This window comes from Coregonus clupeaformis, chromosome 14 (genome assembly GCF_020615455.1).
Source record: "Coregonus clupeaformis isolate EN_2021a chromosome 14, ASM2061545v1, whole genome shotgun sequence".
Lineage (NCBI taxonomy): Eukaryota > Metazoa > Chordata > Actinopteri > Salmoniformes > Salmonidae > Coregonus > Coregonus clupeaformis.
The window spans coordinates 28125502-28269680 of NC_059205.1; the positions used below are offsets into that span (position 1 = coordinate 28125502).

The 144179-nt window shown below is 42.2% G+C and overlaps 3 protein-coding genes across 5 annotated transcripts; 2 read left to right on the forward strand and 1 right to left on the reverse strand.

Annotated features, from left to right (window-relative positions):
- Nucleotides 1–13217: 13217 nt before the first annotated feature.
- On the forward strand, nt 13218–101822 carry LOC121581060 (rho-associated protein kinase 1). Of its 3 annotated transcripts, none has more exons than XM_041896421.2 (33): nt 13220–14128; nt 58606–58687; nt 65729–65829; nt 66025–66162; nt 66368–66543; nt 66834–66918; nt 70183–70327; nt 70958–71096; nt 71749–71840; nt 74602–74761; nt 75468–75537; nt 76190–76278; nt 76462–76510; nt 76667–76802; nt 77952–78043; nt 81147–81393; nt 88819–88925; nt 89346–89496; nt 89990–90150; nt 90441–90625; nt 91449–91518; nt 91612–91715; nt 91910–92075; nt 92271–92364; nt 92519–92607; nt 92781–92972; nt 93290–93446; nt 97009–97079; nt 97235–97323; nt 97537–97615; nt 98498–98759; nt 99055–99262; nt 99692–101822. In XM_041896421.2, exons 1-33 carry the CDS (start codon nt 14036–14038, stop codon nt 99762–99764), a joined length of 4152 nt encoding a protein of 1383 aa, XP_041752355.2. In that variant the 5' UTR covers nt 13220–14035; the 3' UTR covers nt 99765–101822. The 3 variants fall into 3 exon arrangements, 2 of the variants coding, with proteins under 2 accessions (XP_041752355.2, XP_041752356.2); XM_041896422.2 differs by having other exon boundaries at nt 13221–14128; nt 100234–101822; XR_006003160.2 differs by lacking the exons at nt 98498–98759; nt 99055–99262; nt 99692–101822 and adding an exon at nt 95551–95603 and having other exon boundaries at nt 13218–14128.
- Nucleotides 101823–104556: 2734 nt separating this feature from the next.
- LOC121581059 (ubiquitin carboxyl-terminal hydrolase 14-like) lies at nt 104557–122263 on the forward strand. Its single transcript, XM_041896420.2, has 16 exons — nt 104557–104742; nt 105760–105905; nt 106019–106051; nt 109127–109231; nt 109553–109656; nt 110030–110088; nt 110319–110449; nt 110652–110732; nt 110832–110896; nt 111030–111144; nt 111349–111414; nt 111531–111623; nt 111745–111873; nt 112070–112133; nt 114069–114176; nt 121361–122263. Exons 1-16 carry the CDS (start codon nt 104727–104729, stop codon nt 121504–121506), a joined length of 1461 nt encoding a protein of 486 aa, XP_041752354.2. The 5' UTR covers nt 104557–104726; the 3' UTR covers nt 121507–122263.
- A 590-nt stretch (nt 122264–122853) lies between these two features.
- On the reverse strand, nt 122854–131182 carry thoc1 (THO complex 1). Its single transcript, XM_041896419.2, has 21 exons — nt 131072–131182; nt 130753–130826; nt 130574–130634; nt 130359–130428; nt 130103–130221; nt 129908–129956; nt 129731–129826; nt 129532–129614; nt 129308–129387; nt 129030–129138; nt 128692–128826; nt 128368–128468; nt 128139–128205; nt 127998–128048; nt 127753–127823; nt 125877–125972; nt 125595–125660; nt 125334–125417; nt 123703–123850; nt 123464–123548; nt 122854–123286 (listed from the first exon to the last, which is right to left on the reverse strand). The coding sequence occupies exons 1-21, from the start codon at nt 131120–131122 to the stop codon at nt 123009–123011; spliced, it is 1974 nt and encodes a 657-aa protein (XP_041752353.1). The 5' UTR covers nt 131123–131182; the 3' UTR covers nt 122854–123008.
- Between the last annotated feature and the right edge of the window lie 12997 nt (nt 131183–144179).

Sequence of the window (144179 nt, forward strand, 5' to 3'; positions counted from 1 at the left end):
ATCACAAGAACGGTGAGCAAAAATCCCAGAACCACACGGGGGGACCTAGTGAATGACCTGCAGAGAGCTGGGACCAAAGTAACAAAGCCTACCATCAATAACACACTACGCCGCCAGGGACTCAAATCCTGCAGTGCCAGACGTGTCCCCCTGCTTAAGCCAGTACATGTCCAGGCCCGTCTGAAGATTGCTAGAGTGCATTTGGATGATCCAGAAGAGGATTGGGAGAATGTCATATGGTCAGATGAAACCAAAATATTACTTTTTGGTAAAAACTCAACTCGTCGTGTTTGGAGGACAACGAATGCTGAGTTGCATCCAAAGAACACCATACCTACTGTGAAGCATGGGGGTGGAAACATCATGCTTTGGGGCTGTTTTTCTGCAAAGGGACCAGGACGACTGATCCGTGTAAAGGAAAGAATAAATGGGGCCATGTATCGTGAGATTTTGAGTGAAAACCTCCTTCCATCAGCAAGGGCATTGAAGATGAAACGTGGCTGGGTCTTTCAGCATGACAATGATCCCAAACACACCGCCCGGGCAACGAAGGAGTGGCTTCGTAAGAAGCATTTCAAGGTCCTGGAGTGGCCTAGCCAGTCTCCAGATCTCAACCCCATAGAAAATCTTTGGAGGGAGTTGAAAGTCTGTGTTGCCCAGCGACAGCCCCAAAACATTACTGCTCTAGAGGAGATCTGCATGGAGGAATGGGCCAAAATACCAGCAACAGTGTGTGAAAACCTTGTGAAGACTTACAGAAAACATTTGACCTGTGTCATTGCCAACAAAGGGTATATAGCAAAGTATTGAGTAACATTTGTTATTGACCAAATACTTTTTTTCCACCATAATTTGCAAATAAATTCATAAAAAATCCTACAATGTGATTTTCTGGATTTTTTTTCTCATTTTGTCTGTCATAGTTGACGTGTACCTATGATGAAAATTACAGGCCTCTCTCATCTTTTTAAGTGGGAGAACTTGCACAATTGGTGGCTGACTAAATACTTTTTTTCCCCACTGTATTTGTTCAGCACTTTTGAAATGTACAGCGAAGGAATTCAGAACATGGGCCGTTCTTACAGTGTTCTCACTGTACACCAAGTCAGAATCGTAGGATAAATAAAGGGGGCATATATAAGCAGACAATTAAAGCTCTTACAATATTTGACGATTACATTTCTCTAAAACAGGTTATAGGCTACATGTGCACCACCAAGTCAGAACAGTAGTCGAAATTAAGAGGGTGAGGCACATGGGCTACTAATAGCTTACTACACAACATACACTTAGTATTACTTTCTTAGCTACAGTATACATATCTCCCTGGCATATTACATAATGAAAAAGAGACCCTTAAACCCAGAATTGGGACCACACACCCACTCCACTGAATAGCAGGCTAGTGATTGTTTTGCAACGCTTGCAGTTAGCCACTGATTCCTTCCAAACCACTCATTATTGAATTTGCGATTTACAACTTGTTGTATAATGTTGATGTCCAATGGCCGATGAGCACCGATACGTTTTATCTATAATTTCTCTTCATTATTTCTCTTCATATGACAAGGATTAAAAAGGATTTGCCAGTAGATTGTCGACTTCATTCATGATGATGACTGCTAACTAAGATTTTGAAAGTATGATGTTGACATGGTCAGTCCAATCAAAGCTACTGTAGATATAACGTGATTTGACCTCATTGTATTTGTGGCCAATGACCTTGAGCCTTCTTGGATGGGCACATCTAATGTAACTCTATGGTAGCACCCAAGGGGCTTGAATTTTCGAGCTCCACCCTTAGATTTGTCAGTGACGTAGTGTCCCCATAAGTGACAGAACACTGAGCCAATCACGGGGCAACTAGAGAATATTACCAACCCCTACGCTCCATATTTTCCACTGGCTGCCCCACCACCACAGAAAGCACTGAGCTAGGCTGAAACACCTGCATTTTGGAGCTGCCTTACTCAATAAAGCAAAAAAGAGACAATGTTTGTATGCAGCTTTATTAACTCAATAATTTTTAATATTTTTTTTACATTGTTTGCAAACTGATATGTGACACGAATTAATGCCAAAATAACATGCAAAATAGGCAAACCAAAACATTTAGCTAAAAATGTGGGGCGTGCGCGTTCGTGCAAGTAAAAAAACATGTTGACTTACCCTACTTGTAGAGAAACGCCAATGCCTTCCTCCTCTCTTTCATGTTGACGAAACAGACTATCACTCTGTCTTACAGTACACACGTTTATTTTTTGTTGTCCTAGGCAACATGGCTAAAATGCTTGTTCGCTAGCCTAACTTCCATTCATGGGCAACGTTAGCAAGTTAACGTTATCCTTCTACATACTGTACTTCCATACACTCAGGCAAGCGCCACAACAATGTATGAATTAATGGTTGGATCAGAATCGCCGTTATAATCATTGGCCAGTACGGAGAATTAAGTAAAATCACAAGTCCAAATCCCTATCTCCATCCATGGCTAGTTTAGGAAAGCGCCAATTTTAGCTAGCTGGCCAGCTAGCCACTGGAGGACAACAACACAATGAGATGCAACAATTCCAATGTTTCTGTCAATATCCTATGCTCTCAATGGGATTTGATAGGAGTGATGCCAAATCCAAGCTGGCTTTGACACTTTTTTTTGGTACGCCAGGACCATTCACAGTTGAGCTCGATCAGTTTAGCTCAACGCTGATTGGCAAATTTTTTATACTTTTTTTGTCAAGGGAAGTCAGATGCTCACTGGCTTCCCTTGCATTCAATGCCACAGGCGGCAACAATGTCATACTAGTTTGGACCAGACAGCATCAGATAGGAGGCCTACACGTAGAGAGACCGAGGGGTGCTTTTTCGCTCGCTTGGAAGCTTTCTTCTGTGAGTTACATTCAGCCTCTTGTGAATTGAAGGAACATTATGAAACACAGAGAGACGAAAGATACATTTTTGGGGGAAGCCTGGCTTACCTTGGAATCCATGAATACACGCCACTGCTACCTATCCCCTTATTTAGGCTAGTGCCAAACACAGATTGCGCTTTCAAGTGCATTCCTACTGCTATACATGTTCCACAGTTCTAATACAAAATATCATATGTGGCTAGAAATGTTAACCATGTTTATTAGAGTGTAAAGTTACATTGTAGGCCTATCGCTGACCTGTAGCCTCTAGGCCAGGGATAATCAACTAGATTCAGCTGCGGGATGATTTTTTCTTGAGCTGGAACATAATTACAAATAATTTGAATCTAGTTGATGATCCCTGGCCTAGAAGCTACAGGTCAACAATATATATATTTAAGCAATAAGGCCAGAGGGGGTGCGGTATATGGCCAATATACAATGGCTAAGCGCTGTTCTTATGCGCGACGCAATAAGGAGTGCCTGGATACAGCCCTTAGCCGTGGTATATTGGCCATATACCACAAACCCCGGTCAACTGTAAGTGCTGTTATTGTGAAGTGGAAAAGTCTAGGAGCAATAACGGCCCAGCCGCGAAGTGGTCGGCCACACAAGCTCACAGAAAGGGACAGCCGAGTGCTGAAGCGTGTAAAAATCGTCTGTCCTCGGTTGCAACACTCCCTACTGAGTTCCAAACTGCCTCTGGAAGCAACGTCAGCACAAGAACTGTTCGTCGGGAGCTTCATGAAATGGGTTTCCATTGCCGAACAGCCGCACACAAGCATCGGCCGGAGTGGTGTAAAGCTCGCCGACATTGGACTCTGGAGCAGTGGAAACGCGTTCTCTGGAGTGATGAATCATGCTTCATCATCTGGCAGTCCAAAGGACTAATCTGGTTTTGGCGGTTGCCAGGAGAACGCTCCCTGCCCCAATGCATAGGACTCTCAGACCATGAGAAATAAGATTCTCTGGTCTGATGAAACCAAGGTTGAACTCTGGCCTGAATGCCAAGAGTCACGTCTGGAGGAAACCTGGCACCATCCCAACGGTGAAGTATGGGGGTGACAACATCATGCTGTGGGGATGTTTTTCAGCGGCAGGGACTGGGAGACCAGTCAGGATCGAGGCACACAGCCAAGACAACGCAGGAGTGGCTTTGGGACAAGTCTCTGAATGTCCTTGAGTGGCCCAGCCAGAGCCTGGACTTGGACCTGATCAAACATCTCTGGAGAGACCTGAAAGTTGCTGTGCAGCGACGCTCCCCATCCAACCTGACAGAGCTTAGCTTGCAGAGAAGAATGGGAGAAACTCCCCAAATATAGGTGTGCCAAGCTTGTAGCATTATACCCAAGAAGACTCGAGGCTGTAATCGCTGTCAAAGGTGCTTCAACAAAGTACTGAGTGTGTGATATTTCCGTTTTTTATTTTTAATAAATTAGCAAAGATTCCTACAAACCTGTTTTTGCTTTGTCATTATGTGGTATTGATTTAGGATTGATGAGGAAAAAATACAATTTAATCAATTTTAGAATAAGGCTGTAATGTAACAAAATGTGGAAAAAGTCAATGGGTCTGAATACTTTCCGAATGCACTGTATATACACTGAACCAAAATACAAACACAACATGCAACCATTTCAAAGATTTTACTGAGTTACAGTTCATATAAATTCATTAGGCCCTAGTTTATGGATTTTACATGACTGGGAATACAGATGTGCATCTGTTGGTCACAAATACCTTTACAAAAATGGTAGTGGCGTGGATAAGAAAACCAGTCAGTATCTGGTGTGACCACCATTTGCCTCATGCAGCGCGACACATCTCCTTTGCATAGAGTTGATCAGGCTGTTGATTGTGGCCTGTGGAATGTTGTCCCACTCCTCTTCAATGGCTGTGAGAAGTTGCTGGATATTGGCGGGAACTGGAACATGCTGTCGTACACATCAATCTAGAGCATACAAAACATGGTTAATTGGTGGTGACATGTCTGGAAAGTATGTTGGGACATTTTCAGCTTCCAGGAAATCTGTACAGATCCTTACGACATTGGGCCATGTATTATCCAGCAAGTGAAGAAGCCTGATGTGGAGGTCCTGGGCTGGCGTGGTTACACATGGTCTGCTGTCGTGAGGTTGGTTGGACGTACTGCCAAATTCTCTAAAACGATGTTGGAGGTGGCTTATGGTAGAGAAATTAACATTCAATTATCTGGCAACAGCTTTGGTGGACATTCCTGCAGTCAGCATGCCAATTGCATGCTCCCTCAAAACTTGAGACATCTGTGGCATTGTGTTGTGTGACAAAACTGCACATTTTAGAGTGGTCGTTTATTGTCCCCGGCACAAGGTGCACCTGTGTAATGATCATGCTGTTTAATAAGCTTATTGATATGCCACACCTGTCAGGTGGATGGATTATCTTGGCAAATGAGAAATGCTCACTAACAGGGATGTAAACAAATTTGTGGCCAAAATCTGAGAGATATATGCTTTTTGTGCGTATGGAAAATTTCCAGGATCTTTATTTCACCTCATGAAACATGGGACCAACGCTTTACATGTTGCGTTTATATTTTTGTAAAGCATATACTGTATATTCGGCCCATGGGCCGCCAGTTGGGGAACCTTGATCTATGCCACTCACCACCACAGATTGTTTGTGGACTGATTGAAAAAGCACACAGCACGATGATCACCTCTTAACCATAGACAGTCAGTTGCATGTGCTCAGTGCGATCGAGGGCGGTGCTGTTGCCATATCAAGTAGTGATTTAGCCAGTCAAGATGCTCTCAGTGGTGCAGCTGTATAACTTATTGAAGAGTTGAGGGCCCATGCCAAACCTATTCAACTTCCTGAGGGGGAAGGTTGGAATAATACTGTGAAATTGTGAAATTGTGAAAATGATGATAATGCTTTTTTTAGTGTAAGAGCTGTTTGAAAAGAGCCTGAAATTTCAGCCAGTTTTGGTGGGATGGAGTTTTGGCCTGCCTGGTGACATCTCCAGGCGTTATTAGTTAATAGACCAAAAAGACAGAGAGTTCCAACATTTTAGTTTCCCCTCCCCACCCAGACCACTCCCAGACAGTCCTGGTAGGTTGTCTATATGGACAGGTTAGAAACCTGATGTTAAAGTGTGATGACACATCACATAATGTTTCTACGTGCAACAGAGACACATTAAAATAGCAAGAATTTACACTGTCATCCAGAAATAAATACATTACCATTTGATTTTGTCTTTGAATTATGTCTATGCATATGGCTCCCCACATTGTTTTGCAGGCTTATGGTTAGAAGCATTTGAACCAGGGACCATGAAGTTAGGCCAGCCTTTCTCAAACATTTTTTTTTGCCAGTGACCATCAAGGCATGGCCTTCTTCCTCTGGGGACCGCTTTGGTAAAAAATAATTGACAATCGCTTCTTTATAAAAACAAATTGTATTTAATTAATTTTTATTTTACACTAAATTAACAAATGATGTATTTACTTGGCTTAATTTATGGTTTGTCTGTCTGTCTGTCTGTGTTGTACTCATGGGCAGTGTCTCTCTCTGCTTTCTTCATTTTTTATTTATTTTTTATTTTTTATTTTTCACCTTTATTTAACCAGGTAAGCCAGTTGAGAACAAGTTCTCATTTACAACTGCGACCTGGCCAAAATAAAGCAAAGCAGTGCGATAAAAACAACAACACAGAGTTACATATGGGGTAAAAAAACATAAAGTCAAAAAATACAACAGAAAATATATATACAGTGTGTGCAAATGTAGCAAGTTATGGAGGTAAGGCAATAAATAGGCTATAGTGCAAAATAATTACAATTAGTATTAACACTGGAATGCTAGATGTGCAAGAGATTATGTGCAAATAGAGATACTGGGGTGCAAAAGAGCAAAATAAATAGCAATATAGGGATGAGGTAGTTGGGTGGGCTAATTTCAGATGGGCTGTGTACAGGTGCAGTGATCGGTAAGGTGCTCTGACAACTGATGCTTAAAGTTAGTGAGGGAGATAAGAGTCTCCAGCTTCAGAGATTTTTGCAATTCGTTCCAGTCATTGGCAGCAGAGGACTGGAAGGAATGGCGGCCAAAGGAGGTGTTGGCTTTGGGAATGACCAGTGAGATATACCTGCTGGAGCGCAGACTACGGGTGGGTGCTGCTATGGTGACCAAGGAGCTAAGATAAGGCAGGGATTTGCCTAGCAGTGATTTATAGATGGCCTGGAGCCAGTGGGTTTGACGACGAACATGTAGTGAGGACCAGCCAACAAGAGCGTACAGGTCACAGTGGTGGGTTGTGTATGGGGCTTTGGAGACAAAACGGATGGCACTGTGATAGACTACATCCAATTTGCTGAGTAGAGTGTTGGAGGCTATTTTGTAAATGACATCGCCGAAGTCAAGGATCGGTAGGATAGTCAGTTTTACGAGGGCATGTTTGGCAGCATGAGTGAAGGAGGCTTTGTTGCGAAATAAGAAGCCGATTCTAGATTTAACTTTGGATTGGAGATTCTTAATGTGAGTCTGGAAGGAGAGTTTACAGTCTAACCATACACCTAGGTATTTGTAGTTGTCCACATACTCTAGGTCAGACCCGTCGAGAGTGGTGATTCTAGTCGGGTGGGCGGGTGCCAGCAGCGTTCGATTGAAGAGCATGCATTTAGTTTTACTAGTGTTTAAGAGCAGTTGGAGGCTACTGAAGGAGTGTTGTATGGCATTGAAGCTCGTTTGGAGGTTTGTTAACATAGTGTCCAATGAAGGGCCAGATGTATACAAAATGGTGTCGTCTGTGTAGAGGTGGATCTGAGAGTCACCAGCAGCAAGAGCGACATCATTGATATACACGGAGAAAAGAGTCGGCCCAAGAATTGAACCCTGTGGCACCCCCATAGAGACTGCCATAGGTCCAGACAACAGGCCCTCCGATTTGACACATTGAACTCTGTCTTCAAGGTATGTATGTATGTACAGTTGAAGTCGGAAGTTTACATACACCTTAGCCAAATACATTTAACATCAGTTTTTCACACAATTCCTGACATTTAATCCTAGTAAAAATTCCCTGTTTTAGGTCAGTTAGGATCACCACTTTATTTTAAGAATGTGAAATGTCAGAATAATAGTAGAGATAATTATTTATTTCAGCTTTTGTTTCTTTCATCACATTCCCAGTGGGTCAAAAGTTTACATACACTCAATTAGTATTTGGTAGCATTGCCTTTAAATTGTTTAACTTGGGTCAAACGTTTTGGGTAGCCTTCCGCAAGCTTCCCACAATAAGTTGGGTGAATGTTGGACAATTCCTCCTGACAGAGCTGGTGTAACTGAGTCAGGTTTGTAGGCCTCCTTGCTCGCACACGCTTTTTCAGTACTGCCCACAAATGTTCTATAGGATTGAGGTCAGGGCTTTGTGATGGCCACTCCAATTCCTTGACTTTGTTGTCCTTAAGCCATTTTGCCACAACTTTGGAAGTATGCTTGGGGTCATTTTTCATTTGGAAGACCCATTTGCGACCAAGCTTTAACTTCCTGACTGATGTCTTGAGATGTTGCTTCAACATATCCACATAATTGTCCTTCCTCATGATGCCATCTATTTTGTGAAGTGCACCAGGCCCTCCTGCAGCAAAGCACCCCCACAGCATGATGCTGCCACCCGCGTGCTTCACGGTTGGGATGGTGTTCTTCAGCTTGCAAGTGACCCCCTTTTTCCTCCAAACATAACGATGGTCATTATGGCCAAACAGTTCTATTTTTGTTTCATCAGACCAGAGGACATTTCTCCAAAAAGTATGATCTTTGTCCCCATGTGCAGTTGCAAACCGTAGTCTGGGTTTTTTTATGGTAGTTTTGGAGCAGTGGCTTCTTCCTTGCTGAGCGGCCTTTCAGGTTATGTCGATATAGGACTCGTTTTACTGTGGATATAGATACTTTTGTACCTGTTTCCTCCAGCATCTTCACAAGGTCCTTTGCTGTTGTTCTGGGATTGATTTGCACTTTTTGCACCAAAGTACGCGTCTCCTTCCTGAGCGATATGACGGCTGCGTGGTCCCATGGTGTTTATACTTGCGTACTATTGTTTGTACAAATGAACGTGGTACCTTCAGGCGGTTGGAAATTGCTCCCAAGGATGAACCAGACTTGTGGAGGTCTACAATTTGGCTGTGGAGGTCTTGGCTGATTTCTTTTGATTTTCCCATGATGTCAAGCAAAGAGGCACTGAGTTTGAAGGTAGGCCTTGAAATACATCCACAGGTACACCTCAAATTGACTCAAATTATGTCAATTAGCCTATCAGAAGCTTCTAAAGCCATGACATAATTTTCTGGAATTTTCCAAGCTGTTTAAAGGCACAGTCAATTTAGTGTATGTTAACTTCTGACCCAATGGAATTGTGATTCAGTGAATTATGAGTGAAATAATCTGTCTGTAAACAATTGTTGGAAAAATTACTTGTGTCATGCACAAAGTAGATGTCCTAACCGACTTGCCAAAACTATAGTTTGTTAACAAGAAATGTGTTGAGTGGTTGAAAAACAAGTTTTAATGACTCCAACCTAAGTGTATGTGAACTTCCGACATCAACTGTATGTCTGTCTGTCTGTCTGTCTGTCTGTCTGTCTGTCTGTCTGTCTGTTGTACTCATGGCTGTCTGTCTCTGTGCTTTCTCCATGGGCTGTCTTCAGGGGATGTCTGTCTGTATGGGCTGTCTTCAGGGGCTGTCAGTCTATAAATGACAAAACAATACAAATATATTTTAGTCATTATACACAATCACATTACCTGTGTTGTCAATAAAAACAATGTAACAACTGAATCTTTATAAACAAATAACAGTCTTTCATTCTATGGAAATATACATTATTAAAAATATATTTAGAATAATACAAGATGTTTATCTCACCAAACCACAGAGGGAAGGAGGAGAGGGACACTCAATGTGTTTTTAACAGCCAATCTGCTGCGATATTTAGATTTTGTTGCAGGAAGAGTGGAGAAACTGGTCTCACGTAAATAGGTAGAATTAAAGGGGATTAACGTCTTCACTGCCATCTCGCTGAGTTGCGGGTATTATCAGCTGCTGAACAGCCAGAATGTGGAAAGCCGCATCTCATTCAAACGAGCGCGCAGACCTCGGTCACAGGTCAGCTCTATTAGTTCATCTTCAAGAACCGGTGACAAGATGTGAGTCTCTTCAGTGCTGGTGAACGGATTACGCATCCACTGCTTTCCCGGGCGTGGATCGGATTGTGAGGGGAAGTAATCCTCGAATTTGAGCAGAGTTTGTCTCAGATATGACCCCATCGATTTACGCATATTATCCATGTCTACATCACCCTCGTCCGTCAGAGTTGAGAATAGAGAGAGCATATCGAAAATGCCTCTATCCACTGAAAGGGGTAATTTTGTCATTAGCTTGGAAAACGTCACTTGCGCGTCCCTGCATGGATAGGTTGAGCAGCAGTCCCGTCCTACAGAGCCCGATATAACGGTCCCATCGTAATCCATGTCCCGTTATGTAGGCCTACTCGTTCAGAACACGGAATATTTCACCTGCAGTTGTATTCTGAGGCAACTCTTTGCACAAATACATTCTTAAGCGTTCTTAGCGTTTATATACAAGAATTGGGCATCTGAAATGTCAGTCGTCTCATCTAATTGGATCGCAAACCAATTAGATGTGCGGGGTCTGTCTAAAACTTGGGATTCAACATCATATATGAGATGGGGATGCTTTGTTTCTAAATGTCTGCGCATTTTCGATGGCTTCATAGCATCGTTGCTGAGGCAAATCTGACAGACCGGTATTGTCGGGCAGCTTTCATTTGAAACAAATCCTGGGAGAGAGAGAGAGCGAGCGTGCAGGCTGCAGCTGCAGGGCTAGCTAGTGTGTGTGTGTGTGTGCGTGTTATGTGTAGCTATATTTCCTCATTGCAACACAATTTGTTTACTGCAGTCTAGGTTTAAAATATATCACATCTTCAACCTAGACATGGGGCGGCGGGTAGCCTGGCGGGTAGGAGCGTTGGGCCCCGAGATGACAAGGTAGAAATCTGTCGTTCTGCCCCTGAGCAAGGGCGACGAAGACGTGGATGTCGATTAAGGCAGCCCTCCGCACCTCTCTGATTCAGAGGGGTTGGGTTGAATGCGGAAGACACATTTCAGTTGAATGCATTCAGTTATACAACTGACTATGTATCCCCCTTTCCCTTTCCCTAGACTGCATCATGCATAGTTCAGCACATTGCGCAAGTAGGCCTATGGCAAGTATTTATTTGATTCAAATATGCTGCAGACAACCAATCATATTCAAGACAAATATGCCACAGACCTGCAAGCATTCCTCCACAGAGTGGCGCAGGTCCACCGACCTGGGTTTGAGAAAGGCTGAGTTAGGCTACATGATAAGCACAGGGCAGGTTCTTGCCATTCTGCCGCCCTAGGCAGACCAAACAAATCAGGTTCATTTTCGGTTCTGAATGAAAGTTGAAAATACTTATTTTCCGGATGTTGAAAATTCATATTTTCCAGATATTGAAAATATGTGTTTTCAGGATGTTGAAATCAGGCTCATTTTTGGTTCTGAATGAACGTTGAAAATAAAATTATAGACATCTATGTTTGGGCCAAATCAAGGCTGGTCCAGACCGGACAAAATCTGAACCAAATATAGACGTCTTTGATTGGTTCAGATTTGGTCCAGACTGGAACAAAAATCAATGTCCATGGATGTGGAAATCAAGGCTGGTCCGGACTGCACCAAAAAAAGACTGCGTCGGTCGGTGCTTACTAGGGTGTAGCCTACGTTGTTGCCTGAAATTGAATTTTGCCCATCTATGTGGTAAGCCTCCGTTTGCAAAACACCAACAAAAATAAGTCCAAAAGACGTGCTTACTGGGGTGTAGCCTACCATGTCGGCCCACAATGGAATTTAATGAATCCATGTGGTAGGCACACCGTTTGTAAAACAGGCCGTTGCATTGGCTTTACTAGTCCTGATTCCTGTGACTAATCAATTTGGCCATTTAAGCTCTGAAATCAGCTACCCAACTTTATCAGAAGTTATCGTGAGCCTATTTGCAATGTGTTTACACAGCAGGACATGCAGAAGTATTTTATTTTTTGCTATGATCAGCTTGTCAAATTTTTTTTTGACAGATACAAACTTGAAACCACTGATCATGACAATGGGGTGAAACTCCTAGACAACAGTTGTGATTGTCCATTCCATATTGTCCATTTTACTTTGATCTGTCCTGTTTTTAGGATATGTTGTTTGTTAACATGACATAATTTTTTTTAGGTTAGGCTATTTGATCCGAGAAACCTGCATGATTTAAAAAGTGTCCGTCTCATTACATTGTCATACATTTTATCTCCAGCCTGTAGGCTACAAAAAAGGCCACATACTCTTTCTACCATATCCTATATCTGCTACATGATTTATGTTAGAATTTTTTTGGGGGACGGAACGTTGGTGGAGCCCGCAGCGATGCGTCTCTCAAACAACAGCACCCTGGTGAGGCGCGCTGGGAATGGACAAGCAGAATATTTTGCGCCCCTGCCTTTGACAAAGTGGGCACTGCTTATCACAGGGCGGCATCAACGCTCACCCCAAAAGCCCATATGCCACTGTTTGAGAGAAATTGACATTGTTTTTGGGCAGAATTATGTGAGGTTTTGTGTTGTTGTTGGAGGTGCGTCTTTGCCAGTTTAGCTAAGAAAATACCACACTTGTCAGTCTGCCGCCAAAGGCGGCCGCTAATAATCCTGCCTAATAAACGGGCCGGCCATGAGCACACTTTTAACTGTGTGTGCCATACATTTCCAGACTTTTTGGCAGAGGTATCCCTAGGCTACTCACGCACAATGAGGAAATGCTACACTTCTTTCCTTCTGTTGAGAAGTTAACCTTGCCCATGCACAAACTCCTATGCAAACCGGGGGTTTACACTGTTTGAGTGCTGACACCAAGAGGGCTGACAACAGTGTAGATGAATTGGAAACCTCTATTTGATCTTGAAGTTTGACTGGGTGGCAGTCTGAAAGGCTAGACAAAGCAGGATGTATTTGCCTTCTTTTGAATGGGATTTGGCCGGGGCTCCTTATGTTGAATTGACATTGACATTTCTATTGTAAAGAGGGGCGTGCTTGAGCTGGGCCCTGCAACATGTTGTCATCATCATGATCGCGCGCTCAACAACCCAGCCTGGGTAAACACCCGGTAAACTCCAAATGGTCTATGGTGGTTAACTCCTTCAACGCGCCTCAAGTGGGGCTCATGCGCAGTGCTTGACATTTCAAAGTTGATTCTCCGGGTGTTTGAACAGGAAGGCGGACATGTTGGTCAGGCGGTGGGAGAAAATCGGGCATCGTTTAGTTTTTCGAAAAATAACATAGCTAACGCTAGATCAAAACCAGATTTATCTATGTAGAACCAGCAAGTTTTCCGTCTGTATCGGTCAATATCTATGGCCGATGACAATATGAGGCTTACTGCGAAAGGACGGCAATGAAATGTTTTAGCAAGACCGTGTTTTAAACTGATCGAAATTTGGAAGTATACGTTTTTTCGCCACTTCTACTTTGCAGCTGTCAGACTCGTTTATTGTTTTTATTTGCAAGGGTCTTACACTGATATATGGACACAAGCCTGGGAGTAATGTGGCTACTTTGCAACCTGTCGGATTTTTAAAACTGTATTTAAGTTTTCCTCTTTGGATGTATCGATGTCGTTTTAAATCCTGCACAACTCCTCTGTGGCATCCTGTGGACGCCTACTAATCTGTTGATGCATTTAAATTAACTAGCTAACGCTAGCTAAGTTATCTTCTTTTGAATTGCTGAAGTTGTCTGCAAAACCTGAACGGGGGAAACATTTTTTTCTGAAAATGTGGTCTTTGAATATCAAACGCCACTTTAAACGTTTCATGGTCAGTGAAAAAGAGGGAAGAGACACGTTTCTTTGATTGAAACTGCGGGTTCTTGCTAAACACTGACTTGAGTTCACGCAAAGGAAATAACATTAGGCCAGCTAACTAGCTACGTTAGCACTTGAGCTAGATTGCTAACTCCTTTTATTTAGCTATAGCACCGGCGTGGAACTCTACTTGTCTGCAAAAATGTCGGCTGGAGAAAGTTTGGACGCTCGTTTTGAGAAAATCGATGCCATGTTGAAGAACCCGAAGTCGGAAATAAACACTGATTGCCTTTTGGTAAGTAAAGTAGCTAACCTGACGATAAGCTTGGCTCGCTAAAGTTAGTTGTCTAATGTTAGCTAGAAATGTAATGTTATTGAATTAGCTAACTAGCATTAGCATAATTTAGCTAACTAGTTAATGAATGTTAGTTAGCTAGCTACCGTTAGCCAAGTTGAAAGTGGTTTGAGTAAATTAGCTAGCTAGTTATTTAATCTAACGTCAGCTAGCTAGCTACTCAACTTGCTAGCTACCTGGTGTAGGCCAGCCGACATCTTGAAGATTAGCTAGCTACCTAGTAAACGTTAGCTAACTAACGTTAACTACCTGCTAGCTAAATAGCTAACGTTAGTTGGCTAACAAGCTGAACAAGTGGCATCCAAAACGACCATGAGAAATCATGTACTATAGGTAACGTTAGTAGGGCTGGGAATTGCCAGGGACCTCACGATACGATGTTATCATGAAACGTAACTACGTGCCAATACGATATGTATTGCGATTCTACAGTATATGTAAGGTTATTGCAATAACATGTTGCGTTTTTTATTGCGATTTGATGTTCCCAACACATTGATCACTAACGTTATAAGTCTGCTGCAGAGAGACTGTTTTGATCAGTCAGGGAAATAAAAGGCATCTATCGTCATTCCCGTATTATTTTTTTTACTGTTCCCTGGAATCGTTAGTTTTTATATATATGTGTCCATGCTAACATGTCCATGCTAACTAGTTAAGTACTTGTCAGGCATCTATGCTAGCCAGAGCATGGCTGAAGAACTACTCATCAACATCAAGTTGAATACCGTTATGTCTGATTCTTGATATCATTACAATTGACACATTTCACTACTACTAGTAGCTATTTTGAAACCATCAACGCTGTTGATGGTGAAGGTGCTGGTTGAACCCGAGGGTATTTTGCAGCCTAAATAATAATATTAATAATAAATGTACAGTGTAGTTTTGTTTCCATGAAGATAGACAGACAGTCCAATCTTGACCATGGTGACTTTGCAGGCTGGTCTCATAGACTAGAAGTAACATAGTAAATGTACACAGGACACTCAAATTAGTATGATATGCTACATTTGGTATGGTTACATAAGACAGATGGTTACTTTGGCAAAAACTAATCTCATCATGGACAACTTTAGCATTTTAGCTAATTACTAACTTTTCAACTACTTACTACTTTTGAGCTACTTTGCAAATACTTAGCGTGTTCGCTAACCCTTCCCCTAACCTTAACCCTTTAACCTTAACCCCAACCCCTATCCCCTAGCAAAGCTAACGTTAGCCACTTAGCTAGAATTTGTAACATACGTTTTGAAAATTCGTAACTCATCATACGAAATGGGTGATGGACATCCACAAATGTAATACATACCATACGAAACGGAACATATCATACTAAATGGAGTGTCTCGGATTTACGTAAAGAATAATACGAAATGCTCTGAGACCAGGTTGGGCTTTGGGTTGTCAATCACATTGCATAGAACCAGAACAGGAAAGGCATGTAAAAAGGCACAGTGGACCAAATGTGACAGGGGTTGGAGCGGTCTGCCTGAAGGCCTCCTTTGTGTTGTACAGGCAATATTAGAACAAACTCTTTGGAGAGTAGGCCTATACATGAAAAGTATTTTAAAAATAACCTCTGAAGTGGTAGCATCACGCCTGTTCTAACCTGCCATCCCAGCTGCATCAGTTCACTTGCTCGGGTCTGCCTGCCCTGATGTTTTCCTGTCTGTCACTCATTCACTGCTCATGATGTAACTTGTATGAGATTGCCACTTGCTAAACCTCAGAGGAACACCTCCACCGACTCTAATCTACTCTATCAATGATGCAAACCGAAAACAAAACTGTTGTTGAGGTTTCTCCCCCAGAGAAGACGTGTGATGTAGCCTCCTTGAGTGTGTGTCAGTCAGGGTCTGGTCTGTGTCTGCCTATGTTCCTATGAATGTCCATACCACTTAGAATAAAACATTGTATTGGGCATGCATTATAAGTGACAAACACGTGTGGATATTGGAACACAGCCTTTGTCTCTTTTAATATCGTTCAGAGCATTCTAGTGAAGGCTGGATGTCTTCGATCCACATGGCAGTCAAAAGCCTCTGCATATTAGCCAGGGTGTGACAGAGGATTAGATAAGTAGGCCCTATGTGTGGTTACACTGTTACTAGCCTCTTTGGTGAAGTGGGTTTTAATATCACATACTGTCTGCTTCCTGAGGACTCAGATCGTTAAAGAATCCATGTGGAGCAGTATCTAATGTAACTCAATGTAAAATACTAGCCTGAATTTCCTGTAGTTGTATTCAGCATCTGCAATGTTATGCTAACAGGTATGAACCTAATAAGGTTCTTTCTAAAAACTAGGGTACCATTGAGGTTTTCCTATGCTGGACAAATTGTTACAGCTGTTGATAAGTCATTGATAATAATCAGCGATTTTTTTCTTTTTTCTTCTTGTCATTACATTAAGCTATAAGGGGGAACACACAACTTGATTTAACCAATGTTTAACCCTTTCTCATGGTTGGTGTCTTGACATATTTGTCCAACATTGTGTGACATAAAAAAAAAATATGTTTCTGTCCTTGCATTTATGGCAGTGTAAGTTATATAATATATTAAGCATTAATCAGTTAAATTACACATTGAACTTGAACCCTGGATCTAGCTGTCGGACAGTTAAAAAGAATACAGTGCCAGTCAAAAGTTTGGACACACCTACTCATTCAAGGGTTTTTCTTTATTTTTACTATTTTTTACATTGTAGAATAATAGTGAAGACATCAAAACTATTAAATAACACATACGGAATCATGTAGTAACCAAAAAGGTGTTAAAAAAATCAAAATATATTTTAGATTCTTCAAAGTAGCCACCCTTTGCCTTGATGACAGCTTTGCACACAAAGAAAAACCATGGAATGAGTAGGCGTGACTTTTGACTGGTACTGTAGATATCTCAGAAATGCAATGTAACTACGTAACATTTCGTGTCTCCTTATATTACGTGGTGAAAACAGTTTTTATGGACGACTCTCCAAAAATGTATGAGATGGCAAAATCAAATGTTTCTAACTGAAAGAGTCACCTTAACTTGATACTTAAAAGTCAATTGATACTGTCATTAACGTGGTACTTCACTGACCACGTTTACATGCACACCCATATCCCCCTATTTTCCGGGATACTCAAGTATTGTGTTTTTGAGTTGATGCATATAAATGCCATATTCCGTTTTTATAATAACCCGAAAAAAGCTTGTATCCCGGTTATAAGAAACCCGAATAAGATGCCTGGGAAATGTTTTATCATTGACGGGATACTGTGGCATGTAAACATCTTATCCCGTTTATTATTGTATTTCGCAGTCTATGCAGGCTCAGTTTCAAATATCATGGGTGTTGTGTGATGATGCTTTTATCTAAGATTTTCAAACAAATCACTTAAAAAAGTAGGCTACCTGCGCAGTTCGGTCCACCATAATAATTAATTTTGCTGATACTCATTACTGGATTGTATAGACCACTGGCTATTTTCACCCCTAATTTTTATATTTTCTTATAATTTCCGACATTTGGTAGGCCATATTATCGGCACATTTCCGACATTTGGTAATTTCTGACAGTTTGTCAACTATAGTTAGATACATGCAGCTTCTCTTCTGTCATAACTTGTTGCCCCAGAAGACTAAATAAAGCAGTGCTCATTAGATTGTCTTACATCGATAGAATGAATACATTAGTAATCTACACTGAACAAAAATATAAACGCAACATGCAACAATTTCAAAGATTACAGTTTATATAAGGAAATCAGTCAATTGAAATAGATACATTTATGGATTTCACATGATTGGGAATACAGATATGCATCTGTTAATCACAGATGCCCCCCCCAAAAAAGCTAGGGGCGTGGATCAGAAAAACAGTCAGTATCTGGTGTGACCACCATTTGCCTCATGCAGCATGACACATCTCCTTCGCACGGAGTTGATCAGGCTGTTGATTGTGGCCTGTGGAATGTTGTCCCACTCCTCTTCAATGGCTGTGCGAAGTTGCTGGATATTGGCGGGAACTAGAACACGCTGTCGTACACGTCGATCCAGAGCATCCCAAACATGCTCAATAGGTGACATGTCTGGTGAGTATGCAGGCCATGGAAGAACGGGGACATTTTCAGCTTCCAGGAATTGTGTACAGATCCTTGAGACATGGAGATGTGCATTATCATGTTGAAACATGAGGTGATGGCGGCAGATGAATGACACGACAATGGGCCTCAGGATCTCGTCACGGTACCTCTGTGCATTCAAATTGCGATCGATAAAATGCAATTGTGTTCGTTGTCCGTAGCTTATGCCTGCCCATACCGTAACCCCACCACCACCATGGGGCACTCTATTCACAACATTGACATCAACAAACCGCTCGCCCACACGACGCCATACACGCTGTCTGCCATCTGCCCGGTACAGTTGAAAACGGGATTCATCCGTCAATAGCACACTTCTCCAGCGTGCCAGTGGCCATCGAAGGTGAGCATTTGCCCACTGAAGTCGGTTACGACGCCGAACTGCAGTCAGGTCAAGACCCTGGTGAGGATGACGAGCGCGCAGATGAGCTTCCCTGACACGGTTTCTGACAGTTTGTGCAGAAAATCTTCGGTTGTGCAAACCCACAGTTTCATCAGCTGTCCAGGTGGCTGGTCTCAGATGATCCCGCAGGTGAAGAAGTCAGATGTGGAGGTCCTGGGCTGGCGTGGTTACACGTGGTCTGCAGTTGTGAGGCTGGTTGGACCTACTGCCAAATTCTCTAAAACAACATTGGAGGCGGCTTATGGTAGAGAAATTAACATTCAATTATCTTGCAACTGCTCTGGTGGACATTCCTGCATTCAGCATGCCAATTGTACGCTCCCTCAACTTGAGACATCTGGCATTGTGTTGTGTGACAGTGACCTTTTATTGTACCCAGCACAAGGTGCACCTGTGTAATGATCATCCTGTTTAATCAGCTTCTTGATATGCCACACCTGTCAGGTGGATGGATTATCTTGGCAAAGTAGAAATGCTCACTAACAGGGATGTAAACAAAATTGTGCACATCATTTGAGAGAAATAAGCTTATAGGGATGTATGGAACATTTCTGGGATCTTTTATTTCAGCTCATGAAACATGAGACCAACACGTTGATTGCATTTTATATTTTTGTTCAGTGTATTTAATACCGGTAAAGATGGCTGTTTCGTTTAGGTATGTGTTTAGAAACTGTGGAGAAAGCGCAATAACAGTGGAAAGATTGGTCCTGTGCAAAATGTTATCAGTTTGACCGGTTTTAAGGAAATGAAAAGTTGATTTTAAAACGATAACACGTTTCTGATAAGACTTTAGTTCGTCTTGGGTGCATATTTTATGTGGTTGAAATACTGTCTGCTTGCATAAGTGTCAGAGCCCATTACACGCGAGTTCACATTTTCTCAAGAGATGCTGAAAGAAAGAAATAATATTTCTCCACATCTGTATCATTTTACTGCTAGAAATGCATAATTCTGCTGGAGTTAATATTATATTACGCTACATGTGAGAGGTTATAGGCCTACAGTTAGTGTCCATATTTCAGTTACTAGTCAATTTCACCCATATGAATTTAAATGAGGAATATTCTGTTTATTCACAGAAACAGGGATACTCGTGAGCGGGATATCAAAGGTGCATGTAAACAGCTTATCCTGAATAAGACCTTAAGTGGGATATGAGCTACTAACCGTAATACTATGTGCATGTAAACGTGGTCACTAACTATTTATAATACTTGTTGGATGCGCATTTGGTGTCGCTGTTTAATTACGCCGTGATATTTTCAAGCATCATCATGTGATCCAGGAAGGAATTTTCTGAATGACCGTCAAGTGTCGAACAGCTGTTGTGATCGGGCATGCGATGCAACAACAGCCCAAGTGCTGTAAAAAAGGTAATTCGTTACGCCAGTGAAAACAGTTGTGCCTGTATCCATGTTGGATCTAATATCTCTAGCGAATTTATGTTCTTCTCTGCTTGATAGTGTTGAGTTAACTGGCTTTTTTTTTTTTTCATCAACATCGGTTAAATTATTTGAATTCCATTTACTTCAGATTTGTTGTGACCCCAACGCGCCGTTTCTGTAGAGAGAAATCAAATAATTTACGAGAGAAATGGAAGCAATCAAGTCAAAAACCATGTGGGACGCTGGGCTGAAGGGAGTTGTAGTTTTCATTTAAGCAAATATTCAACCTAGTTCAGCGCAAAAACGTAATTAACTGCAATTACCATATTCAACCTTATTTTGGGACCTACGCTTGTCGCCGCCTTCCCGCTTTTGGGACGACTCCCTCCATTGTTAGGCTGTAGATATGAGCATCTCGTCATTTATATACTGCTCTATGGATGGATACACTTTTACGCCTGCTACGTTAGGTTAGATACACACAGACCGTGTGAAATAGGAATGTACACAATGACGAGAGGGACAGAGACAGTTCGTGAAAGTATGCCTTACCTACTTTGAAGAACTAGTAAAATGATTTAGTCAGACAGCTCTGCAGGATAATAGGCATGCTAGCTAAATAGGATGACTAAAGATAGCACAGAATAGGGAGCACAACGTTATATGGCCTGACTGCTACTGCCTGAGCAGAGATGAGATGATTACTTTAAGGAATGAAAAATAATAGTAATCAAATAAAAACGAAATCATATTTTATTATTTTATAGTAATTTCCTAGTTTTCTATTGATGTCTACCCAATGTGGACCTGACAGACCATTTAAAATATGATCAATGTTTTGGCAATTGAATGTTCACTATTTTTATCTTTGGATTATTTTTTAATAGTCTAAACCGGACTGACCGCAAAAAGCACTAATCGCTCAGCACTACTGGTTGATTTACAGCAGGGCCTCGTTAGATTTAACAGGGAAAGCATCAAGGTAATGAGTTCGTTTTCACATTTTTGTGCCTCAGATTGGACAATGAGTCTACTGTGCGCAATGGTGTAGGATAGACTTGTGCAACACCCAACACTATTCTTATAAATTATTCTGGATAGAATGCCAACAAATTACATAGCCTAGTGGGTGTCTTCACAATATGATCTGATGATGAAATAACATGACAAATACATTTTGGTTTCCATGTTACACCTGCAATTTAAACATTACAAGGTGCTTGAAGTAGCCTACTTAATCTTGAATTTGGAGCTCAGAAAATCAAGTATTGGAATAGGCCTTCCTTGAAAATCAGACATTTCCTCAATTTTGTCCTTGTAATTATTGTAGCCAATTTATAAGTTTTCCTGCTCCCTTATAATTCTGTGATTTCATTTCTGATCAGTTTTTGTGATAGATGTGGCCACTTTCGTTTGTTTCCTGCCGCTTCAGTTGAAGGGTGTTGTGAAACTCTGTTGCGGTAAAACCACGTGCTGTTATTATGAGGATGACAACATCTAATGCTGGCTCCAACTTGGCTCATATTTTAGAATGTAATAATAATTTGAATATCAATGCATTGGCAAGGCCTAAAAAGAAATCTTAGTGATAATGGCCTACTTTTTAAAAAACCCTTTTTTGCATGCATTTTTTTTGAGGGGTGGGGGTTATATGAAGCCCTATATGTACAATTATATAAATGATACAATTGTATAATATTGAGGTCCTTGAAAATTACAGTTAAGTGCTTGAAAAAGTCCTTGAATTTGCCTTGCCAATGTCTGTATGAACCCTGCTTAAATGTTGTATAGGCCTATGTAGTTGTATAGGTGGAGTTATGGGCCAATTTGCATATATTCCTTTAAGGACACATGTGGAACTGCATAAAAATGTATATATTTTTTGTTTAAAACCATTTGAAATGTTGATCCTAGTGTGTCAAATTGGCCCCATTTTATTTATAGAAAGACCCATAAGCAAGTTGCCTAAAATGTGTGACAAGAATTAATAGGGCTGGGAACAGCCAGGGACCTCACGATACGATATTATCATCATGATACTTAGGTGCCGATACGATATGTATTGTGATTCTCACGGTTTTAGATTTGTTGCGATTCGATGTTCCAAACATTTTGCTCACCATACGTCTGCTGCCTATAATATTGGCATATATCATCTAAAATAATATCCTGATATGTAACTATATTGATCCCAATCCCCGCCCCACCCAATAGACGAAACTAACAAATGGGAAGCATAGAAATGGCTCACATAGAACAGATCTATGTGGTCCTCTGTAGCTCAGCTGGTAGAGCACGGCGCTTGTAACGCCAAGGTAGTGGGTTCGATCCCCGGGACCACCCATACACAAAAATGTATGCACGCATGACTGTAAGTCGCTTTGGATAAAAGCGTCTGCTAAATGGCTTATTATTATTATTATCTACCGCTTCTTAGACTTGCTTTCAATGAGTGACAGATACATAACTAACATTTCTATGTGAACTTGGTCGGGTTGCCCAAAGAGTTACATATTGCAGCTTTAAATGAAGCTAGCAGGTATTAGGCTAAGCCTACTATCAATCAGACAGACGGGGAATACAAGTTCCCACGCTTATTTTGCCTGCCATAGAAATGCAATAAATGTAGGCCTAATCACATAGCATCTTTTGCCAATACGGGCCCCTGCCCTCTGTCTGGTAGTATGGATTGTGGGAGAGATGACGGTGACTGAGAACGCATGATTGCATTTCCCTTATACTGGAAAGGCTGCCTCATTCACTAATGAAGGGAGCATTCAAATTCCTACATGGAGGAGTGTTTTCTTGTAGCCCTACACACACCCACCTTAGTTCACTTCAAGGCAAGCACTTCTCTACATGGAGGCTGGAAGAGATGGAGACACGCACACTGTCGAAAAAATAAATACATCCAAAACTGAGGCTTGAATGCAAAATAAAGATGTTTATTGAAACATAGTGCCCAAAAAAGCTCCCTACTCTTGCAATCCTTTTATTTTATTCTGAGGAAATGTTCACATGGTATATGTAAAAGCAATAATTGATGATATTTCTCGCTTTTGTATATTTGGTATATTATCTAGATCATGCATTCTATTGTAGTAGGTACTGATTCATAGATATTCGGGTGTTTTCTTGCTTGATCATGTGACATATGCAATTATCCTTGAAATACAAGCCAGGTGTGTGTGCCAACAATTTCTACTGATGGCCTGAGGCCGAAAAGTTTGTTTTGTTTTCACGTTTAATTTATGCACTTTCTTACACTATAATTTTTTTGGGCACCATGATGTTTCAATAAACATCATTATTTTGCATTCAAGCCTCAGTTTTGGATTTATTCCTTTTTCAGACAGTGTGTGGGTCTCCATCTTTTCCAGTATTTTTTATTTGGACTCCTACGCAACAGGAGAACAGACACTGTTCAGTAGTTAGGACCTTTTAAAGAGCGCAGACTGCCTCTTATCATCTACATGGAGGCTGCCAGGGCTGCTAGCCATATTGAAACAACTCTCTTTTAAAGAAGAACAGTTGTTTAGTTTCCCTGACCTCCCTGCCTGGCTGCCATAGAGAAAGGCACACACTTCGGCACTGCTCTGACTTAATGGCAAAAAGCTGTGGCGACTCTTCCGAAGCTCAAGCCCATGGCAGCTACACACAAGGGTGTTGTTCCTCTTTTCCCCCTAGCTGCAATCTCCCTCAATGAATGGAAGCCTTTGCTTCAGCCCCCTCTCCACCACCACTCTGCTTCTTCACCCACAGCTTAATAAAATTCCATGCTAATCAAATAACCTCTTGTCTTTGACTGGCCTGGAGTCCCCTGTGTGTCCCAAAACCATTCTGTACGTGCTGCCTGCGCCTGGAGAGAGTCAGAGCTGCTTGCCCGGCCTCTGCTCTGAGGTAGCTAGCTGGGTGTGTTCTCTCCACCCATAAAACCAAAATTATGTGGACCGATGGTAGTTTGATGTTTCTGAGAGCTTTGCTTTTAACATTTAACTTATAAAGCATTTTCAACATGTTTGGCTACTAGGCTATGAGTAGCCTAATCAGTTCCATCAAAGGCACAATACTAGCCTTTTTCTAAGGCTGCTGTGGTTATGTATTTCTAACCTTATTTGACTTTTTGTGTTGATTTTCCACTAGCCTGGGCAGGGTCTGGGGTGCCAATCTGTTTTTGCTCTCTTGCCAACTCCCTATGGAATTGCCATGCCCAACGTTGTCAAGAGAGCAGGAACAGACTGGCACCCAGGCTAGTTTGCCAATGCCTTAGCCAAAAGCAGTGATGCTGTTGCTCTTTTGCCCATTGAAGACTGTGTTGTTTTGACTGTGATATTTTGCCTGTGTCCTCCACTCAGGGGTAGCCTACCACTCAGACACTATGTTCCAGCCCTGTCATGTTTATCTTCTCCCTAAATAATTTCTGTTGGAGAGAGAGATGGGGGCCTTATCTGTAACACACTGCCTGCCCTCATCACATAGCTCCAGGCAGGCTCCTGCTCCTGAGAGAGCCTCCGCACAACCAGAATTCCTGGCATTGTGATGGGAAAGCTTGCTGACATTTAAGGGTGCTTCTATCGTCGGTATAGTGAGCTATGTGTTTGTTTTTCCATAGGGCTTTTGAAAGTTCACAGGCCTAGTAAAAAAAAATTGTAATGCCCTGGAAATCCTGGAATAGGAGCCTGAAGCTGTCTGAAATAGCATTTTTAACAAAAGCTGCATTCTAGTAACAGAATGTTATATTTAAATCCTAATTGCTAGTTGGTATTCTCCTTGAGTTTGATCACATGTTTGGTAGAGCTAATTCACCGGCTGGCAGAATAGGATGGCTGGATTGATCTGTTGGAACTTGCCTGGTATGGGCCTTTGTTCCTGACATAGCCCAGTCTTTATTGTTTTCTAGACACTTGGCACATTGGGCTCCCTAGGCTAGCATAGGCCTGTGTTTTGCCTCTTCCTTGAGCTAATGCTGGGCTTAACAACTTGGACGTGCTCACATTTCCCGATTTTCCTTGTCCCAAATCTTTCATTCCGTCCATCCTTAACCCGAGGATGTGGGTGCTGACATTACACAATGATTCCCTAGTTCAGGGATCATCAACTAGATTCAGCCGTGGGCCAATTTTAATTGTATTTATTTATAGTTATTTTTATTTATGTATTTTGTCTTGATCAGATGGTCAGGGTACCGAAACATATTTACAAATAATTTGTAGACTGCAAATTGACCGCAAGAAGCTCAAACCGATATATTTGACTAAAACATAATCCGTTCAAGCCTTGCTTTCATTTGTATACGTTCACATACACTGAGTATACCAAACATTAGGAACACCTCCACCGTTGTGTCAAGTTGGCTGGATTCTCTTTGGGTGGTGGACTGTTCTTGATACATACGGGAAACTGTGGAACGTAAAAGCCCAGCAGCGTTGCAGTCCTTGACATAAACCGGTGCGCCTGGCACGTATTACCGTAGCCCTTTTCAAATGCACTTGTAAAAAAAATCTTGCCCATTCACCCTCCGAATGGCTAACATTCTCAATTGTCTCAAGGCTTAAAAACCCATCTTTAACCTGTCTCCTCCCCTTCATCTACACTGATTGACGTGGATATAACAAGTGACATCAATAAGGGATCATAGCTTTCACCTGGTCAGTCTGTCATGGAAAGAGCATATTTTAATGTTTTGTATACTCAGTGTATACAGTTGAAGTCGGAAGTTTACATGCACCTTAGCCAAATATATTCAAACTCAGTTTTTCACAATTCCTGACATTTAATCCTAGTAAAAATTCCCTGTCTTAGGTCAGTTAGGATCACCACTTTTATTTTAAGAATGTGAAATTTCAGAATAATAGTAGAAAGAATGATTTATTTCAGCTTTTATTTATTTCAACACTTTCCCAGTGGGTCAGAAGTTTACATACACTCAATTAGTATTTGGTAGCATTGCCTTTAAATTATTTAACTTGGGTCAAATGTTTCGGGTAGCCTTCTACAAGTTTCCCACAATAAGTTGGGTGAATTTTGGCCCATTCCTCCTGACGGAGCTTGTGTAACTGAGTCAGGTTTGTAGGCCTTCTTGCTCACACACGCTTTTTCAGTTTACATTACATTACATTTTTACATTTAGCAGACGCTCTTATCCAGAGCGACTTACAGTTAGTGAATACATTTTTTTTTTTATACTGGCCCCCCGTGGGAATCGAACCCACAACCCTGGCGTTGCAAACGCCATGCTCTATCAACTGAGCTACATCCCTGCCGGCCATTCCCTCCCCTACCCTGGACAACGCTGGGCCAATTGTGCGCCGCCCATGAGTCTCCCGGTCGCGGCCGGCTGCGACAGAGCCTGGATTCGAACCAGGATCTCTAGTGGCACAGTTAGCACTGCGATGCAGTGCCTTAGACCACTGCGCCACTCAGGAGGCCAGTTCTGCCCACAAATGTTCTATAGGATTGAGGTCAGGGCTTTGTGGTGGCCACTCCAATATCTTGACTTTGTTGTCCTTAAGCCATTTTGCCACAACTTTGGACGTATGCTTGGGGTCATTGTCCATTTGGAAGACCCATTTGCGACCAAGCTTTAACTTCCTGACTGATGTCTTGAGATGTTGCTTCAATATATCCACGTCATTTTCCTTCCTCATGATGCCATCTATTTTGTGAAGTGCACCAGTCCCTCCTGCAGCAAAGCACCCCCACAGCATGATGCTGCCACCCCCGTGCTTCACGGGTGGGATGGTGTTCTTCGGCTTGCAAGCAACCCCCCTTTTCCACCAAAAATAATGAAGGTCATTATGGCCAAACAGTTCTATTAGTGTTTCATCAGACCAGAGGACATTTCTCCAAAAAGTTTGATCTTTGTCCCCATGTGCAGTTGCAAACCGTAGTCTGGCTTTTTTTATGGCGGTTTTGGAGCAGTGGCTTCTTCCTTGTTGAGCGGCCTTTCAGGTTATGTCGATATAGGACTTGTGTTACTGTGGTACTTTTGTACCTGTTTCCTCCAGCATCTTCACAAGGTCCTTTGCTGTTGTTCTGGGATTGATTTGCACTTTTCGCACCAAAGTACGTTCATCTCTAGGAGACAGAACGCGTCTCCTTCTTGAGCGGTATGACGGCTGCATGGTCCCATGGTGTTTATACTTGCATACTATTGTTTGTACAGATGCACGTGGTACCTTCAGGCGTTTAGAAATTGCTCCCAAGGATGAACCAGACTTGTGGAGGTCTGCAATATTTTTTCTGAGGTCTTGGCTGATTTCTTTTGATTTTCCCATGATGTCAAGCAAATAGGCACTGAGTTTGAAGGTAGGCCTTGAAATGCATCCACAGGTACACCTCCAATTGACTCAAATGATGTCAATTAGCCTATCAGAAGCTTCTAAAGCCATGACATCATTTTCTGTAATTTTCCAAGCTGTTTAAAGGCACAGTCAACTCTGCATGTAAACTTCTGACCGACTGGAATTGTGATACAGTGAATTATAAGTGAAATAATCTGTAAACAATTGTTGGAAATTACTTGTGTCATGCACAAAGTAGATGTCCTAACTGACTTGCCATAACTATAGTTTGTTAACAAGAAATTTGTGGAGTGGTTGAAAAACTAGTTTTAATGACTCCAACCTAAGTGTATGTAAACTTCCGACTTCAACTGTAACTCTCTATTATGCTTGGGAAAAGGGTAAGTGTACCTATTAAGCCCACCAAAATATTAGATATTTCTAACATATACTACCCTAATCTTTGGAGATTAAATTAAATATATTAACCTCGTGAAATGTTATGACTTTTTTTAAATGTGTAAGACAAAATATTTGATAAAATACACTACGTGACCAATAGTACATCTCATTCCAAAATCATGGGCATTAATATGGAGTTGGTCCCCCCTTTGCTGCTATAACAGCCTCCACTCTTCTGGGTGGGCTTTCCATTAGATGTTGTAACATTGCTGCGGGTACTTGCTTCCATTTAGGCACAAGCATTAGTCGAGGTCGGGCACTGATGTTGGGCGATTAGGCCTGGCTCGCAGTCAGCGGTCCAATTCATCCCAAAGGTGTTTGATGGGGTTGAGGTCAGGGCTCTGTGCAGGCCAGTCAAGTTCTTCCACACCGATCTTGACAAACCATTTCTGTATGGAAGCACAAATTCGTCTAGAATGTCATTGTGTGCTGTAGCGTTAAGATTTCCCTTCACTGGAACTAAGGGGCCTAGCCTGAACCATAAAAAACAGCCCCAGACCATTATTCCTCTTCCACCAGACTTTACAGTTGGCGCTATGCATTGGGGCAAGTAGCGTTCTCCTAGCATCCGCCAAACCCAGATTCTTCTGTCAGACTGCCAGATGGTGAAGCGTGATTCATTTCTCCAGAAAACGCGTTTCCACTGCTCCAGAGTTCAATGGTGGCGAGCTTTACACCACTCCAGACGATGCTTGGCATTGCGCATGGTGATCTTTAGGCTTGTGTGCGGCTGTTCGGCCATGGAAACCCATTTTGTGAAGCTCCCGATGAACAGTTCATGTGCTGACGTTGCTTCCAGTGGCAGTTTGGAACTCGGTAGTGAGTGTTGCAACTGAGTTCAGATTTTTTTAAATGCGCTTCAGCACTTGAACACCGTTCTGAGTTTGTGTGGCGGACCACTTCGATGCTGAGCTGTTGTTGCTCCTAGACGTTTCCACTTCACAAATACAGCACTTGCGGTTGACCGGGGTAGCTCTAGCAGGGCAGAATTTTGACAGAACTGACTTGTTGGAAAGGTGGAATTTTATGACGGTGCCACGTTGAAAGTCAATGAGCTCTTCAGTAAGGCCATTCTGCTGCCAATGTTTGTCTATGGAGATTGCATGGCTGTGTGCTCAACTTTATACATCTGTCAGCAATGAGTGTGGCTGAAATAGCTGAAAGCACTAATTTGAAGGGGTGTCCACATACGTTTCTATATGTGTTTGTGAGAATTCCGGACTAGGCTTAATGGGTACCAAATGTACCCTTTAAGCCCATGGCTGTTCCAAATAAGCCCACCTCTTAAATAATCAATTGTAATTTCCAAATGTTCAAAACTTACAAACAGACATTTCTAATATAAAATTGGATTATATTAATTTCCCCTAAAGTTATTAAAAGAAACTGATCATTACTATTCATCATGAACGTAGCGCTCATAACAGTGGGTTGTCCAATCGTATCCACGGAGATCAATGTGGACTTAGGCTTTTGTTTTTGCCAACCAGTACACACCTGGTTCAACTAATCATAGACTTCAATCAAGACATGATTAGTTGAATTAGGTGTGTTATTGCTTGGTTAGAACAAAAACCTGCACCCACACTGGCCCTGTAGATAAGAAGCCATGCACAAAGATCATAACACACACAATTGAATGAATTATCTGAAAGCTGATTTCACATTTGCTGTACTGCTGCTCTTGTTAATTAGTTCTACTTATCTTCCTAAAGCCTATCCGAAGACTGTTTCAAATCTCCCTCTACTCTTATATTACAAAGAAAAAATGTAATCACCTGGGTGAAAGAAGGACAACAATATGACCGTGCCTCCACTCAAAATTGCATGAGTAGTCAACCAATAGTAATCACCACTAGTAATCATATTCTTGTCCCTCATTTGTTTGCATTTTTGTCCACCACTTGTAAGTCTTCTATTCCTTATGTCCCTCAAGCCTGATCTTATTCTCTCTCTGCATCAACGACCTCCTGTCCACTCCAAAAATCTTGCCGTGAGTACAGAGGTTCCTAATTGTTTGATCTTGGTAAAGGCACCATGGCTAGATTAGGGCTGTGGTGGTCATGAAATTTTGCCTGCCGCTTATTGTCATGCAAAAGACTGCCGGTCTCACGGTAAATGACGTTAACATAAACACGTTTAGCATTTCCAGGCGTACAAGCGCCTTCGGAACATCAACAATTTAAAAAAGTATAAAAAATACATTTAATATACACCATCACAATAAGTCCATTATTTATATTAGGCAGGTCTAAAGAAACATTATGATATGAAGAAAATGTATTTCAGAAGAACAGAATGAGTTGGTCTACTGTATGTTATCTGGCTATGTGCCATGCCATAGACTGTAAGCTTGTTCGTTTAGTAGTCAAGATATGTTTATAAGTACTGTGCCATTATTTTATAATATATGATTTTATAGTAAGAAGAATATAATTGAACTTAGCTGAATAAAATCCAAAGGATATTTTTCCCATTCCGGAGTGAGTGCACATATGAAGTGGCCATGTTGAGCGTAAAAGTGATCATTTGAAATGGGTCCTATAGGCTAGATTGACTTATTTGGTAACTTTAGCTGTAAAAGATACAAACCTTAGAATGACTTAGAAATCAAAACATATATGGGCTGCATGTTGCAACTATATGCTATTGATGATTTGAAAAAGTTGCAAAAAAAGCTTGCGCTCTATTCCTTGCCTCAGGCTGCAAACACTGTTCTTTCATCAATTGATCATATTTTCATCCATCAGAATATTTTCAATTTAATCTAGTCTTGACTAATACAGTGAGGTGAAAAAAGTATTTGATCCCCTGCTGATTTTGTATATTTTCCCACTGACAAAGAAATGATCAGTCTATAATTTTAATGGTAGGTTTATTTGAACAGTGAGAGACAGAATAACAACAAAAAATATCCAGAAAAATGCATGTAAAAAATGTTATAAATTGATTTGCATTTTAATGAGGGGAAATAAGTATTTGACCCCTCTGCAAAACATGACTTAGTACTTGGTGGCAAAACCCTTGTTGGCAATCACAGAGGTCAGACGTTTCTTGTAGTTGGCCACCAGGTTTGCACACATTTCAGGAGGGATTTTGTTCCACTCCTCTTTGCAGATATTCTCCAAGTCATTAAGGTTTCGAGGCTGACGTTTGGCAACTCGAACCTTCAGCTCCCTCCACAGATTTTCTATGGGATTAAGGTCTGGAGACTGGCTAGGCCACTCCAGGACCTTAATGTGCTTCTTCTTGAGCCACTCCTTTGTTGCCTTGGCTGGGTATTTTGGGTCATTGTCATGCTGGAATACCCATCTACGACCCATTTTCAATGCCCTGGCTGAGGGAAGGAGGTTCTCACCCAAGATTTGACGGTACATGGCCCCGTCCATCGTCCCTTTGATGCGGTGAAGTTGTCCTGTCCCCATAGCAGAAAAACACCCCCAAAGCATAATGTTTCCACATCCATGTTTGACGGTGGGGATGGTGTTCTTGGGGTCATAGGCAACATTCCTCATCCTCCAAACACGGCGAGTTGAGTTGATGCCAAAGAGCTCGATTTTGGTCTCATCTGACCACAACACTTTCACCCAGTTCTCCTCTGAATCATTCAGATGTTCACTGGCAAACTTCAGACGGGCCTGTATATGTGCTTTCTTGAGCAGGGGGACCTTGCGGGCGCTGCAGGATTTCAGTCCTTCACGGCGTAGTGTGTAACCAATTGGTGACTATGGTCCCAGCTGCCTTGAGATCATTGACAAGATCCTCCCGGGCTGATTCCTCACCATTCTCATGATCATTGCAAGTCCACGAGGTGAGATCTTGCATGGAGCCCCAGGCCGAGGGAGATTGACAGTTCTTTTGTGTTTCTTCCATTTGCGAATAATCGCACCAACTGTTGTCACCTTCTCACCATGCTGCTTGGCGATGGTCTTGTAGCCTATTCCAGCCTTGTATAGGTCTACAATCTTGTCCCTGACATCCTTGGAGAGCTCTTTGGTCTTGGCCATGGTGGAGAGTTTGGAATCTGATTGATTGCTTCTGTGGACAGGTGTCTTTTATACAGGTAACAAGCTGAGATTAGGAGCACTCCCTTTAAGAGTGTGCTCCTAATCTCAGCTCGTTACCTGTATAAAAGACACCTGGGAGCCAGAAATCTTTCAATTTGAGAGGGGGTCAATTACTTATTTCCCTCATTAAAATGCAAATCAATTTATAACATTTTGTGTTTTTCTGGATTTTTTTGTTGGTATTCTGTCTCTCACTGTTCAAATAAACCTACCATTAAAATTATAGACTGATCATTTCTTTGTCAGTGGGCAAACGTACAAAATCAGCAGGGGATCAAATAATTTCTTCCCTCACTGTATGTTAAATTAGTTTAGATTTAGAATGGCCCATTTATCAAATGCGCAAGAATAGCGAATGGAGGCTGCTTTCCCGAAGGTTTGTTCTTGCTGGGTAGGCTACTCCGGTTGTTTCATTCCATGCATCAACCACTGTTTGAGGAGCATGCAGCCAGGTGATTTCCTGCTCAAACTCTGTATGCCATGGGCTCTCCAACTCTGTTCCTGCAGCTACTCAGTGCTGAATTTGGGAAACCAAGTAAAATCTGTTCGGGAACATCGATAGTAACATGTTTTCACAAAGAAACATATTTCATTAAACTGTTGACAGCCTCTATCTCTGCGCGCTCGAGAAAGTAATGAAGGAGAAAGAGGAGGAGATGGAAACACACGGTGGTGTGATTCTGTAGCTAAAGATAGTGTCAGCTTAATTTTAAAAAAGTACAAAAATGCCCTATTACTAGTCTATTCAAAATTGTATACAAATTCACTATAATTATAGGTATCTGTAAGCCGCGCTGCACAATCAATGAACCAACAGCATCGCCTAGGCCTTTACGTTCTCTCCCAGACTCATGGATAGAAAGTTTGGTGCATAAGGTAACAAGTCCATCCAGTATGCATAATAATATAGTCGACACTAAAAGGCGATTTACTAAAATGTGTTTAATTTTGGAGTATAGGCTAGACCAAATGTACCAAAGACATTTAATATGTGGTAGGCTATGTATTGTATAACGACACAAGTTGGTTTTTTTTTTTTGGGGGGTTGGGCTCATTAGGCCTATACCTATGCAAAAACTCTATGCATATGGTTGTTTTTTTTAATCATCAGTTTAGAAAGCGTTGTCCATTTCATTGTTTAGGCTTTTAAAACAACATCCACAACGACCATGTTTTCTGCTGTTTCATCCTGTTTAACTTATTTCTTCAAATTGATAAATCACAGTGAAGTGAGTTTTTTAAAAGCAAGATACTGTTTTGATGATGTATTTGATGTGATGTTCAATTGCATTTGCATTGATGTCAGAGTGGTTAGAGGGACAATAGAGCCCAGAGTACCAGGCCATTATCAACCTGATGGCCGTTAGCAAGTTAGTACTACCAACGCATGTCCGGAGTGCATAAATGGAGATTACCATGACTCAACGGTCACATTTAATTTTACTGCGGTCATAACTAATGACTGCCGGTGTAGGCTAGACACATAACTGTAGTTTTTGTGTGTTCTAATTGGCTTCAATCTGAACAAAAAACATTTTTGCTCATGTTCAATTAATATTAGGGATATCAACGCTATCCCCATGTGTTTCAATGCAAATCAGGCTTAATAGGAGCATACTGGGCTTAATTGGAACAACAGTGATTTATGGAGAAAAAGACAGAATAGCAACGTCTACTCATAAAATATTATGCAAAGTTAGTACTGATCATTACATCTTACATTTTAGTCATTTAGCAGACGCTCTTATCCAGAGCGACTTACAGTTAGTGAGTGCATACATTTTCATACTGGTCCCCCGTGGGAATCGAACCCACAAACCTGGCGTTTCAAACGCCATGCTCTACCAACTGAGCTACACGGAATCATATTGAACAATATTTATATATTGCCATTTACATTTTGTGTAGTGCTTATTGTGCTACTAAACTCTTTAAGCCCACCTGAGAGATGTCATATTTACAAAAATGGCATCTGTATAACAATTCAAGGTTAATTTAACAGTAAAATAAGACAAAATGCATTTAAGAATTAGCAGTGAATGCTTGAAATCTATTATCTTGTTGCTGCTGTGTGACTGTGACATGCAGGCACAATAGCTAGCATGAAAATTAGGGCTGAACGATTAATTGCATTCGCGATAATATCGCGATTTGACTGAACGCGATTTTCTAATCGCAACGTGCGCGATTTGAGGTGGTCACGTGACGCGACTTTTCATGCTGTCCAGCGCAATGGCCTCTTGCTCGACGGAACAGTCAGAAACTGACACAGCTGATACTTTAATATCGAAGAGGAACAGCACGTCGGTGGTGTGGAACTATTTTGGTTTTAAAAAAGAAGATGCTGAGCAGCGTCAGGTGTTGTGCAGAGCATGCCGTGCTCCGATTGCTACTTCACGGGGTAACACTACAAACCTGTTTCAGCACTTAAAAAAATACCACAAATCAATGCATGACAGTTGTATGACCAAAATGCCGAGCATCAGTGCGCGAGACAAGCCAAATACCTCAAGACAGGGATCACTGACAGAAATGTTCGAAAGTGTCACTCCGTATGAACGTAATTCAAAAGCGGCACGGAGAAATCACTCGGACAATAACCGAGTTCATAGCCAAAGATATGATGCCTCTCAGCACGGTGACCAAGCCTGGGTTCATGGCATTAATACATACGCTTGATAAACGTTACAGTATACCCTCCCGCACATACTTCAGTCAGACTGCCATACCGGAGCTGTACAAAAAGTGCAAAGAGAAAGTCGCCGCGGAACTTAAAACGGTGGAGTTTTTTGCTAGCACTACTGATATGTGGTCAAGCCGCACAGCTGAGCCGTACCAGAGTCTTACAGTCCATTTTATTGATCAGAACTGTTGGATAAGTATGGCTGGCAGTGCCATACTCGTAGTGAACTTTAGTCTGTGTGGTGTGTTATTGTTGTGTACTTGAGATAAGTGAGGCTCATCTATTTTATATTATAATATTCAAATCGTTTATAAAAAATAGTTTGTCTAAATTAAAAGTGCATTTCTCATTTTTTATTTATAACTTTATTTACTTTGATTTTACAAAATATTTTCAAAGCAAATTCCTTGTTTCAGTTGTGTGAAATGTTACTGACTTGGGAGCAGTAAGATACATACAATTTAAAATTATTTTTTTCTTAAGACTGTACCTTTTGCACACAGTGTTTACAAAGTTCATGCCTTTGTTTAAATTATTTAAATGCACAGTGGCAAAGCCACAGATGTTTCTGTAATGAGCAGTTCAATAAAAATGTCATTTATTTCAAGTCATACATGTTTGAATTTAATTCTAACAAATAGACCCAGCCTATGGGAAAGAACATTTCACACTAAATGTATATACTATTGTGTTGGTCATATTTAAATCATTCATTATGTTTTGTAGGGGAAAAAGGATAAATAAATTAAATCGCATATTAAATCGCAATCGCAATATTGGGGGCAAAAAATCGCAATTAGATTATTTTCCAAAATCGTTCAGCCTTAATGAAAATCCCATATTTTCAATTGGCAAGAAAAAGTGATTAATGCCCATGAAATATGCTATCATGTGCATTCAGAAAGTGTTCAGACCCCTTGACCTTTTCCACATTTTATTACGTTACAGCCTTATTCTAAAATTGATTAAAAAAAAAAAAGCTCAATCTACAAACAATACCCCATAATGACAGTGAAAACAGGTTTAGACATTTTTGCAAATAAAAAAACCAAAACAGAAATACCTTATTTACTTAAGTATTCAGACCGTTTGCTATCAGACTCTAAATTGAGCTCAGGTGCATCCTGTTTCCATTGATCATCCTTGATGTTTCTACAACTTCATTGGAGTCCACCTGTGGTAAATTCAACTGATTGGACATGATTTGGAAAGGCACACACCTGTCTATATCAGGTCCCACAGTTGACCGTGCATGTCAGAGCAAAAACCAAGCCATGAGGTCGAAGGAATTGTGTCGAGGCACAGATCTGGTGAAGGGTACCAAAAGCTTTCTGCAGCATTGAAGGTCCCGAAGAACACAGTGGCCTCCATCTTTCTTAAATGGAAGAAGTTTGGAACCACCAAGACTCTTCCTAGAGCTGGCCTTCTGGCCAAACTGAGCAATCGGTGGAGAAGGGCCTTGGTCAGGGAGCTGACCAAGAACCCAAGGGTCACTCTGACAGAGCTCCAGAGTTTCTCTGTGGCGATGGGAGAACCTTCCAGAAGGACAACCATCTCTGCAGCACTCCACCAATCAGGCCTTCATGGTAGTGGCCAGACGGAAGCCACTCCTCTGTAAAAGGCACATGACAGCCCACTTGGAGTTTGCCAAAAGGCACCTAAAGGACTCTGACCATGAGACATAAGATTCTCTGTTCTGATGAAACCAAGATTGAACTCTTCGGCCTGAATGCCAAGCGTCACATCTGAAGGAAACCTGGCACCATCCCTACGGTGAAGCATGGTTGTGGCAGCATCATGCTGTGGGGATGTTTGTGAGTAAATCTTATGCGAGTCAGAAAAGGATGTTCATATGATAGGTAAGATATACAAAACCTTGCAGAGAGCCTATCCAACTGACAATCTCTTAGAAAAAAATAAACTATTGGAACCAAGACTTAAAAAGAACTGATGTTGGCACAAGATGGAGGGAAAGCTGGATCGTAACTAATGAAATTACACTTAATAAAAATGTATGCTTAATCCAGTATAAACTAATGTATAGAATGTAGTATACAAGATACAAATCTCACATTCTACATCACAACGGCAGAGTCAGGTCTTAAGTGTAAAACTAACAACTAATAATAATCCATGCTTTCTGGGAATGCTGTAAAGTCCTGAAGTTGTTGGCTGTCAGAAGTATTACAATGTAAACTTACTTTTAATCAGTCTGTCTGCATATTTCAAGACATGGCATATGGGGGTGTAGTGAGAGACCCAATAGGCTAGACAATTCTCTTCATCACTCATCTTGAAACAAACCTGTATTAAAAACATGGAAATCAATTAATCCACCGTCGTTAACACAATAAAATCAAATGATTTATTGAAATATTGAAATAGCATGGGCGACCTAGAAAAAATGTATTGGTACAATTTTTAAAGCCATATGGCAAACAATAATGCAGGCATTAGGGATGGAGGTGTGAGCATGCGGGTCTGTGAGGAGGAGATGTAGTCATTGTTTGTGTGCGTCTGTTTGTATTTGGTGTACAACTTCAAATATAAATAATTATAATTTATAATATAAAGAAAAGCATCTAAAATATGTGTGAAGATAATGTGTCTTGAGTATAATAAAAAATGATAGCTTATAGGTATCTCTCTCCAGAATGCATACACTCAGCTCTCCAGAATGCATACACTCAGCTCTCCAGAATGCATACACTCAGCTCTCCAGAATGCACTCAGCTGTCTCCCGCCAATTATTTTGCATTCATTGTTTCATTGTGTGAATTGTTGGCCATTTGATTGTTTATTTTTATAATTCCCCATTACATATGCCAACAGGAGTAAATGTACCGTTGATCCCCGTCATTTGGTTACATACATTTCTGTTAATGCATTGTATTACTAATAAGGCCTAAAGTCTTTTACCGTTCTCATTCTCGGAGTGGAAACGTTGTTTGCAGAGTTCACAACCTGCTACACTTGTGAGAAACATGTTTTGGTTGATTTCATAACCATAATTTACAAGTTGTCAATTTTTTCATCTACCAGCCACTAAAAAATTTACCTTCAGCCATAATTGCAAAATATAAAAATACAAAATAAAAACGATGAGCATGCATTCTGTTTTTCAAAACAATAAATTTATTACTAGTAAGAAGTAATGGGTTATATTCTTTAATTTCATTTTTGTGACCTATGTCTTTTAACCAATGTATGATAAAATAAATAATTTAGAACTGTTTATGTTCTTACTATTCTACAACTGAACATCAAGAATCAACAAAATGGCTACCCTACCATAAAAGGCTGAGTGATATGGCTTATTTATTATTATAAGCTGGGTTGTTCAAGCCCTGAATGCTGATTGGCTGAAAGAAGTGGCATATCAGACCATATAACACGGTTATGACAAAACATTTATTTTTACTGCTTTAATTATGTTGGTAACCAGTTTATAATATCATTAAGGCTCCTCAGGGGTCTGTGATATAGGGTCAATATACCACGGCTAAGGGCTGTGTCCAGGCACTCCGCGTTGCATTGTGCGTAAGAACAGCCCTTAGCCGTGGTATGTTGACCATATACGTGGTCCTCTGTAGCTCAGCTGGTAGAGCACGGCGCTTGTAACGCCAAGGTAGTGGGTTCGATCCCCGGGACCACCCATACACAAAAAAAAAATAAATAAATGTATGCACGCATGACTGTAAGTCGCTTTGGATAAAAGCGTCTGCTAAATGGCATATTATATTATTATATATACCACACCTCCTCGGGCCTTATTGCTTAATTATAGTTCAGGGCTCTACGCTGATTTAGAAGAAAAAATATATACAAGGAATACATGTGCTAATAAGTAGACATGTAAAAGCGCACAAATAAATCTAGGAGAATAATTAAAGTAAATCAAATCAAATTTAATTGGTCACATACACGTGTTTAGCAGATGTTATTGCGGGTGTAGCGAAATGCTTGTGCTTCTAGCTCTGACAGTGCAGTAATATCTAACAATTTCACAAAGTATACCCAATACACACAAATCTAAGTAAGGAATTAATTAAGAATATATACATATGGATGAGTGATGTCAGAGCGGCATGGACTAAGATACAGTAGAATAGAATACAGTATATACATATGAGATGAGTAATGCAAGATATGTAAACATTATTGAAGTGGCTAGTGTTCCATTTCTGAAAATGTGGCCATTGATTTATATTCTGTCTATAGGCAGCAGCCTCTAATGTGTTTGTGATGGCTGTTTAACAGTCTGATGGCCTTGAGATAGAAGCTGTTTTTCAGTCTCTCGGTCGCAGCTTTGATGCACCTGTACTGACCTCGCCTTCTGGATGAAAGCGGGGTGAACAGGCAGTGGCTCGGGTGGTTGATGTCCTTGATGATCTTTTTGGCCTTCCACTGACATCGGGTGCTGTAGGTGTCCTGGAGGGCGGGTTGTTTGGGCAGACAGCACAACCCTCTGGAGAGCCTTGCGGTTGCGGGCGGTGCAGTTGCAGTACAAGGCGGTGATACAGTATTTGAGTGTTTTACTGATAAGAAATGACAAAGTTCATGAATAAAAGTTTTTAGGAGTGATCCATGCTCAATCAAGCACAATCATTAGGTGAGACTAAAATGTTCAGAAGGCCGTTACCATGGTAACTTGGGCACTCGCTTGTCTGTGATGAAAAAAATCTGCGGTCTTCCTATTAGCAAACAGTTGCAGCAAACTCAAGCTAACATTGGAAAACAACCTAGCGTGTGAACAAAGCGATATAACTGGACAAAAAACACGAGGACAATCACACTTTAGTATCCTTTCTTGTCAATTCTTCCAACTTCTAGATGTGGCCTTTGGATAAAAAAAAACATGTTCCCAAATGCTCTGTGACCACCCGCCAACGTGGCTGGTGAAATTGACATTCTTACCCGCCAATGAGAAAATCTACCCGCATTTGGTGGGTGGCGGGTGTTAATTTCCAACCCTGATTTGCGAATGATAGCCTAATACTTCCTTACAGTAGGCCTATTTGAAAAATCTTTCCAACAATCTCCCCCTTGATAATCACCAAGCCTTGGTGTGAAAGAGCAAAATATAATCTGATGATCCCATATATCCAGTGGAAACATAATAAAATACCTTTCCCTTGCAGCTGTCTGTCCCGAGCTCACAGGCACAGGAACTCTGAGGGCCCAGAAAAGGCAATAGCTATAGTTGATACAATGTTGCAAATTTGCTAGACTCCTTCGTGACTGATCCAGTTGATTGATTTGATGCAATGTTGCACTTCACTAGGGATAGGTCAAGATAGATAGAAAGGGAGGCAGACAGGCTGAGTTGAATGTGATTGAAAGAACCATCATTTTAATCAGTATTTTCTACTGTTTGTATTTGTCGGCTTTATGTATTGGCCAGATGGCCAACGGCTGCATTGGCGATCTGAGTTCCAAGTGCTAATTTATGCTTTTTAGCCACCAATGATCAGTGTATCAATGTGTCCATATGGTAGAGGCTGGTGCTCTCGCATTAGTTAAATTTTAACTTGTATATTTTTATCATTTTAATAAAGATTTTTATGATTGACCACGTGACAATGATTTTGAGAAACGCATATGATACACAACTGACATGCAGATTGGTAGAAATAGTAGGATAAATTATTTGCTTCCCCAAACTTGAAACTCACGCGCTGCCTATGAAGTCTTTATAAAATATTTGCCTCCAAGTTTCTATGGTTGGATTTTCAAGCAAGATAAGACATGCCTCATAATATGTAAAACATTCAGGTTTCAAACAATTAAAATTGCACTACGCAGAAATCGCTCCACCATTTCCTGGTTGCTAACTCTTAATACTTCGCCTAATTTCAGTTTGACAAAATAAGCTAGGATAGTGTAGAGAATCATTGTACCATCTAAACCGCTGTGAAATGTATTTTCCATAACCAAAAATATTGTTTCAGCTATTTGAAGCTGGTGTACAAAAAGACGCAAAAACAAAACATAAGAACGGGAAGCATAGAAATAGCGCGCACAGAACAGATCTACCGCTTCTTAAACTTGCTTTCAAGTAGAATCATATATCTGTAACTCACATTTCTAGGTGAATTTGGTCGGTCGCCCAAAAAGTTACGTATTGCCACTAAGTATGTTTTCAAAATGCGTACTACCTCCAGCTCACATTGTAAAGTGGTGGGTGATGCGCTGATAGCCTGCATACTGTTGTTTTTTTCTCCTGGTCAATTTGGCTAGCCACCATTTTTTTTCTTGGCCATAAGCCGGCAATTACCGGCTAACGGAAACCCTGGTTTACAGGTGGTGGTCTGCAACCGATAATACAGGTGCTAAAGTTCCTGTTGTGTATCTGCTTGCTTACTGCATAGCTGTGATATTAACGTCTATCCTAGCTCCCAATGATGATCGGCATGCCAATGATGAGAAATATGGACCGTATTGGTGGTAAAAGTTGAGTCAGCATTGTATCTGTGCCCGGCTTTGTCAGAATGGTCCAGGCTAGTGCTGTGACTGTCAGTTGTAAACTAAACTGCACTCCACAGCTATTTGCCTGCCTATTGGAACAATGGGCCAAGCTATTCATAGCAGCACATAACATTCCCCCTGAACTGACTGATCATGTGCAGGAATTAGGGCTGACCCCAGTTAGTCGACTGTTCGATTGTTTGGTCAACAAAAAAATGTCATGGCACATGAGACACCTGTCTGATTCGCGCCTGTCTCAGTGGATTAATCCATTGCAGAGGCCTCTGGGATGGCATGGTCCCATCACTCTAAGACAGGCATCGGCAACGTAAGGCACTCGTGCCACAGCTGCCTTGGCAGGCCAAGCAGTTTGCTAAAATTGCTAAAATAAGAACAATTACATTTGTTTCAAAATTGCTTTGGTTTTCGCTACTGCTTTGGTCCTGTGAGAGTATTCCTTAGGCATACAGTATGTGTGTAGATAATGTGTCTTGGGTATAATTTATAAAGTCAAGAAGGGGAGTGTGGCTAAGATGCACAAGGCGCGTCTCTCTCCAGAATGCTCTCTCTCCCACCAATTTGTGTGCATTCATTGTTTCATAACTTCATTTGTGTGAATGATTTGCCCTTTGATTGTTAGTCTATCAATTCCCCATTACATACAGTGCCTTCGGAAAGTATTCAGACCCCTTGACTTTTTCCACATTTTGTTACATTACAGCCTTATTCTAAAATTGATAAAATAAAATTCCTCAGCAATCTACACACAATACCCCATAATTACAAAGCGAAAACAGGTTTTTAGAAATGTTTGCACATTTAAAAAATAAAAACGGAAATACCTTATTTACATAAGTATTCAGACCCTTTGCTATGAGACTCGAAATTGATCTCAGATGTATCCTATTTTCATTGATCAACCTTAAGATGTTTCTACACTTTTTTTTATTTATATTTTTAAATATTTATTAGGGGGTAGATCAGCTTTAATATGGCAGATTTGTAACTTCCATCAAGGTAATTGTCTGCATCACTTCCAATCCCCCATGTTTTTTTTCTCATACAGTGGGGAAAAAAGTATTTAGTCAGCCACCAATTGTGCAAGTTCTCCCACTTAAAAAGATGAGAGAGGCCTGTAATTTTCATCATAGGTACACGTCAACTATGACAGACAAAATGACATTTTTTTTCTCCAGAAAATCACATAGTAGGATTTTTAATGAATTTATTTGCAAATTATGGTGGAAAATAAGTATTTGGTCACCTACAAACAAGCAAGATTTCTGGCTCTCACAGACCTGTAACTTCTTCTTTAAGAGGCTCCTCTGTCCTCCACTTGTTACGGGTATTAATGGCACCTGTTTGAACTTGTTATCAGTATAAAATACACCTGTCCACAACCTCAAACAGTCACACTCCAAACTCCACTATGGCCAAGACCAAAGAGCTGTCAAAGGACACCAGAATCAAAATTGTAGACCTGCACCAGGCTGGGAAGACTGAATCTGCAATAGGTAAGCAGCTTGGTTTGAAGAAATCAACTGTGGGAGCAATTATTAGGAAATGGAAGACATACAAGACCACTGATAATCTCCCTCGATCTGGGGCTCCACGCAAGATCTCACCCCGTGGGGTCAAAATGATCACAAGAACGGTGAGCAAAAATCCCAGAACCACACGGGGGGACCTAGTGAATGACCTGCAGAGAGCTGGGACCAAAGTAACAAAGCCTACCATCAGTAACACACTACGCCGCCAGGGACTCAAATCCTGCAGTGCCAGACGTGTCCCCCAGGCCCGTCTGAAGTTTGCTAGAGTGCATTTGGATGATCCAGAAGAGGATTGGGAGAATGTCATATGGTCAGATGAAACCAAAATAGAACTTTTTGGTAAAAACTCAACTCGTCGTGTTTGGAGGACAAAGAATGCAGAGTTACATCCAAAGAACACCATACCTACTGTGAAGCATGTGGGTGGAAACATCATGCTTTGGGGCTGTTTTTCTGCAAAGGGACCAGGACGACTGATCCGTGTAAAGGAAAGAATGAATGGGGCCATGTATCGTGAGATTTTGAGTGAAAACATCCTTCCATCAGCAATGGCATTGAAGATGAAACGTGGCTGGGTCTTTCAGCATGACAATGATCCCAAACACACCGCCCGGGCAACGAAGGAGTGGCTTCGTAAGAAGCATTTCAAGGTCCTGGAGTGGCCTAGCCAGTCTCCAGATCTCAACCCCATAGAAAATCTTTGGAGGGAGTTGAAAGTCCGTGTTGCCCAGCGACAGCCCCAAAACATCTGCATGGAGGAATGGGCCAAAATACCAGCAACAGTGTGTGAAAACCTTGTGAAGACTTACAGAAAACGTTTGACCTGTGTCATTGCCAACAAAGGGTATATAACAAAGTATTGAGAAACTTTTGTTATTGACTAAATACTTATTTTCCACCATAATTTGCAAATAAATTCATTAAAAATCCTACTATGTGATTTTCTGGAATTTTCTTTCTCATTTTGTCTGTCATAGTTTACGTGTACCTATGATGAAAATTACAGGCCTCTCTCATCTTTTTAAGTGGGAGAACTTGCACAATTGGTGGCTGACAATACTTTTTTTCCCCACTGTGTGTGTGTGTGTGTATGTGTGTGTGTGTATATATATATATATATATAATATATATATATATATATATATATAATATATATATATATACACACACACATACATACAGTTGAAGTCGGAAGTTTACATACACCTTAGCCAAATACATTTATACTCAGTTTTTCATAATTCCTGACATGTAATCCTAGTAAGAATTCCCTGTTTTAGGTCAGTTAGGATCACCACAGAGCTGGTGTAACTGAGTCAGGTTTGTATCCCTCCTTGCTCGCACACGCTTTTTCAGTTCTGCCCACAAATGTCTATAGGATTGAGGTCAGGGCTTTGTGATAGCCACTCCAATACCTTGACTTTGTTGTCCTTAAGCCATTTTGCCACAACTTTGGAAGTATGCTTGGGGTCATTGTCCATTTGGAAGACCCATTTGCGACCAAGCTTTAACTTCCTGACTGATGTTTTTACTCCTGAACTTCCTCTACCCTCAACCTTCTCCGAGCATTTTCATGATGTCCATCCAGTTTGCTTCTATATGCCATATCTTTCTAACTGTGCTCTTTCACAAAAACTGTCAACCTATAACCTATATACTTATTATGGACACAGTATGCGTAACATTAGTTATCTTGTTGTTATTAGTTATTGTTAGTTGTTATTAGTCCCATCCTTCAACTCCATTCAACACCTCCCATCTATCTCTTAACACCATCCATATTGGATTTCTATTTGCCATATATTTTTCAACTGTACTGTGATGTTTTACAAACATTCTGAACCGTTCTATTCTCATTGTTTCTACAGATTGTAAATTGAAAATAAACATTTTTGCTGAAGGTATTATTATATTATTGATCGATTGACTATGACTTTTCAGGTCACCCAGTAGTGCTATCTGCAGGGTTAGCTCCAGGTATATATTGCAATCTTTTAGCTATTCCTGGACCTGTGTCCAAAAACAAGCTACAAATGGACAGTACCAAAACAACGGGCTCCCGAGTGGCGCAGCGGTCTAAGGCACTGCATCTCAGTGCTTGTGGCGTCACTACAGACCCCCTGGTTCGATTCCTGGCTTTATCCAAACCGGCCGTGATTGGGAGTCCCATAGGGCAGCGCACAATTGTCTGGGTTTGGCCGGTGTAGGCCGTCATTGTAAATAAGAATTTGTTCTTAACTGACTTGCCTAGTTAAATAAAGGTTAACAACAACAACAAAAAATGATCTAATGATTGTCTCTTCGCAGCAAAATCTGCAGAGCTGGGAAGATTGTATCCCCCATATAAATAACATTCTATTGGTAGGAAAAATGTTGTATAATAATTTAAATTGAAAGATTCTAAGTTTTGAATCCGGCGTCGTTTTGCGTATCAGTTCATAAATACTATGCCATGGAATCGGTACGTCAAATATCTCTTCCCAACTATTTTGCAATCTACATGGGAGGGCTGTCAATCCTTTGGTCCTTAAATGAAACTGGTATACTTTTTTATTTATCACCATTTTCTTTAACCAATTATGTTATTTAATGCAGGGCCAACAGACAAGTTCCTTCATTTTCCCCCCTTCCACATTGCGCTTCCATTTTTGCGGTAATGCTGCAATTATTTGGTTGTAATTTTGGGTAGAGCAGACATTTCCATATGTTTTTGTAAGCTGCATGTGCGACATAACTCCACTAGTCCTACCTATGATATCATTTACGAAGATTATACCTTTTTTAAACATTTTTTCAAAAAATAATGGTTTTTGATCAATTTGTATATTTGAGTTTAACCACTTTGTTGCATTATTTGTTCTGTCATTTCTGGAGGATTAAATTGAAATTGCAATCAACTTTCTATAGCTTGTTTTAGAAATAGTGATATTTGGGAGATTATTTCCTTTTCAAATAACTGAAAGTGAGAGGTTGTAATCTGAATAAAGGGAAAAAGGCCATTCTTGAACATTGGGTGAGACAATCTTACTAATTTGCTAGAGAACCAGTTCGGATTTAAGTATAACTTTTGTATGACTGAAGCTTTTAGTGATAGGTCTAATGCTTTAATATTTAATCATTTCTGTCCTCCGAATTCATATTCGTTATATAAATAGGCCCGTTTAATTTTGTCTGCTTGCCGTTCCAAATAAAATTGTATCTTTTTTTCTCTTATAATTTAAAAAACTGTTTGCTAGGCGTAGGCAAGACCATAAGTAAATAGGTAAACTGGGATAATACTTAAGAGTTAATCAGGGTGATTTTTCCACAAATTGACAGGTATTTACCTTTCCATGGTAGCAAGATCTTATCTATTTTTGCTAACTTTCTATTAAAATGTATTGGAGTGAGATCATTTATTTCCTTTGGGATATGTATTCCGAGTATATCCATATCACCATCAGACCATTTTATTGGTAAACTACATGGTAATGTAACATTTTTATTTTTTAATGATCCAATACGTAATATAGTAAATTTTTCATAATTTGGTTGTAATCCAGAGAGGTTAGAAAATGTATCTAGATCCTCTGAGGCTGTGGAGGGATTCTAGTTGTGGATTTAAAAGAAAATATGAATGATCAGCATACAATGACACCTTTGTTTTTAAGCCCGGGATTTCTAATACCTTGATATTATTGTTGGATCTGATTTTAATAGCTAACATCTCAATGGCCATAATAAATAGATTATCATCCAATAGGGTTTGATTCAATTTCCAATATCCTCGCCCACGTGGAAATTCAGTAAGAGTAATGTATATGCCAATTATATGATGGTCCGACCGCATTCTGTCCCCTATCAACATAATTTTTTAAACTTTTGGTGCCAACAAGAATGACATAAGATGATTCCACAACTTGATTTCCACCACGTGTGGTAAATTCAATTGATTGGACATGATGTACAAAATGTATGCACACATGACTGTAAGTCGCTTTGGATAAAAGCGTCTGCTAAATGGCATATTATTATTATTTATTATTGATTTGGAAAGTCACACACCTGTCTATATAAGATCCCACAGTTGACAGTGCATGTCATAGTAAAAACCAAGCCATGACGTCGAAAGAATTGTCCGTAGATCTCCAAGACAGGATTGTGTTGTGGCATAGATCTGGGGAAGGGTACAAAAAAATGTCTGCTGCATTGAAGGTCCCCAAGAACACAGTGGCCTCCATCATTCTTAAAATGGAAGAAGTTTGGAACCACCAAGAGTCTTTCTAGAGCTGGCCGGCCGGCCAAATTGAGCAATTGGGGGAGAAGGACCTTGGTCAGGGAGGTGACCAAGAACCCGATGGTTCCTCTGTGGAGATGGGAGAACCTTCCAGAAGGACAACCATCTCTGCATCACTCTGCCTATCAGGCCTTTATGGTAGAGTGGCCAGACGGAAGCCACTCCTCAGTAAAAGACACGACAGCCCGCTTGGAGTTTGCCAAAAAGCACCTAAAGACTCTCAGACCATGAGAAACAAGATTCTCTGCTCTGATTAAACCAATATTGAACTCTGGCCTGAATGCGAAGAGTCACGTCTGGAGGAAACCTGGCACCATCCCTACGGTGAAGTATGGTGGTAGCAGCATCATGCTGTGGGGCTGTTTTTCAGCGGCAGGGACTGGGAGACTAGTCAGGATCGAAGCAAAGACGAACAGAGCAAAGTACAGAGAGATCCTTGATGAAAACCTGCTCCAGACCTCAGACTGGGGTGAAGGTTCACCTTCCAACAGGACAACGACCCTAAGCACACAGCCAAGACAACGCAGGAGTGACTTCGGGACAAGTCTCTGAATGTCCTTGAGTGGCCCAGCCAGAGCCCGGACTTGAGACCTGAAAATGGCTGTGTAGCAATGCTCCCAATCCAACCTGACAGAGTTTGAGAGGATCTGCCGGGAAGAATGGGAGAAACTCCCCAAATACAGGTGTGCCAAGCTTGTAATGTCATACCCAAGAAGACTCGAGACTATAATCGCTGCCAAAGGTGCTTCAACAAAGTACTGAGTAAAGGGTCTGAAAGCTTTTGTAAATGTGATATTTCAATTTAGCAAAAATGTCTAAACCTATTTTTGCTTTGTCATTATGAGGTATTGTGTGTAGATTGATGATACAATAAAAAAATTAAAAATAAATCAATTTTAGAATAAGGCTGTAACACAACAAAATGTGGAAAATTCAAGGGGTCTGATTACTTTCTGAAGGCACTGTATCACCAGTAGTACATTTACCATTAATCCCCATCATTTCTAATCTACAATGTTTGTTTGGTTACAATAATAATAATACTATATTATTAGTCGTTTACCGTTCTCATTGTCGGAGTGGACACATTGTTTGCAGAGCTCACAACCTATGCTACACTTGTGAGAAACAAGTTTTGGTTAATTTAATTCCATTGTCTTTTTTCAATGTATTAATTGTCTTTTGTTTGGAGTGTTCCTGTCAATGTTGAGTAAGGATGCACACCAGATTACGCATAGAAGTAGGCCTAGGCTACCTGGCCGATATGCAAATGTATAAATGTGCCCGTTTGGGGATGGCTGATAGTATTTCTGATTGTCTTAACTCACCACCACTAATGAGCTGTGGAGCTTCACAAAGTAATTTAATCTTTACCTCAAACAGCAACTAAACTGTCTGTTTTACATTTACATTTACGTCATTTAGCAGACGCTCTTATCCAGAGCGACTTACAAATTGGACATCCATTGAGAATGACAATAGTTCCTTATGGTATTTGAAAAATATTTTCAGCTCTCTCCCTTTCGATAACCACCAAGCCTTAGAGTGAAAGGGAAAAATGTCATGCTTTGATCTAGGCTTGGGCGGTATCATGATTGTCATACCTTCATACCGACCTTGTGCCAAACCTGGAATATTCAGTAATACTGGCACTGAACACAGGGGGCGCTATTTTCAAACCCCACTGATTTTCTGTAATCCAAAGGTTAGCAATGCTTGGAAGTACATGTAAAATCCTATAGAGAATGAGATTTTACATAATGAGCGCCTTGCAAACATTTTATACAGTCTCTGACCTAAAGTATTTGCAGGACAGACATCACAGTTCCATAAAGTTTTACAAGTAACTAAAAAATACTACTCACATTTTGCTGCACGCACAAAATAAATATTGGACGCCAATTCTCTTGATCCAGGAGGGGATTCTCTTCTCTTACCAAGCAAAGCTTGATTTTGGAAGGAGCTAACCACTTAGCTAGATAGCTAACTAGCTCCTAAATTATCAAACCAAATGCACAACTGCAGAGCATTTATCACATTTTAGACTTAACCTAATAGTTATAAGATATCTAGCTGGCAAACATTTAGTTGTGAATTCCATACTGTAACTAGATCACCTGGCGCGTGCTGCACAATAGTGAGTGACTCACAAGGCTCCGGTCTCATCGTTGTGTGCTTGTAAACACCAAGTGACTGGGGATTACCGGAAAACTTCATAATGAAAAATTGTGATAGCGTTCTTCATTTCACCTATCTTCTTTATCTCCTAACGTATTGCTCCTAAAGTTGACTACAGGTATTTACTTAAAAAGTAGCTACAAATATTGACATGTATAAAAAAAAAAAAAACTATACCTATACTGAACAAATATATAAACGCAACATGTAAAGTGTTGGTCCCATGTTTCATGAGCTGTAATTAAAGATCCCAGAAGTTTTCCATATGTACAAAAAGCTTATTTCTCTAAAATGTTGTGCACAAATTTGTTTACATCCCTCTTAGTGAGCAATCCATCCACTTGACAGGTGTGGCATATCAATAAGCTGATTTACACAGCATGATCATTACACAGGTGCACCTTGTGCTAGGGACAATAAAAGGCCACTAATATGTGCAGTTTTGTCACACAACACAATGCCACAGATGTCTCAAGTTGAGTGTGCGTGCAATTGGCATGCTGACTGCAGGAATGTCCACCAGAGCTGTTGCCCGAGAATGTAATGTTAATTTCTCTTCCAACGTCGTTTTAGTGAATTTGGCAGTGCGTCCAAACGGCCTCACAACCGCAGACCACATGTAACCACTCCAGCCCAGGACCACCACATCCGGCTTCTTCACCTGCGGGATCGTCTGAGACCAGCCTCCCGGACAGCTGATGAAACTGGATTTGCACAACCAAGAATTTCTGCACAAACTGTCAGAAACCGTCGAAGGGAAGCTCATCTGTGTGCTCGTCTTCCTCACCAGGGTCTTGACCTGAATGTAGTTTGGCGTTGTAGCCAACTTCAGTGGGCAAATGCTCACCTTCACCGACGAATCCCGGTTTTAACTGTACCGGGCAGTATGGTGTTGTGTGGGCGAGCGGTTTGCTGATGTCAACGTTGTGAACAGAATGCCCCATGGTGGCGGTGGGGTTATGGTATGGGCAGGCTAAGCTACGGACAACGAACACAATTGCATTTTATCTATGGCAATTTCAATGCACAGAGATACCGTGATGAGATCCTGAGGCCCATTGTCGTGTCATTCATCTGCCGCCATCACCTCATGCTTCAACATGATAATGCACATCTCCATGTCTCAAGGATCTGTACACCATTCCTGGAAGCTGAAAAAGTCCCAGCTATTCTATGGCCTGCATACTCACCAGACATGTCACCCATTGAGCATGTTTGGGATGCTCTGGATCGACGTGTACGACAGCGTGTTCCAGTTCCCGCCAGTATAGGAACAGATTTGTTTCCTTCTGGTTATCTTGATCTTTGTCTCCCTCTTGAGATATTTGTGTCTTAATTATTTCATCAAACATTGCGCTTAAGATCCCTAACATTGAAAATCATGTTCTTCATCAAATTGGATGCTGTTTGGATGAAACCAGTTCAAATTACGATCATGTCATCGTGCACATTTCGAGTGAAGTTGCTTTATCAATTTGGGAGAACATTTGATGGGTCTTTCCAGGAAGCTAATCCTGAAGATGGATGCTGTACCATCATTGACAGTGGATCTTGCAAGCACTGACCATAATGTAAGTATCAGAGTTTGATGAGCCTAACACGGTAGCCAACATTTTTGGGGTATCGGGAGGCTGTTAGAAGGGCTGGGGGATTCTTATTTCACATTTCATCTCCTTTTGTCTTTCCACTATCAAGCTGTAATGATATATATATATATATATATATATCAACAGCTACTCTGTCTGCACAGCTTCCCAGGCAACCACCGCAGTAGGAATGCTGTGATATAAAATCAGCTTTCCAAAGGCAAAGGGAGGATATGCTGTGAAGCCTGTTTAGATAGACCTAACATATACTGTAAGTCATAGTTATTCATTTAAAATCTGCATCAGTTGAGCATTTTGGGCACACAAAAATACAAACATTGAAAAGTTTCACAAAAAAATGCATGACCAAATATAGCATATTTCAAATTGAGTACTTTAAAAACACATTGTAGAATGAGTAGATCACTACATCAACGAATTGATGGTATCATAATTCAATACCCTTTTAACAAACATTTCCCTTTTCAAAAACATTACAGGCTACGTAGACCGGCTCCTGGATCTCCTCTTCAACGAGGTCACCCTTGATCCAGCGCCATATATGGGGAAGCTGTGCGAGCTGTCCATCCCAGGACCCCTGTCTGCCCAGTGTGAGAGGCCTGATAAGGAGGCCATAGCTGGATTTGTGTCATGCTTCAATCTTGGGGGTGACTGAAGCCAAGTGGGTGACTGACTGAAGCCTGCTTGATTGAAGCGGGTTACATGAGTCCCCCCCCCCCCACATCAATATCTATAGTTGGTAGCATTTCCTAAAGCCTAACTAATAAACTTCTACGTGATATGATATCACATTTTGTTACTTTGTATAGTTTTTTTCCCAAGCATTCGGACGGTAGATGTGTTAGAAATTGTACGAATCGATGGGGTCCTACACACTGTAGGATGGCCTGGTGCCTATATTAGGCTTATGGCTCTAGTTATAATTGTTTTATGTCAAATGATGTCTCACCTTTATTTTTCGTGAGTGTTCGTTGATCATTATTTCTGTTATGCGGGCCTATTGTAAATGATCAAATAAATGTCTGATCAATACATACAATTCTGAACATGAAATGTATAATGCTAATGCAGAGGCACCCATTGACTGTCCAGTACTCTTATTGTATGCTGTTTTCATGTACTGTACATTCCCTTATGTCTAATCTTCTAATATGACTCGGGCTTTACTAATTCTTGTGAAGAAGTGTATCGGTGTACTGTGTTCTGTAATTAGTTACGAAACAATAGAAATGCAGTTGTGTATTGCTGCTGTTTGTCAGATATCCAACAGTCCATGGTCAGCTCTGTTGATCATGAGAGCATTTTGCAGAGAAAATGGAGTGAGGAATACTATTTAGGTTTGGAATGACATGTGGCCCATTTTATACCTTAGTACCTGGCAACGACCACAAGGGCGTTTCAAAGCTGTCAGTCAAGGCGAGCTCATGAATATAAGCTTCCCGCCCACTCAGCCTGTTCTTTAAGGCACCCTGATAGAGATGAGAGAAAATGTACAATTTCTTACATTCTGAGCATTTTAATAGTAAAAAAATATTATGGGTGATGTTTTGGTCATTCAAAGGCTATTTTTACTTGGGAAATAGGATGACTGTGCGGGACCTTTTAAAGCATCAGACAAGCTCGGTGCATCTAGTTGATTTTAGTAAAACACATAGATAGGGTGTGTCTATATATGGAAAAAGACACATTTAAAAATTGACTAATTGATTGGTCGAAAGAACAGGTGCTTCTCGGTCGACCAAGATGTTGTTTTGTCAGGGACAGCCCTCGCTAGAATGCAGACTAAAATGATCCAGAGCCAGGCCCTTTAATAAATAGGCAACCCAACCCACACTCTTCTCCTCATCCCTTGATTTATTTCCTTTAACATCACTGCCTCTCTCTACTGTTATTTTTATCCCACAAACTAAGAAATCCCCTCTGCCTGCCCTGGCTGTACTGTCTGTGTGCTTCAGTAGAGCCAGCTAGCTTAAGCCAGCTAGCTGAAGTGAGCTGCAGCTCTTGGAGCCTCAGGACAATGTTTAATAAATTGGTTAGTTGGGCTAGGTTATCTCTGGGGTGAGGTCAGGAGTCCTGCCAAGGCAAGGCAGGCCGCCACGGCTGAGTTTGCTTTGCTTTGCTTTGCTTTGAGAATCCAGGGCTCAGTCAGTACTAAGGAACGTGTGAGCGGTGCTCCTCTCTCTGTTGGAATAACTCAATTATATTTTGACGTGAAAGCCTTTATGACAGCCAGTACGACTCACTGGGGCCTCATAAGGAAATGGAATGCCCTAGTTCGCCATGCCTGGGTTCACTGTCATTGCCATTTATCCACAATGCTTGTTAGATATGCGGTCTTTCTAGGTAAGTGTGATTTCCTGTCAGTACTGTTAGAAGTCTGTATGTAAAGACTTTCTGTTCAGGCATTGACGACAAACTCGCCTTTAGGATGGGCCTTGTTGATTGGCAGGCAGTTGCCCAAAGTTATGGCCTACATCCCTGCATGCAGGAAATTGTCCTATTCATGCCCATTAGTTGGATTTTCCCCCATCGACAATGCATTGCAGAAGAAGAAGTATGCAAAAAGGCATTTAATGTATTTTTTATTAATTTGATTGGTTAAGCTTTATAAGTTGCAGACTGAGAGAGCACTGTTTGGTTTTAGATGGCCTTTTAGATTGTACCTAATGTATTTTGCACCTGTATTGCTAATGTGGGTGTGACATCTTTAGGGAAATAAGAGGTAAGGCTACACTTAGACCTCTCTGCCTGGCCTGACTTCAGTGCCCAGCGTTGGCATTTAGAGAAGGAAGATGTGGTTAAGTCGCCCATGGAAACCAACTCCAACTGAAATGTCTGGTGGAAAAAAGAGGTTGTCTGACAAAATGTGTGGAGTTTGCTCCCCTTCAGCATAATATAAATAATTGCCAAGTTATGTCAACCACAGATTTTATTTGGTATAGTCATGCACTTATGAATGTCCTTTTCATCAATCGTAGAGTGCTTTTTGTGTTATTATTTAACAATCTTAGGGATGGATGTCACCCTTCCCTGCAGCATCAGCAGAAAGCAGGAGAAATACAGAGTTAGCAGGATGCAATGCAGTACTCTCCACTGTCTGCTTTTATAGCCATTTTCCCCAAACTTCCATATATGATTGGTAGAGGTCTGATTTTCTTCAGTGTGTGGAGTGAAGCATACTGTAGCCTATGGACTAGAGATAGGCTATAGGCCTATACATGACTCTGGCTATAGACCTAGGCTTACCTTTTACGAGCTGTAGTGGCATATAGGCCTAGTCTATTGACTGAATTAGGCTTAGCCTAGTGTATCATTTATATGTTTTACCTTGGTCTGAATCTATCAAGCAACAATGCTGTGCGGAGCAGTTATTTGGCCTAGATCCTCCTTATGCTGGGCATCTCAGACACTACCAGCTGGCCATATTGCATTAGTCATAATATTTCCAATTTCTTATGCATTCATTGATGGTGGCTGCACGATTCCCATCCTGTGCCTGGAAAGCAGATAGACTGGTAGTCCTTAGGGTGCGTTTCTTCCCATGGCTGCTGGGCGAACACCTCTGGTACTCTGTAATACCCTTCTCACACTACTGAGCTGAGCTGAAACGAGCTGAGCCAAGCTGTACAATGCTGGTCTGGTTACGCATCCATCATAGTGGCTGGAATTGAGATAGAAAGGACAGTCTGACACACAAACTCTGAAACTGCACTGTATTATTTGAGTCGACGTGATGGCATTAAAAGTAAAGAAAAACAACCAGTTCGGGTTGGCATGATGGTGTGAAACGTGTCAATCATTGCAGTGGTGGCAGAGGCTTTTTTGGCCCTGTGTCCCTGTCTTCTCCATGTATCTGAGGCTGGAGAGATGGATGAACTCCGGTCACTCCGGAGTTCTGCAGAGATGGTTGTCCTTCTGGAAGGTTCTCCCATCTCCACAGAGGAACTCTGGAGCTCCGTCAGAGTGACCATCGGGTTCTTGGTCACCGCCCTGACCAAGGGCCTTCTCCCCTGATTGCTCAATTTGGCCGGGCAGCCAGCTCTAGGAAGGGTCTTGGTGGTTCCAAACTTCCATTTTAAGAATGATGGAGGCCACTGTTTTCTTGGGGACCTTCAATGCTGCAGAATGTTTTTGGTACCCTTCCCCAGATCTGTGCCTTGACACAATCCTGTCTTGGAGCTCTACGGACAATTCCTTCAACCTCATGGCTTGGTTTTTGCTCTGACATGCACTGTCAACTGTGGGACCTTATATAGACAGGTGTGTGTCTTTCCAAATCATGTCCAATCAATTGAATTCACCACAGGTGGACTCCAATCAAGTTGTAGAAACATCTCAAGGATAATCAATGGAACCAAGATGCACCTGAGCTCAATTTCGAGTCTCATAGCAAAGGGTCTGAATACTTACTTACACGGAATCCAGGCATGAAAACAAGTTGACCTTAATAGGGAATCAACTAAATGCATTGAAAATGTACTAATTTGCCGAAGTTTATCATAAGACGTGAACAGAATGCATCAGTGATTCGTATTTCCTGCAACTTTCTCGGCTGAACTACATGTATTTTGTAACAATTTGTATTTTCAAAATACTTTTCTATACTATTTATTTTATAGCGGTTAACCATTTTGTGGCCCCCCTTTCCCCCTCATGGGTATCAGAAGTCTGCCACTATGGTGTGATAAGAGCATCTGCTAAATGAACTAAATATAAATGTATGTATATGTAAAAATTTACAATCGCAAAGCATGCGGAGTATTATTCTAATGAGCTCTGCCCCGAAACAAAGCCAATAATTAATACCTAGTGTGCGTTGCAGTTCATTTAGCTATTTTCACATATACATTTACATTTTGGTCATTTTGCAGATTCAGTTCGGCTGGTGCCTAGCCGAACTTTGCTAACCGAACCGGTGTGCTCGCATACTCCCTTAAAAGACCGTCACTTGAAAAACTAGAAAAAAGTGGCAATAGTACTTTTGTCCATTTTGAGACGCTGTATCCAGTATACACTTCCTCAAAATTGTCAGAATTAAACGTTTTTGCAGAGTAAATCTTAGTCGTACAATTTGACATCTAACTGAGATGTTTGGTGCTGTATTTCTCAATGAAAACATGTGCATGAAAATGAGTCGTCTCTCGTTGAATGACAACAAAGACTTTACTGAAGAATCCCTACTGTTGACCAATCACCGATGAAGGGGCGTAAACTACGGCTCCGAACTTCAGCTTTCCTTTAGAAAAAAATTTGTGTGCCCGAACAGCCGAAAAAAAACCTCACCGAAGTCTAAAACGAACAAAAACATCACAAAATGTCGTCATAATATATGCATGAACTCTTTCGAACTGTTTCGGCTGGGAAGCATGTGGACCAGAGTGACTTAATAGACTCAACAAAAATATAAACGCAACATACAACAACTTCAACGATTTGATTGAATTACAGTTCATATAAGGAAATCAGTCAATTGAAATAAATTCATTAGGCCCTAATCTATGGATTTCACATGACTGGGCAGGGGTGCAGCCATGGGTGGGCCTGGGAGGGCATTAGTTTTTCCCCACAAAAGGGCATTTTTACAGACAGAAATAGTCCTATGCTCACTAACAGGGATGTAAACAAATGTGTGCACAAAATTTGAGAGAAATATACTTTTTGTTCATATGGAACATTTCTGGGATGTTTATTTCAGGTCTTCAAACATGGGACCAACACTTTACATGTTGCGTTTTATATGTTTTTTCAGTGTTTTTACTGTCAGTGCATTCAACTGAGGTAGATAAACATCACATTCATAGAAAATAAAATGTTTCTGTATCTGTTACTGAGAATGTTGTTGCTGTTCGGGATGGCTACTTGCAAATGCATTTATGTATTTAAAAAAACAAAATGCATGTATTTTTATGAAATGTATTTCAAAATACATGTATTTTGTAGTTATGATACATAGATATTTTGTACTTGTATTTTGTAATTGTATTTTGTAAATTTTGCCCATCTCTGTCCACCATCCGGAGCCATCAGTTACTTAAGAGCATTCCTCTCTGCTTGTCTGAGCTGCAGCTGATTCACCATGTGGCTTTTCTTTTTGTTTCCCCATGAGGAGGGTCGGGCCTCTCTGTCTGTAGTGTCATCTATTGTTTTTATTTCACACAGATTGGTTGTTCAAGTCATAACTAGGTAGACAAAGGTCAACGTTCTGTGCTCCGGTGTCACAGAACAGAATACATCACATCTAGGCCCTACTCAATCAGTAATCACACTTGACTCAAATGCTTCCTTCTCACTCGTGAGGAAGCTAAGGAAAGAACCATACATGTCCTGCTGTTGTTCAATCGCAGCTAAGATAACTTTTTATAGATCGAGATATCAAGGTGTGAAATAAATATTAACATGGCCTACTTAATCTAAAAAAAAAATTGCCTTCGAGTTTCTCCGTGAGCCAGCCGTTCCCCAGTCAATTGAGCACACGTTCTGCTGCAAAATACAACACTTTGCAGCGGTGTTTCGGTCCCGCTATAGGCCTGGCCCTCCTGGCCCTGGCTAAAACTGCTCTCTTTGATGATGTGGCCCTGCCCTCTTTGTGTGAGACATCCTGGATTAAGGAAGATTAGGTTAAATCCCGCCAGTTGGCCGGCCGGTGGCACTTCTTCTTATGCTCCAGCATGGCCCAACCCGACCCAGACTCACCAGGTTCTGAGTAGGGCCCTTATGTTCACAACTGGGTGATGAATGGGGATTAAAATGTTGTGTTTATTTAGGGAGTTAATCATAGTGTTGGAATAACATCATATGGATGACCTCATGTCATGAGATGTAGAGAGGACTGTTTCACTGCGGTGTTGACATTGACCTAATCCTTTTCCATTATCTTCGTCCATTTGAGTCAAGGTGCTAATTGTCTAAGCCTTGTCAAGTTGACTAAGGTAGAAACTCTGTCAACCAGACAGGTTTGCATTGAAGAGCTCCCTGACCTGTGAAATTCAGGCCATTATTACAACCCACTGTTTTATGTCATCAGATGTAGTGCTTTCTCATTCTTCAGTTTCCTCAGTTGCTGTTCTAAGTCGCTGGTGTTTAATGAAGTCTCAACGCTTGTGAGTGTGACGCTCAATGCCTGTGGCTAAGCTGCCCATTAATAATTTGTTTCTTATGAACATAGATTTGAGATCTTGCTGTAGGGGAATGAGCTGTTCAGTCTAACTGAATAGGCTTTGTCCATCCTTTTGTTGGAGACCAAATGTAGTCAGGCATTTGATGTCACATCATTGACTTGCAGGGCTCTACGCTGACCTTTTTGTTTTACAAGGATGACGTGTGTGCCTAAATTGTAAAGTGTAGGTGCACAAAAATACATTTAGGAGCACAATGAAAAATGTCAGGTAATAAAGCTAGAATCCTTAATTTTTCTAGGTACACTGGTGCTCCTTAATTAAAATTACAGGTCGTAGAGCAAAATATTTAGCCTTATATGCGAGTAAAATCGTCGCCACTGTAGAGCCCTGCCTTAATGCTTTTTTTCTATGGTCTGAAACTCCCTAAACATGGATAAAGTTGTGAAACAAAACCCTTTTAAATCAGTCATTAGATCAGCTATTAATCAGTTTAACTAAATTGCAAAAGTTTAGGCTACAAGTGGCACAGAAATCTGATCTTTTGTTTTTGATTTGCTGAAAACCTTGGCCACTGTAGGCTAAGCCAGGTTGGGGCTATTGCTTGCAGGGTTGCTTGTTGTGAAAGTTTGGGTATATAGCTGGGTTATAGCCTATAGCCTCCAGTTAACACACCATAGAGTTCTTCTACTGTAGGCCAGCTAATAGTGAGCTGGTTCGAGTATTGTAGAGTAGTTGCCCCAGTTGTGGCGTTAGGCCTCATAATATACCTTCTATTAATGATTTTCTTCTTTCTCTCTAGGATGGCTTGGACGCGTTGGTGTACGACCTTGACTTTCCAGCCTTGAGGAAAAACAAAAGCATCGACAACTTTTTGAATAGATGTAAGTAACTAGCCCATACGAGGATATTTTCCCCGTTTGTCCTCCTTCCTTTGTGCAGAATCTGCCATGTAGAACAGACACACCAGTGTTTCCCCTAGGATTTTTTTCAGCAGTGGTGGCAAAGTTGCCGTTGGTGGGGTGGTGGTGGGCGTGGCCAATGGCGCAATCTCCCGACCAACATTTTTAGAGGCCCTCCTCTTGGCTGCAGAGACACAATTTAGCTGTTTTAAAGCACATTTTCTGCAATTCTACACATTTTGCCATGGCTTATGGCATGTTGTTATACTATCTGAGTGACTCAAACATTATAACAACAAAATCAATGGGGGCCCCATAACAATTTTAGATTCTCCTTGACTGTCGTTTTTATTTTGGTGATTTAGTTCTCAGATTATATTATTTAAAAAAGATATAGCTCCATTATCTTTTCTATATGTTTTATCTGGCTTTAGTCGTTTAATTTTACACTGTTTGAATCTTTTTTTTTGAGTCGCGACAACGATTTAGCAGTGGCGGCAGGAGAGAGTGGAGGCTGTTTTTGGGTCACTGCCTCACCTCTATCCAGGCCCGGGTATAATTGTGTCTGAAGCTTAGCCCACTCAGGGTCCCCAACAAAGGGGCTTTCATGAGTAGCTGGTGACCCACATGGTGTCTATCATGACGGGTTCCCTTCTTCACCACTACACCCCCTATGACTGTGGAACTTATGGAGGCTATGGCATTTTTACACATGGACTCTTGTCATCCGTGTTAGTATATCTATGTTAACAATTCTTCACAAACTGTTCATCGTAATAGAAACAAACTATTTGTTCAATTAGTCTTGTTGGTACTTTTTTCACGTTCAGCTAGGGCTGGGCGATATTCCATATTTTACTATATACCGGTATTCTTGCACAGACCGGTTTGGGTTTTTACTTGACCTTCTATAATGGTATTTTTAATGTTTAAAAAAATAAAAGGTTATACACAAGTCCAGTGCGTGTAATGTCAGTTTTTATAGTTTACTCCATCTGCTATTTGTCACCTTTCCCCCTCCTGCTGCATGCCCCCTCCCACACCAAGCCCTGCCCCTTCCCACACCAAGCCCTGCCCCCTCCCACACCAAGCCCTGCCCCCTCCCACACCAAGCCCTGCCCCCTCCCACACCAAGCCCTGCCCCCTCCCACACCAAGCCCTGCCCTCTCCCACACCAAGTCCTGCCCTCTCCCACACCAAGTCCTGCCCCCTGTCACTCAAGGAGAGAGCAGCTGCTCAACCAGGTAGTCATGAGCACTTTCTTGCCATTCACTCTGCAGGCTTCATGGTCAGATAGATGCAACAAGATGTTGATGACTAGTAAAGGGCATTTGAAATGATTTCAGTATATAATGATATCCAGATAGTCGAAATACATGTTTTTTTTTTTTATTGTTATGATTATATAGATTTTTTTACTTCAATGTAAACTTGCTCATGCGACTCAAGAGGTAGCCGGTAGTGGTGCGGGGGTCAGTTGTTTGTTCACCCGCCTGCAATTGCTAATAACCCATCCGCAACCACCTGACTGAAAATCTGAGGCCCGCAGCCAACCCTAACCCGCGAATATAGAAAATGTGCTACAGAGACTACAGAATGATTTTTTGACAGGGGGTGCAGGATTTTGTTTTGCCATTTAGATATGTTTCTGCTTATAATTTCAGATATTTTGGTAGGCTATTTGTTAGTCAACTTGTCTATAATTAGATACATGTTGCTTCTCTTTTGTCATATGTTGCCCTAGAAGACTAAATAAACCCTTGCTCAGCAGAATAATGTGGTTGAAATACTATCAGCTTTTATGAAGAAGACAGCACCTCTACAGATCGTATCTAACTGAGCATTGCATTCTCTCAAGATGCAGAAATAAATAAATCATTTTTCCTAGGGGCTATAGCCCTATTCACACGGGACTAATATTACTAGAGAACGTTGGTTATGTATTTATTACCCCAGAATGTCCGTTATTCCAGAGGACGGTTCGGACGGGATACGTTTTTTCCAAACTGGCCCCTGTAATTTTTTTCTTTTTATATATATATATATATATATATAAATATAAATTGACAGTTATATATAGCTGTAGCTCAGTTGGTAGAGCATGGCGCTTGCAACGCCAGGGTTGTGGGTTCGTTTCCCACGGGGGGCCAGTATGAAAAATGTATACACTCACTAACTGTAAGTCGATCTGGATAAGAGCGTCTGCTAAATGACTCAAATGTAAATGATGGAAGCCTGGAGGTTTTTTTTGTAAGTGTGAAGATGTTTCAACCAGTCCAGGCGATAACAGACTACACTGATAACTCGAGCTTGCTTCCCAAGTTTCTAAACCCTACCAAACCGTCTTTGGTATAGTGTCGCCATAATATTTTAATTGAGGAAGTGTGATCATAATCATTAGGCTATTTTAGCGATCCGCAGTTGAAGACATCCTAAATGCCCCCCAGCCTTCAGATGTGAGCTAAACCGCTAACTTGCACTTGATATGCGTTTTTAGGCTATGGATGAGAAAGTGAACTTTTTCCAAACGTTTAGCTCAGTTGTATGCTGCTTTGCGATCTATTAACAGCAAGGTTTGCATTAAATAGGTGCAATCTTTTTTTATGATGCATATGGCGATGTTCAATTCATTCGCACAAAACATATAAACAAAAGTATTCACTGTGAAAGTTGATACATGTAGGCCCTTCATATATAGGCTATGCGCAGCATTTCGTTCAATTGATCGAATCAGTTATAGTTTTCTTGCTCAAATATCGAGCAACACCTGTAAAACTCAGACATTTTTCTCAAAACACAAGGATGTCGATTCGCACAGGACTGGTATTATCAGAGGACTTTGGAGTTTGCAAAAAAACAGTAGGTTATTCTGGTTAGTCATTGTCCAGATTTCAATTTCCATTTAACCCATCTAAACAGTAGGCTACAGTTTCCTTGACATGCCATAGGCCTGAAGTCCCGTCTTGTGACTGTCGAATTTGTATAGCGCCTCACAATCATGCTCTTTTACCACTTCAAATATTTTCCGAACATTTTCTGGCCCTCCCTTCTCTTTATTTTTGACTCTCCTTTCACAGCATTTGTCTTATTGAATTGAAGTTCGACAATGCCCTTTTTGCCTCGGTGGCTTGATGTTAATTTTTTCTGCCGGTTCCCAAATGCATTATTTGGCGATTGGCTGTGTAGGCAATTTGACACTCGTACAGTTAAACCCTAAAGTTTAGGTTTATGCACTAATACCAGATAGCCTGAAATAATGAAAGAAAAACCCTCAATGTAGACAATGTTGACATTGCACAATAATTATACATTTTATGGATTTTTAAAGGTATTGTTTCTCTTTATTCAACCCACCCGCCCTACAGCTACACAATATTTAATGACCCTAAACACATCCAACCGACGGATATAACCGCAGGCACTGCGGGTTATGAGTCAACCCGCGCATCACAAGGAGCTGCTGCGCTGCGCTCTGCTTGTTTCAGCAGAAGGTGGGGGAGGGGCGACAGAGGAGCAGGGACTGGTGTGTGTATGACGCTGTAATCCATAGCGGTGAAACTACCACGCCCGTTTTAGGATATTACAACAACAGACTTACTTAAAACAACAAAGTTTTTTCCCCCTCGGACATCATTGCACATCATTGTGCGATAGAACAGCAGAGTATTTACTAGAAAAATATTTACCACGATGCTGGATGCTCCTCTGCTCCGTTTTCATAAACAAAACAATAACAAATTGGCCTGGGGCGACCAGTGGCGCTGTTTCACCTTATGCGGATCTCAGCTTTAAAATGCTTCTACAAATGTATGTTAATCCCATTTTTTTATATCATTTCTCAAGTAGGGATCATGTTCTTTACTTTCTTGGAACCATGAAACTGTAACTGCTGGAAATTACTGCATCAAAATGTTCTGATTTTAATAGTCCTTGGCTTTATTTTTAGGTCAGTTGAACTGGGATGCAGCTGGGCTCCCCCCTTTTCCATGCATTCTTGTGCCAGTTGTGACCCATGTGAATAAATAAATTGTTCTGTTCAGCTTTGACCATATTTGGCTGAATACTACCTTCACCAGGTAGTATCTCAAAAACGTGTCTGAGACAGCTAAATCGTGGCCAAAATGGTGTATAGTGTAGAGTGAAACACTGTAGTGCAGTCAGCGGAAAGAGGTTTCCTTCACTGCTTTATCTGCCAGAAAACACAAATACTTTGAGACTGTATGCCAACCAAATGTAGAGAGCGTGTCAAAAGCACTGGTCAAAGTAGGGCCTAACTGGTGTGTATGCAACAAGTTCTAGTTTATTGACATTTACATTTTAGTCATTTAGCAGATCCTCTTATCCAGAATGACTTATAGGAGCTTGCTCAAGGACACATCAACAGATTTGTCACCTAGTCGGCTCTGCGATTCGAACCAGCAGCCTTTTGGTTACTGGCACAACGCTCTTAACTGCTAGGCTACCTGCCGCTCTATATATAGTGCATTCGGAAAGTATTTAGACCCTTTGACTTTTACACATTTTGTTACGTTACAGCCTCATTCTAAAATTGATTCAATTGTTTTTCCCCTCATCAATCTACACACAATACCCCATAATTACAAAGCAAAAACAGTTTTTTAGAAATGTTTGCAAATTTAGCAAATAATTTAAACGGAAATATCACATTTACATAAGTATTCAGACCCTTTACTCAGTACTTTGTTGAAGCATCTTTGGCAGTGATTACAGCCTTGAGTCTTCTTGAGTATGACGCTACAAGCTTGGCACACCTGTATTTGGGGAGTTTCTCCCATTCTTCTCTGCAGATCCTCTCAAGCTCTGTCAGGTTGAATGGGGAGCGTCGCTGCACAGCTACTTTCAGGTCTCTCCAGAAATGTTTGATCGGGTTCAAGTCCTGGCTCTGGCTGGGCCACTCAAGGACATTCAGAGACTTGTCCCGAATCCACTCCTGCGTTGTCTTGGCTGTGTGCTTACGGTTGTTGTCGTGTTGGAAGGTGAACTTTCGCCCCAGTCTGAGGTTCTGAGCGCTCTGGAGCAGGTTTTCATCAAGGATCTCTCTGTAATTTACTGTGTTAATCTTTCCCTCGATTCTGAATAGTCTCCCAGTCCCTGCCGTTGAAAAACATCCCCACAGAATGATGCTGCCACCACGCGTCACTGTAGGGATGGTGCCAGGTTTCCTCCAGACGTGACGCTTGGTATTCAGGCCAAAGAGTTCAATCTTGTTTTCATCAGTCTGAGAGTCCTTTAGGTGCCTTTTGGCAGGCTCCAACTGGGCTGTCATGTGCCTTTTACTGAGGAGTGGCTTCCTTCTGGCCACTCTACCATAAAGGCCTGATTGGTGGAAGGCTCTCCCATCCACACAGAGGAACTCTGGAGCTCTGTCAGAGAGACCATCGGGTTCTGGGCACCTCCCTGACCAAGGCCCTTCTCCCCCGATTTCTCAGTTTGGCCGTGCGGCCAGCTCTAGGAAGAGTCTTGGTGATTCCAATCTTAATCCATTTACGAATGATGGAGACCACTGTGTTCTTGGGGACCTTCAATGCTGCAGACATTTTTTGGCACCCTTCCCCAGATATGTGCCTCGACACATTCCTGTCTCTGAGCTCTACGGACAATTTCTTCGACCTCATAGCTTGGTTTTTGCTCTGACATGCATTGTCAACTGTGGGACCTTTTATATAGACGTGTGTGCCTTTCCAAATCATGTTCAATCAATAGAATTTACCACAGGTGGATTCCAATGAAGTTGTAGAAACATTTCAAGGATGATCAATGAAAACAGGATGAACCTGAGCTCAATTTCGAGTCTCAAGGGCCTGAATACTTATGTAAATAAGGTATTTCAGTTTTTTATTTTTAATACATTTTCAAAAAAATCTTGAAACCTGTTTTTGCTTTGTCATTATGGGGTACTGTGTTTAGATTGAGTTAAAAACAAATATTTTATCAATTTTAGAATAAGGCTGTAACAGAATGTGTAAAAAGTAAATGGGTCTGAATACTTTCTGAATGCACTGTACACTATATATACAAAAGTATGTGGACACCCCTTCAAATTAGTGGAATAGGCTATTTCAGCCACACACGTTGCTGACAGGTGTATACAATCGAGCACACAGCCATGCAAACGCTATAGACAAACATTGCCAACCGTTGGAAGGAGTGGTGTAAAGTTTGCCGCCATTGGACTCTGGAGCAGTGGAAACGCGTTCTCTGGAGGGATGAATCACGCTTCACCATCTGGCAATCAGACGGAATAATCTTGGTTTGGGGGTGCCAGGAGAACGCTACCTGCCCCAAAGCATAGTGCCAACTGTAAAGTTTGGTGGTTGAGGAATAATGGTCTGGGGCTGTTTTTCAAGGTTCAGGCTAGGCCCCTTAGTTCCAGTGAAGGGAAATCTTAACGCTACAGCATACAATGACATTGTAGACGATTCTGTGCTTCCAACTTTGTGGGAACAGTTTGGGGAAGGCCCTTTACTGTTTCAACAATGCCCCCATGCACAAAGCGAGGTCCATACAGAAATTGTTTTTTCGAAATCGGTGTGGAAGAACTTGACTGGCCTGCACAGTGCCCTGACCTCAACCCCATCGAACACCTTTGGGTTTAATTGGAACGCAGACTGCGAGCCATGCCAAATCGCCCAACATCAGTGCCCAACCTCACTAATGCTCTTGTGGCTGAATGGAAACAAGTCCCCGCAGGAATGTTCCATCATCTAGTGTAAAGCCTTCCCAGAAGAGTGGAGGCTGTTATAGCAGCTAAGGGGGGACCAACTCCATATTAATGCCCGTGATTTTGGAATGAGCTGTTTGTCCACATACTTTTGGTCATGTTGTGCGCTTCAGATATCTAGTGAGAGTACTGACAGATGTTCATCTGCTGTTGAGCTTTTTTTTTCTGTTCTGAATTCTCAGCCTGAGTCGGTGGACAAAGCCTCTTTAGTCATACTTACTAATGATAAAAGCTTGCCCTGCTCTAACTGGTTTCCTCTTAATGTATTCTCTCCTCCTCAGATAAGGACACCATCAGTAAGATCCGGGACCTGCGGATGAAAGCAGAGGACTATGAGGTGGTCAAGGTTATCGGGAGGGGTGCTTTTGGAGAAGTGCAGTTGGTGAGAATCACCATTATGGTTATGCTAATTTGTCCTGAGTGAATCAACTTTAATTTGTCTGTCTGCTTGCCCTTTATAAATCTGGTACAGACATACAGAAGTATGAAATTATTATATGGCTTAAGTCTTTTTTTTTCATCTGTATGAAAGCCCAGTATACATCCTAACTGGACTCTGTTCTCCCGTCTCTCCCAGGTAAGACACAAAGCCACGAGGAAGGTGTACGCCATGAAGCTGCTTAGCAAGTTTGAGATGATCAAGAGGTCGGACTCTGCTTTCTTCTGGGAGGAGAGGGACATCATGGCCTTTGCCAACAGCGCCTGGGTTGTGCAGGTATGGATCATTGAATAACACACAGTTCTTTATAGTGACTCCCGTCTCGTCCTCACTTTGCCTACTAGGAACAATCTGCAAGGAAGGACGGTGATTGAGTTTCAGGCCAACAACAGAATATTCATGCAATTTCTATTTTTTGCTCTTTTCCTTTCTATTCCTCCTATTTAGGTTTGGTCACTAACCCTAAGCTCTTCCCCCCCAGCTGTTTTATGCGTTCCAGGATGACCGCTACCTCTACATGGTGATGGAGTACATGCCCGGCGGAGACCTGGTCAACTTGATGAGCAACTATGACGTCCCTGAGAAGTGGGCCCGTTTCTACACCGCTGAGGTGGTGCTGGCTCTGGACGGGATCCACGCCATGGGTTTCATACACCGGTATACTCTTACTGGACTTCTCTTTCTCTCCTCGTCTTATCCTCTCTTCACTTCCACTGTAAAGGTTGCTCTTGAATGTCTCTACTTCTACCTCAGTTCTGTAGTGGCAGTTCTCGCCACTCTTCCAAAACCTCCCTGAATTTGAGAAAGCTGCTCTTTCTCTCGACTGGGATTTAAATCGGCAGTTTAATGTACCGTTGTTGGTTTGAGAATGCCTTGGTTGTATAATATCATGTCTTAGGTTTGAGAGCTGCTGGTTTGTTATATTACTGTATTTTTTGTCTTTTCAGGGACGTGAAGCCTGATAACATGTTGCTAGACAAAGCAGGCCACTTGAAGTTGGCAGACTTTGGGACCTGTATGAAAATGAACAAGGTAGCTATCGCACTAGCCTTCCAACGCACCATGACTGATAATGAGGAGTTAGTTGACACTTTAACACCCTGTAGAGTAGACTGTAGAGGTCTTCTCGGATCCCGAAATGGAGATCCGAACTGAATTGGATCTGCGAAATTCCTATCCGACACCAACATGTTTTTTTTTTTTGAAGATAATACCGGATTCGAGGTGGACCAGATCCAACCCAAAATATGTCAGAGATGAGGGAGAATCGAATCCAAATTGGCTCGGGTCTGTATCGGACCCAAATGGATCCGAACGATGATAAATGCAGCTTTATTGCTGCGCAAGCCAGGATAATTTTTTGACTTGTCTGGCAGGAAGTGAACGTTAACGTTTCACATACATTTTCTCTTGTAGGCCTATCTATAATGATTTAGTTGTGGTCTACAATACAGCTTAGTATTTTAATTAATGACATCCATAATTTAAAATGTCGACACAAGAAGAAGGGAAGGAGTGTGTGATGAAGAAACACTATAGATGCATCTCTCTCCAGAATGTGCTCTCTGTCTCCCGCTAATCTCTCTCCAGAATGCGCTCTCTGTCTCCCGCTAATCCGTGTGCATTCATTGTTTCATTTTGTGAATTGTTTGCCCTTTGTTTTTTTAAATATATATTTTGCTTGAGCACACAGGAGTATCCCAATTTGGGGATGTCTGATAGTATTTCTGATTGTCTTATGAGCTGCGGAGGTTCTCAAAGTATTATTTTTTTGTCACCTCACACAGAAAGTCAACCGTGTTTTACATCCATTGCGAATGACAATAGATCCTCACTGTATTTCAAAAATCTTTCCAACACTCCTTTTCAATAATACTAAGTATGGACCGCGCCTCTGTGTGAAATTGCAACATATTGCTGATCCCATATCTCCAGTGGAAACGTCATAAAATAGGCTACCTGAACACTTCTCCTTTGCGCAAATACAGCTGTGTCAGTTCCGAGCTCATTGGCGAAGGAAACAGTGAGGGCCCAGTTGAAACAGTGTTGCATGGTATACCGAAACTTCGATACGTTTTCGATTCTAGAACATGAAAAACTGTTCTAGAATTTGTTAATTTCGGTACTTCTGTCAAATGTGTCTCACATAGTCTACTGATTGAGAGCGAATCAAGTCTATCAGTGCAGCCAGTGTCCCCTTATAGCGCGAGAGCACTGTGCCTGCTCCACTTACTCATTGCTAGCTCTAGCCTGTCCTGAGGAACCACTGCACTCAGTGGGAGTCTGGGCTGCATCACTGCTTATGCAGCACAGAAGTTAAAGTTGAAATTGTTAATTACTGTTTGCCAAGCAATGTCCATACAGTCTAGAACACTACAATGTAAGACAATACCGGTAGCTTCTAGCTTTGTAGGCTAACTTTCCTTGCTAGCTTACAGCTGAAGCGAACATCCAATTCACTACCCTAGTACCTTGTTTATGATACCATAACTCAAAATATTTCAAAGCTGATTGTCACCAAAAACGTTATTAATTCACTTAGTCTCCCCCACCTCACGTCTCTCCCAGTCAAGATCATCTTAGCTCTAGCCTCGAACTGACTGTGTGTGTGAATGATGGCATGGGTCTTTAAGAGACAGTGCACACTTTTATGAAAGAGATTGCTTTATCTATGCAAATGTTGTTGATCAGTAGAACTAAATAAGTACCAAATGGATTGTTTTTCATCTGTAACCCCATGAAATCAGCCAAAACAAGCTCCTATTGAATATGCATTCACCTGTATTGTGAATAGGCCTAGGCTGCATCTTGATTGACATTTTAGTCATTTAGCAAACGCTCTTATCCAGTGAGTGCATACATTTTTCATACTGGCCCCCCATGGGATACGAATCCACAACCCTGGCGTTGCAAGCACCATGCTCTACCAACTGAACTACAGGAGGGCAGTTTATCAATAGACTAGAGGTTTACCATTCAAATAAATGATTACCATTATGTAGTTAGTTTGGTTAAAAAACAGTCTAATTGATTGTTTGATTGTATAATTGTTTCATTAATGCATACATAAAATCATCTAAATGTTCAAATGTATTGATATTGAACTCGAAAGATCTGTCTGGATCAAGTGCCATCTGTGACAGGCTAATACGCCTTCTTTTTTTGCTGTGGTATCGTTTTGGTATTGAGTATCGTGATGTTATCGAGTTTTGTGATACTAAACCTGGTATGGAAGTCAACATTCTGGTATCGTGACAACACTAGCTGCAAGTTCGCTATAGTGAGCTCAAGCCAGACAGAGAGAGAGGCAGACAGGCGGAGGAGAGAGATTAATGCTTTTGAATGAATCGACTGCCATGCATAGCAAATTTGATTTATAGAGGATATTTATTTTCATCAGGATATCTTCAAATATAATTAAGGATCTGATCGGTATTTCACTTATTTTCAGACAGATCCGAGGTCCGTGGACACCGAGCGTGATCCGACCCGGGATCCGAGGGTTAACTACAGAATTTAGCATAGTGATATTCAAATAATATCATGACTTTTTTTTTTTTGAATATCCCCCCCCTCCCAAAAAATAAATTGGTCTTGTCTCTCTTGACCAATCAAAATGAAGCAAATGCACATGGCAGAGGAAAACCGCTAACACAACAGTGAAAAGAGAAGTCAAGATTTTCGCCATTCATGATAGAACTGATTCTGAAACAAAAAGGTTTTCTGGTGAGTGTCCACGTCTTGTGGAAACTACATTAGGTGTGCGCCTGTTATTGCTATTTGAAGTGGGAAAATTGCATACCGATGTCAGGGCAGACTGGAGGGCTAAATGCGCAGCCCTAGCTCAACGCACCGTTAGAAAAACTACATTTAAAAGTTTATTTTATTTTATTGAATTAAGAATTTCAAATGTCATGGTATATCCTTGTAAGTAACTAACAATGTCACAAGGATAATTGTAATTTAATTTAGACAAAGCTTTTTAATTGTTTTTTCCAAAAATTAACTCACTCAAGTAATCGAATACTAACAGCTGTTTAGATATTGAATTAATCGATTAACCGTGCCCGTCTCTAGTGACGGTTCATCAATCTTTAGAACAGTTTAGCAGTTTCTAACACATTTACTTTGCATTTTTCCTCTTACATATCAACACGTAGGCCTACAATTGATTTGCTTTCTTGAACTGTGACAGCTTATGTATTTTAGGCAGAGCATATAAGCAGAGGTACGATGCGACACAGCAGTGTTTATGAATACAGTAGAATAGCCGTTTAATATGATGCTGTGTTTCAGGATGGTATGGTACGATGCGACACAGCAGTGGGAACGCCAGACTACATTTCGCCAGAGGTACTAAAATCCCAAGGAGGAGATGGATATTATGGCCGGGAGTGTGACTGGTGGTCCGTGGGAGTCTTCCTGTATGAAATGCTCGTCGGTGAGTCGCTATACGAGACCTTTTCTCACACTGTTACGATGGGGAAACAAACTGATCATATGAACCTCCTATTGTATTTCTGGAGCAGAGTATTCCCATTAACTCGCAAACAGGACATAACAATTTCCCCTTGTTAGTACTTAACATCTTTCCCTTGTTTTGTCATGTTGTATAATTTTGCACTAAACACACCATGAATCCATACTATACAATGAGGAAGTTGCAAAGAATACTATCATGTGTTTCACATTGCCCACTGGCAGCAAATCACATGTTGACTAAAGAAAACATTTCACACACTGAACCTGGGTGGATGTGGTCTCTGGAATGACCCCGGACTTCCAGTGTTTTTGTGTTTATAGCCAAGTGTGTGCTTTTTCAGTATGTTTATTTGTGATGGTTTTGTCGCTACCTATTGTAGACATTCCAGTAACCTAAAGGAAGTGGATAGGATATTCAACCTGCAGATTCAAAGATTATGGTTAGGCATAGAGATCAACGTTGGTTACGGTTAGGGTGAAGTGTAGGTGTAAAGTTAAGGTTAGCAAACCACCATTGTGAACCATTGAAAATATGTTGGCTGTGTATACACTAGCTAACCCCAATGCCTGTGGTTTTGTGTGCCTATAGGTGACACACCGTTCTACGCTGACTCGTTGGTGGGGACGTACAGTAAGATCATGAACCACAAGAACGCCCTGACCTTCCCTGACGACAGTGACATCTCCAAGGATGCCAAGAACCTCATCTGTGCCTTCCTGACTGACAGGTAAGATGATGGTGGTTCGGAGGGGCCTGAGTTAGAAAGGGATAGTGCGAGATCTTGGCAATTAAGCCCTTTATTTACTTGCTCAGTCAGCTGAACTCATTGAAGGAAGTTAACGGTAGTTTTGCAAGCAATTGCTAACTAGTTAGCGCTATGACTGGAAGTCTATGGGAACAGCTAGCATTGCGCTAACACTTCAAACTGCATACAGAGACAACAAAATTGTATCCATGAGTTCATCTGACTCTGGGTAAATAGATAAAGGGCTTAATTGACAAAATATCGCACTATTCAGAGGGGTTGGGTTAAATGCGTAAGACACATTTCAGTTGAGTGCATTGTTGTACAACTGACTAGGTATCCCCTTTCATTTCTTGTTTCACCAATGATTTTCCACATGGACAAGTAGCTAGAAAGGGAATAGTGTTATGATCTCATTGATTTGATTAGACTTAAGTCTTTGAGTAATCACTCAAACATCGAGCTGTGATCTTTTGAAGAGATATCAATCATGCCTAAATGCTTTCACTGGGTTGTGCTCAGAGACTGTTAGATGCAAAGCCATAGACTCTGAATAATAATGGATATTATCAGTGGATTGCAGAATCACTAAACTGTACGTTGTTCTATGTTCCTGTGTTTAATTCGTCATCAGGGAGGTAAGACTGGGTCGCAACGGGGTAGATGAGATCAAGAGACATCCTTTCTTCAAGAATGACCAGTGGACATGGGAGAACATTCGAGATAGTGAGTTCTGTTCAGGTTTCATGCTTCCTTTGTAACGCTCCTCTCCTTTCACTCTGTATTGCTCTGTTGACAAATGTTACAGATAGCCAGACATGCTATAATACATGTTTTCCAATTGACCTACTAAAGACAGTCACAGGAAATGTCAGAATATGAACCATTCATTTCAGTCAATAAGCACTGAATTCCACGATTTCATTGTGTGAACCTGGATGGTTGCTTTGAGGGTGAGAACGGGGAGGAAAGCTTTCCTCGGTCATGTCCAGTAGGGATAAAAACATTTTGAAACTGGGAGGTACTACCTAAACTTGTCCAATAAGAAAGACTCATTTTGGTTTCTGTTGCAAAGCATTTTTGCTGCGGTGTACCCTACTGAACAGGAGCCTGGCGTTAGTATTCATGTGGTCTCCGGCTGCAGCGGAGAGATTAGAGGTGGGGGGCTAAATGTAAATCCAGTCAGTGGCTGTAGCAGCTCTCAGGGTCACTTTAGCTTTAGCAAAACGCAGACCATCCAAAAAGCTGCGTTTTAATAGATTTCACCTGCATTCTAATTAAACAAACGGACAATAAATACATATACATGGGTCTGCTCAGTGTTCTAGAATGCAGGAAAATATGGGTCAGTTCAAGAGGATGTGAAAATGTAGTTTTCTTTACCCTATCATGTCATTATAATCAATAATCTGAATGATATTATTGCCGTAATATACTTGTAGCCCAGAGTTCAGGTGGGCCTTCGTGCTTCAGCAAATAAAGGAAAGGAGGGGTGCTCAACAACAATGACAAAAATCATGAGAAGGGTTTACCAAGAAATACTTCCAAAAGGACAAATTCGGAAAAAAAGGAGTTGGAGCGCTCAAAAAAAAGAAAAAAAAAGGTGGAGATTGATTTCTTATTGCTCACTTTACTTGTAGCCTACTCAAAAGTGTTGACGAAATAAGAACACTATAGGTGCGTTGGAAAAATGACACGCTCACGACACGCATCTGATTAGTTCATAATTACATTTACATTTACATTTTTGTCATTTAGCAGACGCTCTTATCCAGAGCGACTTACAAATTGGTGCATTCACCTTATGATAGCCAGTGGGACAACCACTTTACAATGTTTTTTTTGTTTTTTTTTTTCTTTGGGGTGGGGTAAGGGGGGGTAGAAGGATTACTTTATCCTATCCCAAGTATTCCTTAAAGAGGTGGGGTTTCAAGTGTCTCCGGAAGGTGGTGAGTGACTCCGCTGTCCTGGCGTCGTGAGGGAGCTTGTTCCACCATTGGGGTGCCAGAGCAGCGAACAGTTTTGACTGGGCTGAGCGGGAACTGTGCTTCCGCAGAGGTAGGGGGGCCAGCAGGCCAGAGGTGGATGAACGCAATGCCCTCGTTTGGGTGTAGGGACTGATCAGAGCCTGAAGGTACGGAGGTGCCGTTCCTCTCACAGCTCCGTAGGCAAGCACCATGGTCTTGTAGCAGATGCGAGCTTCAACTGGAAGCCAGTGGAGTGTGCGGAGCGTGACGTGAGAGAACTTGGGAAGGTTGAACACCAGACGGGCTGCGGCATTCTGGATGAGTTGTAGGGGTTTAATGGCACAGGCAGGGAGCCCAGCCAACAGCGAGTTGCAGTAATCCAGACGGGAGATGACAAGTGCCTGGATTAGGATCTGTGCCGCTTCCTGTGTAAGGCAGGGTCGTACTCTGCGAATGTTGTAGAGCATGAACCTACAGGATCGGGTCACCGCTTTGATGTTAGCGGAGAACGACAGGGTGTTGTCCAGGGTCACGCCAAGGCTCTTTGCACTCTGGGAGGAGGACACAACGGAGTTGTCACCCGTGATGGCGAGATCATGGAACGGGCAGTCCTTCCCGGGAGGAAGAGCAGCTCCGTCTTGCCGATGTCGTCAAGACATAATGAATAAGATTGTTTTAATTTCATTCTTTTACATTCTTCATTGTAACCACAATGTAACAAATAGGCTAATCAAACCCTGGTTCGAACTCTAGCAAACAAACTAGTGTGAAAACGGCAACATAGCAAACGTTGTCAATGTGCACACTTGCCCAATCTTACTTCCTCATCTCCCTCTCTCGCATTGCTCTCTATTTTGTCCTTTTGGCAGCCTGGTCAAAAATGGTGCGTGCCTTATTAAAGTAAGAATTCCGGGACTCCGGTGCCCCCATTGAAATTGTCTCCCGCCACATACACCCTCCCCGCAGAGAGAGAGCGAGTGGTTGTAAGCGAGAGGTTGGGAGGATGGATGAGACGTTTCAGATCATTTCAGCGAGTCTTCTTAAATAGAAAAAGTTGGAACTTGAAATTCAATGTCATGGTCAGTACCTGCGTTTTCAGCATGCAGCATAGATTTTGTTTCTGCATGGAAAATGCAGAATTCTTCGTTAACGCTACCCCTGACTCTTTATGGGATTTATAGTAAATCATCTGAAGTGCTGCAGTCAGCACTTTGGCTTTGCCACACGAGAGACTGTTTATATAATATAAAGGGGAAGATAAAGACTGACATATTTGACAGTAGAAGATTGTGATAAGCAGAGATGAGATATGAGAGTGATGTAAAGTGTGCTTCTTGCACCAAAAGCCAGTTTTAGAAGTACAGTACACGCCTCAGTTTATGACTGACATTTCCTCTACAACATGATCTCAACTCAGTGTGGCTCTGCACCAAGTCATAGAAAACTAGGAGAATACCTCTCCATCTGCAGTGAGTCATGTTTCTCTCTTCTCTCCACCTTCTGTCCATCTGCGTTTCCAGCGGCGGCTCCGGTGGTGCCTGAGCTGAGCAGCGACATCGACACCAGTAACTTTGACGACATCGAGGCGGACCGGGGAGATGAGGAGACCTTCCCCATACCAAAGGCCTTTGTGGGCAACCAGCTGCCCTTTGTGGGCTTCACCTACTATAGCAGTCATCAGTAAGTCTCACTCAGCATAGCCAGGCTTCTACTACTACAGCAATCATCAGTAAGGCTCTTAAGGCCCTTTTCCTGGAGAATTTCCATTGAAACTGATTTTTAGTCCAGGACTAGGCTTAATCCGTGTCGGCAAAATGGTGTCCAGAGTATGTGTTGGCTCTGTCCGCTTAGCCAGGCTTCATCAACTACAGTCAACACTGTCAGTCTTCGCCTAGGCTTTTCCTGGTCAGCTCAGTTGGTCAGGAAAAACTCAAGGCCCTAACCACAGTCAAAATAGTCAGGCTGCACCTGCTGGAGCAATCATCAGTTTGTCTAATGTCAACTACAGTCAACACATTCTGGCTGCACCTACTAGAACAGGGGTGTTAAACATACGGCCAGTGGGCCGGTTCCGCGGGCCCGCGGGGCAAATTAGTCGGACACCCCTGTACTAGAGCCATTAGCCGTTTTTATACTGTCACAGAAATCTAAGGCTAACTGTATAACTACATAGTTAATCTCACCCAGAGCTTGTTAGACATGCACATGCGAATGTCTCATACTGCAGAGTAGGTAACCTGACCTAGACAAACAACCACAACATGTTTGACCCAGTGGGATGTGTGTTCACGGTGTGGTCAGATCATCATTGGCTCAGGTCAGGGAAGTGTGGTCCTATTGTTGTCTCTGACTAGATCTGATCATCCTGTTGTGGTCTATTCCCCAGGTTTTCCCGGAGCTCCAGCACCAAGAGTGTTGACAAACGCAGCAGCTCCACTAAGGAAGACAAGAGCCATGTGAGTACTCACTTGGATATTAAAACAAGACACTGTTTGTTGCATCTGGAGTTGCATTACTACTTTCTGCGAAGACAAATTGACTGCAAGCTTGTTATAGGGATGGGCACGGTTAATCGTTTAATTGAATATCCGAACGGATGTTAGTATTCGATTACTTGAGTGAGTTAATTTTCACACACACAATGTGTAGGCCTATTTTAACAATGAAAAAGCTTTGTCTAAATTACAATTTAAATGATCCTTGTGACATTGTTACCTACACGGATATACAATCACATTTAAAACTCTTCATTTAATAAAATGTGAATGTTATAATGGTGCATTGAGCTACTGCTGCTATTTCCCCCACTTCAAATAGCAATTACAGCCACACACCTAACAGTTTCCTCAGGACCTGACACAGATCAATGCAAAACACTCAGCAGAAAACCATTTTGTATCAGAATCAGTTCTATCATGGCGAAAGTATGACTTCTTTCTCACGGTTGCTGTTACTCCAAACTACCAGATTAAAGCAGTCTACTTCTGCCGTGTGCATTTGCGTCATAACACTAGTTTACGTTGACATTTTAGGCCTTCAGAAGACGCTCTTTTCCAGAGTATCTGTTAAATGTATTATACATTAAAACGTGCGTTGTTTATTGTTCAGCTGGAGAACCTGCAGAAGAGGATCTACCAGCTGGAAGAACAACTACACAGTGAGATGCAGCTAAAGGACGAGATGGAGCAGAAGTGCAGGTATACAACCTGTCACTCAGTTCCAATAAGTCCGATCTCAAGCTAAACAAATACACAATGCTGGTTTTGAGAACCAAAACATCCTGTCTGTCTTTTAAAGAACAATGCTCTTGATCTGAAGTAGTTCCCATTTTAGAAGATCAAGCAAAGCAAGTTAAAGTGCAAATCTGTGTCTTTCTTTAGGACCTCGAACACAAAGCTTGACAAGATCATGAAAGAGCTGGACGAGGAGGTGAGTGAATATCTAGGATTCTGCAACACATATGAAGGCAAATGGATAGTAACGATCTACTGTTGTCTACAAATGTGTAAAAAAACGAATAATATAGGGTCTAAATGCTCTGTACTTTGAGGACTTACTCCTCTCCTCCCTCCCCTCCCCTCCCAGGCCAACGTGAGGAAAGGTGTGGAGGCCAGCATTTCCCTGCTGGAGAAAGACAAGATGATGATCCAGCACCGAGCCACCGAGTACCAAAGAAAGGCCGACCAGGAGGCCGAGAAGAGACGTAACTTGGAGAACGAGGGTAAGGATTCTTACAAAATGTTCCCTCTCTCTCATTTACTCTTTCATTTAATCTCTCTTCAATCTCCCCCTGTTTTAGTCAACACCTCTGTTTTATAATATATGGGGGCGGCAGGTAGCTTAGTGGTTAAGAGCGTTGTGCCAGTAACCGAAAGGTCGCTGGTTCTAATCCCCGAGCCGACTAGGTGAAAAATCTGTCGACACTTAACCCTACTTGCTCCTGTAAGTCTCTCTGGATAAGAGCGTCTGCTAAATGACTAAAATATATATATATAAAATATATAATCGTGTCTATAACAAGTGTTTGTAACACTGATTAGGAACAAATATGATTGTAGGCGTGTACAGTATTACAGTACTTTACATGTTCATAAAGCATATAATGGATACAAGTGGTTTGGGCATTATATTGACAGGGTTAATGCTACTACAGTATAATCCATGATAAGATCTCTCCCCAGGGCTGTAGCGGTTAGAGCCTAAAGGTCACTGGTTCGAATACCCGAGCCGGCAAGGTGAAAAATCTGTTAATGTGCTCTTGAGCAAGGCACTTAACCCTAATTTGCTCCAGGGGCGCCGTACTACTATGGCTGACCCTGTAAAACAACACATTTCACTGCACCTATTCGGTTATATTTTGGGGGGGGCATCCCTCACCTCCCTGATGTTAGTGTGTGTCCCTGATGTCTGGTGTGCGTCCCAAATGGCACCTTGTTCCATATATAGTGGACTACTTTTGACCGGGGCCCATAGGGAATAGGGTGCCATTTAGGACGTAGCTTTGATCTGGCCCAAACAGATGTTTGTCCCAACTGGATTACTACTCACCCTGGCCAAGCAAGTCTAGAGCAGCTTGACCTGCTAGTCTGGTTGTCTGCTAGCCTCTGACCCTCTGACTAGCAGTCTTAACCCAGACACACACCACCTGAGACCCTCCCATTGCTGTAAACTAAGTGGATTCACCAGATCCGATACCAACATGTGCATAAACAGAGCACTTTAAATGCAACGCATGAGCAAATCCCATGCACAAAAAACTGTTTCTTGATACAGTAAGTTTAGTGTAGTGTCATGTTTTGAAAGGGAGACGTGTGTGTGTGTGAAAAGATTACTTAATCTTTGATTGACTTATCTTACTCTCTCTTCTCAGTGTCCACTCTGAAGGAGCAGCTTGAGGCCATGAGGAAAATCTGCCAAAACTCTCAGGCCTCAAATGACAAAATCCTACAGTTGCAGAATCAGGTACAGTAACACACACACACTGCTCTCTCTGATTATCATCCACACAGCACAGGGGTCATTCTAGGTGTGAGGGGGTTGTTTGAGGTCTGTGTCCATGTAGTAGTCGGCTCATCCGATCAGAGGGTCAGAATGTGTGTCAAAGGTACAGACAGTGAAGGGAAGGGGATGTTAGTTTTGAGGGATGTGTGAGATGGGTGAAGGAGAGGGCAGGCCAGGTTTTAACCACAGATCAAGGATCAGATTACTCCACCCTAAATCTGAACCATAACAAGGATGAACGATATCTGACCCTGTGTCATCACCCTATGGCTTTGTTGCATTACATGTACAGTTGAAGTCGAAAGTTTACATACACTTAGGTTGGAGTCATTAAAACTTGTTTTTCAACCACTCCACAAATTTCTTATTAACAAACTATAGTTTTGGCAAGTCGGTGAGGACATCTACACTGCTAAAAAAAAATAAAGGGAACACTTAAACAACACAATGTAACTCCAAGTCAATCACACTTCTGTGAAATCAAACTGTCCACTTAGGAAGCAACACTGATTAACACTGATTTCACATGCTGTTGTGCAAATGGAATAGACAACAGGTGGAAATTATAGGCAATTAGCAAGACACCACCAATAAAGGACTGGTTTTGCAGGTGGTGATCACAGACCACTTCTCAGTTCCTGTGCTTCCTGGCTGATGTTTTGGTCACTTTTGAATGCTGGCGGTGCTTTCACTCTAGTGGTAGCATGAGACGGAGTCTACAACCCACACAAGTGGCTCAGGTAGTGCAGCTCATCCAGGATGGCACATCAATGCGAGCTGTGGCAAGAAGGTTTGCTGTGTCTGTCAGCGTAGTGTCCAGAGCATGGAGGCGCTACCAGGAGACAGGCCAGTACATCAGGAGACGTGGAGGAGGCCGTAGGAGGGCAACAACCCAGCAGCAGGACCGCTACCTCCGCCTTTGTGCAAGGAGGAGCAGGAGGAGCACTGCCAGAGCCCTGCAAAATGACCTCCAGCAGGCCACAAATGTGCATGTGTCTGCTCAAACGGTCAGAAACAGACTCCATGAGGGTGGTATGAGGGCCCGACGTCCACAGGTGGGGGTTGTGCTTACAGCCCAACACCGTGCAGGACGTTGGCATTTGCCAGAGAACACCAAGATTGGCAAATTCGCCACTGGCGCCCTGTGCTCTTCACAGATGAAAGCAGGTTCACACTGAGCACATGTGACAGACGTAACAGAGTCTGGAGACGCCGTGGAGAACGTTCTGCTGCCTGCAACATCCTCCAGCATGACCGGTTTGGCGGTGGGTCAGTCATGGTGTTGGGTGGCATTTCTTTGGGGGGCCGCACAGCCCTCCATGTGCTCGCCAGAGGTAGCCTGACTGCCATTAGGTACCGAGATGAGATCCTCAGACCCCTTGTGAGACCATATGCTGGTGCGGTTGGCCCTGGGTTTCTCCTAATGCAAGACAATGCTAGACCTCATGTGGCTGGAGTGTGTCAGCAGTTCCTGCAAGAGGAAGGCATTGATGCTATGGACCGCCCGTTCCCCAGACCTGAATCCAATTGAACACATCTGGGACATCATGTCTCGCTCTATCCACCAACGCCACGTTGCACCACAGACTGTCCAGGAGTTGGCGGATGCTTTAGTCCAGGTCTGGGAGGAGATCCCTCAGGAGACCATCCGCCACCTCACCAGGAGCATACCCAGGCGTTGTAGGGAGGTCATACAGGCACGTGGAGGCCACACACACTACTGAGCCTCATTTTGACTTGTTTTAAGGACATTACATCAAAGTTGGATCAGCCTGTAGTGTGGTTTTCCACTTTTTAATTTTGAGGGTGACTCCAAATCCAGACCTCCATGGGTTGATAAATTTGATTTCCATTGATAATTTTTGTGTGATTTTGTTGTCAGCACATTCAACTATGTAAAGAAAAAAGTATTTAATAAGATTATTTCATTCATTCAGATCTAGGATGTATTATTTTAGTGTTCCCTTTAATTTTTTGAGCAGTGTACTTTGTGCGTGACACAAGTAATTTTTCCAACAATTGTTTACAGACAGATTATTTCACTTATATTTCACTGTATCACAATTCCAGTGGGTCAGAAGTTTAAATACACTGTTGACTGTGCCTTTAAACAACTTGGAAAATTCCAGAAAATGGATGTCATGGCTTTAGAAGCTTCTGATAGGCTAATTGACATCATTTGAGTCAATTGGAGGTGTACCTGTGGATGTATTTCAAGGCCTACCTTCAAACACAGTGCCTATTTGCTTGACATCATGGGGAAATCAGCCAAGACCTCAGAAAACAAAGTCAAGGAATTGGAGTGGCCATCACAAAGCCCTGACCTCAATCCTATAGAAAATGTGTGGGCAGAACTGAAAAAGTGTGTGCGAGCAAGGAGGCCTACAAACCTGACTCAGTTACACCAGCTCTGTCAGGAGGAATGGGCCAAAATTCACCCAACTTATTGTTGGAAGCTTGTGGAAGGCTACCTGAAACGTTTGACCCAAGTTAAACAATTTAAATGCAATGCTACTAAATACTAATTGAGTGTTTTGTGAACTTCTGACCCACTGGGAATGTGATGAAAGAAATAAAAGCTGAAATAAATCATTCTCTCTACTATTATTCTGACATTTCACATTCTTAAAATAAAGTGGTGATCCTAACTGACCTAAGACAGGGAATTTTTACTAGGTTTAAATGTCAGGAATTGTGAAACTGAGTTTAAATGTATTTGGCTAAGGTGTATGTAAACTTCCGACTTCAACTGTATTGATGCAAATTACATCAGCAAATTGAAGTCACATTTTATTTTCATAGAGCAAGTGAAGGACACTGAGGAATCAAGGCCTCATACTGGACTGGTATAGCCCTTTCAGAGAGAAAAAGTAGTCTTTGCCTATTAGGTATTATTAGAAGCGTATGAATGGATATCATTCTATTCACAACATTGGTTAAGAACATATTGGTTAAGAAACCCAACTCAGAATCAAACATTCTGCAGCAGCTGAGCGGATCGTTTGTGTCAGGAAGTAATATTGACTCTGTGAGCTTTCCTAATGGCCGTTTCCTTGACTGACAGCTGGAGGAGGCCAATGACCTGCTGCGGGCAGAGTCGGACACGGCGGCGCGGCTGAGGAAGAGCCACATGGAGATGGCCAAGTCCATGAGCCAGCTGGAGGGGCTGAACCGCGAGCTGCAGGAGAAGAGCCGTTCGGCCGACGGGGGGAGGGCCCAGCTGGAGAAGGAGCTGCTGCAGCTGCAGAGCACCCTGGACTCTGAGAGGAGGAGCTACAGCCAGGGATCAGAGGAGATCCACGAGCTGCAAGGTACCATTTGGGTACATCCCAATTCTCCACACTTCTCCGTAAAGTGTGCACTCTTTACATTTACATTTACGTCATTTAGCAGACGCTCTTATCCAGAGCGACTTACAAATAGGTGCATTCACCTTATAGCCAGTGGGATAACCACTTTACAATGTTTTTTTGGGGGGTTGGAGTAAAGGGGGGGGGTAGAAGGATTACTTTATCCTATCCCAGGTATTCCTTAAAGAGGTGGGGTTTCAAATATCTCCGGAAGGTGGTGAGTGACTCCGCTGTCCTGGCGTCGTGAGGGAGCTTGTTCCACCATTGGGGTGCCAGAGCAGCGAACAGTTTTGACTGGGCTGAGCGGGAACTGTGCTTCCGCAGAGGTAGGGGAGCCAGCAGGCCAGGGGTGGATGAACGCAGTGCCCTCGTTTGGGTGTAGGGACTGATCAGAGCCTGAAGGTACGGAGGTGCCGTTCCCCTCACAGCTCCGTAGGCAAGCACCATGGACTTGTAGCAGATGCGAGCTTCAACTGGAAGCCAGTGGAGTGTGCGGAGGAGCGGGGTGATGTGAGAGAACTTGGGAAGGTTGAACACCAGACGGGCTGCGGCATTCTGGATGAGTTGTAGGGGTTTAATGGCACAGGCAGGGAGCCCAGCCAACAGCGAGTTGCAGTAATCCAGACGGGAGATGACAAGTGCCTGGATTAGGACCTGTGCCGCTTCCTGTGTAAGGCAGGGTCGTACTCTCCGAATGTTGTAGAGCATGAACCTACAGGATCGGGTCACCACCTTGATGTTAGCGGAGAACGACAGGGTGTTGTCCAGGGTCACGCCAAGGCTCTTCGCACTCTGGGAGGAGGACACAACGGAGTTGTCAACCGTGATGGCGAGATCATGGAACGGGCAGTCCTTCCCCGGGAGGAAGAGCAGCTCCGTCTTGCCGAGGTTCAGCTTGAGGTGGTGATCCGTCATCCATACTGATATGTCTGCCAGACATGCAGAGATGCGATTCGCCACCTGGTTATCAGAAGGGGGAAAGGAGAAGATTAGTTGTGTGTCGTCAGCGTAGCAATGATAGGAGAGGCCATGTGAGGATATGACAGAGCGAAGTGACTTGGTGTATAGCGAGAATAGGAGAGGGCCTAGAACTGAGCCCTGGGGGACACCAGTGGTGAGAGCACGTGGTGCGGAGACAGCTTCTCGCCACGCCACTTGGTAGGAGCGACCGGTCAGGTAGGACGCAATCCAAGAGTGAGCCGCGCCGGAGATGCCCAGCTCGGAGAGGGTGGAGAGGAGGATCTGATGGTTCACAGTATCAAAGGCAGCAGACAGGTCTAGAAGGACAAGAGCAGAGGAGAGAGAGTTAGCTTTAGCAGTGCGGAGAGCAGTCTCAGTTGAATGACCAGTCTTGAAACCTGACTGGTTTGGATCAAGAAGGTCATTCTGAGAGAGATAGCAAGAGAGTTGGCTAAAGACGGCACGCTCAATAGTTTTGGAGAGAAAAGAAAGAAGGGATACTGGTCTGTAGTTGTTGACATCAAAGGGATCGAGTGTTGGTTTTTTGAGAAGGGGTGCAACTCTCGCTCTCTTGAAGACGGAAGGGACATAGCCAGCGGTCAAGGATGAGTTGATCAGCGAGGTGAGGTAAGGGAGAAGGTCACCGGAGATGGTCTGGAGAAGAGAGGAGGGGATAGGGTCAAGCGGGCAGGTTGTTGGGCGGCCTGCCGTCACAAGTCGCAAGATTTTATCTGGAGAGAGAGGGGAGAAAGAAGTCAAAGCATAGGGTAGGGCAGTGTGAGCAGGACCAGCAGTGTCATTTGACTTAACAAACGAGGATCGGGGGGGTTTAGGATTCAGCAGGGAGGAGAATGTGGCAAAGAGCTTCCTAGGGTTAGAGGCGGATGCTTGGAATTTAGAGTGGTAGAAAGTGGCCTTAGCAGCAGAAACAGATGAAGAAAATGTAGAGAGGAGGGAGTGAAAAGATGCCAGGTCTGCAGGGAGTCTAGTTTTCTTCCATTTCCGCTCAGCTGCCCGGAGCTCTGTTCTGTGAGCTCGCAATGAGTCATCAAGCCACGGAGCTGGAGGGGAGGACCGAGCCGGCCGGGAGGATAGGGGACATAGAGAGTCAAAGGATGCAGAAAGGGAGGAGAGGAGGGTTGAGGAGGCAGAATCAGGAGATTGGAGGGAGAAGGATTGAGCAGAGGGAAGAGATGATAGGATGGAAGAGGAGAGAGTAAAGGGAGAGAGAGAGCGAAGGTTGCGACGGCGCATTACCATCTGTGTAGGGGCAGAGTGAGTAGTGTTGGAGGAGAGGGAGAGAGAAAAGGATACAAAGTAGTGGTCGGAGACTTGGAGGGGAGTTGCAGTGAGATTAGTAGAAGAACAGCATCTAGTTAAGATGAGGTCAAGCTTATTGCCTGCCTTGTGAGTAGGGGGGGACGGTGAGAGGGTGAGGTCAAAAGAGGAGAGGAGTGGAAAGAAGGAGGCAGAGAGAAATGAGTCAAATGTAGACGTAGGGAGGTTGAAATCCCCCAGAACTGTGAGGGGTGAGCCATCCTCAGGAAAGGAACTTATCAAGGCGTCAAGCTCATTGATGAACTCTCCAAGGGAACCTGGAGGGCAATAGATGACAAGGATATTAAGCTTAAATGGGCTAGTGACTGTGACAGCATGGAATTCAAATGAGGAGATAGACAGATGGGTCAGGGGAAAAATTGAGAATGTCCACTTGGGAGAGATGAGGATTCCTGTGCCACCACCCCCGCTGACCAGATGCTCTCGGGGTATGCGAGAACACATGGTCAGACGAGGAGAGAGCAGCAGGAGTAGCAGTGTTTTCAGTGGTAATCCATGTTTCCGTCAGCGCCAAGAAGTCGAGGGACTGGAGGGTAGCATAGGCTGGGATGAAGTCTGCCTTGTTGGCAGCAGAACGGCAGTTCCAGAGGCTGCCTGAGACCTGGAACTCCACGTGGGTCGTGCGTGCAGGGACCACCAGGTTAGAGAGGCAGCAGCCACGCGGTGTGAGGCGTTTGTGTAGCCTGTGCGGAGAGGAGAGAACAGGGATAGGCAGAGGCATAGTTGACAGGCTGCAGCAGATGGCTACAATAATGCAGAGGAGATCGGAATAAAATGAACTAAACATCTGGGAAAGGAGAGAGCGGGGCCTCCCTCACCACAACTCCCAAATATAACTCTCCCAACTTCCACCTCAGAAACTATAATTGTTGTAAACTACAGCGGTTCAATGTTTTCTAGGAATAGACTAACCTAGTTTATTCAGCTAGCTAACTAGGTGCAGTATTATTCCGTGAAAAACGTCCGGGCACCTCGTCATAAGACGCCACAGCCAGCTAGCATGCCGGTCTCCAACAGCAGGGTTTAGCGCCAATACTCAGCCACAACAACCACCAGTGTATCAACACTTTAATCTTTATTCGGATCCCCATTAGCTGACAGCTACTCTTCCTAGGGTCTATGCATACAACAAAAAATACATAGCTAAGCACTCAGGTAAGCACAGTCTCTTACACCAATCATAGGCTTTTAAATCTATGTAGGGGAGTGCACAAGTGCACCAGACAAGGAAAAGGGTGGAGAATTGTAACACTCATTGTTCTATGAGTAAATGTGACTTGGACACGACTCCGTGTTTGAGTAAATACGAGGTGTCTGACTGCAACCCCGCATTCACTTTGGGCATGTGTTAGGACTAGACTGGATTAATGTGATTGCCTACACCATTTTAGTTTACTTTACAGTAATACCTCAGTCACTCTTACTAACTTCAAATGATCTGAAGTGAACTCACTCACTATTTAAGAGACAGCTGGGGAATAATAGCTCCAGTTCTAACCATTCTCATTCAGCACATTAGACATACAGTGAGGGGAAAAAAGTATTTGATTCCCTGCTGATTTTGTATGTTTGCCCACTGACAAAGAAATGATCAGTCTATAATTTTAATGGTAGGTTTATTTGAACAGTGAGAGACAGAATAACAACAAAAAAATCCAGAAAAACGCATGTCAAAAATGTTATAAATTGATTTGCATTTTAATGAGGGAAATAAGTATTTGACCCCCTCTCAATCAGAAAGATTTCTGGCTCCCAGATGTCTTTTATACAGGTAACAAGCTGAGATTAGGAGCACACTCTTAAAGGGAGTGCTCCTAATCTCAGCTTGTTACCTGTATAAAAGACACCTGGCCACAGAAGCAATCAATCAATCAGATTCCAAACTCTCCACCATGGCCAAGACTAAAGAGCTCTCCTAGGATGTCAGGGACAAGATTGTAGACCTACACAAGGCTGGAATGGGCTACAAGACCATCGCCAAGCAGCTTGGTGAGAAGGTGACAACAGTTGGTGCGATTATTCGCAAATGGAAGAAACACAAAAGAACTGTCAATCTCCCTCATCCTGGGGCTCCATGCAAGATCTCACCTCGTGGAGTTGCAATGATCATGAGAACGGTGAGGAATCAGTCCAGAACTACATGGGAGGATCTTGTCAATGATCTCAAGGCAGCTGGGACCATAGTCACCAAGAAAACAATTGGTAACACACTACGCCGTGAAGAACTGAAATCCTGCAGCGCCCGCAAGGTTCACCTGCTCAAGAAAGCACATACAGTGGGGAAAAAAAGTATTTAGTCAGCCACCAATTGTGCAAGTTCTCCCACTTAAAAAGATGAGAGAGGCCTGTAATTTTCATCATAGGTACACGTCACCTATGACAGACAAATTGAGAAAAAAAAATCCAGAAAATCACATTGTACGATTTTTTATGAATTATTTGCAAATTATGGTGGAAAATAAGTATTTGGTCACCTACAAACAAGCAATATTTCTGGCTCTCACAGACCTGTAACTTCTTCTTTAAGAGGCTCCTCTGTCCTCCACTCGTTACCTGTATTAATGGCACCTGTTTGAACTTGTTATCAGTATAAAAGACACCTGTCCACAACCTCAAACAGTCACACTCCAAACTCCACTATGGCCAAGACCAAAGAGCTGTCAAAGGACACCAGAAACAAAATTGTAGACCTGCACCAGGCTGGGAAGACTGAATCTGCAATAGGTAAGCAGCTTGGTTTGAAGAAATCAACTGTGGGAGCAATTATTAGGAAATGGAAGACATACAAGACCACTGATAATCTCCCTCGATCTGGGGCTCCACGCAAGATCTCACCCGTGGGGTCAAAATGATCACAAGAACGGTGAGCAAAAATCCCAGAACCACACGGGGGACCTAGTGAATGACCTGCAGAGAGCTGGGACCAAAGTAACAAAGCCTACCATCAGTAACACACTACGCCGCCAGGGACTCAAATCCTGCAGTCCCCCTGCTTAAGCCAGTACATGTCCAGGCCCGTCTGAAGTTTGCTAGAGTGCATTTGGATGATCCAGAAGATGATTGGGAGAATGTCATATGGTCAGATGAAACCAAAATATAACTTTTTGGTAAAAACTCAACTTGTCGTGTTTGGAGGACAAAGAATGCTGAGTTGCATCCAAAGAACACCATACCTACTGTGAAGCATGGGGGTGGAAACATCATGCTTTGGGGCTGTTTTTCTGCAAAGGGACCAGGACGACTGATCCGTGTAAAGGAAAGAATGAATGGGGCCATGTATCGTGAGATTTTGAGTGAAAACCTCCTTCCATCAGCAAGGGCATTGAAGATGAAACGTGGCTGGGTCTTTCAGCATGACAATGATCCCAAACACACCGCCCGGGCAACGAAGGAGTGGCTTCGTAAGAAGCATTTCAAGGTCCTGGAGTGGCCTAGCCAGTCTCCAGATCACAACCACATAGAAAATCTTTGGAGGGTGTTGAAAGTCCGTGTTGCCCAGCGACAGCCCCAAAACATCACTGCTCTAGAGGAGATCTGCATGGAGGAATGGGCCAAAATACCAGCAACAGTGTGTGAAAACCTTGTGAAGACTTACAGAAAACGTTTGACCTGTGTCATTGCCAACAAAGGGTATTTAACAAAGTATTGAGAAACTTTTGTTATTGACCAAATACTTATTTTCCACCATAATTTGCAAATAAATTCATAAAAAATCCTACAATGTGATTTTCTGGATTTTTTTTCCTCATTTTGTCTGTCATAGTTGACGTGTACCTATGATGAAAATTACAGGCCTTTCTCATCTTTTTAAGTGGGAGAGCTTGCACAATTGGTGGCTGACTAAATACTTTTTTTCCCCACTGTATACAGGCCCATCTGTAGTTTGCCAATGAACATCTGAATGATTCAGAGGAGAACTGGGTGAAAGTGTTGTGGTCAGATGAGACCAAAATCGAGGTCTTTGGCATCAACTCAACTCGCCGTGTTTGGAGGAGGAGGAATGCTGCCTATGACCCCAAGAACACCATCCCCACCGTCAAACATGGAGGTGGAAACATTATGCTTTGGGGGTGTTTTTCTGCTAAGGGGACAGGACAACTTCACCGCATCAAAGGGACGATGGACGGGGCCATGTACCGTCAAATCTTGGGTGAGAACCTCTTTCCCTCAGCCAGGGCATTGAAAATGGGTCGTGGATGGGTATTCCAGCATGACAATGACCTAAAACACACGGCTAAGGCAACAAAGGAGTGGTTCAAGAAGAAGCACATTAAGGTCCTGTAGTGGCCTAGCCAGTCTCCAGACGTTAATCCCATAGAACATCTGTGGAGGGAGCTGAAGGTTCGAGTTGACAAACGTCAGCCTCGAAACCTTAATAACTTGGAGAAGATCTGCAAAGAGGAGTGGGACAAAATCCCTCCTGAGATGTGTGCAAACCTGGTGGCCAACTACAAGAAACGTCTGACCTCTGTGATTGCCAACAAGGGTTTTGCCACCAAGTACTAAGTCATGTTTTGCAGAGGTGTCAAATACTTATTTCCCTCATTAAAATTAATTTATAAGATTTTTGACATGCGTTTTTCTGTTTTTTTTTTTGTTATTCTGTCTCTCACTGTTCAAATAAACCTACCATTAAAATTATAGACTGATCATGTCTTTGTCAGTGGGCAAACGTACAAAATCAGCAGGGGATCAAATACTTTTTTCCCTCACTGTACCCAGGCACTTCCCATGCCCACAGAACTCACATCAGGCTCCGATTAGTCTGTCAAACAGTCCTTTTTTAAACTGGAGAGAAGCACTTTGAAGATGTTTGTACAGTAGGAGAGGCTTGGGGATGAATATATCTGAGGGATTGTGTTGAAATATTGCTCTTAATTCAGACTGAATTTGAAGTGTACAGAAGTGGAATAGAAAAATAATACTTTATTGTCCAGTGTCCTTACAGTCCAGACTTTTGTAGATGTACAAATGTCGTTTTCCAAGTCTAAAAGCTATGCATTATGGTGTGTTGTCAACACGGGTTTAGCACATTGCACGAAACACTGTTTTGATGGTGACTCTCTGTTTCTCTCTGTATGTCTGTAGCACGGATGACGGGTCTTCAGGAGGACAATAAGAACTTGAAACTCAGCCTGTCCAAAGTGGAGACGGAACGCAAGCAGGCCCAGGAGAGGAGCAACAACCTGGAGAAGGTTTGTGTCCTCCAAGTCTCTCCACATGTCACATACAAACCCATACAATGCTTTCTAATGCTAACACAAACCCTGTCATGGATATCCAGTTACTTGTGAAGTCCGCCTACGGTCAGTTGTGGTCCAAATGGAAGTATCAAAAATAAAACAGCTGTGCTCTATATTAGCTATTTTCTTTTCAATCTTAACAAAGTAAACCAAACATTTAGACTGAACACATCTTAATTGGTGTGATAACCAACTGTATATCTAACTGGTATTTTAGTCCCCTTATTCCCAGCCTCTCTCCCATAAAGATCAGCAGAATCAATGTTTTCCTGATCAAGATGGACGTTTATTTTATTTATTTTTCGCATGCTGCTAGTATGCCAATGTCCATTCTAGGGATTCTATATGTAATTCTATGTTGTCTCCCAACAGGAGAAGAACAACCTGGAGATTGACCTGAACTACAAGCTGAAGACTCTGCAGCAGCATTTGGATCAGGAACACACAGAACACAGAGTGACACGGGCCCAGCTCACTGACAAATACGAGTCCATTGAAGAGGCCAAGTCAGCTGCCATGCATGGTATTTCTGAGCCTGTGATGGAGCAAACCCTACCCACCACTACCATCTGTCTCCTTTTTTAGTCTGTCTGTCCCTCTCGCTCTCTGTCTGTCTCTCTGTGTCAGTCTGTCTCTCTTTTTTAATTTTCCCCACCTGCACCACTCATACCCAGGGGGCACTGGATGGATAGGGGCGGAATTCAGGGAATGTACTCCGCTCCCCTCCATGTGGCATGTCGAGACTTTACCACCCTACGTATTAAAATCTGGACCCCATCCCACCTTCCAAAAACAACAGAAATTACTTTGAGACTAGCACTGTTTGAAGCAACATTTACTTGTTTTCCAGCAATTTGTGCAACAGCTGTTGCAGTCCTGACCTATTCAATGTAGTTCATTTCAAATGACTGAGCACAAATGTCCTATGTAATCTGTTGGTGAGATTCTTCCATAGAATAATGGATGGATAGTTGCAACTGAGTGACACATCTCCTTCCTTCCCTCTCTCCCTTCAGCGGTGCAGCAGAAGGTGTCGGAGGAGAGCGGGGCGAGGATGCGAGCGGAGAGCAGGGTGGTGGAGGTGGAGAAGCAGTGCTCCATGCTGGAGTTTGACCTCAAGCAGTCGGTGCAGAAGATGGAGCAGCTGATGAAGCAGAAGGAGAGGCTGGAGGACGAGGTGAACACCACCTGATGTTAACTTGTACTGTCTGGGGTGGATGCCCACAATCACATGCTTAAAACCTTCAACTTTGCATCTCTCATACAACCATCTCTATCAGACTTATCAGACGTAAATCATGAATTGTTACTAATGGTACATTTCACAGTAGTTAGGATTCAGGCCCCATAAGTGAACGCTGGCGATTTTACCCAAGTCGAAATCTCCTGGTATAACCTCTGTGTAGTTAGGACATACTGTTTCGCTTGTGTCCTAACACCTGTGGTTCCCTCCCCCTTTCCTCTCAGGTGAAAGGTCTGCGGATGCAGCTGGAGCAGGAGTCCAGTAAGAGGGTGCTGGCCCAGAACGAGCTGAAGAGCCGCTCGCAGGAGGCTGACCGGCTGAAGGGCTCGGAGAAGCAGCTGAAGCAGGAGATCAACACGGCACTAGAGTGCAAACGCTCGCTCGAGTTCCAGCTCGCACAGCTCACCAAGTGAGAATACCCACCAAACTAGTCACATATTGTCACAGCCCACCACAGTTTGACTTGGAACTATGCACCACAAATAATGGAGTAGGTAGAGTTTACCACTAGTCACTTATACAAGGGTCATGTCTTTTCATCCCCCCCCCCTAATGGTTATTATGGTTGGGATGGGGGGTTGGGTGATCTGATCCTAGATCTGTGGGTGACTTCTAGCTCGATCCTCAACAGGCCCACATTGAGCATCGTCTCAATGCATGTTACCTCTCTTCCAAATGAGTGCAATACCTTCCAGCCACACTTATCGGTCTTCATTAGCTAAACTCTATTCTGAAAGTCTAATATTCTGTAATAGTCTTTAGTTTTACATTTTTCCTTCCTGCAGCAAGCTAATACTGCTTTGGGAGTCAACATTAAATGGCCCTACAATTGGTTGTTATTCTAGTAAAAAGGCTCTCCAGCTTAGGGGGTAACTGTGGCAAAGCTGCCCTCCGACAATGTTTACACCGCAGGATTAAGGATTAGCCTGCAGTCCAGCTCCTCCCACCAGACCAGACTGACTGGACTGTTAATCCGGCTGCGTTCTGTAGGTTTCCGCCTACGGAGCTCTGCAAGGAGTGGTGGTGGTGGTATTCCCCAGCTAATTACAGACCTGGAACATACTGGATAGTATAGTGTCATTAGGTTCATCATCTATACACTAACATTTTGTGGCTGAAAAGTTAGATTTTATCAGTCTGAATTTCCCTTTCAACACTGATTGGTTGTTTTGAAATGTTTCTGTAATAATATGCAATATGTTAATCATGTGACTTGTGTGTCTGTCTTCCAGGCAGTACAGGGGCAACGAGGGACAGATGAGGGAACTTCAGGACCAGCTTGAGGCCGAACAGTATTTCTCAGTGAGTAGGACCCACCTACCCCACTACCCCACTCTCCTATAACCCGGCTCAGTGGCTAACTTGATTGCCATATCTCCTGTCTCTACCCCCCAGACGCTTTATAAAACTCAGGTGAAGGAACTGAAAGAGGATATCGAGGAGAGGAACCGGCAGGTCCATGAATCTCATAAGAAGGTGCAGGAGCTGCACAGCGAAAGGTAACAAATCACAAAATGGAAACCATTATAAATCAGGCATTTGTCAATAGAGCAAGAATCTGTATTGTAATCATACGTTGTACTTAAAATATGGGGTGCATCTTTTCTCGACCACCCTACTTTCAAATCTCCACACGGAGTGATTAGGATTCCATTTTAAACCGTGTGTGTCCGTCCTCCCTCCCTTCCACCAGGGACTCCATGTTGGCCCAGCTGGATCTGACGGTGACCAAGGCGGAGTCGGAGCAGCTGGCCAGGGCGCTCCAGGAGGAGCAGTACTTTGAGCTGAGCCAGGAGAACAAGAAGGCCACGGCGAGACACAAGCAGGAGGGCATCGAGAAGGATGCCACCATCGCACGGGTCAGTACAGCGTGCCTCAATACACACTACTCTCCTGCATTGAAAATGAATGTAATGGAAAATTCTTCAAAGTCAGGGAAAATGCATCTATCCAGGAATGGGGGCACAGAGGAAACAACAGCTCAGATTGTTTTTGTGCGTCTCAGGCAGCTGTAGAACGTCTACATTTAAACCTCTGAATGCATCTCTCCCCAGCTTGAGGATTCCAACAAAACCCTGACCAAAGATGTGGAGAACCTCAGCAAGGAGAAGGCCGAGCTGGACCACAAGCTTCGCACTCAGGAGGAAGGTAGCATCAAGACGGCATTTTCATAACTTGGTCTAATTATTATATTCTAGGTCTATGGGTAAGGTCTACATAGGCCCTTATATGTCCCTTATAGGTCAGTTAGATCCCTGTAAGACTGTCTGGTTTCCTCAGGCTGTACCCTTCTCTCCTGCAGAGTATGCCTCCCAGAAAGAGGAGATTGCAAACACAATCAAGACCAACTACGAGAAGGTTCTCAGCACAGAGCGCACGCTCAAGACTCAGGTAAAGACACTTCAACCTTCCATGACAATTTACATTACAGAACGCTACATCAATAGTTATGTGCTCCGTATTTACATCCAAACACCTCAACCAGTTGCCCCAATTTGTTAAACCTCAACCTTACCTCAACCGGTTGCCCTATTTGATCCCAACCCTCAACCTTGTCTTTCCAGGCGGTGAACAAGCTGGCAGAGATCATGAACAGGAAGGATATGAAGCTGGACACCAAGAAGAAGGGAAGCACCACCGACCTGAGGAAGAAGGAGAAGGAGAACCGCAAGCTGCAGCTGGAGCTCAAACAGGAGAAGGACAAGTTCAACCTCATGGCCATTAAGTACCAGAAGGAGCTCAGTGAGATGCAGGCGGTCAGTAACACATTATACATTGGCAGTCAATTTGACAGTAGGGTCACATTGGTCTCAAAATCATCTGACAATGATCATGTGAACCTTTTAATTAATAGTATGCTTTAAAATAGAACAAAAACAACCTTTCTTTTAGGTAAAACAGAATGACCACAATAGGGCAGTTAGGAAGATTTAGTCAAATACATTCCTAATTTAGAACAGAGCTAAAGTCAATAGTGAAAGGCAGTACTACATTCCTCCTCGAAGGTGCAGTGCTTCTGATCTTCCCTAAATTAACTGCATATTCACTGTTTGCCTCTCCTCTTCTACAACAGCAACTGTCTGAGGAGTGCACGTACCGCAATGAGCTGCAGATGCAGCTGGACAGCAAGGAGAGTGACATCGAGCAGCTGAGGGAGAAGCTCAACGACCTGCAGCTGCGCATGGACAACTCCAGCCTGCAGATGGACGAGACGGACAGCAACATCGCCGGTAAGGTCATCGCGGGGTCAACTAACCGAGGGCAGCTGTGTCAAAGGACCGGCTAGGCCAAACATCATAAATCCTGCTCGTGACGAGCCACAGCACACATTATTTAGCTAATAGTGTTGAAGGTGTGATGATGCTAAGCTGGGACAAAAATCTACAGTACTACAGCTCTCCAGGAGCAGGATTTTGGATCACTGAGCTAGATGTTTGGTCCATCAGCCTAGCTTTAATGGTCCAACAATAACCCTGGCATGATTTAAATCTAATCAATCCTAGCCATTCCAAGTTATTAAACCATTCCATGACTGGTTGAGTTATGACAGTATTGTTCTGAAGCAGTGAAGTACCTACAGTGCATTCAGAATGTATTCAGACCCCTTAGCCTTTTCCACATTTTGTTACGTTACAGCCTTGTTGTAGAATTGATTAAATTGTTTTTTCCCCCCTCATCAATCTACACACAATACCACATAATGGCAGATTTTTAGACATTTTAGCAAATGTATTACAAATAAAAAATGGAAATATTACATATACATACATATTCAGACCCTTTACTCAGTACTTTGTTGAAGCACCTTTGGCAGCGATTACAGCCTCGAGTTGTCTTGGATATGACGCTACAAGCTTGACCAACCTGTATTTGGGTAGTTTCTCCCATTCTTCTTTGCAGATCCTCTCAAGTTCTGTCAGGTTGGATGGAGAGCGTCGCTGCACAGCTATTTTCAGGTCTCTCCAGAGATGTTAGATCGGGTTCAAGTCTGGGCTCTGGCTGGGCCACTCAAGGACATTCAGAGACATGTCCCGAAGCCACTCCTGCGTTCTCTTGGCTGTGTGCTTAGGGTCGTTGTCCTGTTGGTAGGTGAACCTTCGCCCGGTCTGAGGTCCTGAGCGCTCTGGAGCAGGTTTTCATCAAGGATCTCTCTGTACTTTACTCCGTTCATCTTTCCCTCGATCCTGACTAGTCTCCCTGTCCCTGCCGCTGAAAAACATCCCCACAGCATGATGCTGCCACCACCATGCTTCACAGTAGGGATGGTGCAAGGTTTCCTCCAGACGGACGCTTGGCATTCAGGCCAAAGAGTTCAATCTTGGTTTCATCAGACCAGTGAATCTTGTTTCTCATGGTCTGAGAGTCCTTTAGGTGCCTTTTGGCAAACTCCAAGTGGGCTGTCATGTGCCTTTTTACTGAGGAGTGGCTTCCGTCTGGTCACTCTACCATAAAGGCCTAATTGGTGGAGTGCTGCAGAGATGGTTGTCCTTCTGGAAGGTTCTCCCATCTCCACAGAGGCACTCCGGAGCTCTGTCAGAGTGACCATCGGGTTCTTGGTCACCTCCCTGACCAAGGCCCTTCTCCCCCGATTGCTCAGTTTGGCAGGGCGGCCAGCTCTTGGTGGTTTCAAACTTCTTCCATTTAAGAATGATGGAGGCCACTGTGCTCTTGGGGACCTTCAATGCTGCAGACATTTTTTGGTACCCTTCCCCATATCTGTGCCTCGACACAATCCTGTCTCGGAGCTCTACGGACAATTATTTCGACCTCATCGTTTGGTTTTTGCTCTGACATGCACTGTCAACTGTGGGACCTTTATATAGACAGGTGTGTGCCTTTCCAAATCATATTCAATCAATGTAATTTACCACAGGTGAACTCCAATCAAGATGTAGAAACATCTCAAGGATGATCAATGGAAACAGGAAGTACCTGAGCTCAATTTTGTCTCATAGCAAAGGGTCTGAATAATTATGTAAATAAGGTATTTCTGTTTTTAATTTTTTATAAATGTGCAAAAAAGTATTTACCTGTTTTCGCTTTGTCATTATGGGGTATTGTGTGTAGATTGATAATACTTTTTTTAGAATAAGGCTGTAACGTAACAAAATGTGGAAAAGGTCAAGGGGTCTGAATACTTTCCGAATGCACTGTATAGAAGAATGCTGATTCTCATCTTTCCTAACCCATCTGGTTCAAGTGTCAAACTTGAACAGTCCATTTGAAAATGACTGTTTTTCTTTGGAGACATGCCAACAATATTTGCTGTACGTTGAATGCCTGAATGTGCCTGTGGTTAAAGTCCTCTCTCATCTCTTATTCCCCCATGTCCAGTTGGTTCTCCTTGCTCTCCTCCCTATCTTTGTATCTTCTGTTCTTTTCCTTCTGTGAGTAACTCGGAGTTGGAGCCCCATTGTGCCTGGCCTAGGCTGTGCTACTGTGTGTCTTTTCGCCTCGCTTGTATTTTTTAGTTTTTGGGGTGAGAAAGGTATCCATCCCTCTTGTATGCTCTCACCAACACTTTTGAAAGGCCATTCTGAGTGACAGAAGGAGCAGTCGTAGCCCCTTTTTGGGTATTTTAAGCAAGTTGGCTTTTTTTAAGCAAGTTGTGCCAGGCTGGGGCCATTTTCATTTACTAACGGTGAATCATAATTCACATAAGCCATTTGTAATTAACCAATTACAGTATAGAACTTAATTTAACATTTCAGTACAAATTCTAACTGTACCATATAAATTAGTATTCTGTAGGTAATCAGTTTCAATGTTGTCAGCTGTAAATGTATTTTGTGGCAGGTCAAGCTATCATAAAATCTGAGTGACTCCTAAAGTATAGTGACTACATCAGAGGTTAGATACTGTAACACTAGACAGCAACACTGTGTGGTTTAACCAATCACTCTGAGCACCTTTCAAAACGTGTCTGGAAACCATGAACCACACCCCCTTTTGATCTCCTGTCCCTTGTGCTTTAAACAAACACTCCGTTTTTAAGTTTTGTTTTGTTGGCATGTTCACCTCAGAACAGAAGCGATGCCTTTTCAGAACCAAGGAACTCTCACACACTGGTAGTGGAGCTTTTGATAAATGCACTGTTCTTTTCTACCTTGTGTTGTTGTGCCAAAGCATGCTCTTTGTGTTGAGTCAGTAAAACGTTAACATAATGGAAAGATATTCCCAACGATATACAGGCTCTCAGTTCTCTGCTATGTGACGGTAGACTGAGGCATCAGAAGCCCCCATGTTGGATGGACAGAACCATAGAATTATAATCACTAATCAATTAGAATTCTATGGCTAGAACGGCCATGCTTGGTCAGCCATTGACTGAATAGAAAATTATTTTACAACACGCCTATCTACTCCACGATGGAGTTGAAGCTACCCCATGATATCTAACTTGCTGGAAAAATAACGTGGATATGACATGCTTTAGTAAAGACATTTATACAGTCCTATATCCCTTTTAATTCATGCTCCCTTATGCATGGGATCTAAAACTACTGAGCTTGAAGTAACAGCATGGGATATTTTAACTCCTGTCCGTCACATACTACTGTATACTACAGTTATTTTGAAGTGTAACCTAGGCATAGAGACATGCTCAGTTAGTTGAACTTGAAATGACTTATTAGTTATAGTTATAGAAATAGTTATTATGGCCCGGCCTTGTCACATGACTTTTTTGTTCTTCCCCCAGCGGAGTTTGAATTGAATCACTGCATGGTGTTTTGGGGGACAGTGTTACCCACAGGTTTGGTTTTCATTTGTGTCCATCTTGCGTCTGTGTAGAATCCAGACTGGAAGGGTGGCTGTCCATTCCTAATAAACCGAATATCAAACGATACGGCTGGAAGAAGCAGGTATGTCACCTGGAAGATTTTCATCAATTTACTGACATTACTGATTCATATTCAATTGCACAATACAGGTTGTGCTGATGGTGCTGCCTAGTGCCTACTCCTTTGGGCCAACGTGATTATTCCTAACATTATTTATTGATTCTGTTTTTCCTTAGTATGTGGTGGTGAGCAGCAAGAAGATTCTGTTCTACAACGATGAACAGGACAAAGAACAGTCCAACCCCTCCATGGTACTAGATATCGAGTAAGTACCCTTGTTTTGTAGATTTGGATTTCATTTTTTCATTACATTTTCTTTACACTTGCCATTTGTTTTAACGCTGACAAAATATCACCGTCTTAGATGAGTTTGTTTTATGTGAAAATGATTGCTTGGGTTGTAAGAGCTCATGTAACAGTGTGTGAGACTGTGTATTCTGATACCCAATAATCACGCATTGCTTGTTGTTGTGTGCAGCAAACTGTTCCACGTGCGTCCAGTCACCCAGGGTGATGTGTACCGAGCAGAGACAGAGGAGATCCCCAGGATATTCCAGGTAGGAAGGAACCTTCTGACCTGACCAATCAACCTTCTGACCCATTGTCTTACGTCAGAAAGCACGGTAGCCGTCTGTACTGGTGGTTCATGGCAACGCGGTCGCGTTAGAATGACCCCATCGGTCAGGTTAACCAGCTCAGTATTTTTAGTTCTACAGTCACCTTACTTGCCCATTCTCAAACAAACAAGTTCTCACAGTCTCATGTCAGAATTAGACGTTCATCCATGTTTCTCAAACGTCAAATTTCGAAGTGTTTGGTTACTTCTCTGTATCGTTCCAAGGTTAAGTTTAGGCATTAACGCTGAATTCTTGAGGTTAGGCATTAACTCAGAATTGTTAAGGTAAGGGTTAAGGTTTGGGATAGGCTAAAAACACAAATATGAAAAACAACTTTCTATCGCTGGATTCAAACATGCAACCTTTGGAACCATAGGCAGATGCTTACGCCCATCCACCATCCCTGTCCACAACATCCAAGCTAAACCAAAACCTACTTGAAGGTATCACTCACTGTTGCCCCCTAGTTGCCGGTTTCCACATAATCTCCTGACGTCCTCAGACATGGATGGACGTCGAATACTGATTTGTCGCATACTAATTTGTATCGGGTGACCTGCCTGCTCAAACAGATGATTACAATCCCATTTTAGATTTTGACACACCTGTCTTGAGTGGACTCCAGTGTACATTCACAATTAGTTATTAAGTAGACTCATGTTTTCCCCACAGAGAGACTTTCAATTAGCTATTATACTTTTCATTTAGATTTTCTGTTTCAGTAGTATACAACCCTAAAAGCACCGCTTCAAACTATCCCTTTTATAAAAACCCAGAAATGTTTTGAAGAGACTCTTACTCTCTCTTGTCTCCCCCTTTTAGATCCTGTATGCCAATGAGGGGGAGTGCAGGAAGGAAGCGGACATGGAGACTGTCTCGCAGGGGGACAAGACCAACTGTCTGCCCCACAAAGGTCATGAGTTCATCCCCACGCTTTACCACTTCCCCACAAACTGCGAGGCCTGCGCCAAGCCCCTGTGGAACGTATTCAAGCCCCCATCTGCCCTGGAGTGCCGCCGCTGCCACGTCAAGTGCCACCAGGACCACCTCCACAAGAAGGAGGACGTCATTGCCCCCTGCAAAGGTACAGTCACAGAGGTTAGGTTAGACTGACAAAACCTAAATCAATGGTGAAAGGGGGAAAGAATATACTTAAAAAATGACGAGACAAACTGCTCGATGCTGGGTTTCGGCACCAAAATAAAGGAGAGAAAGAAAAGCAGGTTAAATGAAAGAACACACAATTCAATAATATAACTTGATTTGGCTTTCGTTAAGGGGTGGGTTAAAGGGGAGATGAACCTCCTTAGGGACATCGAGACTTCCCTGAGTTTGTGTTCTCAGTGTTCTGCCTGCTTTTGTTTCCTCTACTCTAACAGTGAACTACGACGTGACCTCTGCCCGGGACATGCTCCTGCTGGCCCTGACCCAAGACGAGCAGAAGAAATGGATCGGCCACCTGGGCAAGAAGATCCCCAAAACACCGCCCTCCTCCTTCCTGAGGGCGTCGCCCCGCACCCTGTCCACCCGCCCCGCAGCCAACCAGTCCTTCCGCAAGAACCCCAAAAGCATCACAGGCAAGCCAAGGTAACCTTACATACACTCTCTGGGCCTGAAATGGCATCCTATTCCTTATATACTGTAGTGCACTACTTTTGTCCAGAGCATCTTTTTCTCCATATAGTGCACTACTTTTGGTCAAAAGTAGTGCACTATATAGGTAATAGGGTGTCATTTTGGACAAAACCTCTGATGGTCCCACAGGGCAGCCCTTTTCTAACTTCTGGTACTGACTTAGCAGCACTCGTTTTCTATAGCTTGAGGCTTGATTTGGGCAATACAGAACGTTGAGGAATTCTAGGCTTCTATTCTGGGGAGTTAAGAGAGGGTGTGCTCCAGTCCAGAAGTCCTATTTTCATCCCTGCCGCTGCTGGTGGACTGTCTGTGGCTGTTGTCGTCCAGTCCGGTCAGCCACGTGACTTGCTATTTGTCTTCTCCTGCCCTGTGTAACTGTAGCAGGTCGCAGTCTCATTATGCTACCACATCCTCCAGCCTCCAAGCAGCAGACACAACATCCAGCACTTGTTGACATTGACAACAACAACTCCTCCACACCAAATTTACAGAAGAAGTCTTAACTTTTTACACTTATCTCCTTACTGTTTTGGCTTGATTATTTATTATTAACTGACTGTGTTGATGGTGTATCTAACAGCAGCGGAACTGTCCTTTGTGGTTCTTTCTCGTTTGACTTGGGGAACTCTTTCTATCTAATTTGACACTAAAGTGTTGGTTGGTTTCATTGACTAACTCTTAGGCCTCTATGCAACCTTTCCTGAAGCAGGTGTCCCATGTATTGGTTGTTGCATTTCCCTCTACCAAGTATGACGCCAGAGACCATGAAAGACATAACTTAAATGTAAATAATGGAGATGCAGTTACTATGTCTTTAAACCTGTTTTTCTATGTAAAATATTAACATCTATCGGGGGTACTAACCAAGTGTCAAATGTCTTACACTCTTTTACTGGACACCTGTTTTCTCTTCTTTCTTCCAGCTAACCATCTGAACCATTGGATTCTATTGGGACTTTGTATTTTGTCTTTCCCCCTCCCCTCCCCCCTCACAAAAAAGGAGAGTCCTTATTTGATATCAAAGTCAATTAAAGCAATCTGACCAGCGCTGGAAATTGGGACAGTTATCTGACATAAGGCATCAGGGACATTGAAAGGGCCTGCTATTCCCCTCACCCCCTCTTCTCCTATCCTCACCCTCACCCTGGAACCTCAACTAAGACTCCCTCATCCAGGCACCACATACTTGCAACTCTTTGTTTCTTCCAGAAGATGGCGTGGGTCATCGTTCCAAAACGTGGGACTTGGGACCTGAATGGGAGATGGAAAGAAAGAGCGAGAGGCTCATGGCATGCTTTGGGTAGTACATCTTCCATATCAGGAATGGGAAGGGATTATGGTTGAATAAATGACTGGAGGTTTTGCTGGGACTTGCATGTAAACATGGTCAACATGGAGGTACTGTAGTACAGGGATTGGCTTAACTCTGTGGTGAATGGGTACATCTTGGGGATACGGAAATGTGGTTGTTTTTTCTTCCCATCTGAGAAAACAGATACTCTATCAGTAACTATGTTTCCATCTAAATTGACTTTAATGCCTTTGACTGATGGACTCTGGTGGCCTTTGCTTCAATCCCTTATTACTCTGCACTCCAACTATATCAGGGGTCAGTTGGGACAGAGTATGTATTGGGAACTCAGTATTAGATGTTTTTGAGTATTGAGTGAGGAGCGTGCAAGATAATTTAAATCTATGCATTGTTATTTGTATTTTTTATTAATTATTGTAATTGCTCCAAGTCATAAGGAAATTCCATTTTAATGGCGGATAGGAGACCTAAAAAGTATTTTCTTTTTCGTTCTGTGTTTTTTCATTGGGTACATTGTTTTCTGTAATATTGTATTTTTTTTATGTATTGCCTTACCTTGACTCATAGATAAATGGTTCAAAAGGAAAACATTAAGTTAACAAATGTAAAACTGCACTGTTTGAATTGTAAATTATTTGTAGAAGACTAAACAGGTGTAGCATTTGGCCCACCTAGTGCCTTAACGTTTGGATAACGATTTTATTGCCATATCTGTTTGTGTTTATCTCCAAAAACAAGACAAATCTAAACTCTTCCATTATTTTATTTTTTATCTGCTACATTGTGGTTTTATCAGAACGTTCCCTTTCTGGTTTGAGTATATCGAATACCTCTTTATAGACTCATTGCAATAGTGTAATGTGTCAACACAAAGTTCCCAGAGTCCAGTATCTTATCTCACAACAGTTTCTGGATGGTGTACCTTGACGAAGGCTTGTTAAAAATGTAGTTATAATTATATTCATAAATTATGTTAACGTCCCAATCGTGCAAATCCCACTGTGTACATAATTTGAAAACAAATAAGGATCATGAATACCGCTAATTCAAAATGTTTTTTACATTTTTGTTCAGTAAAAAGAGGGGGAGAAAGCACTGGAACTATGACCTACTCTATTTTGTCTTGGATGAATCGCATGTTTAATTGCATTGGAGGCCGCACTGATGGATATGTGTCAATAAACATATCTTTATCTATAATCTACAGACTTCTCTTTTGTTATGTATGTAGGCTATGAGAGTGATTTTGATATACAGTTCTTTATTCTGAGCAACTGCATATAGACTTGTGGCTAACAAAGTTATTTACCAATCACAGGGCTGTGATTGTAGCTAGAAATTCAACAATCACAGAACTGGGAACAGAGAAGAGGTGTGTGACGGATGAGCATCACTGTTGATTGGCAGGAAGAAAATGACAAAGCACAAGGTAAAGAAGATTTTGAACCACTGATGTGCTGCTTTTACATTTTGGTCATTTAGTAGACGCTCTTATCCAGAGCGACTTAGTGCTTTCATCTTAAGATAGCTAGGTGAGACAACCAAATATCACAGTCTTAGTAAGTAAATTTTTACTCAGTATTTTTTTTTCTTTTTAGTCATTTAGCAGACGCTCTTATCCAGAGCGACTTACAGTTAGTGAGTGCATACATCATTCTTTTTTTATATATATTTTTACTGGCCCCCCGTGGGAATTGAACCCACAACCCTGGCGTTGCAAACACCATGCTCAACCAACTGAGCTACATCCCTGCCGGCCATTCCCTCCCCTATCCTGGACGACGCTGGGCCAATTGTGCGCCGCCCCATGGGTCTCCCGGTCACGGCCGGCTACGACAGAGCCTGGATTCGAACCAGGAGTGGCACAGCTAGTGGCACAGCTAGCACTGCAATACAGTGCCTTAGACCACTGCTCCACTCGGGAGACTAGTTATCAGCGAAGTCAATGCTAGTAAGAAAAGACAAGGGCAAGGTGTTTTTTGGGGGAGGGTGGGGGGGAATAAGGCTGATGTCTTATTTAAGATACTCTTTGAAGAGGTAGGGTTTCAGACGTTTTCGGGAAGATGGGCAGGAACTCTGCTGTCCTAACATCAGGCAGAAGCTGGTTCCACCATTGGGGTGCCAGGACGGAGAAGAGCTTTGAGTGGGCTGAGTGGGAGCTGACCTCCCGTAGGGGTGGGATGGCCAAGAGACCAGAGGTGGCAGAATGGAGTTCCCTGGTTGGGATGTAGGGTTTGAGCATAGTTATAGCCTGAAGGTAGGGAGGGGCAGTTCCTCTTGCTGCTCCTTAGGCAAGCACCATGGTCTTTTAGTGGATGTATGGTCTTTTCGACTGGAAGCCAGTGGAGTGTATGGAGAAGCGGGATGACTTGGGAGAACTTGGGAAGGTTGAACACCAGACGGGCTGCGGCGTTCAGGATAAGTTACAGGGGTTTGATGGCTGGGAGCCCAGCCAACAGTTGCAGTAGTCCAGACGGGATATTACATGTGCCTGGATTAGGACATACGCCGCTTCCTGTGTGAGGAAAGTTGGTACTCTCTCCTGCAGGAGCGAGTCACTGTTTTGATGTTTGCAGAAAACGACAAGGTTCTTTGCACTCTGGGAGGGGGATACTGTGGAGTTGTCAACTGTGATGGAGAGGTCTTTGAGCGTGCAGACCTTCTCCGGAGGAAGAGCAGCTCTGTCTTGGTGAGCTTGAGGTGGTGGAACAACATCCAAGCTGAGATATCTGCCAGGCACGCAGATGCGTGTCGCCACCTGGTTGTCAGAAGGGGGAATGAGAAAAGTAGTTGTCATCCGCATAGCAATGACAGGAGAGACCATGAGAAGATATGACAGAGCCGAGTGATTTGGCGTATAGAAAAAAGAGGAGAGGGCCTAGAACCGACACCAGTGGTGAGAGCATGTGGTGCAGACACCGATCCCCTCCACGCCACCAGGTAGGAGCGACCTGCCAGGTAGGATGCAATCCAGGAGTGTGCAGAGCCTGAGACGCCCAGCCCTGAGAGGGTGGAGAGGAGGATCAGATGGTTCAGTGTTGAAGGCAGAGGATAGATCTAGGAGGATGAGAACAGAGGAGAGCGAGTCAGCTTTGGCAGAGTGGAGAGCTTCCGTGACCCAGAGGAGAGCAGTCTCAGTTGATTGACCCGTCTTGAAGCTTTACTGGTTAGGGTCAAGAGGTTTGTTCTGAGAGCGATAATAAAATAATTGGTCAGAGACGGCATGCTCAAGTGTTTTGGAAAGAAAAGAAAGAAGGGATACCGGTCTGTAGTTTTTGACATTGGAGGAGTCAGGGATTTCTTGAAGTCAGAGGGGACGCAGCCAGTGGTCAGGGATGAGGGAAGTGAGGAATGGGAGAGTCTCCAGAGATGGAGAAGGGAAGAGGGGATGGGGTCGAGTGGGCAGGTTGTCGGTTGGCTGGACATCACTAATCGCAGGATTTCATCTGGAGAAAGAGGTCAAGACGTAGGGTAGTTCTGTGTGATTTGGACCAGTGGACTCAGTAGGCTGAGTGAATGCGGGGCGGATGTCGCCAACCTTTTTTTCAAAGTGGTTGACCAAGTCGTCCGCGTAGGGGAAGGAGGTGGAAACTAGTTTCCCAGGGTTGGAGGCAGAGGCTTGGAATTTAACAAGTGGGTAGATTTAGGCTAGTGATTTGCTCCTTTTACAGTTTTCTACTGATCATGAGTTTCATCAGGAGAGTCAACCTTGCTGGAGACAGATGCAGTTAAATTATTTTAATTGAGGATTTTTTACAATTAAACTGGCTGTATTTGATGTGGGAACTTCATGAGATTAGAAAAAAACTTTTGTAAATGCATTTGAGTGGGGCCCACTCAAAGACACATTACTTCCCAACCCTTTTTGCCCCCCCCCTCTCAGGCTGGGCTGTCCAGGCTGGATAGCTGCAGGCAGAGCGCATCGACAATTTTTCAGCGTGCATGTAGTTGCAGTGTCATTGTGCGAGCTGTTTAAATGAAGTTCGGTGACGGTGTAGCTAGCAAGCTAGCTAGTCAGAAACCTTTCGTAGCCAACTGCACCAGACAGCGAATTCGCGCCCCGGCGACTGGAATTGGAGATTAACAAACAAAACTGCCTAAAATATGCCTGTGTTTTCAGGTAAGTTAACGCTATAACGTGACCACTTCCCTTGAATATATTTATACACGTGTTTCAGTGATCACTATTGGAACGCTAGCTAACGAACACTTTAGCTAGTTAGCCATCATAGGCCATAAAGTAAATCAGTCACCAACTAGCGAGCTGCCCGACAAAAAATTAACGATTCGGGAGTGTTCTCTCTGATTAAAACAAAATACAACATGAAAAACTAACCAACTAGTTACAAGCTAACGTTAACTAGCTTACCCAGATCAGTGTTGGTTTTGTGGACATAACTACCTACCTAAATAACTAACGAACTAATTTAGTAAACGCTAGCTTGCTAACTAACGTACTTAGCTGTATGTTATGTTTACTAACTTCCTGCACTCACGTCAATATTTAGCTAACTACGTTAGCCTGCTAACTGCTAAGCCAGCCAGATATGAACTGTCACACAGTCTATATATAGCTATGAAAACTCTGCTGCAACGTTAGTTAAGTTACATCTGGAACAAATAAACATGGTAAGTAAGTACTATTCTAACGTTAGCCAATTGGTTACCGCTAAATGTCTGACTTTTTGTGTGATTATTTTGTTAGCCAGGTAACTAGTTAGCAAGACAGTTATTTTACTTAGCATAAAAGAGTTAGCATGCTCATTTTACTATCTTGCTAATCAGCACAGTAACGTTAGCCGCAGTTGTTCACTTGCTTCTGGCCAACTAACGTTAACAATATGGATGTACTTAATGTTAAAACAGGGTAACTGAAAGGGTAGTTACCTGTACACATCACAAGTAGTAGCTTACCAGCCTTCATTATCCCTAAAATCTAGCTAGCTAGCCAACGTTAGCATATAAGGTGATGGTGACATGTCTATTTAGCAGGTGATCAAGACTCTAACATAACCAAAACATTCGACTCCTATTTCAACCATTCTCTGCATTACATAGGTTATCACTGTAAAATATGACTTGACAAGACTTGGTATTATCAGATACCTGTGTTTTTGTTTCGCTTTTATTTCCTCAGTGAATGTGAAATGGGGAAAGGAGAAGTTTGACGCCATAGAGCTGAACACAGAAGAACCTCCCATGGTCTTCAAGGCTCAGCTCTTTGCCTTGACAGGGGTACAACCAGAAAGACAGAAGGTTATGGTCAAGGGAGGCACACTCAAGGTAAAGTTGCTGTCACGTTTTAGTTTATAATTAATGAATGTCATCAGTTGGACCACAGGTAATCAATACATGAATTATTTCCAAAGATAATAATCATTTGTATATATTTTTAGGATGATGACTGGGGAAACATCAAATTGAAGAATGTAAGTATAGTCTAAGAGTTTTCATGTTATTAAATATTTAATCATTAAAAAAAGTTTTGTCACATACACTGGATAGGTGCAGTGAAATGTGTTGTTTTACAGGGTCAGCCATAATAGTATGGCGCCCCTGGAGCAAATCACATTTTATTGGTCGCATACACGTATTTAGCAGATGTTATTGCGGGTGTAGAGAAATGCTTGTGTTCCTAGCTCCAACAGTGTAGTAATATCAAACAATACACACCATCTACAAAGTAAAAGACTGGAATTAAGAAATATTAGGACGAGCAATGTCAGATGGGTCAATGACGAATAAGGCTTTCAAAATGGGAAAAAATAAATGTGTTAAATGTTAATTAAAGTTCTTTGTACATTCATTAGTGTTGTTGAAATATATATACATACACAATTTTTAGTCACCGAGAATTAAATCCATGCATTTTAATTTTGCATCATATTATTTATTGCATGAATAATGTCCTTTGGTGTAACAATAATGGATTTTCTAATTATTTGATTATTTACCAGTATTAGCATTCAGCTGTTTATAGATAGTAATTGTTTTATCTCAACAAACATGTACTACTTTGAAAATCAAAATTGCATCATAATTATTAATATACATTTTGTATTTTCTCCTAACGTGAGCTCATTTGTTGATTTTAGCATCCAAAATGTCATGCTCAAAAGTAAAAATGTTTTTTTGTAAAGGGGTAAAGATTATTGTATCCTCAGTTTGACAAAACTAAATTATGTAATATGACGTGAAAAACCTGCCTTACACCGTCTGACTGGCATCGTTATACCGAATGACATACTGAGATTCCACATTGGATTATCCTTAAAGACTGTTTCAGCAACAAAGATGTACTTATTACATACTAAATATAAAATGAGAGACACTGGCAATCAGATGTATTTATTGTAAGGTAAATGGAGAAAAGGCATATGAACAACTACCTCATTGTCACCGATGATTTCCTTAAGATTTTGGCACTTCTCAACTTGATGAAGCCAGATGAAATGGTGCTTGGTGTGCAGGTTGAGTTTTTGATTCAGGATTCTGTTCAGATCCTGCCATGTTCCTGTGTTTGTTTTTTCCACAAAGTTTGTGAACGTCTTTTCTTCATTGCTGGTCTTCTCTCTTTTCCACTATTGCCATGTGGTGTTCACTTCAGGCAGAGCTAGTTCTACCTCACTGTAAGAGCTTGTTGCTCAGGGTGCTCCTCAAGATTTTCACCATCCATGGACACTAGTGAGGTTCATCACAGCATGCATCTGCCTAAATGTTTCCCTCTGAGTCACTTAACTGCATGACCACTATAATACCTTGCTTTCCTGCTCAGAAGCCACTCTTCCCTAACTTGAGAATCTGAGTTCTTCCGGGCCCTGAACGTGCAGCCCTCTCTTTGTTGGATAGAGGCATCTATAAGGACAGATATTTCCTCTACATCAAAACTGGACTGATAGAGCATGAATAAAACATTATGATAATAATTAAGTGCTTATGACTTGAATAGGTCACTTCACAAAAACCAAATAATAATGACCATGTTGTCATTACTTTTGTTTTTCACAATGTAATAAATAGACAAAATATACCTTAACACACACAAATACATAGATATATTATTAATAAAACATACACTTATACACTACATTCCCTAAAAGCTTAAGAATAGAAAAACTATGTCATGCGGAGTAATGAATAACGTTGTGGTGTAACAGTTATACAGAATGACATAATCGTTACTCTGTATGACAAAAAAACAGTTTGAACTTATTCTACAGGCAATGGCTTGGCCACCTATGAAAAAACTATTACCTTGATCTACAGGTTTTTAATGTTATCTTTCACATCAAATATGCCATTTAAAAATAAAACAACATTATATATGTTTTTTAAGCATTGTACCGTATGACACAGGATTTTATATCATAGTCCACCAGTGACCGAAAAGGTGAAATTATCAACATTTTAGGAGAGACTTACTGACCTTTCTGCACTGTGTGGGGGTCCTTCTGAATCTTCTTTCCGATGCAATATCCTGTCATGTGGCAATGGCAAAGCATTATGGTCTGAAATGGCTCATGAGTGTCTGTTATACTGAATAACATTGAAAGAAATCCCAATGTAGGGACACAAGTTTTCAAGCATAAAAATTTAATAAAGTGTAGGATCCTCCTTCTTCACTGTGGCCTCGTCGATGTGGATGGGGGCGTGCTCCCTCTGCTGTCTCCTGAAGTCCATGATCAGCTCCTTCGTTTTGTTGGGAGTACAGGAGGAGGCTGAGCACCCACCCTTGTGGGGCCCCTGTGTTGAGGATCAGCGTAGTGGAGGTGTTGTTGCCTACCTTCACCACCTGGGGAGGCCCGTCAGGAAGTCCAGGACCCAGTTGTACAGAGCTGGGTTCAGACCCAGGGCCCCAAGCTTAATGATGAGCTTGGAGGGTACTATGGTGTTGAAGGCTGAGCTGTAGTCATTGAACAGCATTCTTACATAGGTATTCCTCTTGTCCAAATGGGATAGGGCAGTGTGCCTTGCTCAAGGGCACATCAACAGATTTTCCCAGATTATTTCCTATCTGTAATGGCTATGACGATACCAGTATCGTAATATTTGTTCCATGGCAATAATGAAAACACGAAGCAGTCATAACTATTTGGTCCTTTAAAAACCTGCTGTATGTAAAATATTGTGTGCTATAGCTTGAAAAATAAATACATGTGACACTGGATGACAACATAATGATGTTTGTTTCCAACATTAGGGCTATTTTCCTAAAGAAGTCAAATCTGCTTTGTGTTTTGTTTCCTTGCCACAAGACTATCGAGTATCGTGATACAGGTGTCGTCCCGGCCCTACTATCTATTTCAGTATTGTGCAAAGTAGGCTATGATATATTGGCTGATTTCATTGTCATTTTAGTGGACCTGTTTTGGGGTGGTGTTATGATGCATGTTATCTAACCTAATATTGCAGGGCGGTCGATTTTATTTTCTTCATTGATTACCATCGCCAGATATCCTATGGTACGCAATGTGACATGAGATACTTTTCCTCCTCCCCCACAGGGGATGACTCTGTTGATGATGGGCTCAGCAGAGGCCCTGCCCGAGGAGCCTGCAGTCAGGCCCATGTTTGTAGAGGACATGACTGAAGACCAGCTGGCCTCAGCCGTGAGTTAATGTTTACTAGCTGGCTTTTAATAGCTATGTCGAGGACTGTTTTCTAGCTGGCTCTCAGGGCCAGTGTCTAGTCTACTGTCTGTTGGTCTGGAACTGTATGATATGTTCAGGCTATGCCTTGCACAGTAGTGCTATGAACGGGCACAGATGTCTGTCATTTCTACTAGCCCTGATAGAAATTCAGATTGTACAATGCATGACTTACTCGGAAGTGTTTTTGTTTAAACGTAATCGATGCTGGCTGGGTTTGCCAGCGCAGGCAGTCATAGAGAAACTAACCCAATTTTGCTTGTTGTTTGATCCGATGTGTAGATGGAGATGCCTTGCGGACTGACCAACCTGGGCAACACCTGCTATATGAACGCTACAGTGCAGTGTCTTCGCTCCGTGCCAGAGCTCAAAGGAGCCCTCAGAAGGTGGGCCCTTGAAATTGCATTAACTCCAATCTGTGATGATGCAAGCAACGTCTGTCGGATCTATAGTGTTGATGATAAAATGGGTTTCTTATTCACTTGATATCTACTCAATGATACAACTGACTATTAGATCACACAGGCTACATTAGAGTTGGGACGATAAACCGAAAATTACAGACAACAACATTGCCTTCTTACCGATGGTCAGTAATTTTGTTACACAACGTTCCTGCAAATCTTTTTTGTTCATAAACCATTCTTTGGTCATCAGTAATAGCCTATGTGTTACGTTGAATCCTGCTATGAAAATATCTGCCTGTCCGTGTTTCGCTGGCTTTACTCTTACTTATTATCCCTCTGTCTCCCTCTACAGGTATGCAGGTGCTCTGCGGTCCTCAGGGGCCAATGCACCATCACAGTACATCACAGCAGGTCTGGCATTTCCCTTTCTGTCTATCTGTATGTTGTTTTCATATTATTCTGCCACTGCCTTTTGTTATCTGCTAGTGTAGATGGTAATAGTATGACTCTGTGAGTCAGGGCATGGTGCTGGCTACACCAGCATTGTGGGCCACATACTATGAACTGCTTTGGATAAAAGAGGCGTCTGCTAAATGACCATGTTAGAACTGCTAAATGATCATTGTATTCCCCTTCTTCAGCCCTCCGTGACCTCTACGAGACCATGGACAAGACTTCCTCCAGCATACCCCCCATCATCCTGCTGCAGTTTCTGCACATGGCCTTCCCCCAGTTCGCTGAGAAGGGAGACCAGGGACAGTACCTCCAGCAGGTGAGACCAGGGCCCCTGGCTGGCACCAGTCACTCACTCACCATCAGAAGATTCCGCTTTGCTATCCCTGCTTGGTACTGCACATCCTATACTCCAATGAACCACATTGATTGCTCAATTTTAAGTAGTAGTTTTTGTTTATACTGAAAGTGGTCTGAAGAGTAGAAATGGGCTTCATTTGTCAATTTCTGCCCCTCTCTAGGATGCCAACGAGTGCTGGTTGCAGATGATGAGGGTCCTTCAGCAGAAGTTGGAAGCACAAGACTCAGAAACTCCCATGGAGGTATGTGTATAAGCAAGTATGTAAGCTGTCAAGGTCGTTATAGAGGTGAAAGTCTATCAAGGTCGTTATAGAGGTGAAAGTCTTCTTCTTCTTCTTCAGACTGAGAGTGAAGCTGACAAGAAGAACTTCATTGACCAGTATTTTGGAGTGGAGTACGAAACCACGTATCCTTGCAGTCTGAACATGAGTGTATGATCTATTAGGGAATGGAGTATGGCCTCCACATACCTTTGCTCTCTCCTCCCAAGAATACGTCTCTTATCTCTCTCTCAGTTCCTTCCTTAACCTTCTCCACAGTATGAAATGTACAGAGTCTGAGGAGGAGGAGCCAGCCAAAGGTAAAGAGAGCCAGCTCCAGCTCAGCTGTTTCATCAACCAGGAGGTCAAGTACCTGGCCACCGGCCTCAGGCTGGTGAGTAGTACCAAGCAACACACATTCACAGACATGCACAATCACACACGCAGGAATATGCACAGGATCACACAGACTCACACACACATGCACAGGAAGACACACACAGATGCGCGGGCACACACACCATAATGTCTCGAAGGGGGTCTGTCACCATGGCAACACTGATCTAATCCCATCATGTCTCTGTTTCTTTCTATTCAGAGACTGCAGGAAGAAATCACCAAGCTATCTCCATCTTTGCAAAGAAATGCCATGTACATAAAATCTGTAAGTGTGGCATGGGCCCCTAAGAATTTCATAAACCACTGAGATGGTGTGAAATTTGTTTTATTGTTATGTCCTTTTAGTTGGTTGGTTCACTTTGTCTCCCTTTCTTCGTCTAGTCTAAAGTCAGCCGCCTCCCTGCCTACCTAACCATTCAGATGGTTAGATTTTTCTACAAAGAGAAGGAGTCTGTCAATGCCAAAGTCTTAAAGGTATGTCTTCTGATGTTTTAGGAATGTCCTCCTAATGGATGGGATTATCATCAGAATACTGATGCAAGTGGAAGAAAGAATATTGTCCTGATGCTTTTTTCCCATTGACTTCATGTTCCAGGATGTCAAGTTCCCGCTGATGCTGGATGTGTATGAGCTGTGTACCTCAGCTCTGCAGGAGAAGATGGTGGCCGTTAGGTCAAAGTTCAAGGAGATTGAGGACAAGAACCTGGAGAAACAGACGCAGAAGGTAGAAATATAAAATAATTTATTGACTTGTCTACTTTCTCTTGCAATTCAGCTTTGAACTGCAAATGTATACTCTTCAAAATAAACCTAAACCTCCAATAAATATATTTCTCAGTGTTGTTCCCTGACCAAACAAAGTAACTCAGTGTGAACGAACATACGTGTAGCTTACATAATTCCTTTTGTGCATCAAACAGGTGGAGAAGAAAGTGGAAGACAAGCCGAAAGAAGTGAAATATGAGCCCTTTTCATTCGATGATGGTTGGTTACTTTACATCATATGGATTTGTGGCCTGCCTCTACAAATAAAGCATCAGTCAGTCATTCACACACACGTGTAAGGGATAGGTTGGTACACACTGTAACTTCAAATCAAATTTGATTTGTCACATGCGCCGAATACAACAGGTGTAGACCTTACAGTGAAATGCTTACTTACAAGCCCTTAACCAACAATGCAGTTTTAAGAAAAATAAGTGTTAAGTAAAAACATTTACAAAATAAAAATAAAGAAACAACAAATAATTAAAGAGCAGCAGTAAAATAACAGTAGCGAGGCTGTATACAGGGGGTACCGGTACAGAGTCAATGTGCGGGGGCAGGTTAGTCGAGGTAATATGTACATGTAGGTAGAGTTAAAGTGACTATGCATAGATAATAAACAGAGGGTAGCAGCAGCGTATAGTCCGGGTAGCCATTTGATTAGCTGTTCAGGAGTCTTATGGCTTGTGGGTAGAAGCTGTTAAGAAGGCTTTTGGACCTAGACTTGGCGCTCTGGTACCGCTTGCCGTGTGGTAGCAGAGAGAACAGTCTATGACTAGGGTGGCTGGAGTCTTTGACAATTCTTAGGGCCTTCCTCTGACACTGCCTGGTATAGAGGCCCCAGTGATGTACTGGGCCGTACGCACTACCCTCTGTAGTGCCTTGCGGTCGAAGGCCGAGCAGTTGCCATACCAGGCAGTGATGCAACCAGTCAGGATGCTCTCGATGGTGCAGCTGTAAAACTTTTTGAAGATCTGAGGACCCATGACAAATCTTTTCAGTCTCCTGAGGGGGAATAGGCTTTGTCGTGCCCTCTTCACGACTGTCTTGGTGTGTTGGACCATGATAGTTTGTTGGTGATGTGGACACCAAGGAACTTGAAGCTCTCAACCTGCTCCACTATAGCCTTGTAGATGAGAATGGGTGCGTGCTCGGTCCTCCTTTTCCTGTAGTCCACAATAATCTCCTTTGTCTTGATCACGTTGAGGGAGAGGTTGTTATCCTGGCACCACACGGCCAGGTCTCTGACCTCCTCCCTATAGGCTGTCTCATCATTGTCGGTGATCAGGCCTACCACTGTTGTGTCGTCGGCAAAATTAATGATGGTGTTGGAGTCGTGCCTGGCCATGCAGTCATGGGTGAACAGGGAGTACAGGAGGGGACGGAGCACGCACCCCTGAGGGGCCCCCGTGTTGAGGATCAGCGTGGCAGATGTTGTTATCTACCTTTACCACCTGGGGGCGGCCCGTCAGGAAGTCCAGGATCCAGTTGCAGAGGGAGTTGTTTAGTCCCAGGGTCCTTAACTTAGTGATGAGCTTTGACGGCACTATGGTGTTGAACGCTGAGCTGTAGTCAATGAATAGCATTCTCACGTAGGTGTTCCTTTTGTCCAGGTGGGAAAGGGCAGTGTGGAGTGCAATAGAGATTACATGATCTGTGGATCTGTTGGGGCGGTATGCAAATTGGAGTGGGTCTAGGGTTTCTGGGATAATGGTGTTGATGTGAGCCATGACCAGCCTTTCAAAGCACTTCATGGCTACAGACGTGAGTGCCATGGGTCTGTAGTCATTTAGGCAGGTTACCTTAGTGTTCTTGGGCACAGTGACTATGGTGGTCTGCTTGAAACATGTTGGTATTACAGACGCAATCAGGGACAGGTTGAAAATGTCAGTGAAGACACTTGCAGTTTGTCAGCGCGTGCTCTGAGTACACGTCCTGGTAAAGGTCATACTCACATCGGCTACGGAGAGCGTGATCACACAGTCGTCCGGAACATCTGATGCTCTCATGCATGCTTCAGTGTTGCTTGCCTCGAAGCGACCGTAGAAGGTATTTAGCTCTTCTGGTAGGTTTGTGTCACTGGGCAGCTCGCGGCTGTGCTTCCCTTCCCTTAAGGAATATGTTTCTAAGCGTGTGCCCGTCTATTCCCTGCAGACCTGGGCTCTAACAACAGTGGTTACTACGACCTGCAGGGAGTGCTGACACACCAGGGCAGATCCAGCTCCTCCGGACACTACGTCGCCTGGGTCAAGAGGAAAGAAGGTAACCTCGATAGCATTAAGCAAAGAGTCTCTGCACACAGTAATTTAATGTGAAACGTTTTCGGTCACAGTAGACCTTCATCAAAGCATAGAGTCAAACAATGAGAGGCTGTATAAGAGGCCAGTCAGTCAGTGCAATTAACATGATTAATAAATGTCAATCTGCTCCTTAAAGGGATAGTTCATCCAAATTACAAAATTATATGTTGGTTTCCTTACACTGTAAGTAGTCTATGGATAAGGTATGACAGCAATCCATGCTTTGTTTTAGTTTCCCTCTCAACGTTTTAGCATTTCTGTCACTAATTCCATTCACAGGGTGTCCGCGAGTCCTTAAAAAGTCTTACATTAATTTATCTGATTTAAAGGCCTTAAGTCTTAAAATGTCTTACATTCCGTTTTCAAAGGTCTTAAAAAATGTGACGGAGATGACTACAGTGTTAGTTATATTGTTGGCACCATGGCAATTTTTTTTTTATTGAACATGAAATTAATACTCTAAGCCACTTTCAAGATGTTAGAGCTATCCAAATGTGCGGGTCATGTGCGCATGCCAGTGCGAGTCGGGCCGTTGCCAGAGAAGAGTGGAGAGAGCAAGGTAACCTATACAATTTGATAGACAACAACACTCACTAGAGCTGGGATGATAAGCTGAAAATTATCGACACCGACATTGCCCTCTTAAACAATTGTACTTATGTCAGTAATTTCGGTGATTAGGCTACACAATATTCCTGCAGCTTTTTTGGGTTCTAAAACCATTCTTTTGTCAACAATAATGTGCACTAACCTGCTTCCTGCAATGAAAGTATCTGCCCTGTCCATATTTCACTGATGGCTCTCACTCCCGCTCCCCCCTTTGCACACGGAGAGAAGGGAGAGATGCATTCTGATGAGAGCAAGCATAGTTCACTGACTAAGGATGTGACAAATGTAAAACATTTCTTAATGTTTAAACTGCCATAAAAAAAGTGTTTAAACTGTAAAAAATAATAAAAAGACGAACTCACAATTCCGATATGGTCCTGCAATGCAGTTCAATCTACCGCAGTCCTGGCTACCTACCAGACGGTGCTCGCCTTACTGCTGTCCACCACCCACTCAACAACAATGGTAGTTAATGCCTTTGTGTTTTGAGTTCCCACTTCCTCAGGTGGTAAATAGTGGTACATACAGTGAGGGGAAAAAAGTATTTGATCCCCTGCTGATTTTGTACGTTTGCCCACTGACAAAGAAATTATCAGTCTATAATTTTAATGGTAGGTTTATTTGAACAGTGAGAGACAGAATGTAGTCCCCTGTAGCTCAGTTGGTAGAGCATGGCGCTTGCAACGCCAGGGTTGTGGGTTCGTTTCCCACGGGGGGCCAGTATGAAAAATGTATGCACTCACTAACTGTAAGTCGCTCTGGATAAGAGCGTCTGCTAAATGACTAAAATGTAAAATGTAAAATGTAGAATAACAACAACAGAAATCCAGAAAAATGCATGTCAAAAATGTTATAAATTGATTTGCATTTTAATGAGGGAAATAAGTATTCGACCCCCTCTCAATCAAAAAGATTTCTGGCTCCCAGGTGTCTTTTATACAGGTAACGAGCTGAGATTAGGAGCACACTCTTAAAGGGAGTGCTCCTAATCTCAGCTTGTTACCTGTATAAAAGACACCTGTCCACAGAAGCAATCAATCAATCAGATTCCAAACTCTCCACCATGGCCAAGACCAAATAGCTCTCCAAGGATGTCAGGGACAAGATTGTAGACCTACACAAGGCTGGAATGGGCTACAAGACCATCGCCAAGCAGCTTGGTGAGAAGGTGACAACAGTTGGTGCGATTATTCGCAAATGGAAGAAACACAAAAGAACTGTCCATCTGCCTGGGGCTCCATGCAAGATCTCACCTCGTGGAGTTGCAATGATCATGGGAACGGTGAGGAATCAGCCCAGAACTACACGGGAGGATCTTGTCAATGATCTCAAGGCAGCTGGGACCATAGTCACCAAGAAAACAATTGGTAACACACTACGCCATGAAGGACTGAAATCCTGCAGCGGCCGCAAGGTCCCCCTGCTCAAGAAAGCACATATACATGCCCGTCTGAAGTTTGCCAATGAACATCTGAATGATTCAGAGGAGAACTGGGTGAAAGTGTTGTAGTCAGATGAGACTAAAATGGAGCTCTGTGGCATCAACTAAATTCACCGTATTTGGAGGAGGAGGAATGCTGCCTATGACCCCAAGAACACCATCCCCACCGTCAAACATGGAGGTGGAAACATTATGACTTGGTTGTGTTTTTCTGCTAAGGGGACAGGACAACTTCACCGCATCAAAGGGACGATGGACGGGGCCATGTACCGTCAAATCTTGGGTGAGAACCTCCTTCCCTCAGCCAGGGCATTGAAAATGGGTCATGGATGGGTATTCCAGCATGACAATGACCCAAAACACACGGCCAAGGCAACAAAGGAGTGGCTCAAGAAGAAGCACATTAAGGTCCTGGAGTGGCCTAGCCAGTCTCCAGACCTTAATCCCATAGAAAATCTGTGGAGGAAGCTGAAGGTTCGAGTTGCCAAACGTCAGCCTCGAAACCTTAATGACTTGGAGAAGATCTGCAAAGAGGAGTGGGACAAAATCCCTCCTGAGATGTGTGCAAACCTGGTGGCCAACTACAAGAAACGTCTGACCTCTGTGATTGCCAACAAGGGATTTGCCACCAAGTACTAAGTCATGTTTTGCAGAGGGGTCAAATACTTATTTCCCTCATTAAAATGCAAATCAATTTATAACATTTTTAACATGTGTTTTTCTGGATTTTTTTGTTGTTATTCTGTCTCTCACTGTTCAAATAAATCTACCATTAAAATTATAGACTGATCATTTCTTTATCAGTGGGCAAACGTACAAAATCAGCAGGGGATCAAATACTTTTTTCCCTCACTGTATAGGCGCACAGTGCTACATAGAGCCATGGCTACATGGAACTCTATTCCACATCAGGAAACTGCAAGCTGTAGAATCAGATTTAAAAAACGGATACAAATACACCTTATGGAACAGCGGGGACTGTGAAGAGATACACAGGCACAGTAGTGTATAGTAGTGGTCTGAGGGCACACACTTAATGTGTTGTGAAAAGTGTTATCAAATGTAATGTCATGTAATATTTTTTATTGTATATAACTGCCTTAATGTTGCTGGACCCCAGGATCCTTAATGAATACAAAAATATTTTGACATGTTGCACATCAAAATATATCCCATCATGCATTCATTCCCTGAACTATTAGATGACGTAGCGAACTTCTTTCATGTCTTACTTGGCACTGGAAAACGAGCCAGGCCTACAAATACTAATTTTTGCCCAAATTGACACATTTCTGGAGGAGAAAATTAGCAGGTGGAGCGCGCAGACCTCAAAATCGGTATTAAATTGCATTCCAAATGACATTAAAAAGGACTTCATGGAACCTGCAGATACTCTTCATTGGTCCTCTGTAGCTCAATTGGTAGAGCATGGCGCTTGTAACGCCAGGGTAGTGGGTTCGATCCCCGGGACCACCCATACGTAAAAATGTATGCGCACATGACTGTAAGTCGCTTTGGATAAAAACGTCTGCTAAATGGCTTATTATTATTATTATTATTATTATTCATGGGACCGATATTCACATTTTTTTTGCATCATGTTCAAATCATATATACACCATATATAGAAAAGTATGTGGACACCCCTTCAAATTAGTGGATTCGGCTATTTCAGTCACACCCGTTGCTGACAGGTGTATAAAATCGCGCACACAGCCATTCGATCTCCATAGACAAACAAACATTAGCAGTAGAATGGCCTTACTGAAGAGCTCAGTGACTTTCAACGTGGCACCGTCATAGGATGCCACCTTTCCAACAAGTCAGTCCGTCAAATTTCTGTCCTGCTAGAGCTGCCCCAGTCAACTGTAAGTGCTGCTGTTGTGAAGTGGAAACGTCTAGTCGCAACAACGGCTCAGCCGGGAAGTGGTAGGCCATACAAGTTCACAGAACAGGAACGCAGAGTCCTGAAGCCCGTAGCGTGTAAAAATCGTCTGTCCTCAGTTGCAACACTCACTACCGAGTTCCAAACTGCCTCTGGAAGCAACATCAGCACAATAACTGTTTGTCGGGAGCTTCATGAAATGGGTTTACATGGCCGAGCAGCCGCACACAAGCCTGAGATCAACATGCGCAATGCCAAGCGTGGTTTAGAGTGATGTAAAGCTCGCCACCATTGGACTCTGGAGCAGTGGAAACATGTTCTATGGAGTGATTAATCACGCTTCACCATCTGGCAGTCCGACGGGCGAATCTGGGTTTGGCGGATGCCAGGAGAACGCTACCTGCCCGAATGCTTTGTGCCGACTAAAGTTTGGTTGAGGAGGAATAATGGTCTGGGGCTGTTTTTCATGGTTCGGGCTAGGCCCCTTAAGTTCCAGTGAAGGGAAATCTTAACGCTACATCATACAATTACATTCTAGACGATTCTGTGCTTCCAACTTTGTGGCAACAGATTGGGGTAAGCCCTTTCCTGTTTCAGCATGACAATGCCCCATGCACAAAGCGAGGTCCATACAGAAATGGGGTGTCGAGATTGGTGTGGAAGAACTTGACTGGCCTGCACAAGACCCTTGACCTCAACCCCATCGAACAACTTTGGAATGAATTGGAACGCTGACTAATTGCCCAACGTCAGTGCCCGACCTCACTAATGGTCTTGTGGCTGAATGGAAGCAAGTCCCCGCAGCAATGTTCCAACATCTAGTGGAAAGCCTTCCCAGAAGAATGGAGGCTTTATAGCAGCAAAGAGGGGACCAACTCCATATTAAAGCCCATGACTTTAGAATGAGATGTTCGACGAGCAGGTGCCCACATACTTTAGGTCATGTCGTGGTCAAAAGTTTTGAGAATGACACAAGTATTGGTCTTCACAAAGTTTGCTGCGTCAGTGTTTTTAGATATTTTTGTCAGATGTTACTATGGTATACTGAAGTATAATTACAAGCATTCCATAAGTGTCAAAGGCTGTTATTGACAATTACATTAAGTTTATGCAGAGTCAATATTTGCAGTGTTGACCCTTCTTTTTCAAGACCTCTGCAATCCGCCCTGGCATGCTGTCAATTAACTTCTGGGCCACATCCTGACTGATGGCAGCCCATTCTTGCATAATCAATGCTTGGAGTTTGTCAGAATTTGTGGGGTTTTGTTTGTCCACCCGCCTCTTGAGGATTGACCACAAGTTCTCAATGGGATTAAGGTCTGGGGAGTTTCCTGGCCATGGACCCAAAATTACGAATGTTGTTCCCCGAGCCACTTAGTTATCACTTCTGCCTTATGGCAAGGTGCTCCATCATGCTGGAAAAGGCGTTGTTCGTCACCAAACTGTTCTTGGATGGTTGGGAGAAGTTGCTCTCGGAGGATGTGTTGGTACCATTCTTTATTCATGGCTGTGTTCTTAGGCAAAATTGTGAGTGAGCCCACTCCCTTGGCTGAGAAGCAACCCCACACATGAATGGTCTCAGGATGCTTTACTGTTGGCATGACACAGGACTGATGGTAGCGCTAACCTTGTCTTCTCCGGACAAGCTTTTTTCCGGATGCCCCAAACAATTGGAAAGGGGATTCATCAGAGAAAATGACTTTACCCCAGTCCTCAGCAGTCCAATCCCTGTACCCTTTGCAGAATATCAGTCTGTCCCTGATGTTTTTCCTGGAGAGAAGTGGCTTCCTCACTGCCCTTCTTGACACCAGGCCATCCTCCAAAAGTCTTTGCCTCACTGTGCTTGCAGATGCACTCACACCTGCCTGCTGCCATTCCTGAGCAAGCTCTGCACTGGTGGTGCCCCGATCCCGCAGCTGAATCAACTTTAGGAGACAGTCCTGGTGCTTGCTGGACTTTCTTGGGCACCCTGAAGCCTTCTTCACAACAATTGAACCTCTCTCCTTGAAGTTCTTGATGATCCGATAAATGGTTGATTTAGGTGCAATCTTACTAGCAGCAATATCCTTGCCTGTGAAGCCCTTTTTGTGCAAAGCAATGATGACAGCACGTGTTTCCTTGCAGGTAACTAACAGAGGAAGAACAATGATTTCAAGCACCACCCTCCTTTTAAAGCTTCCAGTCTGTTATTCTAACTCAATCAGCATGACAGTGATCTCCAACCTTGTCCTCGTCAACACTCACCTGTGTTAACGAGAGAATCACTGACATGATGTCAGCTGGTCCTTTTGTGGCAGGGCTGAAATGCAGTGGAAATGTTTTTTGGGGATTAAGTTCATTTTCATGGCAAAGAGGGACTTTGCAATTAATTGCAATTCATCTGATCACTCTTCATAACATTCTGGAGTATATGCAAATTGCCATCATAAAAACTGAGGCAGTAGACTTTGTGAAAATTAATATTTGTGTCATTCTCAAAACTTCTGACCACGACTGTATGTGACTTTGTCGGGGCTTCACAATCTATTTGAGATACTTTTGGATGATTTGTGCATGATGCATGATAAATACTAATATCAGTCCATTGACTTGAATGGGATTTATGCCACAGACTAAAATGTTAGCATGTGGAAACAGTGCCAGGGAAACTAAACCAAAGCGTGGATTGCTGTCATGCCTTGTCTATAGACTGCTTACAGGGTAAGGAAACCAACGTGTCAATTTGTAATTCGGGTGAACTATCTCTTTTAAAGGCATAGTTCACCTCAGTCAGTTCAACATAACCAGAGGGTATGGGATATGGACCCAGAGATTTGACCACTTGTCTGAACACATTGATTTTGGTGAACTATCCCTTAAACTAAGGCTCGGCGATATGACGTTGCCACATAGCAGCCGGATGAACAGCTGATATTGCAGATGAGCGCAATACAAGACGATGCACTCAGAGTATATGCATATGTGCACGGCTACACTTCACTCTGTTGCAACGTGATGGCTGCGGGACCAAAACAGCGGAGAAGTTTAGCCTCACGTTTCGCACTCTTATTTGTTGTGGAAGTCGGCTCGATATTGCTGTTTACCTTGTGCATTGCTGACTCTATCTGAGTAATTCAAACGACTGTATTAATGTTTTATATTCATGTTTTATCGAGGTACAGGTGAATAATATAACTTATGTTTTGTATACATCCATGTTTTTCCGTCATAGATGAGTGGGTGAAGTTTGACGACGACAAGGTGAGCGTGGTGTCTCCAGAGGATATACTGAGGCTGTCCGGTGGAGGAGACTGGCACATAGCCTACGTCCTACTGTACGGACCCCGACGACTGGAAATACTTGAAGAGCAACAGTAACCAACCTAAACGCAAATAAATGAAATCTAGCCAACCAACACACAAATGCCATTTCCAAGCTGTCTACTTTGCGTAGATGTGCAATAAATTCTGGGTGTCTATAAAAATGGATGACCTTAATTTTTAGTTTTTGTAACTTCTTCACACAGATGCTTGTAAACCCATCCTGCATCAACATGAGTGGAGGTAGTTTATCTATCAAAGGAAGGTTTTTAATTGTTTATTATTATTATAGAGAGACAGGCAATCTCTGGACTGGATCCTTGAGAGGTTTTGAGAGATTTAGTTCTGCAGTTTAATTATATGTTTTATACATATTGTATATTTTGTAAAGCCTTGAACAAGGTGCTTATGTCATAGTACTTGTCTGTAGTCATATCTAATCAGCTTGTACAGAAATAAAGTCTTTGGCCAAGCTATATTGTTTCAAGGTGTCTTTCGAAATACCCTGAACCTTTCATTCATATAACATGTATTGGAGACCCCCCCAACTATTGCTTACTGGGAAACATTTACAAGACATGGTTTTGTCTTACACATTGCTTTTGTCCTTGTAGTTGGGGTTATTTCTCATCATACGAGCGGTTCAATGTCTCTGCTCTGATACTGTATGACTATAACGCTTCACTCTCTCATACATGCAGTCATTATCTTGACCACCACCCTGCCAACTATGTGTAAGACCTACGACGGTCTCTGTAATAAGTTATTGACTGATGGCTTTTCATAAATGGTGAAAGTAAACCGTTATACCAAACCATGTTTTGTGATTTGTTTTACTTTTGAAATGGTGTACTTTTTCATTAATTTAAAGGGGCAATATGTGTTTGCTACATCCATTTGACTTTTATATTGATATATAGCTATAGATTATTCAAGAATCTAACTTAAATGCCTTGTGAGCTTAGTTCAACTTTCTAACATCAGAAACCAAATTGTTGTTTTACTCCATTGTAAACAAAGCATGTATAGACTCGGAACATGGTTAAACAATTTTGATATCATGGATGGTCAGTCCTTGCATCCGTAGTTCTATGAATTTACATTTGATTCATTTAGACGCTCTAGTTAGTGCATTCATCTTAAGATAGGTAGGTGGGACAACCACATCACAGGCATAGAAATAATTGTTTTCCTCAATGTAGCTATCAGTTGTCAGAACTAGAAGGGAGGGGGGGGGTCAAGTACAAGTGCAGTTAGTTTTTTTGGGGAGTGGAGGGGGTTGAGGTGCCCATTTAAGTGTTATGAATCTAAATGCCCTGCCCGTATGACTAGAAGACGTTACAAAGTATACATTGTCTTGAGGGATCATAGTTTTAGCTCAATTAATAAAGCTGCTGGTCAAAGTAGTGTTTATTTAGAAAAAAGATTTATTGAAGATTCTACAGAGGACAAAATTACAGTACATGTCCCTTGAGCATAACTAGAGACCAACAAAAGGAAAGCATTGACACAAGCCAGGGAGGGGTGCATTAAAACAGGAATAGATGGGGGGTCATGTTCTATGTCTCGTTGAGGATGTCTGCAATCTTGGGGAAGCCAGCAGCGTTGAGGGCTGTGACCAGGCTCTCAACGGTGGCCTGTGTCCCTTCCCGGTCCTGCCAGGCCACCAGCAGCAGCTTGGCCTGCATGTCCACATCCTCGCTATCGGTCTCAATCTCCCGGATCTCTGCTGCCTTTATCTCCAGCTGGCCAGCCAGGGTCTTCCACTGGGCACCCAGCTTGGCTGCTATCTCATCCATCTGCTGGTTGGTCACCAGCTTGGTCTGCATGCTCGGACCTGGGGGCACACAAAATGAAGGAATTAAATCAGGTGATGTTTTTGTAAAATCAAAAAGATAAACTAAATGTATTTGATCTGGACAATATAAAAAATATTTTACAACTGAAGCTTTGATTTTACAACTATTACTCAGACAATATCTAGAAGCTATAGACTTTAGTTTTATGAACTCACTGTCATTGCTCTCCTTGAGCAGGGTGTCACTGTTGTCGTCATCGTCTTCCTCTCCTGTCTTTATCTCCTCAGATGGAAGGTCCTTCTGTGATGACAGGGCAAAGGAATCAATAAAGAGTGAGGTGGAGACATGAACGCCCTATGCTCCCAAGGGGGCCAAGACGACCACCTATGTCGTCATGAAATGTTTGAGTAACCATGCACCCATGGTTCCACCCCAGCCAGACCAGACTTCTCACCGGCAGCTCCTTTGCCAGTTTGATGACCATGCTCTCTAGGTAGTCAGCCAGGCTCTTGAACTGCTGGTTGGTGGGCTGGAAGAAGTGAGGACTCCTCCTGGACAGCAGACGCAGGGCTCGCCAGCCATAGTTGGAGTTATGCACCACCCTACATGACACGGAAGGTGGAGGTTAGTTGAAGACTATTGCACCAGAACACTTTTCTCATGGCAGGATCTTTCTTTACACCATTGGTTAAGTCTTAGGACATTAGACAATCATCAGTTCCATTACACTTCTATACACTACCGGTCAAAAGTTTTAGAACACCTACTCATTCAAGGGTTTTTCTTTATTTTTACTATTTTCTACATTGTAGAATAATAGTGAAGACATCAAAACTATGAAATAACACATATGGAATCATGTAGTAACCAAAAATGTGTTAAAACAAATCAAAATATTTGAGATTCTTCAAATAGCCACCCTTTGCCTTGATGACAGCTTTGCATTATCTTAACCAGCTTCATGAGGTAGTCACCTAGAATGTATTTCAATTAACAGGTGTGCCTTTTTAAAAGTTAATTTGTGGAATTTCTTTCCTTAATGCGTTTGAGCCAATCAGTTGTGTTGTGACAAGGTAGGGGGGTTATACAGAAGATAGCCCTATTTGGTAAAAGACCAAGTACATATTATGGCAAGAACAGCTCAAATAAGCAAAGAGACATGAAGGTCAGTCAATATGGAAAATCTCAAGAACTTTGAAAGTTTCTTCAAGTGCAGTCGCAAAAAACATCAAGCGATATGATGAAACTGGCTCTCATGAGGACCGCCACAGGAACGGAAGACCCAGTTACCTCTGCTGCACAGGATAAGTTCATTAGAGTTATCAGCCTCAGAAATTGAAGCCCAAATAAATGCTTCACAGAGTTCAAGTAACAGACATCTCAACATCAACTGTTCAGAGGAGACTATGTGAATCAGGCCTTCATGGTCGAATTGCTGCAAATAAACCACTACAAAAGGACACCAATAAGAAGAGACTTGCTTGGGCCAAGAAACTGGAGTCCAAATTGGAGATTTTTGGTTCCAACAGCCGTGTCTTTGTGAGACGCGGTGTGGGTGAACGGATGATCTCCGCATGTGTAGTTCCCACTGTAAAGCATGGAGAAGGAGGTGTTATGGTGTGGGGGTGCTTTGCTGGTGACACTGTCTGTGATTTATTTAGAATTCGAGGCACACTTAACCAGCATACCTACCACAGCATTCTGCAGCGATACGCCACCCCATCTGGTTTGGGCTTAGTGGGACTATCATTTGTTTTTCAATAGGACAATGACCCAACACACCTCCAGGCTGTGTAAGGGCTATTTTACCAAAAAGGAGTGATGGAGTGCTGCATCAGATGACCTGACCTCCACAATCCCCTGACCTCAACCAAATTGAGATGGTTTGGGATGAGTCGGACCGCAGAGTGAAGGAAAAGCAGCCAACAAGTGCTCAGAATATGTGGGAACTCCTTCAAGACTGTTGGAAAAGCATTCTTCAGTTTTCATTTCATAGTTTTGATGTCTTCACTATTATTCTACAATAAAGAAAAACCCTTGAATGAGTAGGTGTTCTAAAGCGTTTGACCGGTAGTGTACACATACTTGTATTCATTTTCCACCATGTTGGCTGGGTCAGCCTGTTCAATGGCCTCTTCAAAGAAATCTTCCAGAGAAGGCATAAACTCCCTGTGGACAAGACATTTACAATCGTTATGTAGGGTCAACAACAAACAGTACACTGAAATAATGTTTTTTGAACTGGGTAAACAACAAGCAAGTTATACACAAAAACCTTCCAGGTAGGTAGGTGGGCTATGTAAGTTTGACCAGCTCCACACTGATGTATGATGTAAAATCACTCACCTGCTCTCTGACTGACAAGCCGCCATATTGTCGTGGTTCAGATTCCAAAGTCTCGTGAGTTCATCACTGAAAGAAAACACACACGCGTTTTGGCAAAGCCAAGTGCAAGAGAAGCTCAGCCGTGTCACTCGTTACACTTTTCATTAGACTCCAATGTGAGGGCTAGGCATTGTAAATAATCCTACTGGGCATATCTAAACAGTCCATGGTTTTGGAGAACACATGACTAGTTTGTCACAGTCATCATTGACATACAGAAGACAGGTTAGAATTGCTACTTACTTCCCCATGAAGACCTTCCTGTCAGGGCCTTTACCCAGGAAATCTTCTGGAGCTTGTCTTTTCCTCGTGGGTCTCTTGGGTTTGTCATCTACTGGTCTGAGGGGGGAGAGATACATTTGTATCATTCATGAGGCTAGCACTGTATATATTCCTCCCTTGATTGTACAGTTGAAGTTTACATACACCTTAGCCAAATACATTTAAACTCAGTTTTTCACAATTCCTGACATTTAATCCTAGTAAAAATTCCCTGTTTTAGGTCAGTTAGGATCACCACTTTATTTTAAGAATGTGAAATGTCAGTATAATAGTAGAGAGAATGACTTATTTCAGCTTTTATTTCTTTCATCACATTCCCAGTGGGTCAGAAGTTAACATACACCCAATTAGTATTTGGTAACATTGCCTTTAAATTGTTTAACTTGGGTCAAACGTTTCGGGTAGCCTTCCACAAGCTTCCCACAATAAGTTGGGTGAATTTTGGCCCATTCCTCCTGACAGAGCTGGTGTAACTGAGTCAGGTTTGTAGGCCTCCTTGCTCGCACACGTTTTTTCAGTTCTGCCCACACATTTTCTATAGGATTGAGGTCAGGGCTTTGTGATGGCCACTCCAATACCTTGACTTTGTTGTCCTTAAGCCATTTTGCCACAACTTTGGAAGTATGCTTGGGGTCATTGTCCATTTGGAAGACCCATTTGCGACCAAGCTTTAACTTTCTGACTGATGTCTTGAGATGTTGCTTCAATATATCCACATAATTTTACTTCCTCATCATGCCATCTATTTTGTGAAGTGCACCAGTCCCTCCTGCAGCAAAGCACCCCCACAGCATGATGCTGCCACCCCAGTGCTTCACGGTTGGCATGGTGTTCTTCGGCTTGCAAGTACCCCCTTTTTCCTCCAAACATAACGATGGTCATTATGGTCAAACAATTATATTTTTGTTTCATCAGACCAGAGGACATTTCTCCAAAAAGTACGATATTTGTCCCCATGTGCAGTTGTAAACCGTAGTCTGGCTTTTCTATGGCGGTTTTGGAGCAGTGGCTTCTTCCTTGCTGAGCAGCCTTTCAGGTTATGTCGATATAGGACTCGTTTTACTGTGGATATAGATACTTTTGTACCTGTTTCCTCCAGCATCTTCACAAGGTCCTTTGCTGTTGTTCTGAGATTGATTTGCACTTTTCGCACCAAAGTACGTTCATCTCTAGGAGACAGAACGCGTCTCCTTCCTGAGCGGTATGACGGCTGCGTGGTCCCATGGTGTTTATACTTGCGTGCTATTGTTTGTACAGATGAACGTGGTACCTTCAGGCGTTTGGAAATTGCTCCCAAGGATGAACCAGACTTGTGGAGGTCTACAATTGTTTTCTGAGGTCTTGGCTGATTTCTTTTGATTTTCCCATGATGTCAAGCAAAGAGGCACTGAGTTTGAAGGTAGGCCTTGAAATACATCCACAGGTACACCTCCAATTGACTCAAATGATGTCAATCAGAAGCTTCTAAAGCCCTTACATCATTTTCTGGAATTTTCCAAGCTGTTTCAAGGCACAGTCAACTTAGTGTATGTAAACTTCTGACCCACTGGAATTGTGATACAGTGAATTATAAGTAAAATAATCTGTCTAAACAATTGTTGGAAAAATAACTTGTGTCATGCACAAAGTAGATGTCCTAACCGACTTGCCAAAACTATAGTTTGTTAACAAGAAATTTGTGGAGTGGTTGAAAAACAAGTGTTAATGACTCCAACCTAAGTGTATGTAAACTTCCGACTTCAACTCTATGATATACGTTTTCAATGTGTACTTTGTGTTGACAATGAATATTTTTATAAATATATGATCGTGAGTTTGTTGAATTCTGATTCCATACCTGTCCTTCACAAAGCTTGGACATCCCTCATTTTTCCACGAGTTCCAGTTCTCCTCTGTGTTTAAGACATGCTGTCAAAATATAAGAAAGGAGTTTAAGCTTTCATTGTCATCAATAACCCTTTACCTGTCTCACCTTGACTTGTCAAACAGTAGGCTACATGTTGTGATGTCACTCATAAAACATTTGAACTAGCAGGAACTACAAAGACATCCGGAATACCAGAATCTTCAGACTAGTCTTACCTCAACCATGGTGGCAAACTTGTCTCCATCAGGTGGGATCTCTTTGAGCAGCTACATGGAAACAAGTTAGACAGGTTAGTACAACATCCCCAACAAAGTGCCGTGACATCTATGGACTAGAGAGAAAAAACACACACAGACCTGGTACACCAGTTTGGTGGTCTCCTCCATCCACAAACACTGGTCATCATTCAGGATACAACTGGAGCTGTAGCAACAGGAAAATAGTTAGGCAAAGAGGCAAAACAGCAGTCAAAGCGCATTGTGGATTTTACTATGACGTCTTCTCCTGCTAGACAATCTACATTGCATTCAACCTGCCATAGGGTATGATGGAGTGGCACGGGGTCATCTTTTTGGGAAATCTCACCTTTTGAACTTGACCTGTCCCTTGAGGTACTGGAACAGGACAAGGTACTGCAGGAGGATGTGTCGTCTGAAGTTACTGTCACTGAGCTGCAGGTCCATTAGCTAGATGGTCAAAAAGAGAGACTGTCAGCGTATTTGAGGGGATCCATTTAAACAAGTCGAGGCGCAGAATTGCTAACATCAATCACATAATGATTACTTATTTGGGATGCAAGGTGATTTGTAGACCAGTGACTGTGCACTTTCACTGTGATGTAGTCAATCTCAAGCACTCATGCATAGCTCTATTATATTCTTAATTGATTAGGAGGGTGAGATATGCAACCTTCTCGCTGGTGAGGAACTTTGCGAAGTAGACGTGGTCTCCTTCTGCCGTCCTCAGCTCCTCCAGCTTCCTCTTAGAAGCCTGCATGTCATCCAGCTTAAAGCTCTTAAACACCGCCAACGTCTCGTCTGAATACTACAGACAACATACAGAACATTTCCATGAACTCAAACATATTTTCACTGTCTTCTCAAAGGAACAAACATGGCCAGTGAGTTTTGAACAAGAAACATTTTAAAGCAAAGCGTCATACTTTTAGCAGATGTTCATAGAAGATGTCAAATAAAAAATGGCCTAAAACTATTTTAGAAGGAAAGGTTAGATGGCACAAGAGTCACCTTGAGGAAAGTAATCCAGGAGAACTTTTCGTAACACTGAACAGGGTTTCTGAAGTAGTCCTGCAGGGTCCAGAACTTCCTGTATAGGTTGTAGTCAATGGGGATGGAACTACAAACAAAGAAAGCAATGTCATAGGTGGAAACTTGTTTTAGCAAGCTGCAAAAAGACGTTCAACAAAACTTGCCAGTGTAGGGCTCTGTGTAATAGCTATGTTCATGAACAACCACTGATGATTCCAAGCATTGTGATAGACAGAACAAGGATTCATGTTGCTAACCATGGTGCAGGTGCACCAGGTTCCTCATCTCCCATCTCCCCCTCCTCCACCTCCATACCATCCTCTTTTTCCTCTGTGGGCTGTAGAATACAACACAGGACAGAGTTAGTGTTGAGGGTTAATTCATTGTTAAACACATTCAACAGCACACATACAATATCTATAATATCATTAAACAGCTCACACACTATACAGTATCTGTAACCCTTAGAACAAGGCCTTACCCTCTGGCCTAGAGTGCTTTCCTGCTCATTTTTGTTGAACACTGTGATGTTGTCAAGATTAAACTGGCTCTGCAAGTTCAGCCCTGAAACACACACAGGAACACATAAAGAACACAATGGTGGCCACATGTCCACATCCATGACTAAACATGAATGATCTTCGTTCCTGTAGTGATTGAGATCTATGTAATCCTCTCACCTGATTTCTCTGACAGGGGGAAGAGACGAGCCAGGAACAGCTGGATCCGCCCACAGAAGACTGTGTTCTGAGACTTGGACAACCTCCTCAAAAGATCTGCAGGGTCAGAAGGTGTTTAATGACGGAAAAGCTGCACATATCAAGGTAACAACAACAAACGTGTGACTTTATCCTCACCATTACACATCCTTAACAGGTAGTTCTTCCCAGCAGTGTAGAAGGAGTTCTGAAAGTGAGAGAGGAGAAATAATTATTGGTGTTATTTCCTCAATAACCAAAGGAAAGATCTTCTATAAGGAAATGGTCACCAAGTACAAGAATTACATTGACCGTACTTTAAGAACGCAGCTAAACATAGACTAAGCTACTCACAGACTTCCAGGTGGAGACATTCTCTTCAACAAAGGAAAATATCTTATCACACTGGTCAAGAGGTAGACAGTCCAGAACATCTCCCAAAAGTAGGAAAGGAGTAGTGGCGGAGCAGATACCTGCATGGACAAGGAATTTACTATAGTTTACTACATCATTTGCGGTCAGGCATGTATATCAATTAAATACTAAGGAGGTAGAACAGAGGTAGCGATGTTATGAAGTGACGTTCAGCCTCACTGAGCCTGCTGCTTACCTTCAGTGACTCCATCAATGCTGAGATAGATGAGAGACAGGAAGTCATCAACGAGTGCTTTCTTTTCCACCTGTAGAAAAAAAGGAGAGAAAGGGAGAAAGTTACTCGACTCCAGCTATGGCTCTCACAAATGATTCGTGAAGCATATTGAGCATAAACATGACCATGTACTAGCAGTATACCTATACTATGGATAAAATACACTTTCAACTTACAATCTGCTCCTCCAGGACCTGCCTTAGAGCTTGGTCAAGGGTGGTCTTCTTCTCTGTTTCACTGTGGAGAGACAAGCAGGCAGATACGGTCAGTGGTGAGGTGGGCAGAAGATGCAAAGCCTAGAGATCATTTCATTTATATAGACCGCTAGTTATGTAACGTTATCAACTTAACGTACTTTCCAGTGACCTGGTTGAATGCGTTTATCAAAGGTTTGCTGGTTTTGTTGTCCAATGCACTTCTGGTTGCGGCCTAGGTGAGAGTTATAACAAATCAACAAAGAATAATAGTTTAGTTTTCTTGAGACTACACATTATAATCTGCCAACGTTATCTAGCTAGCTAGCAAGTTAGACAGCTAGCTAACGCGTGGCTAATGTAATGAATCATGCTTGGCTTGCAAAGTTATTGTAAGCGTTTCTACAAAGATGTTATAAACAATTTCAATCAAGCTTATAAGAGATTCTGAAATACACCATATTGAAGGCAAGTTCTTACTGTAAATGTATCTTTTGCATCGTTGAAGTTGAATAAGATCGGAGGAGACATAGCTATTTCCTCACAATAAACGTGACCCCGACGGAGGTTTTACATCCGGTTCAAATGGGGCGCATTCAGGATAGCAACATTGAAGCGCATGGTTCGAAAAGTAATGTTACATTTATGTAACAGAAATACAATTTACTTATTGAGTCTTCTGCTCTACCGATATTTAGATTTTGTGACGTATGTATGTCAAAGTTAACTAGGACGCGGCAGGTAGCTTAGTGGTTAAGAGCGTGGTGCCAGTAACCGAAAGGGCGCTGGTTCTTATCCCCGAGCCGACTAGGTGAAAAATCTGTCGAGGGGTCATTCTACAGATTCGGTGACATTTCAGTATTGTCAGTGTCCCAAGATGTACTAGTGTTATAACTTGTCAGAACATTTATCAAACTACACTTAAATTACCACATTTTAAAGTTTTACATGTTTTTAATATGGAGTAGAGAATATGATTTTAAACAGAGATGAATTTCAATACTTATATGTTTGCTTTTCTTAGGAGTATTAAGAATTTCGCCTGTCCCTATTGACCATCATGCAAATGGCGTGACTCATTTTGAGTACACAGTGTTAAATAATAATGCTTTTTTTTTGTTAAATTAATTGTATATGCCCCCTTATTATGCATAATCCATTTTCTCAGCATAAGACATTTTATTTTCTGAGAAATTCAGGCTTTTACCCCTGTCCTTGTATTTCTTTCAACCCCGTAACGCAACAATACCCCCACTCACAATTAAATAATGGTTTGATCCTGTGGACATCATTTATGAGGAAGTGACATCATACAAGTCTTCAGAGAAGCCTGGTGTGACAAGTGGTAAGCTGCTCTCTCACTTTTTATAAATATTTCATGTTTTTTAAGCACATATGGGCTTTGTCAATCTCAGGTATTCAACTCTGTTGGGGGGATTCATAGTTAAGATTTTACCAAGAATTGTTTTTATAGCTATGAAGTATAACAATGTATTTTGTTGAATAAGGCCATGTGGCACACTGCTAGCTGCTAGCATCCCGAATTAGCAACAGATTAGCACAAAATCTTCAACCCTGTCACATTCAACCCCATCACATTTTTCAATGTTACGGGGGTTGAATGGCTGTTACAGGGTTGAATAGCTGTTAAATCTTAGCAATATTTAATGTATATTGCTTAATACCAATCATATTTTCTTGTTGAATGTTTGTTGTTTACGGTTTTACAGTATCAACTAAAAGTACGAGGAATTTTTGAAAATAATAACTTTAAAAAAGTGACAATTAATTTGTTCTCTCTCCTATATACATTGACATATTTAGGAGTATTATCTGCAAGTTCATGTTCATTTTACTACATAGTGATTAAAAGGATACAATATTTAGTCTTGAAGAGTAAGCAGGTCATTGACTTGACCTTGACCTACAATTTCAGATTCAACAATGGAAAAAACAGCAGCAGAAAGGAAACACACATAGAGAGGAAGGTGAGGGATATCTGCGCACCGGTGGTCAGGTAATTCTCCTGGACATGGGAAGGGAGCACCAGATGGTGTTGGTGCAACCCTAAAAAGAACCGCAGACAGGCTGATAAGTCAAGGATGTGACATCCCAAATGCTCATACTCTGTACAGGGTCTTAGAGGAGAACAACACTGCCATCAAGCTTTACTTCATTGAAGACGAGGCCATCGAGAAAGCCGTCCAAGGTATGCCAGCCAATTTGCCAGTAGTTCCATCCACAATGCGGATCCACCAAGTTGTTTGTGTGGCTGCAAGGCAAATTGCCTACCGTGATGTAAGCTGTATGTGCACAGTCCACAACAAGAAACTGGAATGCCAGTGTTTCAATACACAACATTTCACATTTACCCCTAAAGTTACATCAGTCGTGTCACAGAGGGAGGTTGATTGGGCAAATCCAGACATATGCGGGAAATGGTGCGTGGCCAAATATGATGACGATTTCTAGCCCGGAATAATTCTAGCCAAAGATGAATCCCATGTGCAGGTCAAATGCATGTGCTGTGCTGGACCAAATAGGTACTTCTGGCCACTTCTTGATGATATCCTGTGGTATCCATTTGAGGACATCTTGGAACACATTGATCCCCCTAAACCGGTGACTTCTAGGCACATGGAAATACAGAAGGAAGTGTGGGCTAGGCTCTCTCAGTAAAAATGGTGAACAAACTGTAGGCTTACCTATAGGTTATTAATGTTAAGATGTTTGCTTAATGTTCAAGCATTCAAACAACACAGACATTCCTGCCATTACTCTGGATATTTCTATGAAATCAATGAAAATGTTGTAACTGTTGTTAGTTTATTAATGTGTTTTAATCTGTCTAGATTTCATCTTGATTGTTTAAACTTTAAAAGCTATGTTGACAGTAGTTTAAAATGTTAAAAAATGGCAACATGTGACCTATATAGGTTATCAATGTTAAGATGTTTGCTCAATGTTCAAACAGACTCCTGCCATTATCAGATGGATATTTTTATGAAATCAATGAAATGTTTTTACTGTTATTAGTTCATTAATGTGTTTTACTCTGTCTAGCTTTCATCTAGATTCTTTAGATTTTAAAAGCTATGTTGACAGTAGGTTTAAAAATGTTTAAAATGTTTAAAAAATGGCAACATGTTAGTGATCTCAAAAGATAAAACATATGACACGTGATGCTTTTCACTCAACCCTGTTACATGATTTTCAACCCTGTTGCGGTGCATTCATCCCTGTTACGAGATTATTTTTTTACATTTTTGTATTAAATACACAAAATATAACATCAATAGTGTTTTTATTGTGTGTATTAAATCAGGGTAAATAAGGCTATTTCAATTTTGTCAGGAATTACGCAGCATTCTTGCACATTTCTTGCGAAAATGTGGAGTTAGATTAGAAATTTCTTCATCGTAAACTGGAAAGGATGGTGCTGGTCAGTTTTTCTTGATTTTCTCTTTAATTACAATATGCCATTATTTACAAGGGACATCTAAACTGTGAGATTATGCCAGAAGCTGATCTCAAGCTTATTGGAAAAATGAATAGTTGAATAACAAAATGACTGTGACGGGGTTGAATTAAATTGGGACTTGTTTGAGAAAATAATACAGAATAATAACTTAATACTCTACATTGAGATGGGAAAAGGTATTTTCTATCAAGTACACACATTACTTTGTCACATCAAATAAAAAAAAGCTTAAGATTTTAATGTTCATTGTTTCATCCTCCTCAATCACAAAAGGCACCGAATCTGTAGAATGACCCCGATGTGTCCTTGAGCAAGGCACTTAACCCTAATTGCTCCTGTAAGTCGCTCTGGATAAGAGCGTCTGCTAAATGACTAAAATGTAAATGTAAGATCATCATAAACACAGGTATAAATTGAAAACCATCGTCAACATTAGAGTAAAACTCACTGTTAAACTATTGCATTGCAAAATCAAATGCATTGCTGGCCTTTAGATATAGTGAAAAAACGTTATTACTTTATAACCAGTGTAATAGGGATTATTTATTGTGTATTCCCTGGATGTTAATTGGAATTAATAGGCTACTTATTGGGTGTGTAGCTCTGCACAATTGGCCCAGCGTCGTCCAGGTTTGGCCGGTGTAGGCCGTCACTGTAAATAAGAATTTGTTCTTAACTGACTTGCCTAGTTAAATAAAGGTTAAATAAAATAAAACGTGAGGCCAGACGATGGCACTATACACCTTGGTTCTAAATCGAGCAACCATTACATTCACGTGCTCTCTGTGAGTGCAGTCTCAATTACATTTACATTTTACATTTAACATTTACATTTTAGTCATTTAGCAGACGCTCTTATCCAGAGCGACTTACAGTTAGTGAGTGCATACATTTTCAATGTCTGAATGCATGAATGTTCTGCCCTCTGTCAGGCTCTAGTCTATGACAGGATGACCTCAAATTATTTGAATTCAACCCTAGGAACATTGTCCCCATCTACCAGTCCTCAGACCGCAAATTTCCTGACATTTAAAATAATCTCAAGTCTTTTGAAAGCTTTTACTCCCCTGTATTGCCCCTGCCATTGTGTGAGGAAATAGAGAACCCCATAATAATCTGTCCAGTGGTCAGCCAAACTGACGTGCAATGTTTCCTCTATTGTTCCCACAAGCATGGGGGAAGACGATGACATCAGACTAAACCCATCAGACCAACTCCTTGAATGGCCAACTCTTGAAGTTTGCAGTTGTGTCTAAAAAACAACCTTAACTGTGTGTACATTATTGTATTTATAGTTGGAATATTGTTTTTCAATAGGACAACTTCCAAAAAAATAGCTGGAGTGAGTCTTTAATAATTAACTTCTAATATGATCAATATGAACATTTTGATGTGTGGTGTGTGACGTTTGCCAATTGTTGTTGCATAGGTCATTTGTAGTTGCATGGATCATGTCTTAAATGGGTCTGGTACTTTGTATGACCTGACCAACGTTCTATAGTTGGATGTGTTCATTTGTAGCCTCCATATTTGCTCTCAGCATGTTTGACACAAGAGGCCAGTATGCTGACGTGTTTAACAGACTAGGAAAATTTTATTGGGTTTCTGCAGTGCAACGAAAGTGAGAGACTGTTATAACTGAACTTTGCGTGTTAGTGTGCTTCTATTCGAGCAACAAAACTGTGAAACGGTGGACCAGGAGGTGTTGATATCTCACCGAGGAGAAAAGGCTAATAAACAAATCACTCTGCTTGTGTGGCTGGAAAATAGGCTGAAATTATTAGTCCCAACTACAAAAGACTATTCCTTTTTTTCTCAAAGTAAGAAAAGCTATTGAAGAATTGACTACATTTTACTGGATATTTTTTTTTTATGATATAGTCCCGTGTAGCTCAGCTGGTAGAGCATGGCGTTTGCAACGCCAGGGTTGTGGGTTCGATTCCCACGGGGGGCCAGTATGAAAAAAATAAAAAATATGTATGCACTCACTAACTGTAAGTCGCTCTGGATAAGAGCGTCTGCTAAATGACTAAAATGTAAATATAGTGATATCGGATCATTCTCCGGTATCATGTTTAATTACACCAATAGAAAATAAATACACTTAGCGACAGAGTTTTGAAAATGAACAGAGCGCATCTTCTGGACCCAAAATGTATTAAATACATAAATATATTTTTTTCAACCTTTACTATTACAAATGTAGACAAAGGACAGAGAAAAGCCAACTCCCGATATAATTTGGGATGCCTTTAAGGCGTACATTAGGGGGATGATAATCTCATACTAGGCAAAAGTTAAATTTTTATTTCTAAATTAAATGTAAGAAAAATAAATCACTATCTTAGAAAAAGCCCATAAAAAAACCTTTACAAGGTAAAGAAGAAAATAAAATGTCAGAACTTAAGCATGAATAAGATATTTTACTTTTGAAGAGAGCCAACAACTACAGGTTAACCTCAGATATAGCATACTACTTAATGGAAAATAAACCTGGTAAATATCTCGCAGCTCTCACAAAACGAATACATGCTAAACAAATTAATTTTAAAAGATAAAAGAGCGGTAATTAGAAATAATGTTATTAATTACCATTTTAAAATCTTTGATGAAAATCTATATAAATCAGAATTAAAACAACAGTTGGACGGATTCTATAGCCTTCTTAGACTCAACAACTCTGAAGCAATTATCAGCAAAACAGCAAAACAGTGATCACCCAAGAAGAAGTATTAGATACTGTTAAAACATTCACAATAATGGCTGTTGATGCCAAAAAGGCTTTTGACCGTCTTGAATGGCCTTTCTTTAAAAAATATATTTTTAAAATATACAGTACCAGTCAAAAGTTTGGACACACCTACTCATTCCAGGGTTTTTCTTTATTTTTACTATTTTATACATTGTAGAATAATAGTTAAGACATCAAAACTATGAAATAACACATATGGCCTTAGATGGCCGTGTACTCTTATCTCCACCCGGCACAGCCAGAAGAGGACTGGCCACCCCTCAGATCCCGATTCCGCTCTAGTTTTCTTCCTAGATTCCAGCCTTTCTAGGGAGTTTTTCCTAGCCACCGTGCTTCTACATCTGCATTGCTTGCTGTTTGAGGTTTTAGGCTGGGTTTCTGTATAGCACTTAGTGACATCTGCTGATGCAAAAAAGGTATTTATAAATACATTTCATTGATTTGGAATCATGTAGTAACCAAACAAGTGTTAAACAAATCAAAATATATTTTATATGTGAGATTCTTCAAAGTAGCCACCCTTTTCCTTGATGACAGCTTTGATGACAGCTTTGCACCCTCTTGGCATTATCTCAACAAGCTTCATAAGGTAGTCACCTGGAATGCATTTCAATTAACAGGTGTGCCTTGTTAAAAGTTAATTTGTGGGATTTCATTCCTTCTTAATGCGTTTGAGCCAATCAGTTGTGTTGTGACAAGGTAGGGGTGGTATACAGAATACTTGGTAAAAGACCAAGTCCATATCATGTCAAGAACAGCTAAATAAGCAGTCCATTGTTACTTTAAGACATGAAGGTCAGTCAATCAAGAACATTTCAAGAACTTTGGAAGTTTCTTCAAGTGCAGTCGCAAAAACCATCAAGCACTATGATGAAACTGGCTCTCATGAGGACCGCCACAGGAAAGGAAGACCAAGAGTTACCTCTGCTGCAGAGGATAAGTTCATTAGTGTTACCAGCCTCAGAAATTGCAGCCCAAATAAATGCTTCACAGAGTTCAAGTAACAGACACATCTCAACATCAACTGTTCAGAGGAGACTGCGTGAATCAGGCCTTCATAGTCGAATTGCTGCAAAGAAACCACTACTAAAGGACACCAGTAAGAAGAAGAGACTTGCTTGGGCCAAGAAACACGAGCAATGAACATTAGACCGGTGGAAATCTGTCCTTTGGTCTGATGAGTCCAAATTTGAGATTTTTGGTTCCAACCGGCGTGTCTTTGTGAGACGCAGAGTAGGTGAACGGATGATCTCCGCATGTGTGGTTCCCACTGTGAAGCATGGAGGTGGTGGTGTTATGGTGTGGGGGGGCTTCGCTGGTGACACTGTCTGTGAATTGAAGGCACACTTAACCAGCATGGCTACCACAGCATTCTGCAGCAATACGCCATCCCATCTGGTTTGCGCTTAGTCGGACTGTCATTTGTTTTTCAACAGGACAATGACCCAACACACCTCCAGGCTGTCTAAGGGCTATTTGACCAAGAAGGAGAGTGATGGAGTGCTGCATCAGATGACCTGGCCTCCACAATCACCCGACCTCAACCCAATTGAGATGGTTTGGGATGAGTCGGATGGCAGAGTGAAGGAAAAGCAGCCAACAAGTGCTCAGCATATGTGGGAACTCCTTCAAGACTGTTGGAAAAGCATTCCAGGTGAAGCTGGTTGAGAGAATGCCAAGAGTGTGCAAAGCTGTCTTCAAGGCAAAGAGTGGCTATTTGAAGAATCTCAAATATAAAATATATTTTGATTTGTTTAACACTTTTTTGGTTACTACATGATTCCATATATGTTATTTCATAGTTTTGATGTCTTCACTATTATTCTACAATGTAGAAAATAATAAAAATAAAAACCCTTGAATGAGAAGGTGTGTCCAAACTTTTGACCGGTACTGTACCTGACCAATACTGAAAACTCAATGCCCCCTTTGCTAAAAATATTTCCAGAATACAAAAAAATCTCAGGATATAAAATGTATGTGGGAAAAAACAAAATAATGGCAATAGGAAAAAGAAAATAATTACTCATGATCTACATCAATCCTTTAAGTGGACCACAAAATTTTTTAAATACTTAGGATGCTTAATAAGTGACAACAAACAACAAATATATAAAGATAACTTTATCCCATTACTCAACAATATGATAATTTCCCCTTAAATCTTACAGGCAGAATAAACATCTTTAGAATGGCATGGCACCCATATTTTCAGTAATTCCAATTACGCCACCAAAGACGTTCTTTAAAAGGTATACTCAGTCATAACCGACTTTAAATGGGCTAGTAAAATTCATAGAATAAAAAGGAAAGTATTACATCTTCCTTAGTCTGAGGGTGGTTTTAACCTTCCAGACTTTTACTTGTGACATATAGTTAAATGCACTAAAGAGGAACAATGGGTACATATTGAAGATGTGCATCCCCAGAATCTTTTAATGTGTCTATTTTCAAATGATAAAGCTAAGAACATTAACAACTTCATAGTTAAGAACACTAACACTATTGATGAAAATGAAACGTATTCTACAAGAACCAATATCACTCCCTAAAAACATAACCTTATGGAACAATCCTTGGATAGCTTTTCAGAATTCACAGATAAATTGGTCCACATGGAAAACTAAAGGCATAGAAACTGTAAATTACTTGGTAACAGGAAATAGTTTTATTTCCATGACAAAATTAAAAAGATATTTTGGACTGACCAATGTATAGTTTCAAATACAACTTAAAAGTTACATATCACGAAATGTCGATTTGATATCTTTCGGCAACCTTGAGGGAATCTTATGTGAGTCAGAAAAGGATGTTTATGTGATAGGTAAGATATACAAAACCTTGCAGAGAGCCTATCCAACTGACAATCTCTTAGAAAAAATATATCAACTATTGCAACCAAGACTTAAAAAGAACTGATATTGGCACAAGATGGAGGGAAAGTTGGAGCATAACTAATGAGATTACAGTTAACAAAAATGTATGCTAATCCAGTATAAACTAATGTATAGAATGTATTATACAAGTGACAAAATTCACAAATTATACAGCACAACAGCAGAGTAATGTCTTAAGTGTAAAACTAACAATGATTCAATAATCCATGCTTTCTGGGAATGCTGTAAAGTCCAGAAGTTATGGGCGGAGCTAGAAAGATGGCTGTCAGAAGTATTACAATGTAAACATACTTTTAACCCGTCTGTCTGCATATTTCAAGACATGGCATATGGGGGTGTAGTGGGATGCCCAATGGGCTGGACGATTCTCTTCTCATCACTCATCTTGAAAAAAACGTATATTAAAAACATGGAAATCAATTAATCCGCCATCATTAACACAATGGATAAATCAAATTATTTATTATTGAAATGGCATGGGCGACCGAGAAAAACTAATTGGTACAATTTAAGGCCATGTGGCTATTTATAATGCAGGCACTAGGGATGGAGGTGTGAGCATGCGGGTCTGGGCAGAGGAGATGTAGTCGTTAGTTTGTGTATAAGTTGTTGTTCATATGTGTGTGTTTCTATTTGGTGTGAAATGTCTTTCTTTAAAAAATAATAATAATAAAAAGAATATTATAAAATAAGTTATGACTGCTTGACCCAGCAGTTTTGAGTGGCACCTCGTTCCAAATAGATTTGACTGTACACAGAGTTCTCTTCATTCGCTCCCTTCGTCCCAGATGATGATAACCATGGCCAAATTAACTTCACCTTCAATTTCAAAACAATTACTAGGTTACATACCTCAGCAGTGTTGCTCCCCCATCTGCCACAGCGGGTTCTGACCTTGCACCAGTAACTGATGAGAAGCAGAGAGGGATGGAATGCGTCAAGTCTATCTGGGGTAACAGATAAGGGCTCAACATTGCTCAGCGCCGTTAATGTGGACATCTGGGTGGTGGTGCGTGTGTCTGCTGGAGGACACAGATTAGAAATTAACAGTTGGATAGTATGGAAAGGGTATGACCAGGCCAATGCTAAGCGCTACTAATTAATACTACTGTTTGCACCAGGTAAAGTCTACATGCACAAGGTCAAAGATACAGATAATGTCCTATACAGATGTATTTATATATGCATTTATATACAATTAAATTCAAAATGGTAGGAATAAGTCACAAATATATGCCACTTCTATCCAAGCTTACTTACAGTCATGCATGCATACATTTTTTATGTATGGGTGGCCCCAGCAGGAATCAAACCCATGACCCTTGGCATCGCAAGCACCATGCTCTACTGACTGAGCCACACAGACCTACAAAGCTAATATAGAAGGATCTAGGCCACAGGATCAGTGGCGACCTGTCATTCAGGGCAGGTGGTGCAGAGCCCCACCTGTTTTGAGCCCCACCAGATAATTTAAAAAAACACTTTTATGTGTTGTGTTGTGTAGTGGCTTTGCTGGCATGCATCAAAACATATATATTTTTTGCCCCACCAAGATTTACATGCTAAAATCACCACTGCACAGGATACAGTCAGAGCTCCACAGTAGAATCACCAAACCCCTATCCATCCATCCATCCATCCAGCCTCCGTAATCAAATGATGATGACCTCTACATGAGTCAAATAACATGATGAGAGGAATTCTGTAACAAATGATAACAAAAAGTGCATTGTTCATGCTGTGGAGGGCAAACATCAAAACAGGAGCCCAACACAATGCAATGACCTCAGAGGTTGAACACACAAAGGAAGTGGAGGCTATTGGGCCCTTCACACGGCACGGGACAGGAAGATGCTGCCATCAGACAGATCAAAGGCATAGAGGCTGAATGTATTAACTTGAGCACTCCAGCACATCTTCATTACCATACTAGCACAATTAATATAAGCTACAGTATTGAATCATTGAGGTTTTGACATATTGGAAAACAATTCCAAATGATTATTTGAGACAGATTATAGGGAGTAGTGATAGTACTAAGTGAGATGTATTTTCTCCCATTGCAGTAGTGGTTGATATTCCATGCACTAGTTGGACTCAGTGAGCAAAGAACCGAGACAAAGGAGCAGCAGGAAGTCGCTTGAACCTTTTTTTTGTGATCTATGTTTTATTGATTTAGCAAATACAGAATAACCAAGGCTTTTCAACATCATAGGCCTACAAACAATTTAGTGTACAAGACATGCTTTACAATTGGAACCTTATCTAATACAAACGTTTTATCTTGTTTGTTTGCAGATCACTGTCTGATATAACTGATTGATTATTGCCACATTTTCTGGTATCGAAGATGGTAAGCTATGAATGTGACTTTTTGAGAACCGGGTAATGTATGTATCAAGCGTGTCGAGGGGGAGAACGCCTTCTACTGGAAGCATCTGTCGCTATGGGCCACCCTGACAACTTCAGAGAAGCTAATACATTTAGCTGGAACACTTAAAATGAACCTCCCCAACCTGCTCCAACCTCCAACCTGTGTGTGTTTGTGTGTCTTTCGGAGGGGTTAGGCTCAAAGCTGAACATGAATTTGAGTCCGTTTGTGGTTGCCATTTATGATAACTAAACATGACCAACTGGTTCTTTGTCCCTTGCAGTAATACAGAAGTAATACATATATGCAAAAGTATGTGGACACCCCTTCAAATTAGTGGATTCGGCTATTTCAACCACACCTGTTGCTGACAGGTGTATAAAATCGAGCACACAGCCATATCTCCATAGACAAACATTGGCAGTAGAATGGCCTTACTGAAGAGCTCAGGGACTTTCAACGTGGCACTGTCATAGGATGCCACCTTTCCAACAAGTCAGTTCGTCAAATTTCTGCCCTGTTAGAGCTTGCCTGGTCAACTATAAGTGCTGTTATTGTGAAGTGGAAACGTCTAGGAGCAACAACAGCTCAGCCGCAAAATGGTAGGCCACACAAGCTCACAGAAAGGGACCGCCGACTGCTGAAGCGCATAAAAATCGTCTCTCCTCGGTTGCAACACTCTACCAAGTTTGAAACTGCCTTTGGAAGCAACGTCAGCACAAGAAGTGATCGTCGGGAGCTTCATGAAATGGGTTTCCATGGCCGAGCAGTCGCACACAAGCCTAAGATCACCATGAGCAATGCCAAGCGTCGGCTGGAGTGGTGTAAAGCTCTCCGCCATTGGACTCTGGAGCAGTGGAAACGTGTTCTCTGGAGTGATGAATCACGCTTCACCATCTGAAAGTCCAACGGAAGAATCTGGGTTTGGTGGATGCCAGGAGAATGCTACCTGCCCCAATGCAAAGTGCCAACTGTAAAGTTTGGTGGAGGAGGAATAATGGTCTGGGGTTGTTTTTCATGGTTCGGGCTAGACCCCTTAGTTCCAGTGAAGGGAAATCTTAACATTACAGCATACAATGACATTCTAGACGATTCTGTGTTTCCAACTTTGTGGCAACAGTTTGGGGAAGGCCCTTTCCTGTTTCAGCATGACAATGCCCCCGTGCACAAAGCGAGGTCCATACAGAAACGGTTTGTCGAGATCGGTGTGGAAGAACTTGACTGGCCTGCACAGAGCCCTGACCTCAACCCCTTCGAACACCTTTTGGATGAATTGGAACGGCGACTGCGAACCAGGTTTAATCGCCCAACATCAGTGTCCGACCACACTAATGCTCTTTTCTGAATAGAAGCAAGTCCCCGCAGCAATGTTCCAACATCTAGTGGAAAGCCTCAATTCACTTTCTATATCCTTTTGTCTTTCCACCATCATCAAGCTGTAATGATAGCGATTTTAGAAAATTCAACATGACTGTCTGCACAGCTTTTCAGGCAACCACCGCAGCAGGAATGCTTTGATACAAAAATCAGCTTTCCCAAGGCAAAGAAGTGGGATATGCTGTGAAAACTGTGAAGACAGACCTAACATACTGTAAGTCATAGTTACGCATTTCATATCAACTGAGCATTTGAGGAACACACATTCCAAATACAGTGGGGGAAAAAAGTATTTAGTCAGCCACCAATTGTGCAAGTTCTCCCACTTAAAAAGATGAGAGAGGCCTGTAATTTTCATCATAGGTACACGTCAACTATGACAGACAAAATGAGAAAAGAAAATCCAGAGAATCACATTGTAGGATTTTTTATGAATTTATTTGCAAATTATGGTGGAAAATAAGTATTTGGTCTTAACAAAAGTTTCTCAATACCTTGTTATATACCCTTTGTTGGCAATGACACAGGTCAAACGTTTTCTGTAAGTCTTCACAAGGTTTTCACACACTGTTGCTGGTATTTTGGCCCATTCCTCCATGCAGATCTCCTCTAGAGCAGTGATGTTTTGGGTCTGTCGCTGGGCAACACGGACTTTCAACTCCCTCCAAAGATTTTCTATGGGGTTGAGATCTGGAGACTGGCTAGGCCAC

Coding starts and splice junctions, on each gene's coding strand:
- LOC121581060 (XM_041896421.2), top strand. CDS start 14,036: ATGTCGGCTGGAGAAAGTTTGGACGCTCGTTTTGAGAAAATCGATGCC. Junction 74,762..75,467: donor ACCTACTATAGCAGTCATCA/GTAAGTCTCACT, acceptor TCTATTCCCCAG/GTTTTCCCGGAGCTCCAGCA. Junction 97,324..97,536: donor TCCATGGTACTAGATATCGA/GTAAGTACCCTT, acceptor TGTTGTGTGCAG/CAAACTGTTCCACGTGCGTC.
- LOC121581059 (XM_041896420.2), top strand. Junction 109,657..110,029: donor CTCAAAGGAGCCCTCAGAAG/GTGGGCCCTTGA, acceptor CTCCCTCTACAG/GTATGCAGGTGCTCTGCGGT. Junction 111,415..111,530: donor ATGCCATGTACATAAAATCT/GTAAGTGTGGCA, acceptor TTCTTCGTCTAG/TCTAAAGTCAGCCGCCTCCC.
- thoc1 (XM_041896419.2), bottom strand. CDS start 131,122: ATGTCTCCTCCGATCTTATTCAACTTCAACGATGCAAAAGATACATTT. Junction 128,206..128,367: donor GGACAGGTCAAGTTCAAAAG/GTGAGATTTCCC, acceptor CTGTTGCTACAG/CTCCAGTTGTATCCTGAATG. Junction 125,418..125,594: donor GCTTGTCAGTCAGAGAGCAG/GTGAGTGATTTT, acceptor TCTTGTCCACAG/GGAGTTTATGCCTTCTCTGG.